At 34.3% G+C, this 144,179-nt stretch overlaps 6 protein-coding genes and 1 non-coding gene across 7 annotated transcripts; 4 read left to right on the forward strand and 3 right to left on the reverse strand.

The window, feature by feature from the left end:
* Nucleotides 1–20,909: 20,909 nt before the first annotated feature.
* LOC132550812 (mitochondrial import inner membrane translocase subunit Tim13-B-like) lies at nt 20,910–24,818 on the reverse strand. The gene is made up of 3 exons (XM_060214901.1): nt 24,682–24,818; nt 23,254–23,322; nt 20,910–21,897 (listed from the first exon to the last, which is right to left on the reverse strand). The coding sequence occupies exons 1-3, from the start codon at nt 24,760–24,762 to the stop codon at nt 21,805–21,807; spliced, it is 243 nt and encodes an 80-aa protein (XP_060070884.1). The 5' UTR covers nt 24,763–24,818; the 3' UTR covers nt 20,910–21,804.
* Nucleotides 24,819–27,796: 2,978 nt separating this feature from the next.
* LOC132550842 (protein dopey-1-like) lies at nt 27,797–55,535 on the forward strand. Its single transcript, XM_060214935.1, has 28 exons — nt 27,797–27,949; nt 28,665–29,017; nt 30,327–30,516; nt 31,454–32,302; nt 32,857–33,048; nt 33,809–34,649; nt 35,091–35,362; nt 36,109–36,261; nt 36,641–36,744; nt 37,210–37,362; nt 37,934–38,493; nt 38,575–39,796; nt 40,289–40,496; nt 41,010–41,192; nt 41,984–42,113; nt 42,584–42,717; nt 43,195–43,355; nt 43,766–43,832; nt 44,452–44,608; nt 44,929–45,029; nt 45,177–45,286; nt 45,999–46,210; nt 46,720–46,872; nt 47,411–47,466; nt 48,306–48,361; nt 53,071–53,235; nt 53,622–53,781; nt 54,863–55,535. Exons 1-28 carry the CDS (start codon nt 27,797–27,799, stop codon nt 55,226–55,228), a joined length of 7,461 nt encoding a protein of 2,486 aa, XP_060070918.1. The 3' UTR covers nt 55,229–55,535.
* A 6,989-nt stretch (nt 55,536–62,524) lies between these two features.
* Trnar-acg (transfer RNA arginine (anticodon ACG)) lies at nt 62,525–62,597 on the forward strand. Its single transcript has one exon. It is a non-coding gene; the product is annotated as a tRNA-Arg (tRNA).
* Nucleotides 62,598–65,191: 2,594 nt separating this feature from the next.
* Nucleotides 65,192–86,309, reverse strand: LOC132550816 (polycomb protein EED-like). The gene is made up of 12 exons (XM_060214906.1): nt 86,211–86,309; nt 84,625–84,768; nt 83,488–83,580; nt 82,961–83,026; nt 82,339–82,473; nt 81,639–81,720; nt 81,083–81,174; nt 79,426–79,553; nt 78,478–78,583; nt 78,129–78,287; nt 66,698–66,771; nt 65,192–66,017 (listed from the first exon to the last, which is right to left on the reverse strand). Exons 1-12 carry the CDS (start codon nt 86,307–86,309, stop codon nt 65,888–65,890), a joined length of 1,308 nt encoding a protein of 435 aa, XP_060070889.1. The 3' UTR covers nt 65,192–65,887.
* LOC132550850 (protein artichoke-like) lies at nt 69,411–72,509 on the forward strand. Its single transcript, XM_060214941.1, has one exon. The coding sequence runs from the start codon at nt 69,411–69,413 to the stop codon at nt 72,507–72,509; it is 3,099 nt and encodes a 1,032-aa protein (XP_060070924.1).
* Nucleotides 86,310–112,747: 26,438 nt separating the features above from the next.
* LOC132550843 (uncharacterized) lies at nt 112,748–120,756 on the reverse strand. Its single transcript, XM_060214936.1, has 5 exons — nt 120,156–120,756; nt 118,518–120,022; nt 118,039–118,222; nt 117,766–117,914; nt 112,748–116,374 (listed from the first exon to the last, which is right to left on the reverse strand). Exons 1-5 carry the CDS (start codon nt 120,754–120,756, stop codon nt 112,748–112,750), a joined length of 6,066 nt encoding a protein of 2,021 aa, XP_060070919.1.
* Nucleotides 120,757–126,486: 5,730 nt separating this feature from the next.
* LOC132550844 (multiple epidermal growth factor-like domains protein 10) lies at nt 126,487–130,850 on the forward strand. The gene is made up of 8 exons (XM_060214937.1): nt 126,487–126,553; nt 127,138–127,254; nt 129,169–129,273; nt 129,460–129,564; nt 129,787–129,891; nt 130,043–130,147; nt 130,352–130,456; nt 130,735–130,850. Exons 1-8 carry the CDS (start codon nt 126,487–126,489, stop codon nt 130,848–130,850), a joined length of 825 nt encoding a protein of 274 aa, XP_060070920.1.
* The last annotated feature ends 13,329 nt before the right edge of the window (nt 130,851–144,179 follow it).

Raw genomic sequence — 144,179 nt, forward strand, 5'->3', positions numbered from 1 at the left:
TTAGAGCGGTATAGTTAGAAATAAAGGTGACAATTACCTATATGTACGAGTGACGGTATTGACTACCCACACAAGTCTTGTCAACCTGCTGTTTTGAAACATTCTTTTGATCTAGCAATGTTACTTGTTTGGATTCTTTTCCAAACACACTTGCATAAGGTCAATGGATTCCATGTCTGGACAAAAGCGTTGATGAGGTCGCTCGCCAACTTTACCACTTGAAAGGACCTAGAAGTTGCAAATGATAAATGATGGTACTGTAACACGGTTTCAATGCAAGAAAGGACAATGACGTATGCCACGTGCATCGTAACTAAGACAGATAGCTTCTCATCCAACTGTCAATACCACCCTCTCTATCTTATGTGTATTGCACCGAGCACAAGAGCCAGGTCTTTTAATAAAACATTCACTTTGAAACAGAGATGAATCCAACCATTGTAATTTTATGACTTGAAAAGAAAGCTTATACATTTGCCTTGGAGAATGCGTTATTGGTCTGACGTGGTGTGAATAATTGATATTACCCAAGGGTAAATAAGCTTGTAGCTAGGGAGGTATCGACTTCAAATTCACGAGTCTTTGAAAATAATTTGGTCCTGGATGTATTTTTATCATTATTTTTTTCATTTCTGATCTTTTTATGCTTTGTGTGGGAGTGTATGCATTTATTTTATGACTTAGATTTTTTACCTAACATTAATTGAAAAACGTTTGCCTTTGTTTAACTCATCACTGTTACACTGTCTTGCCCTCGTTAGTCTTTAAACATTTTTATCAACTTCTCTGTGATTTCGTTTCTATCATGAAAGCTTCAAATAATACTCTAACCAAAGTAAAAGATCTACATATTTGATGATAATGATAATTTCTGTTCGGGCCAGTACCAAAAGCTTTAAAAAAAACGGATTAAGTGAAATATTGATAATATGGACCCTATCAATTTGTATGGGATTTATTAACGAATCAACGCTATTCTAAGTCAATACACACGTGTCAATTTATGCGAATAGTGGCACGATTAAGAATAAAATTACCCGATCTATAAAATTTATTATTTATATTGGGGTTAGTGCTCCAATCCATCTACATTTTGGCTTTTGTTTCGAACACATTGCCTCAAAAGCTTCAAAATTTATACCTCTGGCATCACTGACAAGTACTAGAAGGACGAATCAGCTGTGATATGCAGTTTAATTAACTGATTGTCACTGCTGCATCAGACTCTAAATTTGTATTAAAAGGTGTTATTCACTCGTGTGTATTTTGTACAATCTTTGTATTAAAAGACGACTTTCACTTATTTGTCTTTTGTACAATCTTTAGAGAATCTTGCATGAAGAAGTAACGTTAGTGGAATTTCAACGGATTTTTAACAATGTGTGATAAACAAGAATGGTTTATTCGATGTTGTGATACCAACGATTTTGAAAAAGAAAATAACGTCACGCTGAAACCAAAGCAACGAAAACGTCACACATGCATTAATCAGTACAGCGAAAGGATAAAAGATCATCACCAAGTTAACAGAACCTTAATTCAACCTCAAAATCAATAAAGCTGAGACAAAATATGAACAAAGCCACAAAGGAAATATTTACACCGAGAACCTTAAAAGAGCAAGGATAATAAAACCAGGTGTTTCCGAAGAGTACGCTTCTTTTGCTTCACTGACGACACCTCCTTGGTATTTTTGGTAGATTTAATAATTTAATGCCATGTTCTAAAAGGAGAGCAAGGAACAAGGGAACCAGCATGCATATCAACAATAACACTAAAGTTAGCAAGCGGCATACATATTTCTTTATACATTATCAGATTTATGATGAAGGATGTAATCAGTTCTTGGCCAATAGAACCGATTTGTTGCTAAGCACAGTATTACATTGGTCAACTAATTATATATTCTTTACAGTCCGTCAATACAGAAAAGGTCATTAGCTTCAACACAATGTGAATAGAAAGTTGCAAAGGAACAACATCAAAGAAACAAATGGGTGAAAGAACAAACCCAATGGGTTGAAAGATAAATGATTATGACATCAACACATTTACATATTATATATCCAAAAGAAAATGTGGCTCTACTTCCTTTTATTTATTTTATGGAACAAACAAATAGCTTTCGGGTTATCTACCCCTTGTTGTGTGTTCACGATTCCAAATAATTTTGTACTGATTGTGTTCTTATGAGAAAACGTCACGTGCAAGGTGAAGGCTAATGCAATCCATTGAAATACGGTTAATCGCATTTTAATGGCATGCCATGCACGTAAAGAGAAAAAAAACGTATTTGCATTTAACCAATGGACAGCCAAACACAGGACTTTACAAATTATGGATCAATTACAGATCAATATTCATCAGTAAAAAAGCTCTGAACTATTTATAGCCTTAGGTAATAATCAATACCCATTGGTCAATTTTATGTTATAATAATTTTCCATAAAGATTTGCGTCATGTAATGAAAGACTATAATATCGCATTTGGTAAGCTTACCTAAGCCCTGTACAAAGATTGGACATTATTTGGACTGCACGCATGAAACGTATCCGTATGTGGATACAGCTCCTTTCAACTTTTATTTAAATTCTAAAAGTAGACAGGTTTTAACTATAAATCATTTTGACACGAATATTTAAAGTTTTAAACGTGAATTCGAAACGCTCTCCTCATTATCAAGGATATGTTGCCGTTCACTATATTCAATTTTCTTATTTTTTTTTAGAAAGAAAGGAACTCACAAGCAATACTCTACAGAGTTGGACAAACGGAAATTAACAAGCAGTAAACCATGCTGAAGACCTATATTCTGCGGATTAGAATCCGCATCACGTGAACTGGTTTGTTATTTAGTGTACCTTCCCATGCTTCCTGTATTTTGATATGAATTACCTTCACGTACATTAGCTAGAGATTTAAGTATGAAACCAATATGGATAACAGCAGGCGTGACTGAAGAACGTGGGGATGAAAAGGCGTGGTGATCAGTCTGGCATAGCGCTAATAACGTGTTACACCAAAAATGGATCGACATTACGTTTATATAACCATATTTGAGCTCATAATCTCAATATAGTGCTTTCCAGAAAAAAAGCCGATATCATATATTTTCACCTAATGGTATATGACATCTTCAATTATATAATGATATTATTCCACACGTATTAGCAATTGCGGTCATCTCAAGGAATTCCTTGGAAAAGTGTGTTTTCTTCTGTAACTTTCAAACATTTGATCTTATAATGAAAAGAATGCCTTGAAAAGGGTGATTTTCTGTAGTAATTTCCAAACATTTTAATCCTATCGTGAAACGAATGCATTTGAAAAGTGCGGTTTTCAAAAGTAATTTTGAAACATTTTGATCCTGTCATAAAGAGAATGCTACGGAAAACATGTAAAAAATGTTGTTCTACAATAATTACCAAACATTTTGGACCTGTCATAACAGGGAATTTTATATCGTTTTTAATTGAAATAAGATCAGGGAACTCCTAAAATGCTCATTTTGACTTGTATATGCTTCTTAAAACATTCCTAGACTCCTTTCATTTCTTAAAAATGAAACTTCAAGATTTAAGAACATTTCATCTATAAATCAGTCTTATGTAATCATGTTTATCATACATGTTTCCATTCCGACCGTTCCGTTACATAGTCAAAGCTTCCGTTTCATGCCATCAACTCTAAGCGATACTGTAATTTTACTATACCCAATATCATACTGAAATACTAAATTATCGGTGACCTTACTGTGAACGGTTTCAATTAGAGGATAACAAAGTTCATCTATGTGTAATTAAGAATGCCCTGAAGGTTGCATCAGTTGACAAACGCGATGTTATGACTAGAATAGAGTTTACAACTATTTTTGCCATTATTTTTTTGTGAAAATGTGACAGGATATTGAAAAAGGACAAAAAAATTCATTAACAGAGCAGAAACGAGTACATACATAGCTCTATTTAGCAGTCATATTGATTACAGGCGCCAGCGTCTTTATTTGAACAGGAACCAGGCCTCGGGCATCTGTACTTTAATCTAATTAATATAATACTATTGATCATATTTTGTTTGAAGGTTGCCAATTTGATATTTCACATCCACTGATGATTTTATAGGAACCTTTCAGTATAATATATGTCACGAAAAACTATAGAAAAACCTTCTCGACAACCAAGGAAATTTGTGCTTCACAAAATTTGTGAATTATGCAAAGTATATTACATTACAAACTGTTGAATAAGACGGTGTTTTGTCATGAAAGAAATTTTACCAAAAGCTTAAAGTTCAATTTTTGTTGGGAAAATACTCACAAGGCAAATTATCACAAGGCTGAACATAGACAGATAGTTTCTTCACATTACATATCCGTATTAATATATTATCTTCATCAATATATTTTCTAGTATATTCATAGCATTTGCTATTTATATACTCTATCCCTATTGTTTTCTTTTCTAAATACATTTTGTTTGTATGAGAGTAATGATGAATTCTAATAAAAGATCAAAACTCAAATTCCATAAAATATGGGCAAAATATGAACAGAAGAAAGGCTTACACGGAGACTCATGACAAAGTACAAGGGAAATAAGACCAGATGGTCCGGAGGAGTAAGTCATGTAAAACCTTTGTTAATCCAAGAATGTAATGCCACGTTCTTAAACGAAAACAAGGTATGCAACAAAGGAACCGTACAGGCAAGCTGTCAAACAAATCGAATACTTCTCAAATAGATCAATTTGGTGACCATGAAACTTTCCCATTATTTTCATCAACCTGCATCTTTTGAAACCCGGTGTTACGAGCTTGTCAGTTGACGACTTCTTGCACGAAAATTATGTTAATGGTAACAGGCCCTTGAATATCGAACCAGCTATACCACAGGATGGGGATGCAGGAATATTGCTATCTAGAAATGGAAATTTCTAAATAAGTTAAATTGAAATCATAACGATTATCATAAAGCTTAGTGGAAAGCAGTCCATGTTGGTTTCGTTGTAAAAAAAAAGATAGTGATGAGCAGCTGATGTTGTTAGACAATCACAATGTCGAGAACATTGAAAAGATTATAGACAATCACAATGTCGAGAACATTGAAAAGATTATAGACAATCACAATGTCGAGAACATTGAAAAGATTATAGACAATCACAATGTCGAGAACATTGAGAAGATTTATAGACAATCACATTGTCGAGAACATTGAGAAGATTTATAGACAAACACATTATCGGGAGCATTGAGAAGATTCATAGACAATCACATTGTCGAGAACATTGAGAAGATTTATAGACAATCACAATGTCGAGAACATTGGGAATATTTATAGACAATCACAATGTCGAGAACATTGAGAAGAAGATTTATAGACAAACACATTATCGGGAGCATTGAGAAGATTTACAATCACAATGTCGAGAGCATTGAGAATATTTATAGACAATCACATTGTCGAGAACATTGAAAAAAGTTATAGGCAATCACAATGTCGAGAACATTGAGAAGATTTATAGACAATCACAATATCGAGAATATTGAGAAGATTTATAGACCATCACAATGTCGAGAACATTGAGAAGATTTATAGACAATCACATTGTCGAGAACATTGGGAATATTTATAGACAATCACATTGTCGAGAATATTGAGAAGATTTATAGACAATCACATTGTCGAGAAAGGATATGTATCCAAACTTACATTATAGAGATTGCAAAGAAGAAATACAGGTACCGTCGAATTTGAGAAGCATCGATTGGCCTCGTGTTCGCTGAGGCAAGATACAATAGAAAAGGTCTGGTTTCATGTTAGTGGTATATATTGTCCTTGTGCTGGCGATCATTGGTCCATTTAGTTGCTTGTAATTAGGATAAAAATCAACAACTAAACAGCTTCAAATATTTATGCATTTCGACACATTTAAGAAGTTAATTGTCAGTTGATAATGGTATAACCAAGAACGAGTAACAAGGGGTTTTGAATTATTGATTTCCTGTAAGAATGTCTCAATTAGTTGTGAAGAACACGTTCTCGACAAATACTGTTTTGTACAAAATGAATAATCATCCTCTTTGTATCGTACTAATGTCCGACTTTTTATAATGACATTTCAAAATTTACCATCAGTTCTATAAAGACAGCGTTTGTTGTATGATGCGAGTAATTTGTTCTTGAGTCTTTTTTAAGTCAATTTTATATGTAGTTCCTTTGAGAATTTGAGATAAATATTAATGAGAATTGTTGAGAAGGTGATACAATAGTATGTTTGTAATATTGAATATAGCATATAGAGTCCGCGAAATTAAGTACAAACGAATATTAGTAAATTTTCAGAATTTTTATTGACAGTGAATTGTTTAGATACCAACTTTCCGCTCTTGTGTTATTTTCTATCCGTATTGCTAACTCAATACCGTAAAACATCGTGTTATCATTGGAATAAAAATCAAGCATCTGATAATTAATACGTACGGTTACACACTAAAATCAACAGTACGCACAGGTAGTTATTTGGTTGAACGCCCCCATAATTGTCCGCAAAAATCTCATGACGTCTTTGAGATGATTAGTCTTCCATTTGTTCTAAAATCAGGATTGATTACTGTCCACTAAGTGAAATAAATTGATGTGATTTGGTCTCATGCTGGTAACACCGAATGCATTCACATTATAGACGTTCGTGTTGTTATAAGACTTAAAGAAAAACAAGATAAATGTTTCCTTGAATGTAAAAGATGAATACATAAAACATGGAAAAGGCAACAAGACGGAAACATTCCAAAACAACAACGACGATAACAATATCAACAATAACAACGACAACAACAACAACAATTTCGCTGGGGTTGGTTGATTAACACATCATTCAGTATAGTGGTTTTAAATTTCGATCCATTAAAATGTTCTATAAAACACACATCACTTTTCCTTAAAGCTGTTGGTAAGAATAATAAATAAAATGTATTACACAAAAGAAATAAATAAAAATTTAAAAAAAAAAAAAAAAAAAAAAGACAAACAAACAAACAAATAAAAAATAATGGCCCTGGAATATTCAGTATATCAATCTAATTTCGAATTACATGTAACCGTTGATGTAAACAGCTTATCAATCATGAAGAAATATCTGGTTTGCAATTTACACATGAGACACTGCTTGGTCGTTTTTTGTTCTTCATATTTGGATGATATTCGATCTTCAATAATAACATCTAGTCGTAGTCGCTGTTATCATTCGTTTGGTTTGAATTTTAAAGACGACCTCCCGGTACCTGTGAGATGAGCACTCGTGTTGTATGTTTGTCATTACATTATCATTGTCATTACATTCTAAAGGGCCCGTCAACACATGAAAGGTCATTAGGGCCATCATACGGTAAAACACACAGCGATCCAAAATGAAATAACATTAAACAGACCAAAAGGTAGAAGACAAATGTTAAAAGTCTTAAATAGTTATGTTAACACAAAAGATTAAAATGGTACGTCATAGTCTATTATATAGACCAACATCTTACAGGTAATGTAGAATTTTACAAATCTCAACAGTTTCAAAAAGGGATTTTAGACATGTAATGTTACGATAAAAAAACGTTCGCGGGTAGACAGAAGGTCAATACAGTCCAATAAAAAGTGTTTAACGGTGAATGGCTCATCACATCCTATGCACCGAGGATTATCTTCGCCTTTCAACATATATGAATATGTAAAGTATATATGACCCATCCGAAGACGGGCGGTATGTTTGTGGTGTTTGGGACGCTACGATATGTTCGTGTATACCGATATTGGTTTTTCTACATGACCCATGTGATCTGGCGTTTTTATGGTTTCGAGCTGGAAATTTAACGATAACATGATTAGTGTTTTTTAGTAATGAAGCCAAAGTGTTTTCATTCGCTGTTAATCTGTGTGAACTTTGTTTTGAAGACGTTAACGGCGCCAGAGGGTCTGCTATACCTAACGAGCTATAATTCAGTCAATAACTTCATTCAGGTGTGAAAATGAAATATTAATATTCTCTATAAATGATCCGATGCATGAAATTTACGATAATTATTTTTTTTTTCTAAACAGATCTTTCTTTCAATCAGTTGGGATTTTGCTCAGTTGTCTCTTAGGCTTCAAAATTTGTGCACTTAACATCACTGATGAGTCCTAGAGAGAGGAAACAGCTGGATGATGCAGTTTACTTTGGCTCTGTTGTATCTGACTCTAAATTTGTAATATTTCTATACAATATCTTACAAGGTCTATCTTTATCATTTATATATCTGAGTAAGCTTAAAGTAAAAATAGTTCGACTTTTTTAATTTTCTCTTACAGGATTCCAAGAGTGAGCAACTAATTATTAAGGACCCCTAGAGGGAGCCACTGATGATTTAGGATTCCTAGAGGGAGCTACTGATGATTTAAGATCAATAAAGGGAGTCACTGATTATTTAGGATCCCTAGAGGGAGCCACTAATGATTTAGGATTCCTAGAGGGAGCTACTGATGATTTAAGATCCCTAGAGGGAGTCACTGATTATTTAGGATCCCTAGAGGAAGTCACTGATTATTTAGGATTCCTAGAGGGAGCTACTGATGATTTAAGATCCCTAGAGGATGCCACTGATGATTTAGGATTCCTAGAGGGAGCCGCTAATGATTTAGGATCCCTAGAGGGAGTCACTGATTATTTAGGATCCCTAGAGGGAGCCACTGATGATTTAAGATCCCTAGAGGATGCCACTGATGATTTAGGATTCCTAGAGGGAGCCGCTAATGATTTAGGATCCCTAGAGGGAGTCACTGATTATTTAGGATCCCTAGAGGGAGCCACTGATGATTTAGGATTCCTATAGGGAGCTAGTGATGATTTAAGATCCCTAGAGGGACCCACTGATGGTTGAGGATTATCAGAGGGAGCCATTAATGATCTGGAATTCCTAGAGGGAGCCAGTGATGATTTAAGATCCCTAGAGGATGCCACTGATGATATAGGATTCCTAGAGGGAGCCACTGATGATTTAAGATCCCTAGAGGATGCCACTGATGGTATAGGATTCCTAGAGGGAGCCACTGATGATTTAAGATCCCTAGAGGATGCCACTGAAGGTTTAGGATTCCTAGAGGGAGCCATTAATGATTTAGAATTCCTAGAGGAAGCAACGGATGATTTGCTCCCGTCGAGATTATTCCAATTACCATACATGATAAGATCGCTGGTTGGTTTAATTAAAACCGGTCCTTTCAAGTCTTGTAAAATTTTACTATTGAACAAACAGACGAGAGCGATAGAGCATTGAACTCAGATGAAGATCTCTACTATATCGTGGTTTTGTCCTTGAGAAAGACATTTTACATTAAATGGTACACTATGTCTCCCGTTTGTTGTTCAGTGATGTAGTCATCTGCTACTACAAGGCCATCCTGGATTTTCCGAAATATTGAAGTATTCTATTTAAGTCAGTTCGAATGTTTTGTGTTAAGTTAAGCAGGGACTGACGAAATGCTTCGAATTAAACGGTATCTTCGAGTTATATTAGTTCGAGATAACGAGGTTTGATTGTATCCATCAAACAAACGTACATTCATTAAAGCTATATATTAATAGTCAATTTGACCTTAACTCGAATAGTTCAAACGGGTTGTCGAAGTCATCCACATCTTTCCTGTTCAATGTTCTTACGGCCCGTTGAGATTAATAGATTTCTAGTACAAACGTGATGTACTTCGATATGTTTCAGACTTGAAATATCACGTGACCGTATACATCTTTATGACCGGAATAACTACGTCAAATCTTAAGTAAGGGGTTACAAATTCTTACTTTACATATCCTGATTAGTATTTTTCTTTCTTTATTTTTTTTCGTTCAAATTGTTTTGACAATATATGTTTCAAATATTGTTTTACAATAACTGCGACCTGATTTGAAGCAGGTTATTAGGGTTATAAATAAACACAGATTAATTATTTCTAACATGTTATACGCGTGCTGTGCTGAATGTTATACGGCAACTTTACAAAAATTTCCAGCTTTCATTCATACACTGGTATGTCCATTCCGTCCGGGACAACATCTCCTCCATCTCCTCCAGTGTCAATAAGAAGATTTTTTCTCTCTCTTAAACATGTACCTATTTATTTACGATATTTTTCTTGTTTCATCCTCGGATTTAGACGCAGGGGCTCCCTTTTCATAACAATTGCATCATTAGAAATATCAAACATAGGCATACCACCAGGGTACGTGAAGCAGATTACAGCCCTCAAGGGCTGAATCATTCTATTAATCTTGCTCTTCAGTGTTAATTTAAGTCACATGCGTACGTAATTTCTTGTCCTTTAAATAACAGGTGTATTACATTGTTTTTAAAATGTGGAATTCAAATATATAAATATCCAATACACTGAAATTCATTTTTCGGAACTTAAGTCATGCGCTGCTAGGTTTGGTGATCGCTTTCGTAGCTGTTGTGCTGTTCTTATACATATATTACATTCCTCTGAAATGTAAAGTTTATTTTGTGCTTTGTTATCATTTATGAGTCTTTTGAATAAATCTAAAGATATGTAATATATATCTTATTTCTATTCATTTGGATTTTATACATTTTCAACCTTTTTCATCACAGGAAATGCACATGGTTAAAGATAGTAAAACGAACCCATATGGCAATAGATATTAAATCATATTCAGACAGGAAAACGGTCGATACAAACCTGGCAAAATCAGAGTATAGCAATCAAAAAAAAAATTATAATGTATGAAAATGACTTTTACTTAATCCATTAACGATTTTTCTGGAGTCGGCTTTTTGATCTGGTCGCTAGAGATATGAACTACAAAATGTGCGATTTTGTGTTTTTTCAGACCACTGTTTTTAATTACCGCGTTGATTCATGTGTGAACAAGATCGTTTCAAACTGTTAAAGGGCTTTTAGTTATGAAACATATTTGCTGAACAGCGACTACAAGAGAAAAAGAAGCGTGTGAACTGAAATCGATTTTCCTGCTATTTAGTGCCACTGGTGTAGGAATTCAGCCAAACCCTTGACATTTTAGTTTACTGAAGCTGTTAACATCGTGTCATTTCTATTCTAACGATTAAAAGAATTGTATACACGAGCTGGCTCTGTTAAAAGATCAACCATTAAGGTTGTTATTTTCAAAAAGGCGGAGCGAAATCGCGACAAAATGGAAACATAGTTTCCAACTTTTTGGTTAAATTGCCAAACTTTAACCATGAAAAAAAACACAACACTTAACATATAAAATATTTGTGAACCGAATTCCTTGAAACTACGTAGTAATATTTTGGTTCTGAGTTAGCGGTACTGATAAGAGATGATTATGAAATATTATGATGAGTTTCTCTCCAGAAAACACCATTTTTGCAACCTCGCCATCGCCGTTCAGATTTTCTTTCCATGAAAGCGTATGTGATACCAGCCTTACACGAATGTTAGAAAACTGGACAGCCCCACAATAACGTCAGCATTACAGATGCTTCTAGCGGCGTGCAATGGCATTTAAGTATCATGCACAATGATATGATATATGGAGAGAAGGGTATGGACAATTATTGCCGAACTGTAGACGCCTCAGTATTGAACTGATATGGGGATATAGCACCGGTCCATGCTAACATATCAGAAATTGCGATGAGATGTTTTGAAATTGTTTATAGTAAACTGAAAAGAAATGAAATTTTGTCAATATTTCAGTTGAAAGACAACATACACGGAGACTTTCGAATAGTACAATAATGAGACCAGGAGTTAAGAAAGAGTAAGCGTCTTCCGTGCCATCGACGACACCCGTCATGTAAATATTGGTCAATCCTATGAAGTAATAATGTCATGTTCTCAAATTAGAACACGGGAAACAACGACGGAACCTACAGGTATACTGACGAGCATCAAAACAGTCCAACAAAGATTTAATCAGATATCTTATACAAAGTTTGAAAAATATTTACTAATAAAAAATCTGTTTTATTTTAATCAAATCACCAGATAATATCTTTATCGTTCACAAAACAATAAAGCCAAATGTGATAACAGTCAGTTTTCCCAAACGGATTGTACGAAAATGACACCCAGGGGTATTGCACATTTCAATACAAAACCAAACGCGCAAGCAGCTACGTTTGGCGTCAGCGAGGCTCTGTAAGGTATAAAACTCGATGGTATTATCTTCATTATATGTGGTAAGTTAAATGCATTTTCCATATACATCTGTCACGTGCTGTCGGCAGTGACACGTGCAGCCCTGCTGGGTTCCGGCCCTAATTTGTCTTTGTCAGTATACCTAGACCAAGTAATGATGCTGTGCTCGCTGTTATGATGAAATAGCGGAGTTTCGTATTGATTAAGGTTTTATATTCAATCTGCGTAGACACATTACATAATTCACTGTGCTAATTTTCTCGAATTGAAATCCTATTTAGATTTTCAAAAAAATCCAAAAACTGCTTTCTTCTCTGAAAATTGTTTGTCATTGAATTGGTGAGTCCCAGAAATGAGAATTATCGCATGGAGTTAGCATATTGTAATTAAAATTCATGAGTATATGGTTAGTTTAATTCAATTTAGATGATATTACCAGAGAACAGACCGGTCTTATAAGGGTAACTTTAATTTTTATGTTTCCTATCAGCAATAGCTGGGAATATATTAAAATCATAACGTATTCTTTTATTATTTCAGTCAATGCAATATCAGTTAACCACAAACAATAAATACAAAATAACCCGGAAGTGTCTTTCATAAGGAAATATGACAACTTGACAATCCGCTCTCAGTGAACTCTAATTGCATTTTGAAGTACACTGTATCATTAACTATACTCGAAAATACTGATAATAAATAATAATAAAATCAACTTACCTGACAAAGGGTTAGGGCTCCGGTCGACGTGTTAGATGTGAAAAAGTTTTATAACAAAATGCCAGTGGTCTGTGGGAAACACCGAGACAGTATGACTCCTGCACCCTCCGATGAAAGAAAGTACATTGTATTTGACGAAAGCTTGTTGTATTTGTAGTAGGCCTTGTGTGTAATGTTATTCCATGGCCCCCCCCAGTCACGGTCAACATTGGCTAGGCTCCAGCACAGAAATCTTTATTTTCTTTACCTAAAGTCCCATGTTATCCATTCAGAGAAGCAAACACCATTGACGTTTTCGCCCGGCGTTTTCAGCCTCAGCAGCACACTCAGCAGCAGTAACAGCGACAGTGGACGACAGTGTTGGTAACAGAACTCGTTTACAGTCAGGTTACCTGCGAAGCACTGTCGATATGGGAATGAAAATGAACCGGCTTAGCTATAGGTATAACACATCGTATATTTAACACCTAAAACCTACACATACTTGTCTAACGGCATATAGACGTGCGATTATCGTCTGATTTAGATACAAATAACGTGAAATATAAGTAAACAGATGTAGATAAACGGTACTTGAACTATGTCACCGTAGATGTCAACTTACATAGGTGCACACCTGAAGACTGAAACCATACTGTTGTATTGGTATCTATAAATAGCCAAAGGACCAGTTGTAGCAGGACACTATATGCGGGCTTGTTGCTATAAAAATAAAAACAACGTGCTAAATAGGTCGACGAAACGGAGGAAGAGAAAAGGCGTCTTGTGGATACGATTAATATAAAGTTTTCATCATGCACATATACGTTATTTATATAGGAAGACACGTTTTATATAAAAGAACAGGAATGACACATACAAAACATGAAAAGATATGTCAAATATAAAATATAACACGTCTAAAATACAATATAGGAGAAGAAAAATCACACATAAAATACCAGATGTGTTAACTACTTATTATAGCAGGTGTCACACACAAAGTATACAAATTATTAAATACATGATATAGCACGTGTCAAATACATGATATAGCACGTGTCAAATACAAAATATAACACGTGTTCAATACATAATATAACACGTGTCAAATACATAATATAGCACCTGTTCATTACATAATATAATACGTGTCAAATACAAAAAATAGCACGTGTCAAATACAAAATATAACAAAAAATACATAATATAACACGTGTCAAATACATAATATAGCACCTGTTCATTACATGATATAGCACGTGTCAAATACATGATATAGCACGTGTCAAATACAAAATATAACACGTGTTCAATACATAATATAACACGTGTCAAATACATAATATAACACGTGTCAAGTACAAAATATAACACGTGTCAAATACAAAATATAACGCGTGTCAAATATAAATTATAACACGTGTCAAATACAAAATATAACACGTGTCAAATGCAAAATATAGCAAGTGTCAAATACGAAATATAACACGTGTCGCATACAAAGTATAACACGTGTCAAATACATAATATAACACGTGTCAAATACAAAATATAACACGTTTCAAATATAAAATATAACGTGTCAAATGCAAAATATAACGCGTGTCAAATACAAAATATAACGCGTTTCAAATACAAAACACAACACATGTCAAATACAAAATATAACACGTGTGAAATATAAAATATAACACGTGTCAAATGCAAAATATAACACGTGTCAAATACGAAATATAACACGTGTCGCATACAAAGTATAACACGTGTCAAATACATAATATAACACGTGTCAACTACAAAATATAACACGTTTCAAATATAAAATATAACGTGTCAAATGCAAAATATAACGCGTGTCGAATGCAAAATATAACGCGTTTCAAATACAAAACACAACACATGTCAAATACAAAATATAACACGTGTGAAATATAAAATATAACACGTGTCAAATACAAAATATTACACGTGTCAAATACAAAATATAGCACGTGTCAAATACAAAATATAACACGTATCAAATACAAAATATAACACGTGTCAAACAATAAATACGAGAAGACACGCCACATGCATAACATGAGAAAACATCTAGCATACAAAATGATTGAAGACACGTTACATTCAAACCATTAGAAGACATCTCACATACAAAGTAACTGAGGACACGTTACATTCAAACCCTGATGAAGACATGTCAGAAACAAAACATGAGAAGACACCTCACTAACAACACGTGTAAAGAAACCTTACATACACAATTTGGAAAGACGCAAAATACAAAACAAGATGAGCCGATGCGTTACATACAGTCCATAGGAAGACACGTCATGAACGAAACATGCGAGAATACATCATGTACAAATCTTGAGAAGACGTATCACATGTCAAATGTTTTTAACACTTGTACAAGAGACGCAAAAGTGGCCAGCATCTTTCTTTACAAATTTGGTACTAGATACAGTAGAGCCAAACATTGACGTTAGTGATGTTAATGGCCCAACGTTTCGTATCCTTAGTGGCGACTGAGGAGAATCCAACTTGAAAAAAATTAATGTTCAAAACCTTCCCCTTGACTTTTTCAATACTTCTTTCCTGACTTAGATAATCCATCGATATAGGTTGAGACTTGTAAAGTTCAAAACAACAGGAATAAGTCTCTCATTAGAAAATCCCTTTCGTTCAAATTGCTCCATAACAGTCTGCACTTGTTAAAGGCGCATGTCTGCAAACTACAATACTGAATGGGTGTGTACTCCCATTCCATAATATATCATGGGTTGATCAATGACATTTAGGTTGTATATGGAAGTGTTGGAAATGTTTAGACCTTAAAGCTAGGTAAGACAGTCTTATTTGCTTCCAGACATACGTGACATAAATGCGTATGCTATTTACTGCCGAAAATTAAATTACCATGCTTGATTTACACTTGACCTTCATTGTCTTGGTCAAGGATGTCGATCTGACCATTTTGGAGGGACACGACTATTTGGCATTCGCTGTAGACCAGAATGTTGTTTTATTTAACAGAAAAAGAGTGTATGTGTAAGAGCTGCACCAAAAGTCTGAACTTTCTTTAACCTCGTGTCAAAATCACATTCACTGCGTTGCATATACAATTAGTCTGTGACGACTGAGAAGGCATCTAGTTCGTTGATCTTCGTCTGCAACTAAAAATAAATTTTCTAATAAGACAAGCAATCACAAATAAATAAAAAAAAATAAAAATAAAAGCACTCCTTCCCCGAGAAGCAAAACAAAAAGCCAAAAAAAAAAAAAAAAAAAACGAAAAGAAGAAGAAGAAGAAGAAGAAGAAGAAGAAGCATTTTGAGAGTGATTTAGGTAAATTAGAAATAGATTTGTCTTATATTCTTTAACTTTAACATTAATAACAGAGATGGCTGACAACTCAGTAATATATTGACCGTGAATTTCCCGTTTCTTCATAGTAACATTGTTGCTTATAAAACTTAATGTTCAACTCTTGTTGCTGACTTTATATTAACAGAGCTCGTCGGAATATCATGGGTTTCAAAATAGTAATGATATACGTATATTTTCAAAATATATAGATATTAAAAAAAATATCTTGTTCATATCGTTCGCTGTATATAATTTTTAAAAGTTTTTTTCCTACTAAAAAATTGCATACGGCATTGATGTCTCCTCCACAGACTTAGACCAGAGGCCATGGTCCCAGACGCACACGTGTGTAATACTCTTCGCTCATTCAGTATATTAATTATCTCCTGTCTGGAATCGACCGCTATAAGTTTCCATCCGAGAATAGAAGGTAGACAATTAGGAAAAATCCAATATAGATAAACGGCGTCTTCTTCCAACAAAAAGATAGATGAACAACAACGAATTATTCTCAAAGTCCCTGTCTGCGCGAACTAAGGGTTCGCGTTGTCATAAACAGATTTACTGATGGTTACTAGAAAGTCCCGTCTAACCAAAGAAAGTGCAATACTGTAGTGTATGTGGCGGCATTTTAGTCTATATCTTCAAAATCTAATATCAATAAATCACAATAAATCAAATTATCGATATAAATAAATATTTATCAATATTACTTAATCGAATTATCAGTATCATTAATTCATTCAGTTTTATCACTCATTCGAATTATTGATAGCATTAAATAGTCCTAATTATTGAAATCATTAAATAGTCCTAATCATCGATATAATTAAATAGTCCTAATTATCGATATCATTAAATAGTCCTAATTATCGATATCATTAAATAGTCCTAATTATCGATATCATTAAATAATCCTAATTATTGATAGCATTAAATAGTCCTAATTATCGATATCATTAAATAGTCCTAATTATTGATAACATTAATTCGAATTAGTAATAACATTAAAGCGAAATATCGATATAAATAATTCCGGAAATAAATGATATCACTATTTTCGTTTTATTTTTAGAAAAATACTGAAATTGCGCCCAATAGTAGCGAGGTTTCTTTTCTCTTTCTTTTTACAATGCCGAGATAACTTCCATATCACTTTTAAATAAACGCTTGGAAAATAACTAATTGGAGTCTTTAATGATAAATGCCTTTGATTTTTTTCAGTATAATAGGAAATTGAACTCACTAATTTTCAAACATTGATAATATTTCTCTGAATTGTTCCTAGCTGAAACAAGGAGTGTCTCCATTCCTCATCTGTTTATTTAGATTTTATTCCATTAATTTGATATATGTTATCTCTCTGAAAATATCTTTGGGGAAAAATGTTGCATCTCTCGACCTTAAGAATTGGTTAAGGTGATTTGCTTTTAATAAACTTCAATTAATGATCCGTTAATTTGACAAGCAACACGACAAACACCAGCTGTGGTCATGGCTACTGGCGTCAACCGTTTCTGGAGAATTTTTCCCGGCGACCTCTAAATTGTCATATTTATTCCAGCAACTTGACAACCCACTTATCAAGAAGATGCAGAAAGAGAACGGTGCCCCTTCGTAGCTGAGAATTTGTGCCTTATGATTAACACATAGCACAGTTTGGCATTGGCGTGCGTATCTGAGTAATTTATCTAACAAGACAGATACTGCATTAAGCGCTTCAGAGCCATCAGTCTACAGAGCCAAGAATTATGTCTGCAGATCATGTTGTTCGGTAGACTACAGTATTTGAACTTTTTATTTCTTTTTACCTCTTTCAATTTGCTTGTCAGTCAATATGATTTTGTCAAGTACGGTAAATGTTATATGTTTCGATGGCTCAAATTTACGCAATTTGTCGAGAGCATATAGCGACAAGAATGTGTTTGTGACTGATTTAAAGAAATTGGTCGCGGTGTTTGTTTTCTTCGCCAATTTTGTAACTAGCGTGCCACGTTTAAATTCAGTCCTATAATGACAGGATACATACATGAACTTGACGTTCTTCTGAAATTATCACTGATATGAAAATCCTATATACTATAGAGATAGTGCACTTCCCTGTCAAGAGTTTGACATTTCTTTCAATCACTTTCCCGAGTCTCCTCCTAGAACAGAAGTATGTAAGCTGTATGACAGCAGTTTAATTCATTATTTTTGCTTGACTGTGTCTAATGATGAATTTGTGTTGAAGTGTTTTATTCAGTTGTATGTCCTTTTATACGCTCTTTTATTTAATGTTAACTTTATTTTCGCGATTTTTTTTATTACATGGTAAAAATATAATGGAAAATAAAAATCCGCGAAAATAGCAGCTATGACAGTATATAGTGGAACGAACCTATTTGACACTAGAATACGTTGATAGGGGCTTTAGATATATTCAGCTTAGACTGTACATTTATATGGCGTGTCAACAGATTGGTCTGGACGGTGAATCAACCAAGCGGCATCTTTACACAACAGGCTCATCGATTCACGTCAAATTTCTAGGTACGAAAGTGAGTCATTTGTTACGTAAAATCTTAAGATTTTACATCAGGTGATTGTGGTCTAACTTAAAACATGGAAATAAGATAGATTAGGGGCATTGATACCTATACTGATAATAGAATCGGGGATATCGCCGTTTTAAAGGTGCACATGCTTGAAATCACAGGTGTGTTTAAAAAAGATACCAGTTAACTCGGTGTGCAAAAGTAAGACCTTAAGAAAATGTCATAAATCTACAATTTTCAAGTACAGGAGCGATGTCCAGTGTTGGCGTGTTGTAACAATTTTTTTATTTTGTAAAATCTATAATTTATATATTCTAAATGCTGTGTTTTTAATACATAAAGTATAAACATTTTGTCATCGTAAAATATGTTATTTATATTGTAAAACATGTTTTCAGTTTTATATGATAAACCTTATGATCTATATTGTAAAACTTATGATTTACATTAAAGATTGTGTGATTCTCTCCAGAGAAATGAGTTTTCGTTTGTTGTCTTAACTCTCATCCTTTCTCATCAACATATAGACCAATACTTGAGACAATGCTGGGGAGTTTATCATTTATATGTCAAATTCTTCTGATTGAATACTACTATTTTTGTAAGGAAATTGCTGATAGTCCTACCAGAAAACACATATTACAGGTTTTTCAGCTTCAGCTTGGTATTTTGAAATGCTTAGAAATTCTGACGTGCCCGATACCTGAAACAAATCAATAATATTGATCTTACTAGGTAGCAAGACTGTTTATAGAAATATCTATCCTCACAGCAGCTGCGTCCTTGAGGACAATTGAGACAAGTTCTTCTATCGAGATCATAAATGTCCTTGAAGACAAAGCGGCATGATGATTTACGATCAAAATAGTGTTGGTTGTTATGAAGACAACAGAGATGTTCCTTCAGAAACCATTCATATATATACAAAGTCTTCCCCGGTGTCCTATCATAACTTATTGATTAATATCATATATATAATTACGACATAATCGTTTAAGCCTGTTCTGTAAACTTGCTAATTTTTGCGCTCTCAAAATTTATCACAATATCGATTTTGAATTACATAAGCGCAGCGAGGAATTCGCGCATACACAATAATCGGTATACGACATACATTTGAACTATAATTGGCATTTTCATATTTTAGCGAATTTTTGCACGAAAAGCGCTAAAATAAGATTATCGATAAAATAAGTACCGTGCAGTAACTTATATAATATATTTGTATGACAAATCAAGTTGTCATCTATATGAGGGAAAATGTTGATCATGTGCTTGGCGAATACGATATAATGGTACAAGCGATGCTTCATAATACATAAATAAAAGTTTATAGGTGTAATATAAAAAAAACCAAGAGGCCCCATGGGCCTTAACGGTCATCTGTCTACAAAAAAACTTTCAGCAGGGAGAAGGGTTATTTTTTTCTACTTTGAATAAAATCTTACTAAGAAGCTGTTTTCCATGATGCAGATGGTAGTTTTAGTGAGGAGTAGGTAACTGTAACAAGTGTTACCTATTTTTTGACAGTAAAGTTGGAGCTCAGTCCAGCTGGTGAAACTTGAGAAGTTTGAAATAGGTGTTGCACAGGAAAACCACCATTGTCCAATCACGTTTCAAAATGGTCTCCCTGACTGTCATAACGTTTTGATAAAGTCGAAAAATAACAACACATTGTTGGCTACCTTTCCTTAGCATTCCCACCAATGTTTAGCTCAATGGCACCATTGGAACTGGAGAAGAAGTTTACAATGTTTTTCAAGATGGTGGCCACCTTGGATTTCAGATGTACCGAAAACAACCTTGGTCTGGACCATCTCAGGGTCATTTCATGCAAGGTTGAGCTCAGTCCCACTGGTGGAACTTGAGAAGATGTTTGAAATAGGTGTTTCAAAGGAAAACCATGATTGTGCAATCATGTTACAAAATGGCCTCCCTGGCTGCTGTGTTGAAGTTTTGACAATTTCGAAAAATAGTAATGCTTTGTTGGCTACCTTTCCTTTACATTCCCATCAATTTTCAGCTCAATGGCACCAGTGGAACTGGAAAAGAAGTTTAATAAATATGTTTTTTCAAGATGACCGCCATGGCACCCATCTTGGATTTCAAACCTGAAAAAATAACAATAACAACAATAATAAATTGTTTTTTTTATTCATTAATATTTTACATATCAAAATCAAACATACATGTGTATATGAAAATAACTCACAGAATGGTAAGCACACTGAGTACTGTAACTGGTTGTAGTGTCTACTAACATGGATGACTGATGATTTGAAACATCAAAGATTTCTTCCACATATTATAATTAGGAATACTTAAAGCTGGTCGATGAATTCCCCAAATATTTAATTCAGGTACCATTTTTAACTCTGATTTGGTCTGTCTCCCATCCCTCTGATTCCTGTCATAATATCAAACTTCAATAAAACAAGAATACACAGAATGAATAAGTTGTGAATTCCCCTGATACCGTATTACATAGCAGATTGCATGCACCTAGGAAATCTTGATGAATCCAATATGCATTTTTAACTTATAAATTATTTTGTTTTAGTAAATAAAAAAAAAAAAAATTAAGTGATCGTAACACAATGGAAATGTAATATGTGGTATGGACATTATGTAATTTTCCACTGATAATTCTGACTAAGAACTTTTTATTTTAATTTGATTTGATATACAGACTGGTTTTACATTCAGAGTAGGACATATATTTTTTAAGTCTTATTTTCATTTCTGTCACAATGTGTAAATCTGATATACAGATTGGCAAGAAATATGACAGAAAAGATCATGTTGAATATCTGCATGGCTTTTTCTGTAGATTGCAGATGTCTGTTCACACATCAACAGTACTAAGACCACTAAAATGTACCCTGTATACAGATGTATATTGACGTTAGGGCGCTGGTCACTGGACACATAACAATCCTGACATCTACTATCCTATTTCTGCTGTCCTTGTTCCTTTTTTGTCCATCCATTCGTCTTGAAAATTTCAAAGTTCCCTGACAATGTATAAACTTCTATGACATTTCTCGTTGTAACCTACTGGCGTATGTTTTTGCCGTTAAATCCCAAGCATCCATATATCTGTCCATGCACATGGCTACACATTTCTGAAAAAAAGTAACAATAATTTTCAAAAAAATTGTAATCAAAATTAAATATTTTGAAAATGAGACTAGAAAATGTGAAAAGAGTCTGACTGAAGTATCATGTTATTGTTTTTATATAAGACCAGCAAAAAGCTGTCATAACATAAAGTCAAGCTCTATTATATGATTGTAACTCAATTTTTTTCCTTCTGTTTTTGAAAACATTTTTCTTTTCTATTTTTAATTCCTAACAAAAGAAATAAATTACATTTCATTATGTAATACCTGTACAACAAACAGATAGTCAGTCTATCATTGTAAAACCAGCAATTGTCTGATCTTTATGGATAAAAAATTAAGATCTGAGTTGCTGAAATGCAATCATTTTTAAAGATGTTATAACTAAGATAAAGAAGAACAAACATATTGAATATTAACTGTACATTAAGTGTATGATCAGTATATACAACATTTTGTATAAAGCAACAGGTGTAACACTTTTACTTTCATTAAACCAGCTGTGTCAATGCACATGTAGCTTTCATTACTGAATCAACATCAAGATTTTCTTTCAGCAAAACAACAAGAAAATACCAACATGTGAACAGAATCATGATCCAAACTCAAATTAAATACGACTAGGGTAACATATTCACAAAAAGATTTACACCGAGTCTTCTAAAAAAAGTATAAGGAGTTTAAGACCAGGTCTTTCTGAAGTGTAAGCATCTTCTGCTTCACTGACAACATCTGCCATTTAAATCTTGGTCAATCCAAATCCGCAATATCATATTCTACTTGTCTGTACTGTTGTTATTACTTCATTGATTGTATGATCGTAAATTGTCCTCCAAGACACTTATATCATATTCCAGGGTCTGTATGGTTCAGCTGTTTTAAAGTTAGAAATATGGATCCAGTATGTTACCTATCAAAACAAAATTGACCTCCTCTTGATGATTACTTATCTTTTCAGAACTAGGGAAATTCTTGACATGATTTGATATAAATTTAACAGTAATTATGGAGTCAGTTAAATTCAGACAAATAAAATCAAATTTAAGATAATTTTCATTTTAAAAAATTCTCATTCTTCATATAACACTCAATAGCAGGGTTTTCCATAATTTTGTTAGTAGTAGGCTGTGTAGCGAAGGTAGGAGGCTGTCGTGCTGTGTACATGTAGTCGTGTACGCAACATTATTACGGAACTGGATTGGTGTAGGCGGCCAAATGATCAAAGAAGCCGGTCAAATTGGCCGGCGACTGGCTCTTATGGAAAACCCTGCAATAGTCTACTTTAAATCAATTTTTCATGAAACAGACGTTTGATATTTTGGGTATTTTTCCTATTCTTTTTCAGTACAATGTGAATACCTGTTCTGAGTTGTCCAATGAGGCTCCTGGTTTGTAAACACATTTTCTGAAACATTTATCTGCAACAGTCTGAAAAACAGAAAAGATCCGTACAAAATTACAGATATCTTACAAATTTTAATTCTGAATACCAAATTGTCTGAAATAATGCCAAAATGCAGAAAAAAGGGTTAAAAAGTTCAAGTAATCAGTATATTACTTGAGATTTTCTAACTTTCAACCCGACTCTAACAGTGTCGCCAATTCTCTTGATTTCAGCAGATCAATCCGATCTAGAATCACCCGATATTTCCTTACTTTTGATCAGTATTGAAAGAATTCAAAACAAAATTTAGATCTAATTTGGTCAAAATAATGTTCAAATATAACATAACATCTTAACACATATTTTACAACAGAATTGATTACAATGTCTTTTTCCATGATGACTCTTGAAAAACCTGGTCACCCTTGATTTTGATGGTCTTTGACACCAGATGTTAGATATTGATATCAAGAGGTTTGTGACATTGCTCTAAATGTAACCACAAGCTGTGGAATTTCATTGGGCACCAATGTACAAAAACTTTGAAGATACACGTTCCAGTCAAGAGCACATGCCCTGACCAGGAATCAAACCAAGGTCTCCAGCTTGATAATCAACGGGTTTACTCCATATTGGGCGATATGCATGTCAAAATGGTGATTTTCTTTCTACAATTATCATTTTTGAATGCCGACTAATGTATGGATCGCTCATTTCCCTAGCTTTTTATATGGACAGAATTATTACTCCAAGCTTATACATAAAAGTCACGGATAGAATATGGGAAAAATTTGGACTATGACTGGCTCTGCCAACTGTGACAAAGAAAGCATGTTCCATCAGTTGAGAAACAGAGGCTGACACCGTTTTTAACACATGTCAACCTGCTATTTTTATCCATAAACCTCTGTTCCAATCCTACATAATTAACACAACCATTAGAAGATACGAGTGTGAGTGACGTTTCGTTGACTACATGGTCACCTTCATCGAACAAAAAACGTGTATTCATCTTCAATTTTAGTAATAAAATAAGTATTCAAAACAGTAACTGTCACCAAACAAGGCATGAAATTTTTGACGGGCGCTCTAGATATAAAATGTAAAATGCAATTAAGCGAACTAATACCTCTTCTACACGTCTTAGAACGAAATAAAACAGGTGTGCACAAACTGTAAAAAAAACACTCGCAAAAGTTAATCATTGTTTTTAGTAATATGCACATATGTAAATTTTGCATGTTGCCATTTTGATAGTAATGTAAAATCAACTTTAAAACACAAGTGAACGTGTCTGATGAATACAGTACGTATGTTACACAAGCTCACGTGTCTCCTATACAACTATCTGACGCAAGATCTTGCCCACATGAAATCTAAATATTCCTTTTTAATATCGTTACCTGTAGTAACATCTGTGCATTTGCTAGTGCAATTTCTTGTCTTGCTTGATTCAATATGTCGTCTCTTTTTGACGGGTCCATCGTAATTTTGGTAACACTGAACTACTTAAAAATATCAATGGTCACATATAACCTTCGAAACGCATGTGTTAGCTGGGGCGCTACTTGATTTGATCATCTGTGTCGTATACTCGAATCGACCGCCTGAAACCGGCATCGAGCCTATCGCTAAGGAGGTGATTCTACAAAGGTTTAGCTGCTGATGAATGTATACTTACACAAATACAACTTTATCATAACTTTTCATACAGACTTACATAGACGATAACGAATTGGTTCAATTTCGAAAATCTCGGCAGGCAACTAAACGTGCCTGTCATCTTTGAGCAAAGTTAAGGTCTTTTTTTGTCATGATCAGTAATGCTTGATTTTAGTTAATAGTGTTATAAAATATTTTGTGTTGTTCTATCTTTTGGTTTTGATTTCATTATTTAATCCGTGTTCAATATTTATCCATTCTCGAGACAGCAGCAGATGTGTGCCGTTCAGATCGACGCACACTATCGGTTAATAAATCAAATGGACCCAGGGAAGCACCTTTGAGTAAGGCTAAAACATAGATACATCACATTGATAACTACCGTAATGCAAGATCATATTAAAGGCAAAGCATATCTTAAGTTTTGACATACATCATGTTCGAATGTTTATAGACTAATTACAACGTAGAAATTATATCTTTCATTACTAAGATACCATTTCTGTTAGCCGATTTTAACTGTATAGGTCCCGTTAATGCATGCTAGTGACTTATCTGATACAAAACTAGCGAATATTTGAATGATTCAGCTTCAAATTTAACTAGTGCCATTCAAGACATGAATTTATCTAAGAATGCAAGTTGAAATAAAATTTATGATTATTAAATAACAGCCGAAAAGACGTCTTTTTGACGTTGAATACGCTATCCGTTATTTGTCCGTATGATTTATCCTGTTTTTACTCCAATGCACACATTGCGAAATCAATGTCTTCTTGACGTTTAGATCGATCGGTCTTACGTGATAAAAATGCAAATTTTATTTACATCGCATAGTCTTTCATAGTATGGAAAGGTAAGTTAATTTTAAATGTATAGACTTGAACGCTGATGAACTGTATGTTATAAACTCTGTTCTCCAAACCTACTGTCTAAGGCTGGCTTAATTAGAAGCTGAAACATTAGTCAACTGATAACAGTTCTCATGTCAGTGTGTTGTGTGTGTGACTCATTTTCTATTTCATATATCAGATGCCAGTGCTAAATCCTAAACAAGCACACGTCGCTTCACTTCTCAGAATTTCAAGGTATAATTGGTAAGGTATGCTGCTACAGCTGCACACCGCAGCATGTTGGATGAATGGAGGTAGAAGTTCCGGATCAATTCGTCCCACTTCACTGATCACGAAATAGTTTCAATGTATTGGTGTATTTATTTACTGTTAGTGATGGAGTTTGTTTATAATATTACATACATACATGACAGGTGATTTATTACACCTCATTGTAACCGTCTCAGACATAAACCAGCACGTACAATAAGCTTCGTATGTTAGGTCCATGTGTTGGCATGCCCGCCACACCATCTGTAATACTAATAAGTTACCTGCAACTGATGTCATATCATTCTGGCACGTTTTGCAGTGATAAATCACTGTTAACAGGTTACACAGTATAAAAGATAGGGTAAAATCTAAACAGTATGTTGTTCTACTGCCTGTTTAAACAACTTTTATTTAGAGCTGTAACTTTAGCTACTGAATAAGGAAGAAAGTTTGTATTAATGGCAGGAAGCAGGTTGATTTTGTTAAAATAGGTTGGCAGTTTCACCACTAAACCAGTATATGGAAATATAATATACTACAAGACTATTTTAATACATATATGTTTGTAGCCTGATATGATATTTAATTGTAATTAAAAGTTGGATGCGAATATTACTGAAGTAGAAAAGATATAATGTAGTTCCACCACATCTAGATTATAATTATGTAGTTTTGGTATTTGTATATTCAATTTTTGATTTACTGCAAGCAGGAAGTGATACATATCTTTAATTCAGACTTAAGACTATAGGGTACTTAGTTTTTACTGTGTTGTACATATATAGTACATAATAGTGTTTTCTACTTAAAGTTTTAAATACTGTCTTGAAATACTGAATTTTCTCAACACAAAAATGGAATTTCATAAGAAGAAAAGAAATTGTTACCTTCATAGTCACTTATCTCCCTTTTATTTTTTAACTCTCCGTCGAATTCATAATATAGCAAATAAGTTATCTCCCTTGTTTCACATACTTGTAACCCTGGTAAACTACTAGCCGCAATATGCCACTCAGCTAGAGAGAACTTCTCTTTAGCTCGATTTGTTGAGCATCAGACTAGTAAGCCAGGGGTTCCTGGTTCATTTCCTAGCAGAGGCATGGAGATGAAAAATGACCTCTGTTACGTTGGCGCCCATGTATGAACCCGGGAAAAGTATTTAGCCATGCCCCACCAGCATTGCTGTAACCCCTGGAAACTTGAGGATGAGTTATTTCCTGGAGGGGGAGTATGTAACCCTGGTAAAACACTAGCCGCAATATACGACTTGGCTAGAGAGAACTTCTCTTTAGCTTGATTTGTTGAGTGTCAGACTAGTAAGCCAGAGGTGCCGGGTTATATTCCCATTGAAGGCATTGAAATAAATAATGACCTCTGTTACATATTTTTTTACTAGGAGACAATTCTCATGAATTCATATCTTGGGTATAAGATAAACATGAAAACCAGAAAAATTAATAAGTATGATATTGCCTGCCTTCTTCAGAATAGTTTTAAACTAAATATCGAGGAATGAAAAAATGAAGTTTTGATTTCTTTGAAATTAGTTTTTTCATGTTTCTTTAATCTGATGTGAAGTGAATTAAAGGTTTTTCTGATATGATGGTGAAAAATTGACATGAACTGATACTTTTATTGCAGAAAGCCTACATTTTATGTCATTCTTGGAATCTATAATTAAAACATTGTTTATGTAGTGATGTATCCTTTTTACTGTACATGTACGTATAGGTGGTGAAGCTGAGTGAGGATGAGTGCTCTATCTATCCTAGCGGAGGAGTGTGAGCTTCTCAATGACTCCAAGTACAGGGCGTATATCACCCAGGTGGACAAGGCACTGCGTAGCTTTGAAAACACCAGTGAGTGGGCAGATCTCATTTCTGCACTTGGAAAACTGAATAAGGTACATATTTGATTTTTGTCATTTCAGTCTGAATGATGTAGTTTTGGTAAGAGAGACTTCTGTCTTTGTCCAACAATAATCCTTTGCCAGGTAATTAGTAAAATTACTATGATGTCTATTGCAATTCAGTTAAAATATCTAGCAAATACCTTTGATTGTCCTATAATAAGCCCAGCCCCTGAATATGAGCCACATTTTATGTCTTGGCTGCCTGGGCATAATACAGGATAAATATATATATGTGTGTTTCTTGGCATTTTATACTGAAACTTTATTTTAATTGATGTAAATGTTATTGGAGGACACAGGCTTGACACTTAACTGGAACAGCTTATGGAGATACATTGTATAATAAACGTTTGAACTACCCATGTTGTTGAATTGTTTTGGTGATTTCTGAAAAATTAATACATGTGGCTTACTGTGCTTGTTCTAATGTCAAACAAAATATATTTTTTGTTGTTCCAGTAACCTTATATTTTCCTTATATTTTCTGCCTACCCTCTACCCTAAACGTTTTATGACAGTTTCAAAGAAGTAATGTTAAAGCCAAGATCTCTCTCCTATGTAAAATTATTTTTTTAAATTTTGAATTCCTACCTGCTTTGAATTTTTCTGACATGTTACAGGAAACATATTTGTTTGGTTTGGCCTTATATGGTACATTTATTATAGAGTCATTGTGTGGTGATAATTCATACTGTTTCTTTGACAGGTATTACTGGGACATGTCAAGTTCCCCGTCATTCCTAAACGTGTCACTATAGGAAAGCGACTAGCCCAATGTCTTCATCCCGCCCTTCCGAGTGGAGTACATTTGAAAGCCCTGGAGACTTATGATATAATCTTTAAATGTATTGGCACCCAGAGACTGGCTCAGGATCTGTTTATATACAGCGCTGGTCTGTTTCCTTTATTGGGCCATGCATCGATGAGTGTAAAACCCACATTGCTTACAGTGTATGAACGACACTTCATAGGTCTCGGCCGACACATTAAACCAGGCCTTAATGGTCTGCTTCTCGGACTTCTTCCAGGATTGGAGGAGGGAGCAGAGTATTACGATAGGTAATTATGAGATAGTCTTTTTAAATTACGGTCAGGTAGGCCAAGGAGAGATATAACTGTTTCATGTTACTTGAATTTCCCAATTTTTGTATTAATTTTAGAACCTATGCCTAAGTACATGGTTTAAAAACTCATCAAAGATGTATATGTGTATAATCTCTTCATAAAAGATAGGAATTCAGTCATCTTTGTCTTTCCCTATCTCGTTGAATATACTAATTTACACTCCCCGTCGTTTTTCTGAGGAAGAGGATGGATACTCTTAATTACTGATCAACTAATACATTATTCAGTAATTCAATGGTTTGAGTCCCATATACAAGCACACCATATACATTTAAGTGTATTATATATGTATCAATACAGTTCTTATTATAACTGATCTGATGATGAAAGGTAGTGAACAGATATGCGATTATTTGCAGGTAATCACATAGCTGGTCACTGTCCTTAAAAATCAATAATGATGATCTTGAAGGAATGTTGATATATTGACGTGATATTGTCTGCTGCTTTGATATAGTTATTGCCGTCTTTTGTAGATATTCTACGATATCTACAGCTGTCACAATAACATACCAGTAAACATATCTTGTTCAATGCACAAAGTCTCAATGCATAGGGATTTATTTTCACACAGACGATTTTTAGATAGGACATATATTTATGATCAGAGCAATCAGTTTTATAGATATATATTTAAAAAATATTGAGTCTTTTTTTGATGGTACAATGTTTGTGGTTTTGGTCAAAAACCTGAGCAAAATAAATTTCTTTTTTTTTAATGGAAGACTTGCATGTTACATTTACATTACATGTATATTGATCATGAATTTACAGAACTTGATTTCGGTGATGCTTCTAATTATTTCTAAGTTTGCCAGCATCTTATGGTTACCTATGTAGCTTTCATTGTGAAACTCATAAAAACTATTACCCTATTGTGTATGTTTTATTTCTTGTAAAGATACATATTTTAGCAGTAATTTTATTGCAGCAATTTTTGCCCTGAATGTACTGTGCTGAAATATGATTGCTAATAGCGTTGTATATGTGTTAATTTCCAAGGAAGTTAAAATACTCTAAAACTTGATTGTGCAAAATTTTGGATGTTTTCAATATATAAATCAAAGAAATATTATATACCTGCAAAATTTCAAAATAAAAATTTTTAAACGAGTATAATTTAATTAAACAGATTTTAAATTTAAATGGTGTCCAGCTGTCTCTGTTACAAATATTAGAACATTTAAAATTAAAAAAACCTATAATCATATGTTCTTGTGTTAATGTTGTAATTTTACTACAGAACTAATGGGCTACTGGAGGATTTTTGTGAGTCTGCCGAGCCGGAATATTTTTACACCTGTCTGTGGGAGTGTGTCATGTCATGTCCGAGTGTCCGTCTACCTGCCATCACCTTCCTGTTAGCCCACTATAATAAGAAACAGACAATGGAGGACCAGCTTTATATGATGGGACTAAACATTGACCTCATGGTGGGTAGTATAGAGTCTCGATAATGTATGATAATGTATAGATATCAGTGTATATATGGTCTCTTGATTCTTAGTGCTGAGTTGAGTAAAAGAAAAAAGAAAAATTAGACTGTGTTATTTTCAGAATGAGAGAAGAACACAAATTGAGACAAGAACTCACTTTGAATGAAATGTCAGAGTTGTTGAAAAATTATTTTCCTCCAGTTGTTCTTTGCAATAAAAAGAAACGTAAATTGTATGTTATCTTCAGAATCAGAGCAATACATAAATTTAGCAATTAATCATTTTCCAACAGCTGACAGTTTAAGTATCAATCTTAGAGTCGGTGTTTATATTGATTCTAAATTTAGTTTAATAGGTAATAGTGTTGTTATTTTATCACATAATTGGTTTGTTATAATCTACTGCATTCACCCATGTTTTGTGTCACTAGTGTAATATACCTTGGGGTGTTTTTCATTTTCTTTAAGGTGTAAATTGAAAAGAGTACAACATTATGCCTGCCTCATTAAATTTTTGTCTTTTATATTTTGAATCTGTCAAAATATTACTTTTGTGAGTTATGTGCTGCAAAATATTGTAAATTTATATTCATTACATTTGAGATTTAATGAAACTCATCTTGAAGTTTCAAATATTTTGCTAGTCTGAACTTCGAAGACTTGTTTCATCAAATGAAAATGAAATCATTTTGTATCTTGTGGACAGGAGGAAGGTAACCTCATATTATTTCACCTATGTGCCTTGGACCCCTAAGCGAAAGGTAAACATGTGACTACTGCGGCACCTGACCACTCATTTCAGATCCTGTTATATGACAAATCCTGTGCTAAAGGGAATATTTTGTTATTGTTTTCTAGTTGAGATTGTCTTTGTAGAGCTAGTTACATTGTATGTCTTGTCAAGTTTATTCACACACTGGAGCCTTATTTTTCAGGTTGAGGCTATCTGTAGTGCTGCCCAGGACTCGCTCGTCCTAGTACAGAGAATTCTGTTGGATTTCCTGCTCCTTGCCTTTCCTATGCGGAATGGTCAGCTCACAAAGTCTGACATGGCCAAGATTGTAAAATCTGTGATCAATGTGGTTCTACGCAGGGACATGTCACTCAATCGACGCTTATATGCCTGGCTTCTCGGAACTGGAGCCAACAGTTCTGGTAATATCAATCGTCAGACTGCAGACAAGGCCAAGAGCTTGCGTAAGGATAGTGTCGCAAGCGGAAGTGAAATTGATCTGTTATATTTCCACACTTACTCGAAGGATCTCCTGATTCAAGCCCTCAAACAGAAACTCTCAGACTCGAGCGAGGAGGACAGTATAACTGGAAAACATTCTGGGAAATCAGCTGTGTTAAAACCTTTCAGGATATTGATGAGCCTGTTAGACAAACCTGAAATTGGACCAGTGATTTTAGAAAGTGTTCTTTTATCTGTTTTTCAATGTCTATACCGAGAGACAGGTTTACTACATTCCAAATATAAAACAAACAATGATTTAGGAACAGACATTGCCGGTGAAGACACTTTAAAACAGACTAAAAGCCATGTAACTTCTGAGTCAAAAACTTATGGAGAGCTGATCAAAACTGCGAACTTATTGTTTGGAACGTTTGAACCTTACTTTATATGGGACTACATTGCCCGCATGTTTGAGGAATCGTGTCAGAAATTGACTAGCAGCGACGGACAGTTCCTGTCTCGTCAGAGGTCTGTGATTGAAAGTGATATTCCATCTCTTTCAGAACTCTGTACACTTGTGGACTACCTGCTGGAAGTGATATCACTGGTAAGTTTTAACAGGAGTCTTTATGATACCTGTTTGGTGTATCTGGGGAAATCTTCCTTGGAGCATCTTGTATACGATAACTAGTGACAACTGCACGATTTGTCTAACAGTCACAAATAAGTGGTGGGCTGGTACTCATGAAACATACAGTACACGATAAGATTGTTCTCCGTTTCTCAGAGTGATTTGAAATTAATGTTTATTGTGTGTATGTTGTATGAAAAGAGAAATTTTTTTATCCTCTCGATTTTGGTTTCATCCACATATGTACCTCACTGGTCTAGTTATAAGCCACAACCCCGACCATGAGAAAATGTAGTAGATTATAATGCAGAAAATGCTAAAAGATATCTGAACTATATTGGTAAGACGAAGAAGAAAAAATATAGTGATATTGCTTTTTGGTTTGTTAGAAGCTGAAAGAAGTTTACAGAGACTACTGAATATATCTATCTCCTCAAATGTAATAGTGTGTTTATGTTTGACACCAGACTTTGCTAAGAAACCTGGTGTTTTTGATTTAAATGATCCTAATACAGCAACATGATTTTCAGGAGACGTTTTTGGAGACACAGACAGAACATCTACCAGATTTGTTGTACAGGGTCACAACAACCTTGACCAACCATTGTACCAAGATCAAGGACACAGATATCAAGTGTACTCTACAGCTGTGTATCAAGTTACTGGCCAAGGTCCAGCCTGCTATGGACGTCCTGGGCCTGGATACGGTCAGCACTGATGGAGTAAGTCTCTGACCTTACAAACACAGCCAGTGACTACAGTTATATATACAAGTTATAAACATCTCATTGCCAATAATTGTTTAAATGTTTTTTTCATTTATATTTGTAGTCAATGGGTAAAGCTGCAAAGTGAAGTGAAACATAAACATGTACATTGTCTCCTGAAAATATGTCCCCCACAGTAAATTCAGGGTTCCCAATGCAAAATAGTATCTTTTTTCCCAATTTAGACCCCAAGTTTTCCCAATTCTAAGGAAAACACCATTATTTTTCCCAATTCAAAGGGTCCAGGCCCCAGTCCCAAAATGGGGTGTGAGAGCCCTGAAATTGTTCAGTTATTGTAATTCATGAATTTAATTTACAATCAAATCTGCCTTATTTGAGTTTAGTTTATTATTGCTTTACATCTTATTAATAGTCAAGGTCATTTAAGATCAGGTTTGAGTGATGCACTGACCTAAGGCCAGTCAGTACCTGATGATTGCCCCACGTGGACCTTGAACCCATGACCCAGAGGTTAAGGGCAATTGATAAAGACAGTCAGACACCTTAACCTTTTGGCCACCGCAGCTCCTGTCTAATTTAAGGCCACCTGCATATAACAAATACCTGTCTATAGAGGTCACTGGTTTGGGTTTCATATCAATTTAGCCTGCCCATAGGCCATTTCTCTGTAGCCTTTGTTGACAGATTAGACTGCGTTGCTGGTAGGAATTACACTTTTAACACATGCCCAATTTGATTATCATCTGTTTTACAGGTATTTGAAGGACACAATATGAGTAATCTATCCCATCACGGTGAACATTTGGAAGATTACAAAAAGTTACGGACATCTGAAATGAAGAGCAATAAGGATATTTCAACTGTCCATGAAAATGGAACCATTACAAACGGTGAATGTGGTGTTAATGGGGAGAAAGCTGGCAATTTAACTGACGAGGACCCCTCATCAGTATCTGACACAAAGCATAATGACAACGATGAAATGGAAAGGAAAAGTGTTGTGGACACAGATATTGTAAAGGAAAATGGACTGTCAGTGGACAATGAAAAAGAATTGATTGAAAATGGAGATATCCATCCAATAGAAAATGGAAATATTGAAACAAGTGAAAAAACAAACGATGAGTCAAAAAAGAGTATTGAATGTAAGTCAGAAGAAAATGGATTAGATTTTGACCAGTCTACAAATGAAAATGAGATTGATCCTCCGTTTTTAGAACGGAAGTTGTCTCGCAGTTCAGGGAAGAATTCGGCCACTACTATGATGCAGTCGTGTATCGAGTGTTATAAAAACTTCTTCCATACGTACGTCACACAGAAGATCATTAAGGACCCCAGCATCATCACTACCTGTATCAGTCAGATGAACACATCAACAGACTACACCGGTGACTACAGAGACGAGGACGACTTTGGCCTGCCAATAAGTCAGCAGGCTAGCCAGTGTGAAAACATAGGACCAATAAGTGCAGGCCACCTACACGAGGAAACCTTACAGACTTTTGACTGTGCTTGTAGACTTCTGTTGGATTTTACAAGTTTTCCTATCTTTTGTACAGATTTCAACAAAATCTTCCAGCGATCTTTCAATGCAGGTAAATACACAGCTTATTGTATTAAAGTATGCTTTGCAATAAGCCCAGGTGTTGGAGTGGAAGGGGGGCAAATACTTAACCTGATATTAAAAGTAGAGGGCTGGGCATATTACAGGACAATTAAGTATCATGTTTAAGAATTTACATTAAGATTTCCTGAGATTTGGTGGGCTTATTTTCCAGGTTTGGGCATATTATCAGATAAGTACAATTTGATCCTATATGCTATATGATTGGAAAGAATAGAAATAAGGATATATCAAAAGTTTTAAGTATTTTTCACTCTATGAAAGGGAAGCCATTGGTCAGAATTAATATGGTATTAAAGAATGGACTCAGAGAAAACCTAAATGATTCAAATTAAAGATCATGTTCATTCCATTAAATGATAATCACAAGATGTTTGTTGATTTGATTTCTGTATTTGTTGTTTGTTTCCAGGTGAAAATGTGACCCTGCCAATGTGGGTACAAGATTTGATTGCCTGTGGCTGTTTTGTGGAGAGTTTTGAAGTGCAGTCTGCGGCCATAGCGACAATGATACATTTGATAATTGTTGCTAAGACAATCCAATCAGAAAGTGAAAACAAAGTTGATATTGGTCTAGAAAGGTCCAAATCTGTTGGTGAAGGAAGTCCAGTGTCAGTCGTGATCATGCCTGCACTACTGCCGATCCATCTGAAATATCTTGGAGAAAAAACAACATTTTACAAGGTAGATTGGGTAGATGTGGTTCAATGGAGGGGTAACATTTAGTGACTTACTGTTGATATTGAGGGGTTAACATAAATAGCTTTAGAATTTTGTGCAATTTTTGAAAATTTACAGTAATATACAGATCTAATGAACCTTTAGTTAGAATGTATTAATTATATGTGGAAAAAAAGCAAACTGAAAAAACTTGTTATGGTGAGTTTTACAGAAGATTAATATTTTAACAGATTTTTGTCACAAGAGTCAAGGTAACAGTAAAGGGATTAAAGGTCCGGTTGTAAATCTTAATTAGAGCTTAAATTGAGATTGGCTCTGAATTGTTTCAGTCAGGTTCTTTGGATCCATACAAATGGTAGAAATTAAAAAAAAATCAAATATGATATTGGTTTTAAACCTGTAAATTATGCTCACTGAAAGCATATAGTTACCGCTTTGTCTGTCCATCGTAATATTGCCTGGAGCATAACATAAAAACTATAAGAGGTATCAACATAAAACTTCATAGGTAGATAGATATTAAAGAGTAGGAGGGCAGTGCACACGAATCCGAACTCTCATATTGCCCTTTGTTATTTTTCATACTTAGATTTTGTCCCAATCAGGGAGCATAACCTGTCTGACAGTGACTGTCTGGTAGGTCTGTAACACCAAACACGAAACATGACATTAACATACCAATTTTTGTTTTGTTTTTTGTTTTCAAAAAGTTACAATTATCAGTAAACACCCATACCATTGTGTTACAGAAAGTGGCAAGTATACTGTGGAGCTACATGGATGAGTCAACACCATCACATCACCAGCAGACAGTACAGCTATTTCATCACTTACATCAGGTCACCCCAGACAGCTGGGTGTGTGAGGATGTGATCGGTCATGCCCTTGTGTCCGAGAATGAGGTCAGCAATCACCAATTTATGGCGCAATATTTTACCTACTGTAAAAGTTTCTCTGTTAAAGGGGTAGTATTTTTCACTTATAATAGAGGGTTGCATAAAATGGAGGAAATGATAGATATCTTTGGAAAATATATACATTAAGAAACTATCGGTCATTCCTTGACTTCCAATAATGACATATCCGTCTTGCCCAAGCATCTGGAAGACCCAGAAAAAACATTAATCATTGGAAAAAAACATTATCTTACAGTAAATATCACATACACTTTAATTATACATTTATTGAGACATGGTATAATGAAAAGATACAGTTTTCTTGTACATTTGTAGTTTGTTAGATGTACTTGGATATAATCTATATCTTAACTTACATTTCAAGGTTGAACGTATTGGAGCATTCAAAAAGTTAACAGTTCTTTGGCACCTGACGAGGGACAGCCGTTCTGACCCCAACCCAGGACAACCTCCGCGCACATTTGACAGGTATGAAAGCACAGATTGTTACTAAAAATATAACAAAAGAATGACATGTAAATACTATTTCCAGATCGTTACAATATACATTATGTATATACAACATATAGCTAGTTATTATCGCAGGGACAATATTTTCACTATTCATGATGCATTAACGTGACCATGAATATTTAATCTGTGAAATAATGAGATGTGTGTAGTAGATGTTCATTTTATATCCAGATTTTGAAATTTACAGTCATTAAGATATTATTCAACCATTTGACTAGAAAACCATGAAAATTTTAACCCATCAAAATTACCAGATGTTCAGTATCTGGCTTTAAAAATATTATTAAGTATTTTCTGCTACATAGGATGTCAACATAAGGCTATAACAAGTTTAAGTATTATGAAATTGATATTCAGAAACTTTAAGGTCACTTGACCAGAAGGCCTGATTTATGTAGAGGTATTTCATGTTCGATACAGGTCAATGCTAGTGCTTCTTGACAGTCTGAAGGAGGAAATTAGTGCGACCAAGACCATTGCCACAACGTGGCTCACCCACATCATACAGCGGGGGGACATCTGTCGTGTCCTGAACCCTCTACTTACCATGCTGCTCCACCCAGACACCGCCAGGTAAGAGTCAACAAGATCCCAGAATGCTTTCCCGGTATAAAGGTATATAAGTGGTATACAATAGGTTTTATATTTGTCACAGGTCATTTGTCACAGCATGTCAAGATGGCATCATTTATTCATAAAATGGTGTTAGGAAGACAAAGTACTGTTTCTTTATTCAGAATGTTTCGTTTTGGATATTATTTACAATGACAATAACTGTAAAAATTGAAAACCTTTACAGTAAAAATTAGTCGGGAAAATAAGACATCTTGAGATCTTCTTGGAAAATATATCCTTTCTGCTTAAGACTTTTGGTAAAACTGAAAATTAGAACCATGAAAAAAAACTAACCTTTAATCAAAGTATTAAAAATCAATTTTGAACTGATAAGTATTGTTTGAAATAAAAAAGTACATATTAAAATCATGTGTAACAAAACTCCATGGCCAGAATTCACAAGTCGTGTGGCTAGAATATCGTATGTAATATCAATATTATTTACAAGCCCCTATGACCGGTATAAACAAGTTGTTGTGACCAATTCATTTAGAACTGTTATGAAGTGTTTTTTAATTTTCTGTTCCAGGATTTCTGTTCAGCATATTAATGTTCACAAGCCCAAGAAGGTACAGCTGACTGAAGAAGAAGATCCTGGAAATGAGCCTCAGATTTATGCCATCAGTAGCGAGGGTGGTAACATCATATACCATGTTAATAATTCCAGCACAAAATCGTGGTCTGCCAAACGATCAGAAAACCTTAAATCTTTCGCTCTCACATCTGTAGACAAGCAGGGGTCGGCTACAACAGCTCAAACAAGGCACCAACAGGAGATGCACTTTGATCGTGTCCGTCCTAGTGACCTCAGCCTCTGTATCAACCCTTTTGGGTCAGAGAGTAGTCTTGATAGACTAGTGTTCGAAGGTTATGAGACCTCCACACAAGTAAATCTAGTCGGAGCAACACGGCTAGACCGGGAGACTTGTGCTAAGGAAGGTATATTCTTTGATGCAAATGAAAATGGATCCCAAAGTTGTAGTGAGACCAGTCCTCAAGAAGACAGCCCAATGATAAATGGATCTGAAAGTATGGTTAATGAGATTCTCATGGAAGTCCTGAACACAGTTGTCCCCCCTTCTCTGGAGAGTTCTGTTGCTCTAGAACAAGACGATCAAGATATTGATGAGGATTTTATTCTTGAAGATTCAGATGCTACTGTTCCAAAAGTGGTCGAGGCAAAAGGAGAAAATCGACCACGCTTACCCAGTGTGTCGTCGAAGACCAGTAGTGTTATAGAAGATCACGATATCTTAAACACAGTTGATAATAGGGGCATGGAAATTGACTCACCAACAGAAAGTGAAATAGATTTACCAAATCAACAACACACACACCATGGAAAAGACAGAAATTTCAACAATGTTCACCCTCTTCATATGCATATGTTGTTGTACACACAGAAATACGACCACAAACGAACATTGTATGCATTAACGACATTGAGATCAATGCTAGTTACTTGTCCAAGACTTGTAGTTACTGCTCTGGTTACTACAAGTATAAGTGCCACGAGGACGCCACAATTGGCCAAACTACAACTTTTATTGGCCCGTCACAGAAAATCGGTATTTGGGAAAAACTTTTTTGGTGATCTACCTCCAGAAGTTATGTCCAGTTATCGAAGTAACATGTACATTGAAGTTATTATAACTGTGTGTTTGTTTTTTGTTCGAAGTTACTTTCCCAACCTGATGATAAGCAAACTTTCCCATGGCGAGTTGCTAGGCAACAAAGAAGTTCACATCCTGGCTACGGAAGTACTAACACTTCTCATGTCAGAGTTGATCGTTATCATGAAAGAAAGCGGGAAAAGTTTTGTATCGTACATCAAAGATCTTCTAGTCAGATGTAAAGTGCAAAAAGCCCTTTTGCACTGCTGTCTTGCATCTGTGTATAACTTCAGAAAGAAAGACAAAATTGTTGCAGCTTCATCGAAAATCACCGAGGCTATCATACGATTTAATGACGAAAACTTGGACCTATCTGTTAACGAGACATTCCAGATCCGTCTGCTAAATTTAATGTTGGTTCTTATCATGTTGGAGGGAAACATTGAAAAAGTATTTTCCGATGTGCCTGAAAGTTCCGGGACAACGACTCCCTCAGCAGAATGGGAACGTCCTCGTGTAAACTTCCAGCAGTCATTACTTCATGCCCGGTTCCAGGGTTCCCTTCCCATAGTGCAACAGAGGATGTTCCTGTCCTGTGTTCTCAGTGCCATGAAACAATCTCACATGCGCCATATGCACCGTCACTGGGTTGCCATGGTAACATCTGGTCTGCCATTCATGAGTAAAGCCCTGTCCAGCATCGTGATGAATGTGGTGGCCCAGCTTTGTCGTAACATTGAAATGGTAGCCTCCAAATATGAGGACCATACGAAGAAAAGGTAATTCTAATGTATATTTTGTAGAATTGTACAAAAATCTATTAAGTCAATACTGTAGATTCATGGAAGGTTTACTTTCATCAATGTTGTGAGTACATTAGATCTATTAACAGTGTAAATTAGTATCATTTTAGTCAATTACTTACAAAAGTTGACAGTGTAAGTCAAAAACTGTCAAATTGAAATTAAAATGTTATATATCTGTACAAAGATATTTTCACCTCAGGTTGCCTCATGATCATTTCACCCTCAGAGGATTATGTAAAAGGGTGATATAAATGTAACAAATTGTCACCCCCATCTTCTATTCACCCTCCTTGTTCATGGCCAATAGGGTGAAAATTATAGGAAGCGAAAAATTCCCGCAATTCGGGTTATATGAAATTACAAGTTTTTGAGAATTCCTTTGAGATGGCTCGCTGGATGACAATATCTTCTGGTCATTGTATCTGAATTATTGAATGTCTTCAATTTTATTTTTTTTTGTTGTAGAGGTCAAGAGAAGATGCCCCCTGACCACTTACTGACCATCTTAGAGGGGATGACCACCATCTGCCATTACTGTCTGCTGGACAATGCCTCTCCAGTGTCCATTGGCCTACCTGCTCCCTCAAGCATCAACATCACCACAGAAACGGGCAGTGCTGGACAAATTTTCACCAACCTCATCAACGTCTTCAACCCAATAGGGAACAGCCGGGTAGGTATTCCTCAGGATAACAGTATCTTAATTTTGGTGTTCATCTGAAGATTGTCACAAATCAATCAGAAGCTGTATTTAGTCAAAAAGATTTAGTCTGTTACGTATGAAGAAAACAAAATCTGTTTTTGAGTGTTTAATTTTTACAGAATTTTCAATCTAATCATTGGTGTATCTAGAAACCTACCTATGAAATATTGTTTTGATAATTTAAAGCATAATTTGTCACTCCTTTTATTCCTTGTGAAATTTTGCCATTGATTAGTTGTTTTACTTAACTGTGTTTAAAATAACCAAAATAAATTATTTTCCATTTGACTTACTAAATTTAATATGGAGGTATATTCACAAGTTCACACATAGCTGTGATTAAATGCCAAATATAGGAAAAATTCCAGACCTTCTAAATATTTAACCTTGTATGCAATGACTTTATAGTTTTCAAAATGTAACTATGTTTCTCTCTTTAAAATCAAGTTGTATGTCTATTTAACATATATTTTCTTTGCTCAGGAGGCAAGTCCCCAGAGAGAGACTCCTCTAGTACCTATTATGGATGCACGTCGAAGCCTTCTCAGCATCATGCCACGCATCATAGCCTGTCTTACATCACTCTGGAAGGCTGCCAAGTATGCAGAGGAGCAAGTTGGTGATGAGAGCAAGTCTCACCCAACTTGGATTATGGGAACGCCAAAGGTTAGCTTTACTCTATATAAAAAACTTCAAGTGCAATCTCTTCAGGTTGAATAGATGTTCTTATATCACAAATGTTAGATGAAGATGACTCTTGTCATTGAAACATCACACCTTAATTTTGTGGCCGGTTTTGACTAAAAAACATCAGTTTATACAAGATTTAAAACATACCCAGAAATCAAAATTGAGTACCACATATTGATTGTTATCAAAACTTATCTATTGAGGTTACAACTGGAAATGTTTTTCCAGTCAATCAAAATTGACCTGTTCGAGTCAAAATGGACCACTTGACTGTTGTACTGTGTCAGTAACTAGGTATGGGCTACCATGATTGAAGATGTGGTGAGAGAAACAAGTTCACTTTATCTATCATAGTAATACCTCAACACTTGATCTTGCTAGTAGAAACATGTATTTCAGATTTGAGTATACATTGTAATGTAGAATGTATTACACAAATGAAATTGGTATTTTAATCGAAAGAAGGGGTTCCCTACAGAAATTTTGAAATAGCTCCATGGTTACACAATTACTTAAGGTGAGAAAATGAGAAAATATTTACAATTCTTGGAAAACTTAATACAGTAAAGTAAAGCACTGCTATGAGAAGATGTCAGGTTTTTTGATGAGTGCACTTTCCTTCTCCTATACTTGTACTGTGTTAGACGCAGTCCTCCTCAGCGCATACCTAAGAATATCTCCATTCAGAACACACAATTTTTAGCTGTTTACCTATAGAAGATGTTGTCTTTTCCATGCTTCTATATTGTTGATTTTTATATGTAAAGGTGATCCGCCAGAAGATCCTTGAGTTTTTGAGTCCTATATCGTTACCCCACGGAACCAACCTTCTGGCTGCTGTGGGCGTGGCCTGGAATGATCGCATGCGAAAAAATGGAGCCTCGTATAAGAAGGTTTGTGTTAAAACAACGACCTTAAGTTTATAAAAGTATATGATTTTATTTCAAGATTGATTTTTTGATTTTAGCATCATCAAATATTTATTGTTAGCCAGTTACTGTAAAGTCATATATTTTCATGAGGCTGAAATTTCATGGTTTTCAAAAATAATGTTTTCTTTGGCACATGATTTTGTGGATAAATCAAGTCCGCAAAATCCACTAGTACTATAATACACTTGTACTATAATCCATGCCAATTTTTATCTGTGTCATTTTGTGTACATAAAAATTGGTGGATTAATTTTTTTATTTCACAGATTCAATTTTGGTGATTATTTTAATTTACCGTGAAAAAGCGAAAATAACATCACAACCAAAATATCCAGTTATACAGTAGTCTATACAAGCTGTAATGAAGGAAATTCATTGTTCTTTTTCCACTGTAAGACATACCTGTACCATTGTTTACTGTTTTCTAGGGGTCAGTTCCAGCCACAGATGACCAGTTACTGTTAGTGGACCTGGTCAGTGCCATTAAAGTCCTCCCTACAGACACACTCGTGCAAACTGTCAAGCAGGTGTTGAAACAGCCTCCGCCAACCAACCTCAGCCGAACCAGGGTAGGTACATCTTAGAAACAATACACCAAAACCTTCTTCAAGGGGATAAAAGGTCAGATTGTATTACCATATTTTCCATATTTGTGTTCTTGAAAAGTACTGTAAAATAGTCTTTGTGGTCCCTATTTCCTGTTACATCTATTTTGATAACCATGAACTTGACTGTTGAGAAAATGCAAAACCTTGAGAAAAAATTAAAAAAATTAATAAGTAAAATCACTTAATTCTGTTATTGTTTTTACTTAAGAGGGTTTTTGTGTTTTGTTTCACTGTTTTCGATGATGGAATACTTTGGCAAAATGAAAGGAAATCCATTTTATATGATACATCCGTTTCCTTCAAGTTTATTTGTTCTACCAAAAAAAAGATTGTGTGTTGTATAAAGTGTTGTGTAGGGCATAGCATGATGTAGTTAATTTCTTTTTATTAATTACAGTTAAAAATAAAATCTTTTGTTTGATTTTTTTTCCATTTCAGAAAAGCATACCACTGGAGGTGAACATGCTTCAGTTTTTCTATGCCTATGTACAGCAGACATCAGCTAGTCAATTGGTGGATTCATGGAACGCTTTGTGTTCTCTACTACGAGACAGTCTTCAACTCAACCTTCTACCACCCGGGAAATTTATACTCTTACAGTAAGTATACAATGCATTGGTTCACTTGAGGTGTACCTTGATGAGTGTTGTAGTTTGGCAATGTAATGCATTTGTTTAATTGCTACCTGGATATTTTGATAATGAATTCACATATGCTATATAGTAGGCTTTGATACAAAATTTATACAGAGTTTGGTCAGCTTACCTTACCTACAAATTTTGTTTCTGTTGATAAAAAAAATATTGTTATGACTTATCAGAGCATAATTGTTCAGAAAAATGTTTTTTGAAATTTGTGCTGAGAGGAAAAGTGTTTGTAACCCCTAGAGTATTGAGGATAGTTTTGGAAGCACAAAGAGGAAGTCTCTTTCTCTGAAATCCTTTAAGTTGTAATATTTTGATAAGAAGTACATTCTGTATGGATAATACATTATTGCGCTTGGTTACAGAATTCTGAATGAATTTGTCCAGAAGATGCCGTCAATGGAAAACAAGAAAAATCAAAAAGAGTTACAGGTTTGTGGAGGTTTATTAGTATAAACAGTAACAAGCACAGGGGGCCAACGTACAAACTCTGACTCAACGTCAGAGGGTGGGCTTATTACAAGACATGGATTGTAACATTGGTTATAAATTTGTTGAGGGTCCAACATACAAACTCTGACTCAATGTCAGAGGGTGGGCTTATTGCAGGACAATGCAATGTTATTTGTTTTCTACCAACAAAATGAATACGAGTGGGCTTTTATCAGATGTGGGCTTATTGCTGAATATATATAGTAATGTGTTACACTTTAAATATTGTTTTATATAATTATATTACAGTAATATAAGCTCAGAACATCTCCTTGCCAGCAACAGTTATAACGGGTCTAGAACAACAGGCATTTCAAAATATCAGGAAATATTGACTGGTAGGCTTTATCAGACACACAAACTATACTTATAGAACATATAAACTAAGGTTAATGCATCTTTGTCCGGTGATAATAAATGGTAAACACAGAATAGAGGACAGCTGATGAGGCTATATCAAAATGATTCACTTGGCTTAAGAATGACCAGTACGTTTTTTTTAAGCTAATACAGAAGAATGACAAAAAAATGTACAAACGTTTTTTTGGTGCCGTTTTAGGACATCACACAGAAGTTACTGGAGGCTGTAGGATTAATTGCTGGTTCCTCTCTGGAGCAGACTACCTGGCTTCGACGTAATCTGGCAGTCAAACCCGGCCCACAGACTGACCGACCAGAGATGGATGACGAAGATGTTGGCGATGATGTAGAGATGGGTAATGATTAGTGTTTTGGTGTAGTTATGTAATTGAGTAAATATTTACACCAAGTACTGGAGCAAATTCTAGAAATGTATTACCTAACATCTTGATTACCACATTTCCATATAAGGAAAACTCATCTTACTATCGATATAGAATTACGATAGATGGATAACCCTATGTTTTAATCTTTGATAGACGAGGTATCACTAGTGTTGTTCTCATGCAGAAATAGAGATATCATAGTTGTACTACGTGCCCGGTATAGTATGATATACCATTAAAACTAGGGAAGTGTTATAGCATTCAAGGAATTTTTTCTCTTCTTATTACAGATTCCGAAGAAGCGGTCAGGGAAAGACGAGTGATGGACCCTAAACTGACCAGTGCTGTGGACTCAAAGTACAGTGTTCAAGCTTTGTCCATCCTGGCTGAGGTAGGTCTAAATGTTACAATTTCATTATCAGTCCAGGAGAATTTCAGAGGGTATATAGTATATTTCTGAAAACCCACAAAAATTAAGCCCCACAAAAAAATGATAAACTCATATTGTAATAGGATGTTAATTATTTTCTCGTTCTAGCTGACATCTCCCCTGTTAGATGTGGTGTACAGTAGTGAAGAAAAAGACAAAGTGGCTCCATTCCTGACGACCATCATGTACAACGTTTTCCCCTATCTACGTAACCACACGTATGTCTGCAACATGCCATGTCATATGGAAACACATTCAAATTCTCGTCATATGCACACATACAATACAAAATTTTCATGACCCATGAGAGAAATCTTCAATCACCCGAGACAGATTATGGTAATGGAAATGTTTGATAGTACATGGATATATGAATAAGCCATATGGATATTATATATGTTGGAATAAAAAAATAGTTGATATCATTGATATGTAATTACCAAAGTAAATATATCTGGTTGAGAGGGGTCACATGAAATTACCACCTTCTGTAATTTCTGGCTTTACTCTGAACATGCATCGTATGGAAATATTAGATTTCACATTTTATGATTGTATTAACCTAGCAATTGGTAAATCAAGGTGAAAAGTTCACTTTTGAAGGTCAAATCCTAAATTTTGATTGCACATATGTGATATAATTATCTTAACAATTCATAAGAAATATAACAACATAGCAACTATACTACTGAAAAAATGGACGTTTTATTTTCGATTGAATTTTTATAGTTTGAAAGGAAAAGGATTTATTTCTTTCTGTAGTCACAAAACAGACCATTTTTTTTTATCAATTTCATTTTCAGTATATCTATATTTTTTGTAGCATGCTCCCAAATAGTGAAAAGTTTTTGAATGCCTCGAGAAAGACAACATTTACTATATATCTTTTGATCAGTCTGTTATCTTGACTTTGACTTTGATTTTCTTTAGATCACACAATCTTCCGAGCTACAGGGCTTGTTCTCAGATCCTTGCAAGTGTGAGTGGGTACCAGTACACGAGAAAGGCATGGCGTCGAGAGGCCCTGGAAATGTTACTTGACCCTGGATTTTTCCAAATGGATGTTAAGTGTATCGGGTACTGGAGGAGCATCATTGACAACTTGATGACACACGACAAAACTACGTTCAAAGATTTAATGAGTGAGAATTTAGACAACCTTAGTCACAAAAATATCTAATTACCTTGAAAACGAAACAAGCTGTAGCAAAATTGAATATCAGTGTAATGATTATAACTGATGCAAAACATATGAAAGGAAAATTATTTTATAATAAATATTGAGTTTTTAGTGATTATGTTGACAACCTGTTATCCAGGATTAGTCCGTAGAGCATTTGCCAATGTGAACTCAGGTGAAGATCTGGGATACATGGTTTGATGCTTCCTACCCATGGCGTTTTTTGTTTCCAAGGAAATTGAAAAATTTCCTGAGAAAATGGCCCAGTCTGCACAGATAACATTGTGTCCTTGGTCAAAACACTTTAACCCAGTTGGTCTGGATGGCATGTGAGTGGCCTTCTGTATGTTGCTACTTAAATGAGATCCCAACTCAAAATGCCTCTGGCTGTTCACAGGTCAATAAATTGATTAAACAAGGGCATTTTTCTAGAACGAGAAATTAACATGACGACGATTTACTATTTTGTAGGCCGTGTGACAGTGACTCAGTCTGGGTCACTTAGTCTCTTCAGTAGCAAGGAATTGGAACTGGAGCAGAGGAGTCATATGTTGAAACGTCTAGCCTTCACCATTTTCTGTAGTGAGCCTGATCAGTACCAGAAATCCATGCCAGAGATACAAGGTACTGTGTCCTTCAACAAAACCGTTAAAGTTAAAATGAAGTGATTTTTACAGAAGACATTGGGTGGATTATAAAGTTTTACAGAAGACATTGGGTGGATTGTAAAGTTTTACAGAAATCATTGGGTGGATTGTAAAGTTTTACAGAAATCATTGGGTGGATTATGAATTTTTACAGAAATCATGGGGTGGATTATGAATTTTTACAGAAATCATTGGGTGGATTATGAATTTTTACAGAAATCATTGGGTGGATTATAAAGTTTTACAGAAATCATTGGGTGGATTATGAATTTTTACAGAAGTCATTGGGTGGATTACAAAGTTTTCTCAATAATTCATTTCAGTTGAAAAAAAATCACTTTTTGCATTTTCTTACTATTGTCAAATAGAGATAAAAAATAGTAGTACATGTAAAGTTTTTGCTTCAGTTTGATATTAATACATGTATGTTATTTGAACGTAGTGTTCATCGTAACTTGGTGTCAAATGAAAATTAAACTATTCTATGTGTTATAATTTTGTATTTGTTTACTCAGAACGTTTGGCAGAGAGCTTGCGACTGCCACACCAAGTGCCGTCAATCATGGCTCAAGTGTTTGTCTGTTTCCGTGTGCTGATCCTACGAATGTCATCCCATCATCTCACATCACTCTGGCCGACAGTCATCACAGAAATGGTAATGGCCTCGTCACTGGTCACAATGTGCTACTACTTAAACATCTATTACTATCTTACAAATTCTATCAAAATATTCATGGGTCTAAAGATGAAAAACTTCTGATTGAATTTAACCTACAGAGATCATGATCTATATTAGCATGTATTTATCACATAACTAACATGCTGTCTCATGTCGTACTGTCATGTCATAGGTATTGTAAGACATGTGTAAGATAGTTGTGACGTCATGATCAGTCTCATCTTGATGAAGTCACTTGATTGTCATGGTAGTGAAAAACATACCATCTGTATTAAAAGAAGTTGGTCTCAAAGGAAATTTTATTGGAAAACTTCACTTACTACAGGTTATTTGATAAATAGAATCTTATACTCATATCAAATGTTAGTTACATATCAAAGTAATGAAATTAATTAATGGTTCCATTTTGCAACAACATTCATGTTAGATTCTCAGTATATCATCAGCCCATTTTTGATATTTTTGATAAACATGAACGACTTTGATATAATATTGGTCACATAAGTAATAAAAAGGAAATTATCCAATATTTTATCACTGGATCCCATAAACGTCAATAGGTCTTAGGGTCAGTATATGACTTCTGACCCAAGTCAGTATTCAGACTTATCATAAGACAATGAAACATCATTTGTTAGTACAAATTTCCAATTAACGACATTATGGGTGGACGTATTATTATGCCTGGGCTTATTGACAGATATATGCTAATCATTACTGTGATATTTCAGGTCCATGTATTTATGCAGATTGAACAGGAAATGTCCAACGACACAGAAGAGTATAAGTAAGTGTTTGACCAGTCTCATTATCACAGGAAAGGCTTTCTCAATGCATCACTTTTGAAGGCCAAGGTCTACATGTCATTTAGAGTCTGATCTTGTCAACTCCTTCATTCAAATATTTTTCTTATTCATGCAAAGCTCATTGAGGATAATGCATCTTGAGCTCTACTTTTAATTTGTTTCAAATATGTGATGAAATTAAAGGGAAAATTATCTTTTGAAAAAATGCTTTGCTTATGGTCAGTGCTGTTTTGACCCTGTAATTTCATCTGTAAAATAAAATTCTGGTTTACTGTTGGTGGGTCACAGTATTGTTTGTCAGTGTGTAAATCTTGTCAACAAAGGATTGTCCTGTTTTTGTTACATGTTTGTTTTATATGTAATGTGCTGAAATGTATTGTTGGGTGAAAGTACTTCTAGCATCTTTAGAAGGCATGATTTTTTTTTTTTAATTCACCTATTTGATCAAAGGGAAAACAAGCATTTTCATTTTAGCATTGGGACTGTTCCTGTAAACTGTCTACTTGACCCCAAGACTCCAGACTAAATCACTCCTTTCAATGGTTCGGTTTCCTGCCAATTTCTTCAATGCAAATTATCAATTAAACTCTATGAGTGGCTCCACTTAACACCTTTCAATTCCTGGGGTCAAGTAGATGTTTCACTGTAATAGCCCTTAGATAGTGTTTGAAGAAACTTCTGGGCATTGCTTAAGTCCAAAGTCTTAAAGTGGTTGAGGGTTTAAGAAGAGGTTTGCTGAAAATGTGGCATGGTATTTTGTATGTAAAAGAAAACTTCAAAATGCTTTATAAAATTTTGTCATTTTAGGTAACTTTTCTATTGTGTACCGGATTGAACTTTATTTATTTATTATAACTAGAAGTGATTTTTTATGCATTGTATTTTCTCAATCTTTACTAAGTTTTCGCTGTGTCTGATTTGTCTCTGTAGCCACAACGTTAGCCAGCGACCGCGGAGTAACACACAGCCCTGGACAAGGTTATAATGACCGTCACTCTAGTTCTAGATATTACTTTGTTGTGTTTTTCAATGTCTAACTTTTAGTAGGATTCTAATTAGTAAAAATCACAGAATTAATTTTTTTTAGTGTTTACACTGTTTTAGTTTTGTTCAAATATATCATTGTTAAGTTAGAAGATAAACAAATATAAAAAAGTTTGAAAACTGCTGTTGAAATTTTAGTTTTGTTCAAATAAATAATCATTTCTAATTAAAGGATAAATGAAAAAATATAAAATATTTGAAATTTCTCTTTAAACAATACTTGATAAATAGATAAATCAGATTCTGTTTCCTTAGACTTAGAATGTTCCTTGCCTGCCCTACATGCATATCTCCATATAAAATATTATATATCCTGATAAGTATTATAATATATGATTTGGCATGTTAAAAGAGGAGGCTGAATGCATGCTAAATAAAATTAATATTTTGTCAAATGTGACATGCTGATCTAGATGGTCCTGTCTATGATTATAAGCTTGTTCATTTCATTACCTTGGACTTCTCTTCATCATTAAGGTTGCTCTCTTAATTTCTGATCTGACCTTACAACAGAAAATTTCTTAAACATGTACATTATCATTACTAATCATGATTTTATTTTGGAGATGTATGATAGGCTGAAGTGTGTCGTGACTACATATATATATTCTATAATTTTGCTACTTCTCTGCTACTCCTTTAACTCTTAATTCTGCAATTCAGGTGGTAGAAAGAAAAATTAACAGATTATTAAAAAAAATTAAGTGATTACCTTCACCTCAATTACAGGAAAGTTTAACAACAATTTATCAAATGATATTGATTACTCACTACTTTCACTCAAATCAAATTGACTCTAAATTAAAGATTGGTTCAGAGTGCATTTTTTGCTTTTGGAATATATTATCACATTCTGTTTGTTTCTATTAGAAGAAAACATTACCATTAGAATGTGTAAAGTCATCTTGTGTCAATTGTGAGCTGTCGTAGGATTGGACAATTTATTTAGGATAAACCCACTTTCAAAAAACAAGGTTTTGTAGCATGTACCTGATTCTTCAAAAGTATGATGTTTTAATTTTTTTTATTACACTTATTTTTCATGAAATAAAATGATAGATAAATAAATGAATAGATAAATAAATAAATTAGATAGATAGATAAATAGGAACTCGTCTTAAATTATTTTACACCACTTTCATAGACACTTAAACGTTTCAATAAAAACAGGTAAATAAGTTTGGGTTTCATCACAAATCGTTGAATAGGAGCCTTATCTTACTCTGATGATGTAACAGAAGAAATCCAGAAATTATACAACACCCTTCCCACGCATGTTGATGTTGTGTTACTGTCATGAAATTTAAACTTCATCAGATCATGGACATAACATGATCAATGTACCTTTGTATTCATTCAGTGATATTATTATATGTTTGAAAATAATGCGCACCAATATCGATATTGCTGATCGGTATGATTAACAGGAAATACTATTTCATTGTCCTGGAATAAGCCCACTCATGGACTTGAGTGTGAGGTGACATGTTTACCTCATGGGCTTATTGCAGAATAAATACGGTAACCGACTATCTCTGAAACAACCAAATACCCTATTACACCTAATCCATTCCCTGTCACCTATATTCACTCCGTGTTCTCCTGCCAGGCTTTCCACCCTAGCTGAAAAAATCAGAAAAGAAAGCACCCTTTTTTACAGAACAATTTCCTTGCTTTCCAGGTGAAGATTCCTTTATGGAAACAGTCTTTAAAAAAAAAAAAAAAATAAAAAAAAACAACAATAAAACATCTACCATGAACTGGTAGTTGCTTAAAAAAAAAAAAATAAAAAAATTGATGTTCTAAAATTTTTCACTTTCAATGTTTGGAAAAAAGCTATATAGGGACATTTCAACCTTCATATAAGAGTTTAACTGGCCAGCACTCAACAAGTCTCGTGGTGACTGGTCAAAGTCTTAAACTCAAGTTGATATATCTCAATGGGAACATACTCGTATAAGATTCTATTCATCATAAACACTTTCTCTGTCAAGTTAGTCTGAATAATGGCTGTTTCATCTTATTTTGTTATATGATACGTTAGAACAATATGCCTGATGTCCTTGTAATGAGCTTGAAGCATGACAATAATTTATGTAAACAACGTATCTATTGTAATTTTTTGATTTTTGTTTTTGTGTTTGATAATTTTTTTTGTAGAAAATTTTTAGCAGTGTTTCCAAAAATGGTAATTGTTATGTAGCTCAGCATATATTGCTCAATTTTTTCTCTTTTAGCAACTTTTCTTGAGAATGAATGACAAATTGATAATTCAAATATTGACCAAATTAATGAAAATGGGTTTCTTTTTGTGATCTTGGTCATATATCATAATTACTCTTGTTCTTTCAAATCTTTCTCTATCTTAATATTGGATTGATGATAACATTTAAGCACTGTTCCTATCTTAATTTAATATTGTTTTGTTTGTGTACGGGTTTGTTGTCATGTTAACAGCCAGTGTCATTTTGAGATGGGGTCTCCCTGTAGCAGCTGGTGGCTATTTCACTAAACAACATATTTCATTCTGATATTCAATATTTTACTATTCTTAAAGTTTCTTAAAAAACATCCACATCCAAAAACATCATGTAAGATATAGGAAAAGATCCCCTTCATAATGTTTTGGTATTTGTAGAATGAATATTTTTAATTTCATATAATTATTTTTTTTTCATTTTATTTTGTCAGATGAAAAATGTAAATCCCACCAGGGGTAAATTAGCTTATCTATCTTTAAGTATTAAGTATAAGTTGATACAAGACGGAATGATATCCCTTATATCCAGCTGATTAATGGAAAAGTAGCCCTCGATGAAGTTTAAATGTTTATAAGTAAAGAAATTAGACTTGATCACGTAAACCTGTCAATCATTTATACAACACCAGCAGAATACAGTTGGTTAATGTAGTATGAATATCACAGTTATGTTTTGGAGTTCATGAAATGAAGACATTTTTTTTTGTTTTTTTTTTTTTGTTTTGTAATTTGTTTTGCATGTGTTTATATAAAATAATTCCTGACTTATCTTTTCAGGATTGTTGATTATTTACTTACTTTGTACAGTATATAGACGTACTTAAACATTTCCAAATGATAATGATGTATCTGTATGTACCCTTCCCACAATTCACCACTGCAGTAGGTCCAGCCAATGTCCTGTCCTTTAGTCATCTCCAATCAATAGCCTACTTCAGTACAATTTACACATCAGAAGTCATTTTCAGATCTCTGCACCAATTTGTTTCTGTTTGTCAGTGCCCTCTTTTCTGTAGACTTTTTCCTGTTCTTACTGACAGGCCGAGGGTATTAATAAAAAGTCAATCAGTTCTTAACTTAATTCCTGGTTCATTGGTAAATACATATACTATTTTGCTTCTAACACTGTGCTTATAAATGATATTTAAAACTAAAATAAAAAGTGATACTCTCGCAGGATTATTTTACTGATTTTTATATGACACAGTTTAGTTTTCAAAAAGTTATGTTTGAAGTAACTCATCAAATGAAGTGATGCATCATCTTTATGTGTTACTTATGTGTCTTTTTTATGTGTTACATGTGCTTGTCTAAGTGAAATCTTCACCGTTATTTCATTCAGGCCTGTATATCTTTGTTAAGATTATCTCCCTTTATGTTGTATAGGACACAGATCCAGAGAATTGCAGCCCTGGACTCGACCTGGGCCCACTTTGGTAATGGATTAAATGCACACAACAACCCTGCCTGGCTCCAGTTGTATCTTAGTGTATGTAAGCTGCTGGACCTTGCCCTGGCTCTTCCTGCCGATGTTGTACCACAGTTCCAGCTGTGAGTGTACATCAATGCTAATCTGACTTTGCCAGAAATGGCAGAATTCATTCAAAGAGTCCAATGTTATATCATTTATGCTATAGATTCTCATTTAATGTTGTAACTAATTTTATAAAATTTATTAAGAACAAAATGTGAAAACCATGTCCCCCAGTAAATGTGTACATGTGTTGTACAGACCATGGAGTCAGGATTTTGGGATAGTTCCTGTGAACAGTGAGTGGTTAAGGAAAACACTTTACCATATCCAGTTATAATTATTTCATGAATTTATAACAGTAAACTTTTCCATTTTATCAGCTTTAGGGCTTTTTTCTCACAGCCTGCAAATTCAAATGGAAAAATCCGAAACCCAGAATTGAATTGTAATTGATCATACACAGGTACCGTTGGGCCTTCATTGGTGGGGCTGCAGCAGGAAACCAGGAGGAAGAGGAAAAAAAGGAAATTAACAATGACAAGAAGGAAGAGAAAAGGAAAATCCACAAAGCTCGAACATTTGTACCTCACATCATCCGTCTCACTAAACTGATCAATGAAAGGGTAAGGTTCATACTGATCTGTTTATTACCAGAAAGTAGTGTGATGAAAACTTATATAACAGTTATTATTCAGAAACTTTTTTGTGGAGGTCAGTTGATTTTTTGGTCATCTGACCCTATTGCGATTGCCGTTTGTCCTGGGTTGTCCGTCGTAAACATTTTCAACTTCTTATTAAGTTCTACATGTCTCATTGAGCTGAAACTTACCTGAAATGATCGTGACATGATCTTGACCAAAGTTTGTTAATTTCGGGTTGGTCCAAAATCCAACATGGCCACCATCTTGAAAACACATTTTTGACTTCTTCTGAAGTTCAAAATTTGAAATCTTGTATATTATGTCAGATGACTGTTAAGGCCCATGGGCCTCTTGTTCCATATTATTTTTTGATTTGGGAATGGAAGCATTGCGTAATAGGTTTTGAAATATTACAAATTTTACTTTTCTTGGTGTTTTGCATAAAAACTTTGTGTCTTTGAAATATAGTGTTATGCATCCTAATCTCAAAAAAGTGTTAACAAATATGTGTACATACAAAATAGTGACAAGGACTGAGTTGATTCTAAAAAGCTAACATATAGTCATCTTGGAGACATTCAGGAAATTTTGATATCATACTTCTGTTATAATAGGGTTATAATCAAAGCGCAAAGTCAAGGACAACTCTGACATTACATATCTATATTTAATACAATTTCTGCTCAAAGTTGGCTTCTGTTTGTAAGCTGATCAGAAGCTGAGTGCTGATAGAACCATCGCAGAATCATGGCAGTCTTTGTGATATCACAAGTTTCATTTCTCTATTGTATGTAAAGTTTTCTTCTTAAAGTGGAGGTTTGTTTTGTAAAGTTCCATTGTGATGACCAGACTTCAAGTTGATGAGTTTGGTAAAAACATATACCTGTACCAGGTATGTGAATGAGGTAGTGTTATACTTTCTGATCAGTTTGATATGTTGCTGATTTGAACATTTTTCGGGAACAAAGACTTTACGATATATGAGTGTATGCCAGGATATCAAAGTAACTATTTGTTCGATATACATTGTATTTGCTATTTTTACATTCCTGGTGTATTACAGACACGCGGTGCCATGCCAGTCCTAAAACAGACCCCAGGCCGTCCCCTTCTGACTCAAACCTACCTACGATCACTAAATGAGCTACAACCATTCTTCAATACCCTTTGCTGTAGCCAAACCGAAAGCAAGTTTGTTTCAACGAAACGCTCTGACAATGCCAGCAGAACCAACCAATCAGGAGCCAGTTCTAAACATCATCAGACAGCTAAGTTGTCAGCCATGCCAAAATCTAAATCTACCACAGAGATTGGGAAGAGCTCAGGGGCTATGTCAGACCCGCCGCTTGTCTCAAATACAAAACATTGTAGACAGTACATAGAAGAAATGCTAGAGAGAGATTTCTTAGAACCACTTCCAGACATGTAAAGGCAATCTGACTGTCGCATCTGTATTTTTCAGAAAACGTCTGAGTTGTTCAAATGTTTGAAATATTTTCTCCGAAAACAGAAATTCAATCTGCTTTTCTGTTGAAGTCCATGTATTTGTGTAGCAATTTGTGATAAAAGTAAGATATCTAGTTTTACTTGTATTGACAAAAGTGACTGAATTTGTTAAACTGAACAATGTATTTAGTAATATACTTAATTTAATACTATACTAGGTATTTGCTTAACCACCTGAGTTGTTCAGTTGTGTAAGGCTAAATATTTACTTGACCAATATATTGCCTTTTGTATATGATGTTTAAGTGATATATATTTATAGTATTTAAAATAATTCAAGAATATTAATTAATTACTGTTATACATGTATTTGATTTTAAATAATAGATTGTTAAGTACTAGATTATATCAATTTACCTCGTATTGCTGTTAACATATTTATTTTAGTGGTAATGTTATTTTAGCGCTTTTCTTTCGGAAACTTTTCTGCGTAAATATGATACCACAAATTGCATCCTTAATATACTGTTTATGTAGCAGTTATTGCTGATGCAAGAATTCATCGTTGCGCTAATTTGGCAAAAAATGATAATCTGCTAAAATTTCATTGCGCCAAAAATATTTATGTATACAGTATACAGTGTTGGTGAGGGTTCACAACTACAAATAGTTAATTATGTAGTATATACTTTTTTTTTTGTATTAGCCATGTTGTTCTGTCATCAATTTTAATCCAAAAGCTTAATTGTGATAATGATTTTGTGAAATAAGATGTTAAGATATCAAAGAAATCAAGCTTGCCCTAGTGCCTTAACCACAGTGTGCATGAGACCTGTTTAGTGTATTGTGTAGACTGTGGGACATCACCAGAACACTGACATTCCTCTGTGAGTTGATGCCTAGAGATAGAAAGAGTCACAGAGGCGGAACACTTGTCACCAAGCAGTATTGACTCCGACCGGGAGTATATGTTAATGAATATTAAATGAAGATAAATATTTTGGTTAAGATTAATAGTATCTAAGTTCTTTGATAGAGTTACCAGCTCAAAACATCTTTACATCCAAGTGCCATCGATAGATTGTAGTCAAATGAAAACTGCTGGGATTTTTTTTTCAGATATTATAAAAAGGCGTTGTAAAAAATCACATTTACAATCATGCTGTTTTTATCTACTGGTACTATATACAAAGAGGAAGTCATATGTCTGATAAAATCAAAACACTATAATCTTTATTGTTGTACAAACACATGTAACCAAATTAAGCTTTTCTTTTTCTTTTTAAGAAAAAAATTAACTATATTACATTGCCAACAATTTGTTTCTATAATTGACTTTGTTAATGACGGTGCAATCATGTATATACAATAATTATTGTGCAATCAGCTGTTGTATGTTTATGATAATTGAGCTGACAGCTAAAAAACCTGTAATCTGAGACATTTTCTGCAGTGATAGAGTCATATACTTGATTGTAAAATGTAATATGTATGTATATTGTGTAATCAAGTCATTCACTGTGATTAATTCTGCCAGGTTCTGGGGTACCTTGAACATCTGAAAATTGTCACTATGGGTTTTCTTGAGTGAAATAGTTTGTTTAACAGGGATTCTAGTCTCATGGAACAGACATGTCCTGTTATTTATAACAGAGCTGATCAGCAACATACATCATAGATGATTAATACTTTACATGGGAAAATATCATGTCAATTATAAAAGACTTTTGGCGACAAAATGAAAATATTGTAAAGTCAGATCTACTTGTGGTGCTTCAATTTAGAATTTTTGAAAAAATCATCATTTGGTTGGAACTTGATTTATAGATGAATAATTCTGACAAATTGATGTTAGTTTTTTGTCTCTTTATCATTTTGTGGTCCTGTATATCTATGGATTGACAATACTTTAGTTTGAAATTAATGTAAATTTAAACCTTCCATAAAAGTTTCTCGTGTAGAATCACATCTTCTGTGGTGCTGTGAGGTATCTGTAAACTGTATCATAGTATTTACACTTTTACCTGTATTAAAACTTTCATTAGGGGTAACCATTTTTGAATAGCTTTATCAGATTAACAGTAACATTAAACAATGTACTTGGCTTTATTGACAATTTTTATTTAAAAATATAATATTCATAAGATGTATTAAAATTAGCAGTATAGACATTTTAATCGATTATGTTTATATGTCATATTTAATGAAACAAAGTTATATTCAGTACTTGTAGATATGGCAATTTTGTACATTCTGGTCAAAAATTGCTTTCTAGATGGTAAGGAGACAGTTATACCCAGAGGTAAGTAAATGATTCTTACATACGAAGTATACGCTAGAAAAAGAACGTCACAACATCAAATATATAAAATGATGTATCATAAAAAAAAAACAGAAAAATTTACAAAAAAAAAGAGAACAGAACAAAAATACCATCTTTATCAGTAAAACCAAGTAAATGATCGTGACCGTGACAACTGTACGACATAGTGACAGTAGTTTTCAGATAAAATGGAACTTTCATGTTATAAAAGCCTGCTTCTCAATATTTTATCTGTCTAATGTAAAATTATGAAATATATGTTGATTTTAAAAAATTGTTACTGTGAGATCTCTTGAACCTATCGACTATTTATGGTGAGTGAAAATCACTTCAGCTTGTAGTTTTATCTGTCAATATCAAATGTCAGCTGGTTGTGTGGGTGTTGCTTGTCTGATATATCAGCAAATCGTAGGAACCAGGTTGTGATTACAACTCAAATTTTATGTGTTCTGTAGTAGCATGACATCAGTTTTTTCTACAGACACATAGATTATAAACTTTATTTATTTTTACAACAATTACGAAATAAGTTATTCAAACTTATATTTATAATTCTTGTTGGCCTGGATGAAAATGTGGATGTAGTTTTACTGTTGTAGGAAACCTGATTGTATGTGGAAAAGCAATGAGGTTGCACAGGTGACCTTTCACATTTTTCATGTCGATTCAGGGAGTTGAATCCTAGATGTCTAGACGAGAGGCACACCTGTAACCACAGTGCTATCTGACAATCTGCTGTAGATATACGATACATTCCATAACATGTTCTTGCCGATGTGAGTTAGTATCTTTATTAGCAACAACTGTGTAGAAATGTGACTGCCATGGTGATGGAAATGATCAATTATCCTCATTCTGTGGCATATTAACAAAGTTATTTTGATTCATGCTGACGAAAGTTAGGAAAATAAATCCCATCAAGTGCACAAAAATTTTTGAAATTAATAAATTTTGTATTTATCCAGCAATAAGCCCATATTTAGTAATAAGCCCACCCATATCTATCACTGTTCAATAGCATTTGTCAGATAATCTATTTCAGTGTCCGGTAATAAGCCCACCCTCTGACTGAGTCCGAGGTAATTTGGTGGGGCATGGGCTTAACGCAACATTGTTACTTGTTCCTTATATGTAATATGTACCACAATAAAAACAAAGAGAAAGACGAAATCTCCTCTGTTGTCTAGAGGTACTGAAATATGTTTGATGTATCTATTACAATAATTGCTTTATCGCTAGTAGTTTCTCTATATATCTATAAATAGATAGTTAGATATCGTATCAAATTTCTCTGATCTCTATACTTGTATGTTAATGACATTGTTTTGTTTTGAAAAAAAATTCTATAAATAGTTCAGCTGTTTTTGCTTTAATTTCCCTTTTTTTCTGGCTCAAGATTATTTGTTGACACTTTCTGTTATTTTTCTTTGTTCCATGAAAATGTGATCAGTTATGAAATTTATTTATTAGTCCTGTTAAATAGAAATCACTCCTGTTATTTTAGTTTTGTTTCAAATATCTTTGCAAGCAATAACTGATTTTTTTGTATGATTTCTCAATGTCTTCTTTGACAGTATTCTGTAGAGTGACCTTCATGTAAATAGACAAAGAAAGTTGTCAGTTAGGACACATTTTATTAGGTATTCTTACTACATATGAGACTGTGATAGATAGCTGACTCAGTAGAGCATTGGACATTGCAATCACATTTGAAAATCTGAGATGTTTGGTCAAGCCTTACTCAGAGGTTAGGCGGGGTCGGAGGTCACTTTGTCTAAATGGGCAAGACATGTTACCCAAAGTATATTGGCCCTCCTGCATGGAAGGTGTGAGGTGAAGTACCAGCTGGTACAAAAATAGGCCAAAGGGTTCTGACAATATGCACGGAGATTTTTTTTTGTCTTTGTTGTCGCCAGCAACTGTGACCAAGGTATAGCCGCAGATTGATTTTCAGAACCCCTCAGTCTAGTACAAGAAGACCAGCACTCAATATATCACCCTTGTTGTTCACAGAGTGATGCACCCAGTAAACAACACTACATACACCTATAAAAGGAAACATTTTCAGCTATTACTACTGGTTTGAGCAGCTTAGTAGGTAATGACGGGTGCTTCTGGTAGATAATAGGAATATCATCATAACTCATTTTCAACTTTTTCCAATTATCTTTTCAAATATAGTATTCACTTAAATGAATTAATGGGAAAAATATGTTTCATTTCCATGTTAAAAAGTATTGTATTATTTGCTTGGAAGAGGAAAAAAACTCATCTGTACAGTATTCCAGCTAAACCATCTATACATTATTTTTGCTAACAAATTGAACATCATTCTTCTAAACTGCACTGGGAGGGTTTTCTATTGTCTTAAGACTTATTTGTATCTTCAACATTTTCATGTAAAAAGTTATCTCCCCTTATATAGTATTACATGCAGGTCACCGTTTTCTCTCATCCTTAATTCTTTAGCCTCTTTAAGGTCTTTGCACAATTTAGAGTATGTATTTTACCTGTTTAAATAACAGTCTAGTATAGATTAAAGATATGAAGTTTGCTTCTGTAACAAATAAGTATTTGTGGTCTTTTTTTTTTTGCCTACTGTGATAAAACCAGTGTGCATGTTTTTTCCTTAGTATTTTATGAAGTACTGTAGTGTTTTTGTTTCTTTAAATTAGATCCAATTTGATTGTATTATAATTGGTTTTTAGTAATTGTTTAATCAGGATTTAAGCTTGATTTTAAATTGTTGATGACACGATGAGAGGAGAATTAAAATGTGTTCACTAGATATCGACACCTGTGTGGATTTTATTTTTGCATGTATTGAGAGGAGTGTTACCTAGGACAAAGGAGTTATTTATTTCAGGAACCTATGATATAGTATGTGTATCATATGTTCCTGGTTATACACAGACAACCTGACGTGATATACTAGTAAATATTGGTAATCTGTATATCATTAGAATGGGTGTTTTATTTTTTTCTGACATTAGTTAGTTACACAGTACATGATAAGAACATTCGACTGACAGTAATAATGATTCTAACAGAAGTACATTTGTATATGTGTTGTACAGGTCTCTGATTCTAATAATTTCAGTGTAAAGACTGTTCCTTACTATACAGCATAGGGACAGTACATTAGTGCTTGTTGCTGAGTTCATGAAAGAAAACCTAATAAAATAAATAAATAAACAATTTCAATAAACAAACACTTACACACACACTCCTGCCCAACTAAAAAAAAGTAAAAGAAAAAAATATAAAAACAAAACAAAACCACAGATTCAGAATAGAGTCCGTGAGAAAAAAAAATGAAAAAAAATGCAAACTTAAACACAGGGGTCTAACTCAATGAAAATGTCTATTATTCAAGCAACTTTGTTTTCAGAAGTTGGACTGGCCACAATACTTATTCACGATGAGATTTTTTCAGAAAAATATTAATTTGAAAAGTTAAACAAAATTGATGAATCAATATATTCCTCAATTTTTTTACAATACCAGTTTGGAAATTCTTTTCTTAGTCGTAAAGTGGTGGAATTCCTCTCTCCATCTATCTCACTACGGTACAGTAAAACATATTTTACGATCTTAATTGATGAAATAAGGCACAATGTTAGCCTTTTACTTGTGATTTCAAGGCTCAACTAGAGGGACCAGTGCCCACTGGGAAGTCTGATATAACTTGTTACATGTAAATCAGTTTGACTTATCCTGTAGTTACATACTAAGTATGTACTTTGCTGTATATTACTGTTGTGTGGCTGTACAATGAAATAATTTACTCGTGTCTGGTGTAATGTAGAATTGATTGAAAGTAGCCAGCGACAAGATTATCCAGATAATGACCGTTCTGTCGTACACAACTTGGTTGTTTGTTTGTGAATAGATGTCTGTTACATTCCAGATTATTTATTGACAGCCATGCATAATATATGAATTCAAGTCTTTTAAGTTGGGCTGCTCTAAATAACACATGCATTCATTTTAAGTGAAAAAAAATATACATTTATATTTTTCCGAGTGATATTGGACATAAATGCATTATAATAAGATACAGATGGGTTTTTATTGTGATATTATTTTTGATTAAAAACAAAAATAAGATGAAAAAAGAATGTAGCCTACTTAATTATTTACATGTAAATAATAGATACAGTCATCTATTATCTAGTCAAAGACCTTCAAAATGTAGGGTGACAGGATGTTTTAAAGTCATCAATGAAAATGACCTTGTAATGGTAAGTTCTGTATTATTTTTTATATTGTAGGGTATAGGTACCATATAGATGTCCTTTGTTTAAATATGTAATTAAACATCATTTTGCCTATTTTAGCTAAAAATAAAAATTTTAATTTTTTTTTCAACATAAAAAGTAAAAAAAATAACAGGTGATTCATGTTTACTTACAGGTCTTACATATGCAGCAAACTAAATTGATCTAACATTTTAAGTTAAATATCCTAAATATTCTTCAGACAAGTCGAATGTCGTGCAGCATAGATAAAAGATCCCATGTAAATAGGCCTCCGTAAATTTATTGCGTCCCTGTATGTTTAGTGGTTAAATCTTAGAGACATTGCAGATTCTACTACATTATATATTGCTTGTCTACACAGATATGTAGTCTACATTCTACACCTTTCGATCTAATTTCTTCTTCACACAGCATGTGTAACTATCTACACGAGGGCCTGTCTACAAGATATTCTATGTACAACAGTACATGCGTATGGCTGTCTACCAGAGACCGGCGCGTATTTCACACCTCCTTGTAGTCTCTAACTTACATGTTTATTCATGACGGATCCAGTTTGATAAAAACGCACAACATCAATCGTGTTTTGTCTTTGTTTGGATGGTATTCGCAGAAATAACCCGCCTATTTTCGGTTTCGATTATTGTAAACGTCCAGTTATAAGTAACGTTAGAGAATGCACTATTTGTATCGAGGGCTTGTGGCGCAATGGATAACGCGTCTGACTACGGATCAGAAGATTCCAGGTTCGAATCCTGGCAAGCTCGTACGTTTTGTTAATTTTTTTTTAGATTAAAGTTGAATCATTTTTCATTTCAGTAAACAAAAGTCGTGTCTTCGCACTTATGTTATACTGATAATTTTGAACTGGCAGTTGATATTTACTTGATGCTACAAACGCTACATTTTGTTCAAATAATTCATGAGCACTTCGTACATGTGTGAAGTTATGAACGCAAAACCCAATTGTGTGTTGTATATTTCATGAGTTCTGAAAAAAGGTAGTTAGAAATTTTGTTAAAGATATATGGTTGGACTTTTATGAACCGTAGAATGGTTGAATTATGCACAAGTTGATTCAATATAAATTTTTAACTTGACTGACTAAACCTGTTCCACTTACTTAGTTTTTAGTACTAAACACATATATATGACGTCTGTACAATCAAAATCAAACAACAGCGGCTTGTTAAGATGAGTTAATTACATATTTTTTTCTTTTTTTTTTTTTTAAAGTGGGATGGGGGTTGGGTTAGGAGGGGTGGGACGAGGGAATTAAAAACTGAAGACAACCCCTTCCCTATCTCCCACCACATCTCCAATCAGCAAGTGTATATGAACAACTTAAGTCCGTGTAATCAATCTAATGCCTTTGTCAAAATTTTGAATATTTTCAGTTTCATCAGGAATGATGGCATATGGAAATCGTATATTGTCTCAAAGTTTGCATGTTTTTACTTTTCTTTTTCACAAATAACATGAAAAAGAAGATCTGAAACAATTAATTGCTAAAATTAAACAGATTGTTATGAAACAAACTGAAAAACATGCTGGAGGACCGCCGCATGTTATCCGAAGTATCTTGCCCTAGGCCACAATTGCAACAGCCAGCTAAGTTTCCTGAGAAACAAACCAGCTCCGGATCCAACATTCATGGGAGGTTGGAACGTCCATTTTGTACCTTCTGTGCTGTCGCGGCTCTAAATTAATACTAATAAAAGAATATTTTTACCTGTTTTGGGGGTGACGTTTTGATATATCATTTTATTTCTTGGCCACATTTTTTATTCTCTCGTGCAGTTTTGTCCAAGAAGAATGTCAGAGACTGCTAGAACTCTTGTTGTTTTTCTGTTTCCAGTGTATCAAAATGTTTCTTAATATATCTTTTTCATTTTCTACAAAATTTGCATCTTTGCATCCTTAGTTTCTTGAAGCTAAATCAGTTGGTAGAGGGCACTGCTAGTGCACCTACCTTATATTGAATAGGTGTATTATCAACAGAACACACTATCTGATCAGTTTCTTGTTTAAACAAAATGTATGTTAAGCTGTAACTAGTCTGCATCTATTACTGTTACCATCCTGCATCTATTACTGTAACTGTCCTGTATCTATTACTGTAACCATCCTGTATCTATTACTGTAACCTGCCTGTATCTATTACTGCAACCACTCTGTATCTATTATTGTAACTGTCCTGTAACCACCATGTATCTATTACTGTAACCTGCCTGTATCTATTACTGTAACCACTCTGTATCTATTACTGTAACTGTCCTGTAACCACCATGTATCTATTACTGTAACCTGCCTGTATCTATTACTGTAACCACCCTGTATCTATTACTGTAACCACCCCGTATGTATTACTGTAACCACCCTGTATCTATTACTGTAACTGTCCTGTATCTATTACTGTCACCACCCTTTATCTATTACTGTTACCACCTTTTATCTATTAATGCAACCACCCTGTATATATTACTGTAACCACCCTTTATCTATTACTGTAACCACTCTGTATCTATTACTGTAACCACCCTGTATCTATTACTGTAACCACCCTGTATCTATTACTGTAACCACCCTGTATCTATTACTGTAACCACCCTGTATCTATTACTGTAACCACCCTGTATCTATTACTGTAACCTGCCTGTATCTATTACTGTAACCACCCTGTATCTATTACTGTAACCACCCTGTATCTATTACTGTAACCACCCTGTATCTATTACTGTAACTGTCCTGTATCTATTACTGTCACCACCCTTTATCTATTACTGTAACCACTCTGTATTTTATACTATAACTACCCTGTCATGTATCTATTACTGTAACCATCCTGTATCTATTACTGTAACCACCCTGTATCTATTACTGTAACCACCCTGTATCTATTACTGTAACCATCCTGTATCTATTACTGTAACCTGCCTGTATCTATTACTGTAACCACTCTGTATCTATTACTGTAACTGTCCTGTAACCACCATGTATCTATTACTGTAACCTGCCTGTATCTATTACTGTAACCATCCTGTATCTATTACTGTAACCACCCTGTATCTATTACTGTAACCACCCTGTATCTATTACTGTAACAACCCTGTATCTATTACTGTAACCACCCTGTATCTATTACTGTAACCACCCTGTATCTATTACTGTAACCACCCTGTATCTAGAGTTGTAACTATCATTTGTCTATCAATATCTGTAACATGTAAGAAAATGGTATATTCCCAATATGAATTGTCCCATTGAAGATCAAGTGACATAACAGCAAGACAAAGATTTATAATTCAATAAAAACTTTTATTGAAAATTCACATTTTGTACAATATGATTTATTGATTGACATATTGGTCCCTGTTCTATTATCCAAGTCTTTCCTATGATGCAACTGACAAAATGTATGTACCTGTCCTGGGCAAATATGTTGTTTGTACATTAACACTTTTTATTCAACATACATTTCAAAAGTAAACTAGTAATTGAACAACTTATAATCTTTTTTCATTAAAACCCAATATCATTGGGATAAAAACCACATTTTGCACCGTAACATTATTTTCATTAACAAAGACTATACCAATTAAATGTACATCTGTCCATGGTAACTACAAGACCACAACTTTCAATGTGCAGCACCTGATTTGTTTTTTTCTTGCTTCAAAGAAGTTTTTTTAATGACAAAAAAACATAAGAATGATATTTTCAGATCTATATCCGCTACAATACATGAAATAATTCCCTGGTCTTATTTCTAATTACAGTATTTTATACATGTTCAATCTATATCAGATCAGATCTATATCCACTACAAGTCTTGTAATAATTCTCATGTCTTATTTCTGACTACCCGGGGTATAGTATTCTTTACACAAACAACTTATTTGTGAATTGGTATATCTATGAACCTAACTGTTCATATCAGCCTTGGTTTAAATCAACATCTATTCCTCTTTCAAAAATGCTGTAGTTTCAATACCATTCAAATATGAATATCAAATTGCATGGATCTAGGTATATAACAAAGATTTTTTCCTTTCGTTCAGTATTTCACTCGGTCCCAGCGCCATATTGAGGCATCATCAGTAACTGCTAGGAGTGTACTGCCATCTAATGTGAAGGCTGTCTGACGAATGGCTGTAAAACACTTGTTATGACTCAGTACTGTACATCTGAAATTTCAAATCATTTTTAAATGTTATTAAATTTCTCAAGATGATACCATCACAAAGTAGGCACGGAAAGCCAAATAATGCGAGGATTTAATCTCAAGTCTCAGCAATATACCTTGGTACTGTTTGATTGGTTTGGTTTTAAATAAGCAAAATCAAAGAAAACAGTCCAACAAGCAACAGCCCTTAAAATATTAAAACATCAAAAACTGCCAAGTTGTGTTGAACTTAAAGACTTATATACATTTAAGTAATAGGTCTGAAAAGTGTGAATGCTGAAAAAAAACTAACACTGTAAAAGGTGCTAGATACAGTAATTAATGGTGAGGAGGGGTACTGTGTGTTATGATGAGGAGGGGTACTGTGTGTAATGATGAGGAGGATTACTGTGTGTAATGATGAGGAGGGGTACTGTGTGTAATGATGAGGAGGGGTACTGTGTGTAATGATGAGGAGGGGTGCTGTGTGTAATGATGAGGAGGGGTACTGTGTGTAATGATGAGGAGGGGTATTGTGTGTAATGATGAGGAGGGGTACTGTGTGTTATGATGAGGAGAATTACTGTGTATAATGATGAGGAGGATTACTGTGTGTTATGATGAGGAGGATTACTGTGTGTAATGATGAGGAGGATTACTGTTATAAGGAGGGGTACTGTGTGTAATGACTAGGAGAGTTACCTGGCTGCTGTAGGATCCTCAGTATCGATGTCCCACACATATATCCTCCCAACCTGGTTACCAAGGGCAATCACCTGTGCAAATAAACAAACATGCGATACCCATTACAACAACACCAAAAACATTTTGCTTGTGGTTTTGAAATAAACAGCTTTGATACACATGGGTTAGAAATTCTATATTGGGATCTCCCTCTCATACATAGAACACCATTGTACGAAACAATTTTGTACATTTGTACCAAGAACAAAAGAAACAACATGCATTTCAATGATCAATCTTAATTGCAAGGTATTAAGAGGTCATCAAACCTAGCTTGTATAGAATCAAATGTACTCTGTGATAACCTTATCCACTGAAAATCTCACATGAACCTATCAAACCATACATAGATAACATTCTTGTACTAATCAACTGACCTACAGCGATGCAGTCAGACCTGACCTCAGGCTGGTAAATTGTAACAATGTTTAGATAAATATAAAATCGTACTTGTATTTTAGTGTAACAGAAATTAATGTAACCTTGGTAAAATACTAGCCGCAATATACCACTCGGCTAGAGAGAACTTCTCTTTAGCTCGATTGGTTGAGCGTCAGACTAGTAAGCCAGGGGTCCCGGGTTCGATTCCTAGCGGAGGCATTGAAATGAAAAATGACCTCTGTTACATTAACACCAGACTTTCATTGTCATGTCAAATCATTTGTTAGTCATGGATTCACTAGTGTGGACACCTATTAAACAACACCATTAAATATACCAAATAGATCCAGAAGAACACATTATTCAGTCGGCTCGGAGCTGACTAATTAAGTATGGGTATGAATAAACTGACATCATATTTTGTTTACATTTGGTTTATCACTGTAGACATTATATAACACTTTTGATTACAGGATGCTACATATATTACCATATTAAGTAAAAAACATATTTACAAATAGTCTGCAGTAGCAGATAGCCTATAAGTGATCTAAAACCAGCAAAAATCACAGATAGCTCGAGGGCTCTACCCCATAAGTTACGATATTGTAATATACTCTTTGGTGTGTTACATTGGCAGCATCAGAGATCTACTCTGATGTTGTGATATGGACTATGACGTCATATCTGTCTCCATTTGAATTTATACTCCATATTTTTACTAAATGGAAAACCTGCCATAATGAAATTTTTCTGGTTTATGTGATAAACAGTATCTTAGACAAGTTAACTTTTTATATGAAATCTTACTTAACTTGCCTCAAAGATTTTATTTTTTGCTCACCAATACAAATGAAAGAGATTTGTTTCATAAAATTGGTCCTGCATATTACAAAGAAATGTAAGGATGCCTTTTCATCATGAAAAACAGATTCATTAAACATTCCATAAACATGGTCAGTGGGAGGAGCATTATGGGATCTCACCAAAATCTTGTTTCAAGTATTACTGTTATTTGATCTCTTGTTCTATCAAATAAGCTTAAATTGACATGTATATGTGACCGAAGTGCTATGAAGTCTCATTAAAATAGGTGTGTTCCTGATGACAAGTAAAATAGAATATGACCTTTGACCATGGTGTTTATTGTGGTACAGTAAAGTTTGGAAGGATCATGATTACTTAACATACCCCTAAGGAGTTTGCTACAGGTGTATTTGTATAAAGTTTCTACAATTTTTCTGGAATTCTATCAAATATGAAATTAGAATTTATAGATATGATAAAAATCATTCTGAATTAATTGAGACATAAAATTCTCTGAGGCTTGATTAAGTATCAGTATGTTAAAAGAAATATTCAGAACCACACTGTAAAAAAAGTGCAGTTTTCATCAATATGTGAACCTGTCTTTTTGTCCATAAATACATTACATATATGCAGTTTTCAGATATTATAGAGATATATATGGTTATTTGACAAAATTTGTATGGTGTAATTACATCTTCATCATCAGAACTCCATGTGCTGGGTTTAATTACTCTGAATTAATTCCGCGTTTTGACGATAAATATTGTGAAGTTATTTAAGCTAATAAGACTTTGTTGACCGTGGCTAGCTGAAACGTGATCCATCTGACTTACCCAGTCTGGTCATTAATGCTACAACAGGGAGACATGCATTGTAGAGGTGTAGCCAACACTGTCAAACTTATCAAACCAACCTCTGGTCAATCTTAATTGGCTAATCACTTTATCAGTATGCAAATTTATGCTGTGTGTTCACTTAGTACTGTAGAAGGCTGTTAAGGGTAGTGAATTAAATCTGACATTGTGTTGGTAACAGCTGGGGCAGTTGTTAATAGGTGTATTATACAGCATATTACCCCTGTTATTCCCCTAACACTGCTCAAACACTCCCTTCGCCAGACTCTCTACTTCCATACACACAATTATACATTATAATGATATGAGCTTCAATTTGGAATTAATTACTGGATGAAGATAATCTGAGGAAATGAAGTTTAGTACATATTTGTCTAAGGTTACGCCCCTTCTTACAAACTACAATACCTATTTTCAGAAAATTGTAGGGCTTTGCTGTGTGTGCATTCTGACAGTAACATGTCTTTGATAGTTTAGAAATTTGACAGTATAACCTTGACAACACAGATGCATTCAAATTCAAATTGCATTAATTCTAAATATTTTGCAAGGAACAGTGTTGCTACAATGATTAAGGGTCAACAGTTTTCGGTGGATTTCTGCTTGTGAAGGATACATATGTAACAATGGCAGGTAAGGACACTTGCATATGGATAGCATCATTGTTCATACTGATGATGACTCATATGACTTTCGGATACACATGTCATCCTGGCTGTGTCTGTACCCACAATTTCACCATGGTGACCTGTGCAAGACTACAGCTGCTAAATGTAAATAGTTTACCTCCACACACTAAAGATTTCAGCATCACTAAAAGTAATGTGGGACCTGTGTTCAACTATTCTCTCTCTTCCTTAGTTGAGTTAGAAGTTATAGATCTATCACTGAATAGCCTCACAGAAATATCAGGAGACGTCTTTCACCATCTTGGGCGCGTCAGAAGTCTCAGTTTCCGTGGAAACCGTCTTCATCGCCTGATGAATGATGTATTTCTTCACACAGCTAACTTACAAATCTTGGATCTCAGCCATAATAGTTTTTCTGTACTTCCTGATGTACCGTTCAGATTTCTACAAAACTTGAAAGTTCTAAATTTAAGCTTCAATCACTTTACAACTCCTGTTTTAGGACTGCGATTCCAAGTTATGACTAATATGGAGTTGCTAGATTTTACTGGAAACAATTTCCACACCATTCCCCAGAAAACTTTTGAAATGGCGCAAAACTGGAATGATGCAATACAAAAGACTCTGAACTTTTCTTTCTGTGGCATTCATAGTATTGAAGAAGGTGCATTTGACGACTTGAGAAAAATCAGGACACTTTTATTGACTGGAAATTATCATTTGACTTCTGAAAATCTCACTGCTTCATTCAATTCATCAGATTTTTCGAGCTTAGTTTCCCTGGATTTGTCTCGGATGAACCTTACAGACATTGGGAATATTCTTGTAGCACTTCAGGCATCTCCTCTAGCAGAACTTCACCTGTCTCACAACAAACTTATCACCATTCCTCAAACGTTATCCGACTACCATGCCAATCTGCAAGTTCTTCAAGCCCATCAGAATAAGATAACAGAAATCGGAACTTCACTAACTCAGATACTGACCCTGACTCATCTTGACCTTTCCTACAATGACATCGCTAATGTAGACTCAACGTTTGGTGAAAACCTCGTAAATCTACACACTTTAATTTTGTCAAACAATCAAATCAGTGACGGAATGGTTGTGGTTACAAATATGGCTTCTCTCAAGCATTTAGATCTCAGCAGTAATCAAATTACTAACTTTGGTATTCCGGATTCTCTTACAAATTTAGAAATCCTGTTTCTTGCAGGAAACCGCATAACTGACTTAAATCAGCTCATTGGCCTCAACAGTTTGTTGAAATTTGATATAAGTCGCAATCAACTTTCTGAACTGAAAGCATTTCTTTTTCCAGATTCTTCCAATATATATTTAGCAAACTTCAGTGGAAATGCCATTTCCAAAGCTGATCATCAAACATTTCGACGAAACACCCCCTGCATCGTAGATATATCACGTAATAGAATACAACAAATCTTCAATTTAGGATGGGAGGAAGTGGAGGAGGTTCATCTCCAGGGAAATCTCATATCAGAAATGGACAGGAACACATTTTATGGACTATATGCTGTTAAGTATTTGGATTTCAGTCATAACACACTGACAGGATTTGATGCGGATGGGTTTGTTTATTTGAGAAATTTGACTGAACTTAGAATGAGCAACAACGATCTCATGGATTCTGCCTCTTTACAAATCGCTTTGTCAGCGATGTCAAAGCTTGAAAAGCTAGACGTAAGTCACAATAATTATACAGTTTTCCCACCAGACATGCTAAAGAAAAACAAACATCTTCAAAGTTTGAAAGTAAATGATAATAAGGTGTTGACATTTCAGCCTGAACTTTTCAATCATTTGGTCCAACTGAAGGAAATTGACCTGTCCAACAATATTTTCCGCTGTGATTGCGCGTTACTAGATTTTCGAGACTGGTTGAGAAAAACCAAGGTTTTAGTGATACATCGAGTCAATACAAGCTACTCGTGTCAAGGGCCTACAGACAGAAAAGGTAGGTGGGTTGTGAATTACGAAGTTGGAAAGTTTGAATGCCACCAAACTCTCTTGTACATCATAATTTTCTCCTCCGTTGGAACTGTATTGATGTTGGTGATTGTCATAGGGATACTGGTATTCAAGGGTTATTACCAGTGGCGTAAAAAACTTAAATACGGTCAACGTCTTAACACCGTTGGATACAAATCGGTCAACGGTAATCATCTGGTTACGGATGAAAATAGCAAAACGAAGTATAACAAACCAAAAACTTACATGAATGGTGGACATCTATCGAAACAAATTTCAAGAGACAGTTTGGATTTTGAAGTTGAAAATTTGATGAGAAAAAGACAGAAAAATCAGAGATTGCTCAACGGCTACATGGGAATACCACTTGTAGGCCTAGCTAAGGAAAAAGAAGAGTCAAGAACCAAAAAGGCGAAAAATTCAAAATTGAAAAGGAACGCTAACAAAAAGAATAACCAAACTAAAGGAAAAAAGGGACAAGAAATGAACAAGACTAAAGGATTGTCAGAAAGGGAATTGTTAAAGGAAATTAGGTTCAAAAACATGAAGCGAGATGCAGCCCAGCGATACGCCCACAGAATGAGCCGTTACCATGAGGGACGGAATGACCTCATGGTAAGTCGTATGGTGCCGTACTTTTATGATAGACATGGCGTCCGACGCTCTACAGCAAACATGTTCATGAGGAGTCGCCAACCAGATATTCACGGTCATGGTGACGTCATCAGGTTACCCAGACCAGTTCCTAGGCCACGACATTCCCAAAGTGTACCAGACATGCATGGTTATGTCAATTCAATACCTCGTAGAAGATACCCTCTTACACCTGAAGTCCATGTTCTTAGTCGTCACCATCACAGGAATTTAGATCCAAATTCTCCAGACTTTCCTTTGTCTAGGCGTAGATATAGATCCCTTGGAAACCTTCAGCCTCTAGCAGAAACTCAAGGTCAAGAAAGATCTCACCATCAGAGTGAAACAGACTTGTATCGTAAGCGGGACAATATGTTTTTGCCAGCTCGCTATGACAATGTTAAATATCACACAATAAGTGCAAGGCCAAGGTCATCTAAAGGTCAATTTGGCAGTAGATCAGAATGGATATAAGAATTATTAGATGAAGTTTTGAAAGTACTAATGTAAAAGTATATTTAACACATTTCTTAAAATTTGGTACATGTGTACTGTAGTACAAATATTTACTTTATTTTTGGGAATTCACTTTTTGTGGTTAGGCGAGTAAACACTCGGGGAGTGCTAATTCTAACATCATCCTGTTTGTGTTCAGTGCTCTTAGTGACAACCTTAACACTGGCGATATTGACACTATACCATCTTAGAATATTGACACATGTGGATATTCTACAGGACCAGAGAAGGACGTCTATTTATTTTCTGAGAACAAAACAACTTGGTACAAATGTCTAAGTATTGCTCAGAAACATTGAAATAACATGCATATCAACCATTTTATACATGTGTAGAAGTGTAAACCACCTTCTGACTAAAAATCAGTGACTTTTCAAGATCATACGTACAGCTTTGGGTATATGGTGCATGAAAATATCTTAAAAGTCATAAAAATGCCAAAAATACGAAATTTCATATCTTCAGTGTAAACATCATAAAATAAGTGTATTTTATAACTATAAATGTATGATGCCATATGAATTTAATCTCATTATTTTTGTGTTCTCCCTTGTATTTTGAAACTAGGGGTAGAGTTAACCCCTAACAATATATTCATATAGGAGTCATTGAACGGGGTATATCAAACCAGAAGGTTCATCAATTTTGAGGGTTTTGTACCCTCATTCAGGGGTAAGAGGGATCATTGATATTCATTTAATGTTAGCTAGCATATATGTATACAGGCAATTAATGATCGAGACACTTGATAACAAATATCATTTCTTGTCAGTCTTGTATTTCTTTGTTATATAACATTGGTTTAACTTTGTATTTAACATACATAATTGAAGGATAAACAAATTGCTGACATTTACACACATATATATATATATATATATATATACACTGAATAGCACTACCAGTTAATATAAATTAACTAATCTTGTTCTATCAACTGTAAATTGATTTTTACCATATAAGGAAAAAACATTATTAATTCATAAGATAATTTCATTATTCTTAAGACTAAAAAATTCCACTGGTTTTCAACAATAGTCTTTAATCTATACAAAAATTAAATAACATTTTGCAGAACATTTATAAGTTTTAGTCTAGTAGAAAAAAAAATGTACAACTTTCGGAAGTATTTAAAATTTTTAAATAAATTTACTTCACAAGATTCTGAGTGTCTCCAGTATAAATAATTAGAAATCTGATTTAACAATGCATGCTTTATATTGACCACATTTATTCCACTATGAACAAATTTGAGAAGTTTTAAAAAATTATCATTTACTCCATTGTTATAATAATGATATAAAATGTATTTATGTATATAAAGTAATGAAACATATACAAAATGTATATAAATTTTCCATACAACACCCAAACCTCATTTTCTGTGTTGATTTAAATCAATATCTTCATCAGGTTCAAACTAATTACAAATTGTTTCCACTATCTTCGGTTATCTCCCCTAGTATGTGTGTTTTATCGGTCAACAAATCACGAAGGATTTTATAGTCACTGTGGAAATCCACAAAACTTTCTTGTAAATCTGTTATAAAAACATAAAGATTATGATATATCCAAACTTTTTGTGGGTCTGATAATGGAAACAATTGTTTTATTTGGCCTTGTCCTTCTGTATGTAATCATCTTTCTGTCAGTTTGTATCAATACTTCAACTGTCTTAAATTTTTGTCAATGTGTCCTTATATTTTTATTATTCACTGTAAATATTTTTTAGTATCGTGTATCAATTGTAAATGTGTAAGTGATTTCTTTTTTCTAAGCAACAAATAATATTATATAAAGCAAAAAGAACAGAGAAAAGATACAACAAATTTTGAGTTTGTAACAAAGACATTCATTTGCATTATGAGATTATTAAAAAAAAGATTAAAAAGTATTTAAAGTTTTTTTCTTATTTCAATACTTTAGCTTATTATGCCTTTTTTATTCTTTGCAACAGCAAAGAAAAAGGGAATTCATTCATGTGTGGTCCTTAGTTTGCTAATTAGATGAAATGGTGTATTTATTTGTAAAATCTGACGATCACTTAATCATTAAAAGGAGGGTAAAATCAAAATGATGGAAATAAAACCAAATATGAAGTAAAGATGAAGACAGGTGCGGGCAGGGCAAACACAATGTCCCTGTCCTTCACTGTAGCGGGGATATCTTTAAACAGAAAATTTAGTAAATCTATAATGGCGGTGTATTAAACACCTATCAAATTAATTATGGTGTTATCTTCTGTCAGCGTGCCTTTAGGTCTAAATAAAGGACTCTGGTATCTCTAAGGTAGTATCCATATTTATACATTAATGTATACAACACCACACCCCTTCATTAGTGAATGGGTTAATATAATCCTTGTCATTCACCAAGAGATATCTCTGCAGAAAATGTCAGCTATTTTAACAATATTATCTTAATTTGATAAGGAGTTTTACTAAAAAATATCCCAGAATTTTCAGAATATCTATCCCCGAACAAGCTGTGGCCTACATGATCAGTAATGTTTACCTGATATAGACAAAGTGTCAAGGACACTGGTAAACGCTGTGTATGATAGGTATTCAAAGAAATAAAAGAAGTGGTGTGTCAGTAAACAATGGACAGCTATAGGCCGAATTCAGCCAGCAGCTAGGAGCTGTGTTTTTCATTACTCCTGCCAATTACATCTGTATATATTAATTATATGCATCAAAATCCAAGAAGATCTAAATATTTTCATTTTTAAGTAAAAATATAAACCAATTACACCTTTAATTTCCAAATATGTTCAACAACAACTACACAATTGGTTTCATTTCAACAGAAAAGAGTTGATAAATCCTTGTTTGCGATTGTACATGTGCGACGTTAACACAATGATGTATAGCGTATATTCCATGTACAAGACTGATACATTTTGTATAACATGAAACAAGGGAAAAAAAACATAAAGGCCTATAAACTGTTCATGCTATTTTAACATGCTCTTCAAGACATACTGCAAATTCATAATTAGACCTATAAGCTTATAACAAAACAACACGTAATACGCCAACCACATTTTATCTCTTTAAGTAATGTATCTTTCATTTCTTGTCCATGCTTATAAACAGAGTTTAAGCTTTTTGGCAGAATTCATTGTTAAAAAGTCTAATTCTACACTAGTCAGTGTTGTTTTGTACTTATTTTCATAAAGTGTTCTGATGAAGCATCACCAAAGATGCAAAATCGGTCAACCACCACTATGTAGTGAACAGATACACGAATCGGCTGTGGTGTGTTAAGATTGTATCCTACCCTATCTTATTCTCTGCATACAACTGCTTTGCATAACTACGGTATCCATACCGACAGCAGGGACGTATAATACGTATTATACATCCCTGCCGACAGCTAGGATCTTACGAAGAACCTCTTGGCATAACGGCATTGGTTCCAAAATTCTTATTTTATTTTAGTTTTCATAAACATGTCAATTAATTTATTGTTATCTTATAATTTTTAAAAAGTGGAAAATATTTCAAACCTCTACAAGATGAATCATGTATGAAATGAGACATCGTGGTATCAGACTTAAATATTGATAGGAAGTCTGTGGTGGTTGGCCTACTGAAAATGAAACTTCCTGTTTCAGAATGATGTCAGAAATCAGTTACCCTTTTAAATATGTATGATCAACACTGATATCTTAAAGAATAATAAAAATATTTAAACATCTCTTTAGTTATGTGGTGGTATTAAGACCATATCGCACAATATCTTGAGTATAAGAAACTTGGAGTCTAAGGACAAATGGAAATAAATTGAAAAGTGTCAACGATACAATTTGTCTTCCAAACAGAGAAGAAGAGTAGTAATGCCTGTATACATAGTAAAAAGCTGTCATTTAACATATGACATCTTATAACGTTCTGCATTTCCATTTTTGTCTATTTATATTATATACATGTTTTTATAAAATAAAAGTATAAACTACCTCCCGAACTAATTTCAAACCACATTTTATATCCGTTCCACAGGAACGTATGTGTTATTTGGTCTCATTGCAGTGTAAAATTTGGTCAAGCTAGCTAACAGCTGATCCAGGTAATGGCTATAGATGCCAAGCATCTGTAAAGCTACTTTAGATCCATGCTTTTTTTTCTTTCTTTTTTTTTTTAATCTTCTAGACACAATAATTTGGGTGTGTTACAGTATCAACACTTTTATGCGAGGAATTTAATTTTTTTCGTTACATATGCTGTCACTTAAGATGGCACAAAACTAATACCAAGGAATGTTTACACAATGAACCAGTTACCTGGTAAATGCCTGTTAACATCGATACTACCTTATCAACATGCTGTGAAATTTAATCCCTGCAAACCAGCCTAAATCAATAACACAGCCAAATTAAACAACCGTAATGTACTGTGGTTTGTGGGAGATTGGGACCCTGTCAAGAAAATGATATGATGACAAAGCAAGAATTTATTGATATCACATCAACAGTGCCACACACTGAGATAAAGATAAACCAGATATTAAGCTACTAAGCTAATATTGATAATATGTTTAAACATAGCATTGCATAATATCTACACACATCTTTAAAGCACCTGTTCATTCTTGATTTTGAAAGACTGTGACCAGATATATGATCATGGCATGCTTACAAAACACAAATAAAGGGAGACCACTCCTCCATCCCAAAATAATTTGGGTAAAACCGATAGTTAAACACTAGTTAAAAGAAAACAAAAAGCATATTTTGAAAGACTGTGACCAGATATATGATCATGGCAGGCTTAAAAAACTCAAATAAAGGGAGACCACTCCTCCATCCCAAAATAATTTGGGTAAAACCGATAGTTAAACACTAGTTAAAAGAAAACAAAGAGCATATTTTGAAAGACTGTGACCAGATATATGATCATGGCAGGCTTCCAAAACTCAAATAAAGGGAGACCACTCCTCCATCCCAAAATAATTTGGGTAAAACTGATAGTTAAACACTAGTTAAAAGAAAACAAAGAGAATAATCTCTCCAAGAGGGCAAAAGGAAGACTTTTGACAATACTGGGCCCAGGTGTGATTAAGTTGTTCCTGTACATGCCGAACCTCTGATGATCATGGCACCCCTATCATTGATGAAATCTCATAATGTTCTGTTTGCCATTAAAAACTAGGACACAAGACTTCTGTTTATTTTTTTCAATCCATAATAATGATTGACCAATCTTTACCTCACTGTCCAGGAGGGTGACCCTAGCATGACAGTGTGTAGTATAATCGTGTATTGTGCAGGATTGTGGACTATTTACAGACATGTAGGGTGTGTAGACAATGCTGGACAATGTGTGAATGGTATCTTTGATGCATTGTACTAAAGACTCAAAACTGAATCACTTCTATTCATGATACAGTTTCCTAAGCAAATTACCAATTATATTCTGTGGATTGTATCCCTATACAAAAGTTGGGAGTCCCTGGGCCCTAATTTAAACAGTGGATTGAGTACGGGAGTTCTTTTGAGTAGGTCATGTTTATGTAAACTAGATTTTATTTTAGACATTTAGCAAATGTATCACACTGATTTTAAACAATATTTACCTTCTGCCAGTAGTCGATACCAAATCTCATGTACCATATGTCACAGTCCCGATAATCAAACCGATGTACCACCGTCACTTTATTTTCTTTGGATTTGAGAGTAGTATCGGTGTCGCACAGTTGTCCTGGCTTCCAGCAGATAATACAATTCTCACATGACTGAAAATATATAAAACAGTTACAGAAAACAGTTTCAATTAGAAAACAAAACAGCCAATGTTTATTAGTCCAAGGGAGATAATCGACTTAAAATTTCAAGCTGTCAACCCCTATGAATTTCTCTTAAGGTTTGTGATTTGAAAGGAGCATTCACACAACCTATATGATGCCCAGTCTGTTGCTACCTTACCTTAGACAAAACAAATCTTCCGAGCCATCGTACACAATCCACGTAATTTCTATGGACATCTCGTGTAGAAAAATCAGGAAAATGCTGGAAAACTGTATTAAATTTTCTAAAATATAAATATGAATAAAACTGTGATCAATCAGGTCTCTGCCATAGAATGGTGGTTCTAGCTTTGTTGAAATGGTTGCAAAGTATTATATTTGGCACATGATTATGGTGATTACATACAAAAAAAACCTTTCATGAAGGGGATATTTCAACTAAGTGTGGAATGTATATGGTGCCAAACCAAACCTATATCTTAAACAATCTTGCTGGATACTCTGAAACCATTCCATTGAAACACATAGGTATTTGACGGTACCATATCAGAGGACTGCAGGTTTGTCTCATGTGAACCAAAAGGAGAGGTTCTTATGCAAGTTTCATTTCACATAAGATAATAAAACAAGTCTTAGAACTTTTCAGTTTAAAGAGCCTTTGGCAAGTTAAATTGAAATATTTGACAAGTTTCATAAATCTTACATGAAATGGTAAGAAATGCAAGATTCCATTTATCACATAGCAGCCAATAGTAGCTCTGCCAGGTAATACTACATTTGTGCAAATAACAAAAAATATGTTATTACACTGATAACAAGGTAGCTATGTGATTAAAGAAATTTAATTCAAAGTTCAAACAATTCTTTTCCTCAAGCAATCACCATTTATTGAAGTTTTCGGTCTGTAGAGACCTCCGGAAGGACAGATGTAATGTTAGACAGAATCTTGTCAGAAACAGAAGAATTCTGTAGGTGATCCAGACAGAATCTTGTCAGAAACATTTAATTGGTAATTAAAAGATCCAAGTCTAAGACATATACAGACATATCAAAATAAACGTTTTACAAATATTTTCAAATCTTAGAAGAATTCTGTAGGTGATCCATAAAGAACTATTAGACTTACGTTTTTCCTTGGACAAAGTTGTAAGATTCCTTGAGAGCAGTTTGGATGGATTCATGGTCAGTCTTCCACATCTTTAATGAATGGTCCATTCCACAAGACACAATAATGGAACCGTCCATGTTGAAGTCCTGTGAAGTACATTTAATTGGTAATTAAAAGATCCAAGTCTAAGACATATACACACACATCAAAATAAACAATATCAAAGATCACAGACGTATCTTGTTTAAAAATATTTTCTAATTCTAACACAAATCATTAGGCCATAAACTCAGCTGTCATTATGATCCACTGTCACAATCTAATTTGAAATTTAATATTAAATCATTTTCAATGCAAACCCTGAGAAAATTAACACAATTAATTTCCAATTTCTCACAATCATTACAAGGGTATATGTCATATGGAATGATCTTAAGCATGAAAAAATAATATTATTGATAAAAATGATAATTAAATCAGAATCATATGTCAGGGATGTCCATCTACTTACAGCACTAAGTACTTCATCTCTATGTCCATCTACTTACAGCACTAAGTACTTCATCTCTATGTCCATCTACTTACAGCACTAAGTACTTCATCTCTATGTCCATCTACTTACAGCACTAAGTACTTCATCTCTATGTCCATCTACTTACAGCACTAAGTACTTCATCTCTATGTCCATCTACTTACAGCACTAAGTACTTCCTATGTCCATCTACTTACAGCACTAAGTACTTCATCTCTATGTCCATCTACTTACAGCACTAAGTACTTCGTATGTCCATCTACTTACAGCACTAAGTACTTCATCTCTATGTCCATCTACTTACAGCACTAAGTACTTCATCTCTATGTCCATCTACTTACAGCACTAAGTACTTCCTATGTCCATCTACTTACAGCACTAAGTACTTCATCTCTATGTCCAGCTACTTACAGCACTAAGTACTTCATCTCTATGTCCATCTACTTACAGCACTAAGTACTTCATCTCTATGTCCATCTACTTACAGCATTAAGTACTTCATCTCTATGTCCATCTACTTACAGCACTAAGTACTTCATCTCTATGTCCATCTACTTACAGCACTAAGTACTTCATCTCTATGTCCATGTACTTACAGCACTAAGTACTTCATCTCTATGTCCATCTACTCACAGCACTAAGTAGTTCATCTCTATGTCCATCTACTTACAGCACTGAGTACTTCATCTCTATGTCCATCTACTCACAGCACTAAGTACTTCATCTCTATGTCCATCTACTCACAGCACTAAGTAGTTCATCTCTATGTCCATCTACTTACAGCACTAAGTACTTCATCTCTATGTCCATCTACTTACAGCACTAAGTACTTCCTATGTCCATCTACTTACAGCACTAAGTACTTCCTATGTCCATCTACTTACAGCACTAAGTACTTCATCTCTATGTCCATCTACTTACAGCACTAAGTACTTCATCTCTATGTCCATCTACTTACAGCACTAAGTACTTCATCTCTATGTCCATCTACTTACAGCACTAAGTACTTCATCTCTATGTCCATGTACTTACAGCACTAAGTACTTCATCTCTATGTCCATCTACTTACAGCACTAAGTACTTCATCTCTATGTCCATCTACTTACAGCACTAAGTACTTCATCTCTATGTCCATCTACTTACAGCACTAAGTACTTCATCTCTATGTCCATCTACTCCCCCAAATATCACCACATTGACATCCGTCTTCAGGTTCCAAATCCGTAATGTATGATCTGAAGTAAAGTTAAAGCATTAATGGTAAACTCCTGATGGGTAGCTCTCAAAATTACCACCTGATGTAGATTCACACCTGTCTGTACTGTCAGAAAGGTAGACACTATAGGCAGTTGTCCTTTATATCATACCACCACGAAAAACTGTTTTTCTTTTTTTAAATTCACTTTTATATCTTAAAGAAAAAATCTGTGCATAATTAAAATTGTACAAAATAAAAATGCATTTTCTTTATTTTAAGGTGGATGTAACACACCTTGATGAGGTCTGAGATTTGAAGTTAAATTCAAATGCTAGGGAAAGGCTTTTTAGGGATTCAAAGAGACAATTAACAGTTACTGTCCTTTTGTCTTTTATATAGTAAGCACAAAGCATGATGAACAAAGTGAGACAAAAAGACTATTGAAAAAACTAGCACGGGGAGTTAAGTCACAAACACAATGAACTGTTGTTATAGACTAACCTTTTGATACAGACATCAGCATATTGGGGTCCCTGGGGTGAACTTTGAGCTCATTGATGGCATTTCCATGACCTTTGTAATACTATAATAAAAACAATCACAATTTATTTTCATTTCGTATCCATTTCAAAAAAATATTTTTCATATTCAATCACATCAACTAACACTTTTGATAAAAACAATATGTTTCTCTTGTACTAGTAATATTTCAAACCAAAAAAATGGCTGACAGCTCTGAAGCATTTAACAGTGACAAAAGAATAAAAAAATTGAAGAAACAATGCTTCAGAAATTTAAATTTTACAGTTGTGCCAGTTCCTCTGGCATAAAGATGACAATAGTGCAGACCATCTTTTAAGAGAAAAATATTTTCAATGATCTGTCTTTTTCATTAACTTGGCATATCCTCTTGAGCCTCCTTGGCAAAAGATTCTGTATAGTGATACTGAAAGAATAATCTTTTCAATGATTTTTCAATAATTGTGCTCTTCCCCCATCAGGGCACTGGTGGGTCAGTGTATCTTCCATTCATTTAAACTTCTTGCTTTTTTGTGGCCAGGTGATCTAGCTGAATATCATATATAAATCTCAGCTCCTTCCACAAAATATTCAATGCTGTCATGTTACCAAACTATCACACCAGTAAATTCAGTTTTCCCTACCTAAACCCATGTATGATTTTGTTAGAATGTCTACATACCTTGATACATGACATTGTAACAGGACTGATGATACGGATGATTCCTTTGAGACCCGCTGCTGCTAGAAGTGGCTGTCCTGTAGTCGACTCAAATGTCCAGGTACAGCAGTAGAAATTTTCCTCACTGTCCACACACTTACTATGTTAAAGAAGACAACTTGCTATCCTATGTGCATGTACAAATGAAACATCTAGAAATGTTCCTCTTTCATCACAGGGTTTTAGCTTTTTAAATATAAGAGGCTGTTCTCTCAAGTTGAGTCTTAATTTGGCTTTATCTCCCCTTGATTTGAAACTTTGGAATCAGATATATTCAGTTCAAGAAATCAAAATTTTCAGTTGCTTCTATTTTTTCTATATGAATTCCAGATTCTAGTTACAGGGTTGCCTCTACAATACATAGGTGCTTGTTTAAGATTCTGATGCATAGCTAAAATATATAATTATCACAACGACCAAATATTACAAAGCTTCAAGGTATTAGGATATATAAGAAATCAGCTGTGTATGGTAAATTCAAGTCATTAAAGTAAATCTCAAAACACACAGACAATTACTCTGATAGTCAAAAAAAGATTTGCTGAAGTGACAAACTAGCTGGGGAAGGGGAGAAAAAGGATACAGGAGGGTCCATGTAGGCTTGTAGTAAGTTGATCTTTCCTCCCTCTAAACACTCGTACAATGTTACCTGTTTACACACAGCAAATATTTGGGCAACATTACTCAAACATTAATCAATTGTAAACATGTACCTAGCAAACAACTATAGACATTTACAGGTGTTTTATTTCAAAAGGTGTAGTGATTTAATAACTTAACGAGATCTGAAATAAGTACGAAACAATTAATACAATGTATTTGGTATAACATTTATACAAGGCAACCACTTAGAGATATGTGAAGCTGAAGTTTTCTGCATACAGGGAGTTTGGCTAATTCTGTATCCCATCGTCAACTTCTGGGGTATTATTAGTAAACTTTAGAAACATAATTTTTATACTGCAGTGTAGAAATAGTTTAATAATATTCCTACTTCACTAGTTTTTGTTCGGTTTTGAAAGATGGGTAAAAGTTTGTTTACAACATTAAATACACTGAAACTACAGAATTTCTTGGTGACAATAGCAATTATTGATATAAGTCACTTACCCTGTTTGATCCAACTGTTGCAAAAAGTATTGGGTCTCCTTCCTTCGTAAACTGGTTAATATGAAGTCCAAACAGAGGTTGTCCATGGTCTTCCTGAAATTTTTTGCAAACCATTGTAAATATCAAATCATTTAAGTATCTTGGTTATCATTTCATACTTGTAACATGAAAACTAACTTAAAGCATTTTGGTCTAAATTTGAAATGAGAAATTGTATATGACAAAAAATTAATATTGTCTTTGATATCAACATAAAACACACTGGTTATAAGGAATAATTTTGAGTGTAACCTTTTTGGATAAAGCATTTTGGTCTAAATTTGAAATGAGAAATTGTATATGACAAAAAATTAATATTGTCTTTGATATCAACATATTATGTAACACACTGGTTATAAGGAATGATGCAGAATATAATTTTGAGTGTAACCTTTTTGAATAAAGCATTTTGGTCTAAATTTGAAATGAGAAATTGTATATGACAAAAAATTAATATTGTCTTTAATATCAACATATTATGTAACACACTGGTTATAAGGAATGATGCAGAATCTAATTTTGAGTGTAACCTTTTTGGATTAGAACTGTGAAGATTCAACCACAAAAATATAGAAAAATAGAAGATAATTACATGTTAATGTGCAAAAGTAATTGATACATAAGAATGTACGATACAGCAAGTCCATGGATGGTAACTAATGCATCTATCAAAAACATTTACAAAACTTCAAGCCTCAGAAAAGCAGGGTTTTCCATAATTTTGTTAGTAGTAGGCTGTGTAGTGAAAGTAGGAGGCTGGCCTGCTGTGTATGTGTAGTTGTGTACAGAACATTATTACGGAACTGGATTGGTGTAGGCGGCCAAATGATCAAAGTAGTCGGTCAAATTGGCCGGCGACCGGCTTTTATGGAAAACCCTGGAAAAGGACATTAAATGTTGAGACAAAGCTACCTCTACCCCTCAGAACAGTTATTTTCTTAATTACTTTTAAGCTGCACTAAAAAAGATTTTTTAAATTTGGAAAAGTTAAGGAGATTCTTGCATTGATAAACTTTTTGTTTAAAAATTGGGAATCTCAATCATAAAGAAAGAGATTTGGCAGCATTTATGTTTAATACAAACTAATTTTGCTTTTACCTTGATAAAATTTGTACATTTATATTGAAGTTTACATCGCTTATTTTTATTTTTCCCACGTCCAAATCGTCGCTGTGTTGGAGGAGTTTCACTACGGATGGAGGAGTCTTCCATAATGGTACTGGCTGTACTGGAGATATCATCCTGTAGGAAATAAAACAGGTTCCTGAATGAAAACAACATGTATAGGTACCAACAATATTAACTGACATCAGTTAATGATTTGTAGACCCCACCTTGCAGTACACCAAAGATGAGTTCATATGTACTAGGTATGGGGCTATATGTTAATTTTACATGTGAAATATTGATATATTACATTAATACCCATGTAGATAATAATCAATGCACATCACATTTTATTCAAGCGACTATTCATAGAATATTAATCAACAGTCGACACTTAATACAATGTACAAGTACTTCATACTCATAAAGATCTGTTCTCAAAATACCCATATTGCACAACCTACCCAGTGAACTTCAATAATAACCATCAAGAAACCTCCATATTTTATTAACACAATCTTATAAGGAAAAACAACACAAGTAACAGAGGGGGACCATTTCCTTAGTTTTGCGGGCAACTTTGTTGCATCAAATTCTAGAGCACAAGAAAGGATTTTATTCTCAGGGCTGAGAGAGTATGTTAGATTTGTATTATATCTTTTAAAATGAGATAATAACTTAGATGCATTTTGTATTTGAACTGTTGAATGATGTGTAACAACAATCATTTTGCTAAAATGAGACAAAAGATACCTTAGGTTTTCATACTGTACAATTTAGATGCCAAAGATCCCTGTATTTATTTCACACAGCAGTCAATTCCACAGAGCGAGGTCCACCAAAAATATTTTATGCCAGCATTACCTTAAAACTGGCCTTATCATTAAATTCTATTTGTAAAAATAATTAGCAAATCCAATTGATATATTTTTCTCTCTTTTTTTCCATTGAATTTTAAGATATGACAGGATTTTGATATTGTGGTATGGCACCATTTCAATATTTCTTTATCATATTGTTCTTTTGCCTTTTAAATGTACTCAATAATCAGCATGGTGCAGTCCGGGCCTAGACCGAGAAATATCTGACTCTAACATTATAATTTAATGTCAATATTCACATTTATTATGCTGTTATTGATATTTACATTTTAATGACTATGCTCATTTTAGAAACACTTGCTACATTTTATATATTCACGCAGGTCTTTGAAATATTGAGAAATTTGTATATCATAAAAGATATGGGTACTTTAAATGTACTATAGAAAGGCAGTTCTTTTTCTACAGTGATTCGTAATTTGAAGCCAGAATTTCAAACACTAATCATTTGTATTACGAAGTCTAATCGGTACATCGCGAATAAGAAACGCGGGTCATTTTGGGTACTGTTCCGATTTTGGTCCTGTGACGTTACATCAGTAATCCGATTAGCGGAATATTATTTTTTAAAATCACAACAAAAGAATATATATAACAGATCAATACGAATCAACTGCCGGCAATCACTGCCATTCAGAGAACACGTGTGATATAATTATGATACATATATGCAGTATACTGTTTCTTCTTATATACCTGTTCGTCACCGGAGACATCTGTATACGTAGGAACTACCAATCGCGAACGTTTCTCTCTCTGTAAAACAGGCATGTCTACATTAGTGTCCGCAGACATCTTGTCTTCTCTTTGTTTTGATCACGTGCTAGTCATGTGACATTACTTTTATGGCGGGAACATGATAGCTTCAGACCTTATGTTCGACACTCAGCTTTGACGAAAATTAATAACTAAATAAAAAATTAATAAAGATGGGATGTACTATTGTTTTTAAACAATTCACTTCTTCACTTATTATTGTCGAATCAAAAGGGAAAATAATAACGACGATATAGTGATAATAAATATATTTTGTCTTGAAACACATATTTAATGATAATAATTCATACAGAAGATATGTATAATGTAACCTGGTTAATTCACATCGGAGTGTATCTTAGAGAAAATCACTTACACTCAGACATGTATGAGAGGTGTCGGGGAATTGTTTTTCACCCCTATTTACGAGTAGTGGATCTGGGCAGTGTCCTGGTAGAGGCATTTGAAAGCGAAGTCCTTCCCCATCCTGGAACTAATGGTTTTTAGGGAATTAACATGCACAATACGACTGGTCTTTGAATGGGAAACAAGTTTAATGATGTTATTGTACATGACCGTTTCTAGCTATTTGGCTGTTGTCACTATTGTACAATGTACATGCAGGTAAAGTTATTTATTTTGGATTTGTGGATATCAAATGTTATAGGAGAATAAACACATTTTTTACAACATTCATATGCTTCATTTCAAAAGTACAAATTGAAATATTTACTGACGACCCAAGTTTTTAAAAAAGAAAACATAGAAACAATGCATTTAAGGCTCTGTAAATTAAATTCACGAATTCGTTCTCAAATAATCTGTTTTGAAATGTCTAAATATAACTAGATATGATAAAACGTTACCAGTGGGTTGGCGCATAGCTAGAATAGTGGCTTGCGCATCATAATCAAATACCCATAACTCCATCTGTTGTCAATCAAAGACGTCACAATTAGCTGACGTCATTTTCATTGTATCACAGCGATTTCTCCACACAAGGCAGTGGACTGACAAACTGATAAGTTGGCAAGTTGTATTTCCCTATCTTACTAAATGTAATTTATGCAAATTACTTATAAAACACACATATATCTCGGTATTAGATATGGGTGAATGAAAATAGCAGAGAGAGAGAGAGAGAGAGAGAGAGAGAGAGAGAGAGGGGGGGGGGAGAGAGATTCAATTATGTGCTGAAAGCTGCATATTGTCTCATCAATGCTATGCGGTGAACATTTTTTGGAACTGGTACGATTTGCCATTCATTAATGCTTTATTAGTAAACAATACGGAAATTAAGGGCTAAGACCTATGGCTCAAGTCAGATCTTCTTAGACAGACACACCAACAATAAATCTACAAATTGAGAAATCGATATATTCTCTTTTGATAGAACATTTATGAACGTTCCACGGAGACATCTCAATTCGATGGTATTTTAAAGTCTAATGGAAGTTTTTCTGGTGATTGATAATTTGTTCTCCCATGCTTTCCAATAAATGTTATGCGCCATAATACTGTGAGTCAAAATTGATGACGTAATCCATTGTGATATGGTTACGCTACAAAAGGTAATGACGTAGGGCTTTTGTGAGTAGCGAAGTTTTATGATCAAAACGCATGTGCTCACTAGCTACTTTAATAACTCGCCTAATTATTACATGCATTTTTTTAGACTGGTTCATGTCAAAATAAGATCCATATAGTTATAAAAAGATAATAGGAATTTCTCTGATTGCTATTACCTGGCATTTATCGGAAACAATTTGTAAATCCTGAGTCCCTCTATTTCAGATTTTTGGTTATACGATCTGGTTATATTGAATTTACGTCATGACTCAGCGACGTCACATTGTAGTAGATCCACAGGTTTGTTGTCTTTGCGATCAATATGAAATTATTACATCATATACTAAAATTTTCTTGTGTTGTAAATAGAATTTCGTCATTTGACTACTTGTAATTTGCTCGTAACAAGAAACGGCATTGTGGAATTTGGTGACAACTCTTAACACGGAATGGCATTATGAAAGTTGATGATGGTTTTTACCATGGAAATTGCATTGCGATTTATGAAACCACAATTATAAATATATTTTTCCAGATTTTGACAATAAGAAAAGCCTCAAGGAAAAGTAACATTAAAAAGTGAAAAAAAGGTTGTGTTGAATGATTTATAAGCATTAAGATGAAAGTTTTGCATTAATTGTGGAGTCATATTTTGGTAACAGGGATAACATTGATTAAACTACTTTGTAGTATGAGAAAATAGTGTAAATATAATTCTGGCGAATCCATCAATTGATAATTAGTATGTTTCTTGCTTGTAGGACCTTGCAGATGTTGCCAGTCTGAATGGTACAGAAGGGTGCCCAGCACCACTGTTGGGAAGGTGTCTTTTAGGGTGTTACTACTTTTTCCGTCCGAGTAAGAGACCATTTGTCTACGAGATTGACCCAACATTATTTGTGGAACCCGTTTGGACTAGCACCCGATCGACTGACGTTCAAACAGACGACGAAGTGGTAATCGACACATTAGTGGAATCTAGGCCACTGCGACTCATGTCTTCAGTATTCTCCAGCACCCTGGCGCCCTCTATCAGTCAATCAAGGACTGTCCAACTACCAGGACAGCTACCGGACAAGATGGAATCTCCAGTTCCAGTAACAGCAAGTTTAGAGAAAGGTGTGGATGGAGCAGAGGAACTAACCGACGTGAGGACAGCCGATGGAGACGGCGACAAACAACAATCGGTTAAAAATACCTCGGATGTGTCCGTATATCGATATGAATGGTTCCGATTCATTCTTGGATGGACCACTGTGTAATTACAACGTTTACGATAATGATGGTAGCTTTTTCAGTACCACAAATTTACTTGCAATTAAAATGGAATGTTTGAATTTTATCCATGCTTTACCAGCAGGCTACTTTACTGGTAGTCAATAAAGGATTGAAATTGAGAAAAAAGAAAGTTTTTTTTGTCATTGAGGTAGTTGTTTACATTTAAAATATCGAATAAATCACAAAAGTCACATTCCTTCTCAGAGTAGAGAGTTGGGCATACGACCCATTTTTTATGTTACCTTTATTGAAAAATATCTGAAATAATTAATTTTATTTTAAATATCTTATTTATACATTGTATGATATGACGTCAATAAAATTGCGTAATACTTTTACTGATAACACTTTCAAATGCTGAAAGTGAACGATGGATAAGCAGTGTTTCAGATTGGGCCCGACCATCGGCCAATGGCCGAAAAAAATGAAAATGGCCGAAAAAAATGAATTTGGGACATATAGGCCCGGAGTATTTCAGGTTTGCAGACTAAATGGCCGATAAATTTTCCATTGAATAAGACATCTGACGATAAATTTCAGCAATTAATCGGTTCGTCATAATACTCTCATTCAAGGCCTAACGAATACAGTTCGACTGGATTCTGACTATCTATTCTCTGAATGCATGTCGTGGAAGCGCTTCTTAATCTTTCACTCGTAACACCTCGCCTAGCCCTTCCAACGTAGTTTCTAAAGAAAACAATGAACAGTATTCCGAACGTTTCTATCGCTCAGACACTTTAAATAAAAACAACATGGCGCCGAAGAAACGAAAGTACATTGAAGAGGGCCAAAAAACGTTATTTTCTTGCGGTGTTTCTAGACCAACAACGGAACAGGACGAAACAATTATAATTGCCAAACAAGAAGAAAACAAGAAAAAACGACAGCCAGAAAATTTCAGCCAAAATGGTTACAACAATTTAAATGGCTGATGTACTCTACTACTGTGACTGTCTTGTGCATAAAAATAAATGTTTATCGTTTGACTGTGGCCTCAATGTTTTTTGTTCTTTCGGACAAAATGGCCTTAAAAAATTTCAGTCTTTAGGACATCTGTCCTAAAGAAAGCTGGGTAAATCTGAATCACTGATAAGTCATGTGTTTGAGAGGATAAATTGAATGGTAAAATTACATTGTCATCACATAATCCAGCTCAGCCGAGGCTAAGTGTTCTACCGGTATGCTTCCGAATTTGTCACAGATTTACCTCTGTTTTTTCTCTCTAAAACCATGAAACATTGTCCGAGTTATTCTGATGTCAGCGATCGATTTTTTTTATATCGTTCTGAAGTCGATGAACATTTTATATTTGATCGAATATGATTAGAATAAGCAGTGTCAATAATAAATGTAAATATCAATAACAGCATAATAAATGTGAATATTGACATTAAATTATCATGAAAGAGACAGAAATGTTTTGATCTCATTCGACCGAACTACGTGTCCTGTCTGTAATACTTGCTTGTTTAATTAAAATATATTGATGCACATTAATAAATCCTGTTATTTCATACTTGTATAATCCATGAAGTAATATTAGGAACAACATTGGTGTATGACCCATGGAAAAAAAATGAAAAGTACATGTAGTTAGAAGAACGATATGTACAACAGCCCGAGCACCGACGTCTGGTCGAACTTCTGTTGAAGTCGTGTTGTACAATTCCCAGAGAAAACAGATCAATAGAATTCGATGAAATGAGCCATCCAAATGTTTCACTTTCAGTTTCGGAAACTTTCTGAAACCTTCTGAAACCCCTCGCTGTTTTTCTAAAAACCCTATATAGGTCACATACAAGAGGACACTGCGGTTTTCTGTAAACAGTTGTTACACTTGTACTTGACCTTTCGAGATTATTCAAATATTTACATATACCGACCGCTCTAGTTTTAAGGTTTATAAATAGTTTGCCGCTACCAGAGACAACAGTTCAGATTAAAATGGAATGTGAATAACCATGTTGTTTTTGTTCAATAAGTATTTCTGAATTTATTTACTAACTTATAAATGCTTTACGTATGTGAAATGTGACATGTATATCTGGCTTGTTTTTCGCATTCTTTTTGTTCTAAAGGGTCCATGGTGTTTTCCCTTTCATTTTGGTTTCTTTTCAGTCCATTCAAGTTCTTCATGCTGTCTTTCCCGTACTTTCCTGTTGTCTTTTCATTTTGTCGATGTTATTTATCCTCGTTTAATATCCCTTTATCTGCGATTGTCTTTCGTTTGGCTTCAAAGTCTCACTGGAACTTGTAATCTTTTTTTGTTTGTGTTTTCCGATTTCATGAAGCCATTGTATTATATGACCTCTGTTCTTGTTTCAGTGACCCCTCGATCGGTTACCTTTCTCCTCTCTGTTCGGAAGTATACATAATTTTGTGATATCATTGATAATGTCAGGTACGAGAATATTGTAAATACGGTTCAACTAAACAGGTTGATGTACATGAACGTAATAAAGAACTTGAACTTTCAGGTGTTTGGTCTGGTTTTTGGGGCTTTGATAATGCAATTGTAACTATCATTTAATTTCTCAACTACTGTCTACCCTTCGCTTGTTTTACTCTTTTTTTCACTTATTAAGTTTTTTGTTGTTCACACTCAATTTTTTTCTTTTGTCTTCTATCTTTTTTTCATGACACGAGTTGCCTTAACAGGGAGAAAAACGTTATGTACCGATTTAACTACAACGAACATTAAATACGGGAGGACTGTGTCTCCATGCAACTGTTCAATGGTTCGTTAGATTTACCAGCGGCGCGTGAAAAAATTAAAGTAATGCTACTGAAAACAAAAAAAGTTTCAAAGCCAAAGTGACACACAAAAATATCAACCTACCTTTCTCACCAACTCCACAATGTGTAATGATAATGAATGTTCTCATTTTCGTTTAAGTCATATTTGAAAACAATTCATTGACCTCTGCTTAATCCTGACCAAGCTTTGAACAACTGGGCTGACATATAAGAAGTCAATTTAAACTTCTATACACAGACCAAAACGGTTCCAATGTTTTATTAACCGACACATCACATATTTTGTAATATTTGAAATAATTCTGTTTGATGTATATATATATATAATTATGTAAGTATCTTATTTGTTCATTAAATATCTCACATTAGGTTACTTGTATTTGGTATATTTGATCATACTTAAATTATGAAATTTTTATTTATTTTCAGATATCCAAGGCATTATTTCATGTGAAAATGTCTACATGGTTTGTTACTAGGAGTGTGATAACCTTACCAGCTATATTCATTACACCGCAATTTAAGGTAAATATATTCAAAGCTGTTGCTGATATTGATCTTGACAATGACGAGTTTTTTTTCTAGTTCGTTTATGTTGATACAATCAATTAATATTTAATTCTAGGACTGAGTTAAACTAATTCTTTTGCATAAATGAAACAAATGGACCAGGAACAATGTACGTCAATACAAAAATCACCCTCCCTTAGTATTTAAGACATAATATTAACTGATGTGATATAAGATACAGTTGGTAAAAATCAATTCTATTTCATTTATAAAAATATATGCAATATCAGAAATATTAAAAAGGAAAAAGTAAAACGAAGGAAAAAAACAATGAAATGTTGCTGTTATTTATCCCACACGTTTTGATACTATTTACCGGGAAAAGATGGCATTCCCTGTAGTACTTTCGGTTTCGGTTCTGGATGTTTTCCAGAATCACCTAGCACAGCAGTAGGTCACATTCAGAAAACAGTGGAGATTTTCTGTAAACACAGGACACGAGTGAAATGGAACACACGTTATCAACACAACACAGGCGTTTCTGATAACGTAAAATATCTCATGGCTTTCGTAAATTTTGTTTTACATTGTATAACGTACCGCCATAACATGAATTAATCTGTGAGTGTCACTGGATATTATTGTCCCCTTTTTACTGCATAAAATATCCAACAAGTTAAAAACAAAAGCAAACATATTTTTTTAAATTGCAACGTACGGGTGATATTTTCTGTATGGTCCTTCATATTTATGTACCTCGGGTGATATTTTCTGTATGGTCCTTCATATTTATGTACCTCGGGTCACTCTTATTTATGTAGAGCAGACAATGCTTTTTGTATGGTCACTTTATAAATGTAGAGCAGGAAATGTTTTCTGTATGGTCACTTTTATATATGTAGAGCAGGCAATGTTTTATGTTTGGTCACTTTTATATGTGTAGAGCAGGCAATGTTTTCTGTATGGTCACTTTTATAGATGTAGAAAAGGCAATGCTTTCTGTATGGTCACTTTTATATGTGTAGAGCAGGCAATGTTTTCTGTTTGGTCACTTTTGATATATGTAGAGCAGGCAATGTTTTATGTTTGGTCACTTTTATAGATGTAGAAAAGGCAATGCTTTCTGGATGGTCACTTTTATATATGTAGAGCAGGCAATGCTTTCTGTATGGTCACTTTTGATATATGTAGAGCAGGCAATGTTTTCTGTATGGTCACGTTTATAGATGTAGAAAAGGCAATGCTTTCTGTATGGTCACTTTATAGATGTAGAGCAGGATTTGTTTTCTGTTTGGTCACTTACATATATGGAGAGCAGGCAATGTTTTCTGTTTGGTCACTTACATATATGTAGAGCAGGCAATGTTTTCTGTATGGTCACTTTTATATGTGTAGAGCAGGCAATGTTTTCTGTTTGGTCACTTTTATAGATGTAGAAAAGGCAATGTTTTCTGTATGGTCACTTCTATATATGTAGAGCACGAAATGTTTTCTGTTTGGTCACTTATATAAATGTAGAGCAGGCAATGCTTTCTGTATGGTCACTTTTATATATGTAGAGCAGGCAATGCTTTCTGTATGGTCACTGTTATATATGTAGAACAGGCAATGCTTTCTGTATGGTCACTTTTATATATAAAGAGCAGGCAATGTTTTCTGTATGGTCACTTTTACAAATGTAGAGAAAGCAATGCTTTCTGTATGGTCACTTATATAAATGTAGAGAAGGCAATGCTTTCTGTATGGTCACTTATATATATGTTGAGCAGGCAATACTTTCTGTATGGTCACTTCATAGATGTAGAGCTGGATTTGTTTTCTGTATGGTCACTTTATATATGTAGAGCAGGCAATATTTTCTGTATGGTCACTTTATATATGTAGAGCAGGCAATATTTTCTGTATGGTCACTTTATATATGTAGAGCAGGCAATGTTTTCTGTATGGTCACATTGATATATGGAGAGCAGGCAATGTTTTCTGTATGATCACTTATATATATATGTAGTGCAGGGAATGTTTTCTGTATGGCTCTTTTATATATGTAGAGCAGGCAATGCTTTCTGTATGGTCACTTTTATATATGTAGAACAGGCAATGTTTTCTGTATGGTCACTTTGATATATGGAGAGCAGGCAATGTTTTCTGTATGGTCACTTTGATATATGGAGAGCAGGCAATGTTTTCTGTATGGTCACTTTTATATATGTAGAGCAGGCAATGTTTTCTGTATGGTCACTTTTATATATGTAGAGCAGGCAATGTTTTCTGTATGGTCACTTTGATATATGGAGAGCAGGCAATGTTTTCTGTATGGTCACTTTGATATATGGAGAGCAGGCAATGCTTTCTGTATGGTCACTTATATATATATGTAGAGCAGGCAATGCTTTCTGTATGGTCACTTTTATACATGTACCTCGGATTATATTTCAGTATCTTTACATTGATACACCAGGGTTGAAAAATCAAAGATTACATTTTAAGGCTATCAGAAGCCCTGCTTAGTTTTCAGAAAACTACCATCAGACGGTAGGCGGCTCAAATTATCTAGAACAAATCTTTTAAATTCCGAGAATGGATAACTGAGTTTCATTTTTGATCATTTTCTGAAATCTCAAATCGGGCACCAAATCAATATCTAATTTTAGCACAGACTTGGTTACAGAAAACCGACCTCTGTGCTGCATTTTTTTTGTGAAATACGTGGAATAAGATAACACTAGGTATAGAGTTCTACAGGCACCAGATACAAACTCTAATTCATTGAAAAAGACCTCCCGTTGTTTAAAGGGATTTTATCATAACGATAGCCTGATTTAAATGAATGAAGACATTATACAATCTTTTCATAGTTGATTTCTTTGAAGCGTAAAATTTTCAGACTTATGAATAAGTCGTTTTTTGAGTATACACTCTGTTTATGTTGAAAATGGACATATTGATCATGACCAGTTATTCACAGTGTGACAACAGAGTCCTTGCCAACCAATTTTATTAAAATAGAGATATTAATTTCCCACTCCAATACTTTCCATTCATTAACAGAAAGCATTCGCGTGGTAAAAGATCTGTATTTCAATCAGATTTGGCCCTATCTTGAACATGACGCAAATTGTAAAAACCAAATAAAGCAGCGGCGTTTTTTCTATTTGTTTAAGGAAACCAAAGACGTGGTGAGACAATTTTTAATTGTTTTTATCATCAATGGGAAATTTTCAAAAATTGTTCTGATATTATTGACGTATTGTTTCTTTGTGTACCTTCAGCTTATGTTTAATTTTACCACGATATTCCGGAAAAAATATATAGTATACGTTTTTTGTTTAGTTAGTTAAATAGTCTAAAAGAAAGGACCGGTGATTGAGTTTACCCGACAAAACCTGACAAAATTTCACCACGCGCTACCTATAAGTTTTCCTTAACATTTAAGAATAGTAATGACGATGTTAACTCGTGAGTAAGTATATCGGGGGAGAGGGTATGATAGAATTCACCGTTCTATAAAAGCATTTTTCAGAGGAAAAGCGACTTCCTAAAACTGAACATATTTCACAGAAGCAAGAAAGTTCCTAAAATATGACCAGGATTATTTTTCATGGAAGCAAACGTGTTTCTAAAACTGAATAGTAATAGTGCGTGGCACTGTAGTAAATTAATGTGTCTGTTTATCTTTAACGCATGAGGTTCGGAGAAAATATTCCTGTAAGCTAAAGTCAAATATTTATTACGTAATCTTTAATCATGACTAATATCTTATTTATCAAATGAATGAATTTTTCTTAGATTACTGTAATGGGATTACAGGACGTTTTACTAAGGTAGAAAGATAGGACAGAGTTTTTGTTCTTTCTTCGTAGATATAATATTATTATTAAGTTTATGTTTAATGGTTGTAGGCCTAACACGCAGAACAAGACAGATTTTTTTGTTTTTTGTACCTTGTAATAGGTTCCTGCAGTATTGTTATAAGTGTTTCTCTGCAGAGACCACTTCATTCATCTTTCAAATACACGTTATACATGATTGCATGTGTTTTATATCTTTTTAAAATATAGCTGCGATGTCATTCATTGCGTCACTGTTATATATGTAGAGCAGATAATGTTTTCTGTATGGTCACTTTTATATATGAAGAGCAGGCAATGCTTTCTGTATGGTCACTTATAAATATGTGGAGCAGACGATGTTTTCTTTACGGTCAATTATTAGAACTGTATGTTTTCCGTATGGTCACTTTTATATATGAAGAGCAGTCAATGCTTTCTGTATGGTCACTTTTAGTCACTTATATAAATGTAGAGCAGGCAATGTTTTCTGTATGGTCACTTTTATATATGTAGAGCAGGCTTTTATATATGTAGAGCAGGCGATGCTTTCTGTATGGTCACTTTTATATATGAAGAGCAGGCTTTGATATATGCTTTCTGTATGGTCACTTTTATATATGAATGTTTTCCTTTTATATATGTAGAGCAGGCAATGTTTTCTGTATGGTCACTTTGATATATATTTCTTAAAAAATCAATGATTACATTTTAAGGCTATCAGAAGCCCTGCTTAGTTTTCAGAAAACTACCATCAGACGGTAGGCGGCTCAAATTATCTAGAACAAATCTTTTAAATTCCGAGAATGGATAACTGAATTTCATTTTTGATCCTTTTCTGAAATCTCAAATCGGGCACCAAATCAATATTTAATTTTAGCACAGACTTGATTACAGAAAACCGACCTCTGTGCTGCATGTTTTTTGTGAAATACGTGGAATAAGATAACACTAGGTATAGAATTCTACAGGCACCAGATACAAACTCTAATTCATTGAAAAAGCCCTCCCGTTGTTTAAAGGGATTTTATCATAACGATAGCCTGATTTAAATGAATGAAGACATTATACAATCGTTTCATAGTTGATTTCTTTGAAGCGTAAAATTTTCAGACTTATGAATAATTCGTTTTTTGAGTATACACTCTGTTTATGTTGAAAATGGACATATTGATCATGACCAGTTATTCACAGTGTGACAACAGAGTCCTTGCCAACCAATTTTATTAAAATAGAGATATTAATTTCCCACTCCAATACTTTCCATTCATTAACAGAAAGCATTCGCGTGGTAAAAGATCTGTATTTCAATCAGATTTGGCCCTATCTTGAACATGACGCAAATTGTAAAAACCAAATAAAGCAGCGGCGTTTTTTCTATTTGTTTAAGGAAACCAAAGACGTGGTGAGACAATTTTTAATTGTTTTTATCATCAATGGGAAATTTTCAAAAATTGTTCTGATATTATTGACGTATTTTTGTTTAGTTAGTTAAATAGTCTAAAAGAAAGGACCGGTGATTGAGTTTACCCGACAAAACCTGACAAAATTTCATATACCTATAAGTTTTTTAACATTTAAGAATAGTAATGACGATGTTAACTCGTGAGTAAGTATATCGGGGGAGAGGGTATGATGAATTCAGTTCTATAAAAGCATTTTTCAGAGGAAAAGCGACTTCCTAAAACTGAACATATTTCACAGAAGCAAGAAAGTTCCTAAAATATGACCAGGATTATTTTTCATGGAAGCAAACGTGTTTCTAAAACTGAATAGTAATAGTGCGTGGCACTGTAGTAAATTAATGTGTCTGTTTATCTCTAACGCATGAGGTTCGGAGAAAATGTTCAAGTAAGCTAAAGTCAAATATTTATTACGTAATCTTTAATCATGACTAAATATCTTATTTATCAAATGAATGAATTTTTCTTAGATTACTGTAATGGGATTACAGGACGTTTTACTAAGGTAGAAAGATAGGACAGAGTTTTTGTTCTTTCTTCGTAGATATAATATTACTGAGTTTATGTTTTAATGGTTGTAGGCCTAACACGTAGAACAAGACAGATATTTTGTAACTTTTAATAGGTACCTGTAGTTATTGTTACAAGTGTTTCTCTGTACAGACCACTTCATTCATCTTTCAAATACACGTTATACATGATTGCATGTGTTTTATATCTTTTTAAAATATAGCTGCGATGTCATTCATTGTTATATATGTAGAGCAGATAATGTTTTCTCTGTTTTCTGTACGGTCACTTTTTTTATATATGTAGAACAGGCAATGTTTTCCGTATGGTCCCTTTTATATATGAAGAGCAGGCAATGCTTTCTGTAGCACTTTTATATATGTCAAATATTCACTTTTATATAATCTTTTTCATGTCACCTTTTTATATATGTAGAGCAGGCAATGTTTTCTTATTCACTATTATAATGAAAGGCAATTTTCACTTTTATATATGTAATGGGATTATATAAATGTAGACAGGCAATGCTTTCTGTATGGTCACTTTTATATATGAAGAGCAGGCAATGCTTTCTGTATGGTCACTTATATATATATGTAGATATGCTTTCTTATGGTCACTTTTATTAGAGCAGGCAATTTATTCACTTTTATATATGTATGCAATGTTTTCTGTAGGTCACTTTTTTATATATGTAGAACAGGCAATTTTTCTGTATGGTCACTTTTTTATATATGAAGAGCAGGCAATGCTTTCTGTATGGTCACTTTTATATATGTGGAGCAGACGATGTTTTCTGTACGGTCACTTTTTTATATATATGAAGAGCAGGCAATGCTTTCTGTATGGGCACTTTTATATATGTAGAGCAGGCAATGCTTTCTGTATGGTCACTTTTATATATGTTACGGTCACCTTTTTATATATGTAGAGCAGGCAATGTTTTCTGTATGGTCACTTTTATAGATGTAGAAAAGGCAATGTTTTCTGTTTGGTCACTTATATAAATGTAGAGAAGGCAATGCTTTCTGTATGGTCACTTTTATATATGAAGAGTAGGCAATGCTTTCTGTATGGTCACTTTTATATATGTAGAACAGGCAATGTTTTCTGTACGGTCACTTTTTCATATATGTAGAACAGGCAATGCTTTCTGTATGGTCACTTTTTTATATATGAAGAGCAGGCAATGTTTTCCGTATGGTCCCTTTTATATATGAAGAGCAGGCAATGCTTTCTGTATGGTCACTTTTATATATGAAGAGCAGGCAATGCTTTCTGTATGGTCACTTTTATATATGAAGAGCAGGCAATGCTTTCTGTATGGTCACTTTTATATATGAACCTCGGATTATATTTCTTAAAAAATCAATGATTACATTTTAAGGCTATCAGAAGCCCTGCTTACTTTTCAGAAAACTACCATCAGACGGTAGGCGGCTCAAATTATCTAGAACAAATCTTTTAAATTCCGAGAATGGATAACTGAATTTCATTTTTGATCCTTTTCTGAAATCTCAAATCGGGCACCAAATCAATATTTAATTTTAGCACAGACTTGATTACAGAAAACCGACCTCTGTGCTGCATGTTTTTTGTGAAATACGTGGAATAAGATAACACTAGGTATAGAATTCTACAGGCACCAGATACAAACTCTAATTCATTGAAAAAGCCCTCCCGTTGTTTAAAGGGATTTTATCATAACGATAGCCTGATTTAAATGAATGAAGACATTATACAATCGTTTCATAGTTGATTTCTTTGAAGCGTAAAATTTTCAGACTTATGAATAATTCGTTTTTTGAGTATACACTCTGTTTATGTTGAAAATGGACATATTGATCATGACCAGTTATTCACAGTGTGCCAACAGAGGGGTTTGCCAATTTGATTAAAATACAGATCTTACCACTCCAATACTTTCCGATCATTAACAGAAAGCGTTCTCTTAGATAGTCTAAAAGAAAGGAACAGTGATTGAGTTTACCCGACAAAACATGATGCGTGGCACTGTAGTAAATTAATGTGTCTGTTTATCTCTAACGCATGAGGTTCGGAGAAAATATTCCTGTAAGCTAAAGTCAAATATTTATTACGTAATCTTTAATCATGACTAAATATCTTATTTATCAAATGAATGAATTTTCCTTATATAACTGTAATGGGATTACAGGACGTTTTACTAAGGTAGAAAGATAGGACAGAGTTTTTGTTCTTTCTTCGTAGATATAATATTATTATTAAGTTGATGTTTTAATGGTTGTAGGCCTAACACGCAGAACAAGACAGATTTTTTTGTACCTTGTAATAGGTTCCTGCAGTATTGTTATAAGTGTTTCTCTGCACAGACCACTTCATTCATCATTCAAATACACGTTATACATGATTGCATGTGTTTTATATCTTTTTAAAATATAGCTGCGATGTCATTCATTGCGTCACTGTTATATATGTAGAGCAGATAATGTTTTCTGTATGGGCACTTTTATATATGTAGAGCAGGCAATGCTTTCTGTATGGTCACTTTTATATATGTGGAGCAGACGATGTTTTCTGTACGGTCACTTTTTATATATGTAGAACAGGCAATGTTTTCTGTATGGTCCCTTTTATATATGTAGAGCAGGCAATGCTTTCTGTATGGTCACTTTTATATATGTGGAGCAGACGATGTTTTCTGTACGGTCACCTTTTTATATATGTAGAGCAGGCAATGTTTTCTGTATGGTCACTTTTATAGATGTAGAAAAGGCAATGTTTTCTGTTTGGTCACTTATATAAATGTAGAGCAGGCAATGTTTTCTGTATGGTCACTTTTATAGATGTAGAAAAGGCAATGTTTTCTGTATGGTCACTTTTATATATGTAGAGCACGAAATGTTTTCTGTTTGGTCACTTATATAAATGTAGAGCAGGCAATGCTTTCTGTATGGTCACTTTTATATATGAAGAGCAGGCAATGCTTTCTGTATGGTCACTTATATATATATGTAGTGCAGGCAATGCTTTCTGTATGGTCACTTTTATATATGAAGAGCAGGCAATGCTTTCTGTATGGTCACTTTTATATATGTAGAACAGGCAATGCTTTCTGTATGGTCACTTTTTTATATATGAAGAGCAGGCAATGCTTTCTGTATGGTCACTTTTATATATGAAGAGCAGGCAATGCTTTCTGTATGGTCACATTTTATATATGAAGAGCAGGCAATGTTTTCCGTATGGTCCCTTTTATATATGAAGAGCAGGCAATGCTTTCTGTATGGTCACTTTTATATATGTAGAGCAGGCAATGCTTTCTGTATGGTCACTTTTATATATGTGGAGCAGACGATGTTTTCTGTACGGTCACCTTTTTATATATGTAGAGCAGGCAATGTTTTCTGTATGGTCCCTTTTATATATGAAGAGCAGGCAATGCTTTCTGTATGGTCACTTTTATATATGAAGAGCAGGTAATGCTTTCCGTATGGTCACATTTTATATATGAAGAGCAGGCAATGTTTTCCGTATGGTCCCTTTTATATATGTAGAACAGGCAATGTTTTCTGTATGATCCGTTTTATATATGAAGAGCAGGCAATGCTTTCTGTATGGTCACTTTTATATATGAAGAGCAGGCAATGTTTTCCGTATGGTCCCTTTTATATATGTAGAACAGGCAATGTTTTCTGTATGGTTCCTTTTATATATGAAGAACAGGCAATGTTTTCTGTATGGTCCGTTTTATATATGAAGAGCAGGCAATGCTTTCTGTACGGTCACTTTTATATATGAACCTTGTATTATATTTCTTAAAAAATCAAAGATTACATTTAAGGCTATCAGAAGCCCTGCTTATTTTTCAGAAAACTATCATCAGACGGTAGGCGGCTCAAATTATTTAGAACAAATCTCATAAATTCCGAGATTGGATAACTGAGTTTCATTTTTGATCCTTTTCTGAAATCTCAAATCGGGCACCAAATCAATATTTAATTTTAGCGCAGACTTGATTACAGAAAACCGACCTCTGTGCTGCATGTTTTTTGTGAAATACGTGGAATAAGATAACACTAGGTATAGAATTCTACAGGCACCAGATACAAACTCTAATTCATTGAAAATGCCCTCCCGTTGTTTAAAGGGATTTTATCATAACGATAGCCTGATTTAAATGAATGAAGACATTATACAATCGTTTCATAGTTGATTTCTTTGAAGCGTAAAATTTTCAGACTTATGAATAATTCGTTTTTTGAGTATACACTCTGTTTATGTTGAAAATGGACATATTGATCATGACCAGTTATTCACAGTGTGCCAACAGAGGGGTTTGCCAATTTGATTAAAATACAGATCTTACCACTCCAATACTTTCCGATCATTAACAGAAAGCGTTCTCTTAGATAGTCTAAAAGAAAGGAACGGTGATTGAGTTTACCCGACAAAACATGATGCGTGGCACTGTAGTAAATTAATGTGTCTGTTTATCTCTAACGCATGAGGTTCGGAGAAAATGTTCAAGTAAGCTAAAGTCAAATATTTATTACGTAATCTTTAATCATGACTAAATATCTTATTTATCAAATGAATGAATTTTCCTTAGATAATTGTAATGGGATTACAGGACGTTTTACTAAGGTAGAAAGATAGGACAGAGTTTTTGTTCTTTCTTCGTAGATATAATATTATTATTAAGTTGATGTTTTAATGGTTGTAGGCCTAACACGCAGAACAAGACAGATTTTTTTGTACCTTGTAATAAGTTCCTGCAGTATTAAGTGTTTCCTGCCCAAAATCTTTAGAATGGTAGTTATTTCTCATGGCGTAACACTAAGCATTGACGGGTTCGCCATAGTCAGTATAAAGCTACCGGCTGTGGTGTTCGTCTGGTGGCCTTTGAAGTATACTTCAGTAAATCGGCTTCAGTTCCACATTATCTTTAGGAGACTTCCATGAACATATCGCAGCCTCCCAAATGTACGAACAATCAACATATGGACTCATCTCCCATACACCGGTAGACCATTCTTAACATTCAAAGTTCATAGCTAGAAACGCGTTAGAGAAATTAAAAATGTAACGATTAAAAGATACAAGGTACAAAATATGTACAAACCTTTTCAGCAAGAGACACCGAGATCCTGCCAATTCCATCTGTAAAACAGTACATTTAATTTTTAATGTCATGCACATATTTTACAATTCCATCGCGGATCGGAATTGCGGCCTGCGCAGAAGAGAAACATAATCCCATGCGTGATACATATGTCGCTACACACCTTTCAATGCTGAGGTCGCCAATATCATTTCGTATTGTCTCTGGCGTTATACCGTTGTAAGAACAAAAGAACCATACTCCATGGTCACGTAATTGACTATTGGAACAGGACAAGAACTCGTACCTTCTCTCCCCAATGGTGAATCCTTTGTCCATGAACGTACATATTCGTTCAGTGATTTCTTGAAGTCCATCTCCACTAAGTTTTGTAAAATCTTCATCTCTGAAGATCACACGTATGAAGAAATCATCATTGTACTGGCGGAGGATTCTGTTTAAGACGATAGGTTCTTTCGCGAGAGAAATCACGCGACTGGGTGTGACAACTAGCCGTCTGGACATAGTGAAATGGGGAGGCATTTCGTCATCACTGTCCTCTATTGAATTTTTGACATGTTGAAAACTTTCCTTGAATGCATTGTCGAAATCAAACAATTGATTACTTTCAGCTTTCCTGGCCATGTCATGGAATAGGTCTGGAGTTATATAAGACTCGTGTTCCTTCAACAAGAGTGCTGATTTTGAGGTGATCGCGTCTGTTACTGAAGCCGCACGAGAGAAGACAGTGCCATCCATATTCAAGATCAAACGTGTTGAACTGAAGTTGGCAAGTTCGTTTTGTTTTATCCGTGACATTAGAATAGACGATTGAAAATCCTTGTCGCTTAAACCTCCCTAAGATATTCCAAATATTTGGCTGCTTCTCATCTAATTGTCCTTTAAGTTTGTTGTCTGGAATAACCAAACAAATGACAGAGGTATTTCCGAAATCATCCGCGTCAGTAGAACGTATCGACAAAGCGCGTACCTCATGAGCATCTAATGTCTGTTTGAAATAAACTTTGGGAACATATTTCAATCCAAAGTAGAGCTGTCAAGAGCATTCACGGTAGTTAGCAACCACCCTGTCTTCAATATGGTTATATGGTATTTGTACAATCTCTGTAGGGCGCTTTATTTCAATTAAATCTCTATCATGGTGAAACGATGCGTTCCAATATTCTTTTGTACTAAAAAATGAAAAAGGTGTCAACGATTTCCTAATGCTCCAGTGGCAAATGAAGCTATTTGATGACACCACAGCACCACCGCGCATAGTGACGGTTTTAAAAGTGGTAGATGATTCTGCGTTGTCTTCTGGTTTGTACATCCAGCGTTCCACTGGAATGACCTCCATCCAAGCAGCATGTCCAATTTTGTCCTGGAAAACAAACCACCTCTCAAATAGCAAAGACTCAAGTTCTTGTACACTAACATTATCCTGAAGTTCAACGGTGGCTTTGTAACTAGAATCGCCGTCACCAAAACTCTTTTCAACTGCAAGAAATCGTAAAATATGTCCACATTACGTTATTTCAATATATATTTTGTATATTTATATGTCTTTATAAAATTTAATTTGTCTTTAAATTGTCTTAGTTTTTCGATAGTCGATAACAATGGATCATTTGATCTGTAGTGTTGCACATGTTTAATGGTGATACCATAGCAGTATCGCTTGCTTTATTGGTCATTTTGCTAGTGTTGTTTCGAAAATATAATACACCTTCGTCATCCCAATTGTCATGTAGTAACATACTGCGACTAAGTTTATATACTACGTAACTTCAAGCCTTCTGTATTACCAGATTACCATTAAGCCCCATTTACCTAGTGTTTGTTCATTTGCTTAATAAATCTTATAGCCATCTTTAAAATTCGTAAATGAATTAATATGTATATATATATATATATACCAGGTGAGCGGTGCAGGCCCATTGGTGATCATGTATAGTAACATACGTTTCTGTTATACAATTAAGGTCGTTCTCAGGATGTGAGAAAGTGTAATTGTTACAATAGGGTATTTTCCAAACCCGTAATTCTCGCGTAGTACTCTTAATAATCACCATTACCCTCTGTAGCTCTGAGTTTTTGTAATCCCTCATGTAATCAATTTATATTCAATAGTGTACCTTATAATTGTCTGTCTGATCATTAGTACCAGCTGTCACATATGACATTGTCAGTCATTCCATGGTTATGTGTATATGTACAGTTCGTCTTAGCCTCTAAATTCTGTTAGTTAACATATTTCCTTGTGTGTCTTATTACAATTACCTCCGGGAATCTCTGTTATAAAGAAACGCTGAGCCACGTGTGTTGTCAAAGCACTGGTTAAGAACTTCCTGGTAAAATCTTTGCTTGGCACATAGTGAAACCAGACGTCACATTTATTCTGGTTTCGGTAAGATTTCGGTCACCCTGCGCTACGCAATGATAATGCTTTGTAAAACAGGTGTACTTTAACTTGACAAAAACTCATAAGATAAGCCTATTGAAAAATACGCCACATAAGCATTTTTCAACAATAGTACAGGTAACTTATATATGTTAAAGTGCAACGCCAATGTCAATGCCATTTTATAATGGAAATCAATACTACCTTAGCCATAATAAATTATTTAGGCATACAAGCGCGTGATTTCTATGACATCATTATTGTTGTCATTGAAAGGACGACAATACGCATTCAAAATGACATATTGCATTGTGGATAATGAATACTTTATTTAATTGAAATTAAATACGGTTATAGGAGCAATTACAAGACTGTTCCTTGCAGAAGAGTATCACATACACACGTCATATATAATGAATCACTAATGCTTATATCAGTCTTATTCTTAAGTGTCCGCTTCCGTCAGTCGTAATTGAGGAGGGGAGGGGGGGGGAAGGGCGCAATTAAGCTGCATTTACAAATTTTAACTCTGTGTGTTATGTTATTAATATTAATACTTTATGATTGATTTTTGCCATGTATGTGCTATATCACTTGAATATTTATAATCCTACTGTGAGTTTGTGAGAAGAGATACAGATCATTATTTTGTATCACGTAAAACTTCATTTTGCAGTAAACTCCATCCTCAATTGGTTTTACCAAACATTAAATTGATTCCTCAATTGGTTGTACCAAACATTAAATTAATTCCTCAATTGGTTGTACCAAACATTAAATTGATCAACATGCGACGAATTATTATCTACGCATCAACTGGAGCTTCTATTCTTAAATCGCTCCGTGTCTATTATCGGTTCGTTCGTAAACAAAACAAAATATCTCCGTTTCTTAAGAAGTGTATGGTGGATCAAATTTAAACTGTATGTTCCTCGTGGTCTCTATTTGTTCCAGGTCTATTATGCTATCTCGCTTTCGGGAGAAATAATAGAACATTCTCAGATTTCATATATTGACTTGTCTAATTGTGTAGATGTGCATTCCCCATCTTGGGATATATCGCGTGAAAGTGGCCATCTTGGATTTAAGCAATAAGATATTTTTATCGTTATTTCTCAGGAAATACTTTATGGGACTTTCTTATATTTAGTATTTGGGTTTCACTTGGTCCCCAAGTGTGTCATTTTGATAATAGAACTGATTAAAAACTTGTCTGATAGGTGGTTTGAAAGTTTGTTATAGCTAGTTCTTCAGATCGACTGGGAGGTTCTTTCTAAAATTTGACTCTTGAGAATCTCCTTGGTCTCTTATTGTGCTCCTTATTTTGGGACAGATCAGAAAATCAAAATAAAAAGGAAAAAATCCAAAGAACAAAGAGCAATCAATATCGGGCCCGAATATCCCTTTCTTGAAAATTACTGTTTCAGTAGGGATATTAAACCTAATATGACGTTCCGCATTTCCGTGGTTATTTTTAAAGTTCGTTTTGGAAATATTTTTTAAAAAACACGTCAGGGATATTTCTCAGTCATGGAGTGTAGGAACCGTTTGTTTCTTTTGGCCCCAAATTACTTCATCCATTTTAGTGTCTGGTTCAGAAAAGCAAAATGACTAAGCGACGATCATCTGAATTTGAACAGTTACAATTTGTATGCTATTTCACAGAAAGTTCTTGTTAAAACTCTCTATAGATTTCATCTTATCAAATCATTAAAGGGAAAAGGAAATCGAAGGGAAAAGTATGTAAAATATATCGAGCATCCGATTGTGAACGCCAAGATCACTCTAGGATCTTTTGTATATAACGAAATAATTGATTCTACGTTTATTTTGGAAAGAAGGGAAATAAAGGATAAAGATAAGTTTATTTCATGGTGAACGCCAGATCTCTCTTGGAGCTGTTGTCTAGAGGTACCAGTGAGACTGTCGTGTTTATATTCAGCTACTTCACTTAAAATAGCATATAAAAGACAACGCCATATGAATTTCAAACATGGTTTATTGAAAACTATCAAACGCAGACGAAATCTTGAGGCTCTAATAAAATATTTAGATCTTCTAGTATTTAGTGAAATATTGTAGTAATACAATGATACAATGCCATTGTATTACAGAATGTGTACTAATTTACATGTTTTCATGTTCCCTTCATTTAAAGGTGAGAGCAATGAAAGATTATCTGTAATGTAGATATTCTTTCACAAGTTTGCATCAGTACTGGATCTGCTTAACTAACAGTAGTACACACGTGCGCACCACCTGTCGAGTAGGCTATTCACAGCTGGAACAGAGCCATGACCTGCATACAAAGTGAAACTACTCCCCTTCGTAATTCGTGGAATACGCTCTGTTCTGCGAAAACAGGGCGTCGGTGTTTTCTGTAAACGTAAATCTAGGTCAATAAATAGCTTTCCCAGTATTAGCGTAAAACGAAAGCAAAACAAAAGATATTCAGAATGCCAGTGTTTTACGATAGGAATTATATCATCTGTCTTTACCATTCAAACATGACATATATATTTTAACAGCAATCGCTTGCAATCGGCGGAAGTAAGTACTGTTTTGACACTAATAAGACACGCAATGAAGATTAATTAATCATTGTCACAGAAAACGTTCCTATTTAACGGTGATTATATGTTAGTGTTTTTCGCGGTAAAAGTATTGGCTAAAATGTGATGAAATTAATTGCAGCTTCTATATAAAAATTGTTGCTCATGCGCATGTTTATCATTGAGCTAATTTACGTAAAAATACTACTGCGCTAAAATTTGATTGTGCCAAATTAAGTACGTTTGCATTATCACACTCGCTACAAAGATTACTTATATAAAGATTTTTTATAAACAGGCGCAAACGGAAATCGATAAAATCTATATCGTATATAAAAAATAACGATATAGCATACAGAAAATAACCGATTTGCATTTAAATCAACTTGGAAATGAAAAAAATCACTGTAATTATCAGACGAATAAGTATAAAATTAAAATGGAAAATAAGCTACTGTGATTGTGACGTTGGCTATGTAATCATACATAGGTATAGAAAGACACAAAAACACACACAAAAAATGATAAGACGGCAGACTCTAAGTATGTAAACCTTCTGCTATGAATATGTAATTTAAAATAAACATCATAGATAAAGATAAAAGAACATAAGTTAGTACGGGTTAGTCAATAGATATGTTGAAACGTCATTGATTTAAAAAAACTAATGATAAAAGGGAGATAATAACCTTTGAGTGGTAATATCTAAAAATAGAGTATAAACATTAACTGCACACGGGAGAAAATTCGCCATATCTAAATTCCGATCATTTCGCCCTTTTGTGCATAAGGCGAAATGAAATCAACCAAAGTTTCATGATAAAGCTGAAATATATCATATTATGTTTCGGGTGAATTTAACATTGGGTGAAGACAGATATTTTGATGGGAGAGTGAAAATAAGCCTGGGCGAAATATTCGAGTGTAAGAACGAAATCTAGTCTTATAACCATCTCATAATATCCTGGCAAAATATATGTTACCTACTCTTCTCTCCTCTTGTCTTCCACTAGGTCTGCTAGATTCAGACAAGTTGTCATAATAACTAAAAAAATAAAAATCCGAAATAAATCTAAGTTATGTACTTCTGGAATCAATACGATTATAAGTGGACACAAAGAAATCAAAAATAAAAAAAAAAAATGTAAAATGCTTTTTGTATAAAATGTAAAATGTAAAAAAAAACATGAAAGGTCTCGAATTAATTACGAACTTAACTATTTCTCACGGTCATTTGAAATCGGCTGGTCATGTATCAGTTAATTTACCAGCTAACTTCCATGTGTTAATACAGTAACGACTGCTTTAATTCGCTATAGTCAAAATATCGCAGTTTTATCATATGCTTAATCTAAAAGGGATGCACTTTTTGCGAAAGCAATAGAATGGACATTGTTTTTCTTCATCAATTATATTTTCAAGGTATCAATTTTTCGTGACTTTATTCAACCGTTGAAAATAGCGAAAATTAGAAACCCTCAAATATTAAACTTTATAATATGTTGTTAGCATATGCTATATTCAATCTCTTAAATCATCTTTTTGTTAATTATATAAAAAAAACAATGCATGATGTCATTAATATGTCGTTAATAATTACCAGGTGTTTTCGTTCAAGGTTGACCTTTTAAGAATTTAGCACCGTCTTATCCATATATTAACATGACTACCTAGGTATCAGTTGGTAACTTATAAACATTTGTAATACCACACAGATAGTCAAACATATTTCTTTATGGATAGGTATGTGTATAATTGTACAGGTAATCAGGTGTAATGTTATAGACATTGCACAGATAAATATATGCATTATTAAACACGTAGGTGTGTATATTGTTTTACAGGTAGGTGTGTGTGTTGTTGTATATGTAGGTGTGTGTATTGTTGTACAGGTAAGTGTATGTATTGTTGTATATGTAGGTTTGTGTATTGTTGTACAGGTAGGTGTGTGTATTGTTGTATATGTAGGTGTGTATATTGTTGTATATGTAGGTGTGTGTATTGTTGTATATGTAGGTGTGCGTGTTGTTGTACAGGTAGATGTGTGTATTGTTGTATATGTAGGTTTGTGTATTGTTGTACAGGTTGTTGTATTGTTGTATGTGTAGGTGTGTATATTGTTGTACAGGGAGATGTGTGTATTGTTATATATGTAGGTGTGCGTGTTGTTGTACAGGTAGATGTGTGTATTGTTGCATATGTAGGTGTGTATATTGTTGTACAGGTAGATGTGTGTATTGTTATATATGTAGGTGTGCGTGTTGTTGTTTATGTAGGTTTGTGTATTGTTGCATATCTAGGTGTGCGTGTTGTTGTTTATGTAGGTTTGTGTATTGTTGTATATCTAGGTATGTGTATTGGTGTAAAGGTATATGTGTGTATTGTTGTATATGCAGGTCTGTGTATTGTTGTATATGTAGGTGTGTGTGTTGTTGTACAGGTAGATGTGTGTATTGTTGTATATGTAGGTTTGTGTATTGTTGTAAAGGTAGATGTGTGTATTGTTGTATATGTAGGTGTGTGTGTTGTATATGTAGATTTGTATATTGTTGTAAAGGTAGATGTGTGTATTGTTGTATGTGTAGGTGTGTATATTGTTGTACAGGTAGATGTATGTATTGTTGTATATGTAGGTGTGCGTGTTGTTGTACAGGTAGATGTGTGTATTGTTGTATATGAAGATTTGTATATTGTTGTACAGGTAGATGTGTGTATTGTTGTATGTGTAGGTGTGTATATTGTTGTACAGGTAGATGTGTGTATTGTTGTATGTGTAGGTGTGCGTGTTGTTGTACAGGTAGATGTTTGTATTGTTGTCTATGTAGGTGTGTATATTGTTGTACAGGTAGATATGTGTATTGTTATATATGTAGGTGTGCGTGTTGTTGTACAGGTAGATGTGTGTATTGTTGTATATGTAGGTGTGTGTGTTGTTGTATATGTAGGTGTGTATATGTATGTGGTTTGTGTAGGTTTGTGTATTGTTGTAAAGGTATATGTTGTTGTATATGTATGTGGTGTGTATGTGTAGGTGTATTGTTGTTTATTGTTGTAGGTTTGTGTATTGTCGTATATCTAGGTGTGCGTGTTGTTGTTTATGTAGGTTTGTGTATTGTTGTATATCTAGGTATGTGTATTGGTGTAAAGGTATATGTGTGTATTGTTGTATATGTAGGTTTGTGTATTGTTGTATATGTAGATGTGTGTATTGTTGTATATGTAGGTGTGCGTGTTGTTGTTTATGTAGGTTTGTGTATTGTTGTATATCTAGGTATGTGTATTGGTGTAAAGGTATATGTGTATATTGTTGTATATGTAGGTGTGCGTGTTGTTGTACAGGTAGATATGTGTATTGTTATATATGTAGGTGTGCGTGTTGTTGTACAGGTAGATGTGTGTATTGTTGCATATGTAGGTGTGTGTATTGTTGTACAGGTAGGTGTGTTTATTGTTGTATATGTAGGTGTGGGTGTTGTTGTATATGTAGATGTGTGTATTGTTATATATATAGGTGTGCGTGTTGTTGTACAGGTAGATGTGTGTATTCTTGTATATGTAGGTTTGTGTATTGTTGTAAAGGTATATGTGTGTATTGTTGTATATGTAGGTCCGTGTATTGTTGTATATGTAGATTTGTATATTGTTGTATAGGTAGGTTTGTGTGTTGTATATCTAGGTGTGTATATTGTTATACAGGTAGATGTGTGTATTGTATATGTAGGTGTGCGTGTTGATGTACAGGTGTATATTTTTATAGCGGTACAAATAGATATATGTATTTCTTTACAGGTATACCAAGGGACATGGGAAGTGTTACTTAGTAAATTCAGATGTGAAAAACCCCATGAAATATGGGTGTGGCGTTTATTTAACCGCACTATCACCACAACAAGACATAATGGTGTAATGTGACATACGATGATGATAACAGAACGATAAAAATTGATATAAAAGTATTTACAAAGAACATGAAAGTGCATAAATACATCATTTTCAATTAATTTCGTGAGATAAAAAATCTTCTTGATATGAAGTTGATTAAATGAATAAGATTTTTGAAAAAAAAGAAACTAGTGGTTAAAATATATCAATGATAAGGTGAGCTTAGGCTCATTTCGAAATTTTGACTTCGACCCTTTTACCTGATGTTGTGATAACCTGAATTGATAAATCGTTGACATTTTAACCTTTGTTAATGATTTTCAAAAATAGAAAATGTCTATTGATTATATGGTCTGGTTAAGGTTTTCTTTTATCTACGACCTGGTCAACTACATTCTACTAGATGAATTCTCAATCCACTGTGATGTATGTTTTGGCTGGTGAAATACTGCGTAGGTGTTAAACTGTATGAAAACTGACGCGCAGTACTTTTACTTTTACATGTAAAATTCAGACAAACATACATGCAGGACCCAAAACCTACGTACTTATTGTATGTAGCAGGAATGTGTAGTCAACGGTGTATGCTGATTAAGTCTATCGGAATTGCAACATAATGCAGTTCTATTGGATAAACGTCTACGAAATGTCCGAATCGAACTGTTCGCCTAGATGTTCAATTAGTTCCCAGACATCTTCTGCATACTGTTCCCACTCGGTGTCTTCTGTCTCTAATGAGGGAAGTTTGGGAATTACTGTGACTTCCTGTTTCTCAACCATGTCTTGGAACCGGCCACTAGCATCTGGTATTGAGTATTCTAGCACTCTTGCTATTTCAATACTCATATCTTTCCATATGTTGTAATCGGTCACTGGTCCGTCATAATGATACGTTCTAACGTGCTTCTCTCTTACGAATGGTACCCTGTCCTTAAACTCCTGACAGACATACAGAATATTCGGTTTGGGCTGAAGCAGAACGGTGTTGTCAGGGTCTAAAAGCATTTTCGTGTCAGTCATCTCTCGCACACCCTCCAAATCCATGAGGCGTCTTGATTGCAGCTTACACCGTACATCAAGACGTTTCCTAGTATTGGACATGTCGGCATAGCCACGACAGACATCTACTGCCATCCACTTCAAGTCTGAAAGACGTAGTTCAATGAATCTGAGATCTTTGTCAAGAACAACTTGACCTTCGTGTCGTTTTCCATAATCTTGATTACCCATTTTGAATGTTGCGTGAAATTTCACTTCTTCATGCTGCTCTCGGAAAAACTTGTTGAGCAGAAAAGCACTGACATTGTTTTTGTCACATTCCAATGGCATAAAGGAGGTCCGTATGTGTCTTGGTCTTGGCTTCGTAAACCTGCTATGCCTTTTGCGATTTCGCCATCTGCCACGTCCCGATGGGTTGAGTTCTAATTTCTCTTCCTTTCGGTAGGTATTGCCATTCATTTCCATTTCCAATTCTGAAATGGTGAATTGGGGATTGTCGACATAGAATATGTAGTATATTCCAAATGTGATTGCAATCCGTAGTTCCCCATGATATGTACTCTCAAAATCTTGTCGGATAAGCTCTATCTGTGTCCTGAATACTTCTTTGAACATTTCCAAGGATTTTCCGTTATCCTGGTTGGACGAGTCTACAGACGCAATGTATAATGGGATCTCCTTGTGCGCTGGTTGACACCTCCCTTGATAACGTTCGAATGTGAGTTGCTGATCAGGGCCGGTGGACCCGTAGAATAAACGCTTGAAGGCGCCACCAATAAAAGCTTTGTCACGAGCCGCGGTAGTGATAAACTTTGATGATTTGTCATTGAGGTTTTGTAAGGAATGCTGGACATCCCATAACTGCTCTCGAGTTCCCCACGCCTCTAGTATAAGCCCGGGAGTGTCTCTATATGTCTTTCTGCGAATGCTGATTTCGGCACCTGTGTCCGCCGATAATCGTCTAGCAGTATATGTTTCTGCGAACATTACAGATCCCCAGATATCTAACGGCAGGTTTATCATCAGATGATCTTCTTCAATGATGTTTTGGTCGAAGAAGGCACTGACAGATCTGTTTTTTGCGATTTCCTGGTAAACGAAGAGAATTTCTTCCGTGAGGTGTTTGTATTTCCTCCAGTCTATCTTGCCAGGGAATAGAAGCCGTCGACTGTTAGTATCTGTCGGGTCTGGCAAAGATATCTTAAACATTCCATTCTTGTCCTCATTCAGTAGAGAATTAAACGTTCTCAAGACGGTTAGTAGAAGACTAGCTGTGTTGGCCTGATCATTTGATGATATCTTTCCTGGAAACCAACTTTTGTTCAGGTCTACAGGCGCTGCTGTTGGGTTGCTGTCTGCATCTGACAGGAGTTTTAGGACAAGCATCACAAACACTATTTCATTGAACAATGCATGTCTGTTTCTGCCAACGAGTCCAAACTTCCTCCCCCAGTCAAGGAGAAAAGTTAAAATAAGCGTATAGTATGGACGTTTCTGGAGTTCTTGACGGATAAAGTCCGTTCTGTTCTTATCGATGGTGTTTTGTGAAAACGTTACTGTAACTGGATCATCATTTGTTGGGATTACATATGACACTGGAGATACATTCTGGTAGGATCTCATACCATACTTTACGCGACGAGTGAAGTCTTCTTTTGACAACCGCTGAGGGAAATCGAGACAAACATCAATTTCGCTCGTGTATATGTCCATCAGACACAATGATTGCATTCCTGTAATTGACAGCTTTATCTCTTTGTTAACATTGTGATATAGGTGGCCATGAAGCATGCCGAAACATTCATGAAGAAAACGAAACGTCTCATCCCGGTCTTCATGTCTCATATCGAAATGTCGAAGTATCGATGAACCGATTTGAGCAAGGACTGGCCGTTCTTGATCAAGCTTTATGTCCTTGATTTCGTCTCTTGTTGAAGACTCTGCATCCGATTTCATCTCAGACAGGATCTCGCTTATAATCCAGGGAAAACTGACAAGGCGCTTACCTGTGCTGACTTTCTGAAACTTAACATCATAGGCAACAATGTACCATGCTGACGCCTTAGCCAGGATTTTCCTCTTATTATCTTCGGAATTTGATGGGTATAGCATTTCTTCGCCGAACTCCTCAAAGAAGTCTGCTCGCACGTTTTGCCTAATCACGCTCATTTTACCCTGAATAACTTTCCCCAATTCATATTTTTCATTCTGAAGATAACCACGCTTCTTCTTTAGCTTCTGTATAATACCTGTGACAATTTCTGCTTCAGTTTCCACACCATACAGAGACATCAGCTGTAAGATTTTCTCATTATACATGTCATACGAAAGTTGTGCGGATTCTAAATATGTCTCATATCCCGGATATATCATGTCTGGATCAATAACAGTTGCGTGTTGAAGAAGATCTATTTCATATGTACGACTGTGTGCATGCTCCAAAGATCTACACTGGCGAAATAATTTACCTAATACCTTGTTGGATGTATAACGAGGTTTGTCCGATTTCATCATGAAATCCGGGTACTTTTCACATCTCAAGTCTTGAGTCATCTCTGGTACAACCCCAGTTTTTGGAAAGTCAACGGCATCTGAGTGTTTCCTCGACAGATTGATGCATTCCTCACAGAAGATATCTTTAATATCTGCATGGACAACGTGTGCATTAGCAATAACGCCAAGCTGATCATTTCTAATGTACTCTGATATAAAATGTGTGACATCTGATACTTGGACTGGTCGGGGTAATTTTGATTTGTTCGGAATTTGGAAGTCCATAGCTGTTTTGTTTTCCCCTAAGGGATGCATCTGCTTATCCCAGCACACAAAGTACATATCTCCATCTAAGTCTGAACCAGACATCTCGTCTGGATGTGGTCGATGTCCTTTTTGAGGAAACACGATGCAATCAACGTGGTGATGCAATCCAGGCACATCCACTGCCTTAAACTTCCGCAGATCTCCTGGATGGAAACAGGGGTTTTTAGCAACGACAACTTCGGTGTCAAGAATTGTTATACCTCTGAAATTCATCCCGTCGTGCTGTGTGTAAGAGACAAAGATTTGTCCGTACTCCAATGTCCCCGTTTCGTCAGTAGTGCCCATCATGCTCCTTCCTTGATCATAATCTATCTCGATTCTCGTCTTTCGAATCAACTCGGCGAGTTTGCGTTTGTATATTGTCATTAATATTGACCTAAAGAACGCCTCGTCAATAAAAGAAATCCCAGCCCTCATTAGGTCCATGTACTTCATTCCAATGTTGACCTGTAAGGAACAACAACCCAACTAACAAGATTTGTCGGATAAAGTGAAACTGCAAAGGACCGAAGAAACATCAGAAATAAAGACCAAGATGTATATGATGAAGTTAATTATTTTCAAAATTAACAACGAGGCTGACAAATTAACATGTCTTCTTTTAATACTTTAAACGATGATGCATGTTTGTAATAGCTTGATGAAGGAAGAGTGTTATTTTTAAGGAAGGCATAAAGGAAACAATGAGTTTGCTTATAAAGTGGATGTTCAATGTATATATTTTCAGTGATTTTATATCATCTCAGAAAAAAGAGAAAACATAATCCACCGAGAATACCAACATTTACAATATTTCAAAGCTGATATTCATTATTCCTGTAATCAAAACGTTTGTGAGACGTTCTGAAAATACAAAGATGAATGTTAAATATCCAACACTACAGGTAATTCATTTACTTTAAACATCTTTAAATCAGTCTCCAAAAGTCATTATATACTAGAAAATGTTTTGCCCCATTTAATTTTGACAAAATATTGATTTACATAGTCTTAATCGAGTCTAAATAATTTTACAACTTAGAAACAAAAACACTCTTTAAAAGCAACATGAAATGTGGCGAATCCGATAACGAGCGAATTTTATGCAAAATGAAGTTTAGACTGCCGTTAACAAATCCCAGCAGCTTATAAACCTGAACTCACATTTTCAAATCTGTATCTATGATAAAATTAGCACCTGTTCAGATCTCTTACTAAAACTTACATTTGACCATTCTCTTTCACTAATACGTATCTTGTAGTTTTATAATTGGATCATAATTAGTACGATTACAAGATGACGACCTGTAATTTTATCAAAGGGAGGTGCCTTAGTTTTCGATATTTTTTCCGTCACATATTGGTTTGGTTTGGAGCGTTCTTGATTATAATTATAACTACTACCTATATATCTCTTAAAAGTAAGTCATTGTGATAACAAAATGATTCCGGTGACGTTAACAATACTTTAAATTATTTAGTTTTCGCGAATACTCTATTTGCAAATTTACCTTTTCAGACATATTGGCAAATACATGATTTCGCGAACGCTGATCTCAAAATGGCTTAAAATTCGCGAATGGTGGTGCTATCAGAGACCTAGACTCCGATATTGGTAACCAAAGAATGAATATTTTATTTACTTACAAATAATCGCGAACGGATTTGAAGTTGCGATTGACGCGAAATTAAATCCCAAGCGAAATACAAGTTATTTGCAGTAGATGGCATGAGCAAATTGATGTGTTTTCTCCCATTTTCAGAAATTGAATAATTCGGCTGTATCGGAGAATGAGTGTACATGTCAGCTTACACCAATGCTGAGAGCTATTATCTTATAAACTGTTTAGGGAACTCACCTCGGATAGCGCACGTAAGGCCCTCTTATTTTCGAGCAGCATGTCAGCAATGTTAAAAAGCATCTTCTCTTGAAGCGACATGAAAACGTTGTCTGGGACTCCCAGTCCTGACATCAAAGTGATCACTTGTCTGTTTAAGTGCAACTGACCTGGTGATTTGAAATGAAATTGATACATTGGAAATATGTTTACAGATTACAAAGATGACAATTAGATTAATTTCAGTTAATTATATATACCCGGTATATTTCATTTTGATGAACAAAATATTACCAGGATGAGTTGTCTGCAATATTTCTAGGTTTTTAGAGGGAGATTCGAATTTGCGCATGCTGCCACGGATATGGATTTGCTCTGTCTTTCCAAGAGTGGGATCCATGGCGATTACACCTTTGCAACCACCGTAGCGGATCTGAAATGCCGAAGGCACCGGATCCATCTTCAAGGAACCAGCAACCTAAAAACGCGTGAAAATTGAAAAAAAGAATTTAAAGAAAGAAGATTATACCTAAGAAAGTATGCTTTTGAATCACATATTTTCTACTAATCTTGATGTTACATAGATTTTTCGGTATCCTATTTATTCTCTGTGAATTTTTTGATTGGTGTTGGAGTTATATAGAAAAATGAATTAAACATATTGATAGACACGATCGTAAGCGAACATTTTTTCACTTATTTTACTTAAAAATCATATAAAAGCTATACAAAAAGGGAAAGATTACAGATGAAGATGAATTCGCCTACGATACCTTTTTCGCTAAGGGTACTGAAATCTTCCCTATGCCATCTGTGAAGCAGTAGGATCCCAATTTCACGTCATCAATGAACTTAACTGAACCGCGATCTACATCAACCTCCACAGTAGCTCGGGATGCTGAGAAACATAATCCCATGCGAGACACATACGTGGCAACACATGTCTCTTTAGTCAGATCACCAGCCGCGAACCTGATGCTTTCTGCCGTCTCACCGTTGTTAGGACAAACGAACCACACTCCATGTTCACGTAACTGACTGTTTGAGCAGGCTAAAAACTCGTACTTTCTATCGCCAATTTGGAATCCATGGTCCATAAATTCTTGAAGACGATTTGTAATGTTTTTGAATCCTTCTGAACGAGTTGCGCTCAGTCTAGTGAAATCTTCATCACGGAATATCACGCGGACGAAAAAGTCGTCATCGTACTTTCGAATAATCCTGTTTTGAACAATCGGTTCTTTCCGGAGTGGAATCATACGAGTTGGAGTGACAACTATTCGTCTTGTCATAGAAAAGTGAGATGGAAGTTCTTTTCTCTCATCTGGAACGCTCAAATGGTCAAATCTCTCTTGGCTTTTAGTAAGAATTCTATCGAATTCAAAAAATTGGCTGTTGTCAGCACTGCTTGTCATTTCCTGGAATACCTCCGGAATCAGTACAGATTTCTTTTGCTCCAATAACGCCAATGACTGTTCTGTTATAGCGTCTGTCACTTTAAAGCCACAAGCGAGGAGACTTTCCCACGCATAGTTAAGATCGAAAGTGTCGAATTTTATTTTATTAACTTGACGATTCTCGGGGTCTTTGACGGACACATTGGCATAGGAAATTGAAAATCCATGCCTTTTCAATCTTGCCATAAGTGTCCACATGCTATTTTGGTCTGTGGATGTCGATGGCGACGGTTGTTCTTTCTTGTTATCAGGCACATCTAAACATAGAACAGAGGTAAAGCCTATGTTTTCTCGCGTGACAGAAGTGAGATGGACCATCCTTTTCTCTTCCATCTGGTCAGATTTAGGTCTTTTAGATTTTTCGATAATTTTCGGTGGATATTTTAGTCCAACATAAATGTGCCAGGCATTTCTGTTGTGATGTGCTATCATAGTGTCGCTTAAAATACTGTAAGCTATTTCCATGACTTCTTCGGTGCCAAAACCGCGTTTCCGGGTAACAGATAAAAGTTCATTATCATGTTCAAAAGTGACTTGCACTGTGCCAGCTACCGACCAGTGCTTAATGAATACAGTTGGCGATATCATGGCACCTCCTGACACCACACTATCGACACTACTAACAGACGAAAGCTTGTTGGATATCTGGTAAGCCCGACGTTCTGCAGGGATAACTTCCATCCATGCTAACTTCTCGGAATCTTCCTGGTAATTAAACCAAGCACGAAATAGCAATGTTTCAAGATCCTGTACAATGGTTCCTTTGGGCAGGTCAAGCGTCGACTTTAAACTTTGATTACAATCAGCAAAACATTTCTCGCCTGTAATATTAAATTTAAATGACATTACAACGGGTTTGAGTTCGAAAACTCTATCAATATCAAAGGAAATACGGATAAAAGCATATTGTGGTACATAGTTACGAATGAGATATAAACAATGTATGACTCTCACCTTCTTCGTCTGGTTTTTGTTTAACGACTGTGACGTTTGACGGAAGATAACTGTGGAGAAACCGCCTTGCAGACTCATTATTAGACAAATAGTGGAATATAACATCGCACAGACCATGGTAGGTGTGCCTTTGTTCAGGTGTTTTACTCGGTGCTTTTTGTTTCTTCCTATTCTTCCTACTTGGTAGTTTCGGCTTCTCCTGCTTTGATGTTTGTTGATCTTGGTTTTGAGAAGATGATGAATTGTTGGTAGTTTCGGCTTCATTTTGGGATGCTAATGGATTGTTCGTAGTTTCGGCTCCATTCTGGGATGCTAATGCATTGTTCGTAGTTTCTGCTCCATTTTGGGATGCTAATGGATTGTTCGTAGTTTCGGCTCCATTCTGGGATGCTGATGAATTGTGGGTAGTTTCGGCTTCAAGTTGGGATACTGATGAACCGTGGGTAGTTTGATGCTCTGTAGAATCTGGTTGAGGCGTTGGATCCTCCGTTTTATTCACAGTTTCTCCATGCTGTAAAAGTATCTTTCGCGTTTGGTGATTGGGAGGATCCTCAGAAGGGTCTTTGAAACGTGCTTCCTTTTGCTCCTGTTGTGATTCCATGACAGAAAGTTGACTACTAATGCCTCGTCAGATGATGGAACCTTCATTAATATCACCAAATGTCTCCATTATCCCAGGCATTTTTTATCTCTGGTGATCAGGTGTGATCTTGGCCATGGTCTGTTGTACATCTCATTTCGGCAAATCTTCAACAAAGAAAATGGATCGTTGGGATGTTATTGTAATACGTATATCAAATTGTAGCAATAGCAATATGTAATATATTCATAACAGCGAGATTAATTCTAGTTGTCTTAAGATCAGTTTATCACACCAGGTATAGGAAAAAAAATCTGATAAGTATTTATATAGAAAAGCCAATTTCTATGTTAATGACTGTAACGACTGTACAACTGATTTGAGGAAATTAGACTGAATTAGATTATCTAACTTCACGGGGACATTGTACAAATTTTACACACGCTATTTAAATTCAAATCCAAGCTGAATGGAGATTTAACAATAGCTAAGTAAGCGCTTCATTTATTTTAAATACTATAAAATCAATTTGATTACCGATGATGAGTAAAGTTAATTTAAGATCAATATAACCAGATTATACTATTAATAAATAAAAATAGTATTGACACAATTTCTTCTTTGTATGTTTGGAAAGATACTTCTTGAATAAATTGTGTAAATAAGCAAATGTACGCAGTTTAGAAAAAGCCTGTGTTTGGGACTGATTTACAGTAACCTTTCAATCGGCATGGGAGGATAGATTTCATGATGTTTGTAAACACATTTTCACACAAAAGAACTGATATTTTGCAAATACAAACATAGGATAAAACTCAGCAAACAGGTAATACAGTTGAACCTTGTTATTTCGAACTCGGCGGGACCATGAACAAACTTCGAGACAACGGAGTATTTGATTTAAGAAAGTTCGGATGTTTTTTGTAAAGTTAGGCAAGATCGACAAAATGTTTTGAATCAAACAGAGCCTTCGAGTTATACATGATCGCGATAACAAGGTTCCACTGAAAGTATGTTTTTGTTTCTTAAGCTTCAATAAACACCCTGGAGCTAGATAGTTAAGATACAGTAATATATGAATATTTCTTATCAGTTATAATAATAATATTGATAAATTAAAAAAAGCAATCTAATCGTCGCGTTATGTCGATGTTATGAAGGAAGGATATGTTTGTTCGTTTTGATGATTGATAGTATAACCGTAGTAAGCATGTCTTAATTATTGTTGTCAGCACGTTTTATCTAAGTGTACTGTGAACAAGTGACTAATCATCTTTTAATGTAACTTAATGTTGAAACAGATATTTTCCTTCAGTAAATTGACTTGTTGCGTTGATTTCCATATTTCTACCAGGGCTTTGTTATCATATGTGCCATCTAAATGTTTACATTTTTTTTCTTATCCGTCGAGAGTTGTCGTTGGTCGCTCGGTTTATTCCGTAACTATTGATCGGTATCAAACGGCACCGAGATCATCCGCCAGGGTTAACCGAACGAATGTATTGTATAGCAGTACCTTTGTAATACTTGATTTACATATCAACTTACACACTACTCGTGTACTTGGGCCTGGATGCACTCCGTGTTGTATATCTTATATATGAATAGCTTTGCCTATCGAAGCGTTGACAACATATTTGTACTCATACTAAAATATGCATAAACATGTTTCGTTCAGAAATTGGAAATATTAAAAATTAATATAGCATTACGACAATTCCGTGCGCTTTATCTTAATTACTCAATATTAACAGAACATATTTGATATAAATACGTGTATTGTTAAAAAGGTTGTCGAATGTGTGCTGATTTTAAACAGCCGTCCACGAATTCACTCGAGTGTCGTCTTCGTGATGGCTGCCCGATCTCAATACAAAGATTTTTAGAACAGATATACACGTGTATTAATTATCTTCTGATGTGTAATATTAATAAGAAAATAAACTAAACAAATGATATAAAGAACCTACCTCTGTGAAGAGTCTTGATTTACCACTATTTTGATATATGAAACGTACATGTCACAGAATCGAAAACGAAACTAAATTAACTTCCGTACTCGGAATTCCAATGACGTAAGTTGTAACAGAATATAAAGAGAGACACTTTAATGTTAGTAATGGGAAGGCGAATAACACTATCGTGGTATTTAATCGTACAGCAATTGATTTTTGTCGTTGAAAAGACCAAGGTTCGGCTGCCTAGGTATAATTAACCGAGTCGATGGTTAGCCCATAAAATCTAATTATTATGGAAGGGAGGTAACCACTACTTAAATATCTGTCTTGTACATTTAATGGTTTCGTTGAATATCATATATATTTTACGAGTATAATAGGATGTCTTTGCACTCGTGAAACATTCAAATAAATATGTTATACAAGATATATATAAATATGATATTCAACGGGAAAGCATTACTTTCTAAAACTTCATTTTATAAAGGGGAAACATAAAAAAGGAAGTCGATCCAAACATAAGAGAAAGAGTTGTTTGAGAAATATAAGCACGTGCTTTGACGTCAAATAGTTATGGGCTACACTTGAAAAACAAGACGACGCCATTTTGAATAAAGGCTGATTGTATTATGCTGCTATCTGGTAAGACCCGCTTACAAAACTGTTTTGTTATACAAAATCGGAGAGAGCCAGAAATGTACGCTGGAATTATTTGATAGAAAACCTTATTCAATCCTCGCTTCGAGACCAAAGAGCAAAATAGGTGCGTTTCCATGCAGTTACTAAGACGTATTCCTCTGGTTAGTCAAATTAGCGAAAGTTACATGTATATCATCAATGGAAAAGTTATATCATCTCTAGTAATGATATAAGAATTATTGTATCATCACTGTAGTAATGCCCTTATTTTTTTTTAACAAATTAAGAAATTCCTATATTTCACTGGCAAAATTGCAATAAATGATTATGATGTATATGGGTCTCTTCGGGAAAAATCAGACATGTTAAACCAATTCTTGCCATAGTTGTCGTTCCTTAACAGTCACAATATAACTCTGTTAACGACTCACTGGCTACCAATTGTTGACCTCGCTGTCAGGGTTGAAGTTTAAAGTTTGAAAAGTATTCTATTTCTTTGTGTGATATAGAGCTGGGTGTGTTTGATGCTCGTTAGTATAACATATCAAGATGTACAACCAATTCGCCTATTCCGTATTACTCACACAAACATGAAAATGAAAGTTCCAGCAAATTAACAAGGGTAAATACAACTATATTGATATAAATTTGTCTTGTAAATTTGGCGTCATACATTGTATGGGAATACTTTCTTAAACATGTTGTACCAAAAAAAATCATTCAATAAAAACTTAGAATAAGACACATTATAATTAATGAATTAATCTACATCATGCAGTCATTTTCCCCGAGACTTATCAGTGGTGTCAAGGGTCTAAATATAGTTTAAGAAACTAATCTCATTTTGGCATAGTTTGTCTTCAGTGATGGGAAGGGACTAAATGTTATAAAGACATAGAAGGGCATAATGAAAGGAAAGAAATCATTCTAGTTATGACATAGTTTGGCAATGGGATTGCGCTTAGTTCCAAATGTAAACCTTAATGATAAAAAATGTACTTATGTATGTGTGAACGAATAATTTTGCTTTGATACGCCAGATGGAATGTTTTCATTATTCATTGAAGTCGATCCTACCTTTACCTTTCTTCCATGTACAGCCTTTGATATTGCTTTTGAGTAAAATATGTATTTATGTATGGTTACCTACTAAAGAACACAAGTTCTACATCATGTATTATAACTTATCTAACAGGCATTAAAACCGACAGATGTTTCTTTCTACCCACACCAATATAGTAAATCATACATACTGTAAAACCAAAAATTTTAGAGGGGCTTTTGTTTTCTTTTGGTCTAAGGATAATATTTAACAACGAATTCATATGTCGGCAAACTTTTAAAATTTGTAAATGTGTATTTATTAAACCATACTCATCCACGTTGTGAAATTCCGCGAAAAAGTACCAAAATCTATGATTTTTTTATATTCATGTCATCTTGTTTCTTGCGTTTTCACAAATCACCTTAGCGGTATATTGTCCTTTTTTCGTCTCTAACACGATTCATAATTATTAATTGGTGATTGTGCTTTGTGCTTGTTAATACCATCGGTTGATTTGACGTGCAAATGTACTTCTAAACCATAAAGAGACCGAATCCAGCTAAACAAAAAGATAAGATTAGAATGTCATTTGATTTACCAATAAAATTAAGTCCCCATATAAGTTATAGGCAGCATATGGTGCATTACACTCATGTTAAAGGGATAAGCAATTTAATGCGATTTATTTACGTTGTAAGTAGTTGAACATTGCATTGACATCAGATCGTAACTGAACAGGTGGTTGTCAGTGGGTTGTAATATATTTGAATATTCTTGCGAGCAATATCTATTACCATTTTAGACCAAAAAGTTACATACCAAATTGGGAATGGTTCTTTTCCTTTTATAAAAAACAAGAATTATGTCGGTAACAATAATATTTGATTACAAAACTCAATTATTTCACTTGTTTTACCGGAGAAAATATAACATTTAAAAGTGGGCAATGATTGATATAACCAATAACAGTGTTTTATTTTCTTATCTGAAATCAATAGTAGTTAAGTAATGGATGTGTTATCATCGTTCAGAATACAGGTTATTTATAGGAATATCAATTTTCCTGGTTAACTGCTTTTAACTGCTTAAAAAGGAACTTTCACCGATAAGATTCTTATTGGTATATAAGTTTGTTTTATGAATTCTCGCAAGTGGTCAAAGAAACTTCAGAAAAACACATACATAGTTACAGTCAAATAAAGTAATTTATTATTTATGTACATTTTATTAAAACAAATAATGTCCTGTATTAGGTAAAATTTCACGCTTCACGGCTTTCCGAAAGTGACGAAGCTTCTCGAGCAATAAACGGGAAATGGTGTGGCTTTAAAATTACCTTGATTAGTTTTTCGTACGTTACAGTTAACATAATTACTTGATATGTTTGTGAAGTTTATCTTAATGACATAAGATTTACATAGATGAGTTATTTTTTTCCACAGGTAAAAAAATTTTTTCAACCATTCAACCGGTCAGTTCTCAATCCGTTCAGCAAAAGAGCTATTCAACACTGATCAAATATTCAGTTTGTTGGGTTTGTTTTTAACTATGTCATAAACAACATTTTTTACAACTAATTGTAGGTGTTGTAAACAACACGCTTTCCAAACTTATTTTTGGCAATTCGTAATGAAATAAGTTATCATATATAAACAAAATGTAAATTCATAAGCGAATTTATTGAATTTATATACTTGCTTTGAAAAAACAACAGCATATCAAATTTGATAATCAAGGATACATGCTTTTTTTATCTAAAGAAAAAAACATTATAGAATATGTGCAATGTATATTTTTAAAAAATCCTGAGAGTTGACCACTTAAATAATACGTTTTCTGAAGTGCGAAATATAGACTAAATATCAAGATTAAAAACAATTATGACATGTGACAAATTCGCATGATTTGGCTGAAAAAATGCATTCACTATTCTGCACAAGGTCGTATCTGGTAACGAATATAAGCACACGTCCAGTTTAAGACAGGAGAATTGTAGTAAAATGTATATCGCAGTCAAGCACATGATTGGATGGATTTCAGGTTGTTGATTTCCTCTTCAAGCTCCACTATGTTGTAGCATTTATAGTATTGACTATTGGTCATAAAAATATGGTATCATCCTTCATCAGGTCGGACCCTACCTTTCTTTGCGTTATTGCTAAACGAACAACGTTTGGTATTTCTTCTCAGTAAAAGACGTACTTAGCATTGTTATTTATACCGAAAAGTATGTTTTACAACAGGTATTATTGCCTGAAAATCTGGTATTAACCGACAGGTGTTCCTTTCGTCCCACAACATTTTTTATACGTAAATTAAAGAAAGTGTTGTGTACTTTATTGTCCCTTTATGAAAGATTTAATATCTTCGTTTTTCAACCAGATTTTCATTTTCAATACTGGCTATTTCTTTCTGTCAAGTTGGGCATTCCTTGACTATACAAAAATTCAAGCAAGAGTCAGAGACAGATGTTAAATATATGTTTGTGCATGCGTAGTCGTTGTCGATGTATAAAAGCCTTGCATTCCGTCAAACCTAAACTAAACCTGTGAAGGATGTTTCCACTTCCATTCGTGGCGTTTTCTTTCTTTTTTGGAATACAAAATACTCTGGCATGTACGTATATCAAAGTGTGTTTAGATATATAAATATATATATAAAAAAAAAGAGAAAATTTTGGAAGTATTACATTATCTTAGTTTTGAGACAGTGACAATATTTACTTTGCTAAACGATTACTTTTTTTACCACATTTTTAAGGGGATAATTGTCATGGCGCCTGTTCCAAAAACTCCTGGTGTGACCCTGACGACAATAGATGTAAATGCAGTCCTGGCTATTCCGGGGATCCGTACTGCTCTACTGGATGTGTCCAAGGTAAGACAAATGATACTTGTGTTTATATATCTTTCTATGAGCATGAATCGTTAATTATATTCTGTACAATTACACGTGATCGCTTCTTGTGGACTTACATTTACAAAATAATGTTTTATGTAGCATTCATTTTCTGAAACAAGTTAGCATTTCAAAAAGCGTAAAGAAATAAATGCGAAAAAGCTGTATACTATTTTTTTTAAATAGCATTAAGGTAATGACCATTTTCTATTTAAAGTTTCTTTGCAACACATGACTTTGGTTTTTACAAATGTCATTGTAAACTGAATTATATTAATATAATGCAAATAAAGACTTTTGAATTAACATGCAGGTTTCAGCATATTCAGAAACGTTTTGTAATATATGTATAACAAGGTTTAAAAATAAAACACTTTCTAAATCGAATATATAAATAAAAAAATGGACGAACAGATTAACTAATGGTTAAAGTTAAATCTGTTTTAATAAACTGGAACATAATAGGAATCAAAAGTTGATTCTAATAGAAATTACCAACGTATCTTTTAAAGCTGAAACAATTAAAACACCCAAAGACACATAAAATGATTTGAAGACTATATTGATCTCAAGTTTGATTTATAAATACTTACAAAATCACATAACTGATCTACTGGAGCTAAACAATGCATTGAACTGCATCAAACAGCTCTTTCGTCCTTCTAGGACACGTCAGTGATACTAAGGGCCTAAATTATAAACCAAGGAGGCGACTGAGGACTATCCAACGTGATCGAATGAAATATCGAAACTATCTTGATAAACAAGCGGTAACCAGAGTTGTACACGATGTCTAAAAAATATTGTTTTGTATGTGATTGTGTCTTGGCCGTTATATATTTATTACATTTTTTCTGAATTTAGACAGCATATTAGGTATACTTGTTGATATCAGTGAATATATAATGAAAAAGACAGCAATGCGATACATACATGATAAGAGAGCAAGTGTTTTTTTCTTGATTTCAGATCCTAAACTACCCCGGTGTTGTGAAAATGCTATTCGAATAGATTCAGTGTGTGTGTGTAAGACTGGGTATATAGGCGATGGGTTTAGTTCTTGCGACCCAGGTATGTGTTCCATATAAACATGACAGGAAAAACTACAAGACTACATAACAATAGGACATGTTTTATTAAATGAAATGATGCGATGAATGGCATTCCAAAGAAATGGACAATATAAAAATTGCATTTCTTTGTATCAAAGTCTATATAGAAAATAATCTTCATAAATGGGATAATTAATTAATGTTTCATTTGATTAAAAAGTTTTTGAAAATCATTTCTGTAGGAGTTCGTACAACAAGTTCTAAATTAAGTTGGACTTTAAAGACTGAAAACCTTCCCAATAATATTGTCTGAAATGTATATCAATCATAAAGTTTGTTTTAATAATTTTTATTTCCTTTGTTTGTGCTAACAGAACGAAGTAAGACACGATTCCGATACTCTGTCTTTGTTGTCGTGACGGTAACGAACTATCGCGAACGCAAATATGTGGTGTTACTTATTCGGCGTCACCAACATTTTACTTTGAATTTTTTAATATAAATCTTGCTTTTAAAAGGTCCAGACTCAAAAGGAAGATCTGATGGCATAAAATATAGCGGACATTTAAACATATCCATCCTGTAAAGAGTATCTTCCAACGTTTACTGTGAACGGACTCTGAAAATTAGGGATGCTGAAAAACTAGACCTATGATTTTCGTGTTAGGTCAGGTGACCTTAACAAATAAGTGATAGTCCAAAATAAGTTAACATGATAACTGATGACGATGATTGGTGATACATTGTTGTAGTAATGATGATAATAATGATGATGATGGCAGTGTTGATGTATTGATAATGGTGATGATCGTATATTCATAACAAAAATGTTCAATTCCAGTCCCGTGTTATGGTAAATGTAAGACAAATGCCTACTGTAGGACCTCGGACAACAAATGTTACTGTAAATCTGGCTTTACAGGGAACCCGTATGTTGGATGTCGAGGTATGTTAATATTCGATGATATGACACCATGCACTTTGCATGTTTTGCTCCTGAATTGAATATACAATTACAATATAAAAAGGCTGCCTGCTGTATATAAAATTTAGTATTTCCTACATACCAAATATGCTGAATTGCCAAGGTTTAATTCTTCGTGTTTGCTATTTAGAAATATTTCTGTTTCAGTCCCGTGTTATGGTAAATGTAAAGAGAATGCCTACTGCAGGACCTCGGACAACAAGTGTTACTGTAAATCTGGTTTTACTGGGAACCCGTATGTAGGATGTAGAGGTGAATAAAGTAGCAACAGAAAAATACGCCCTGATATCATTGGTCACAATTGCTTTCTAAATAAACGAATTTTGTTAATTTGTGTCTTTCGTTTCCAATTCAATATAATCTGTATTCACATTCTCCAGAACTTTCATTATTCCTTTTATTGAATCAAATCAATTGTATTTTTAGTGAAAATCATCGTATTTTTTTTTCAAGAGCTTCTTTTTTTGTTATCAGTCCCGTGTGATGGTAAATGTAAGACAAATGCCTACTGTAGGACATCGGACAACAAATGTTACTGTAAATCTGGATTCATAGGGAACCCGTATGTAGGATGTAAAGGTATGTTATAGTATTATATACATTTATTAATACAATACATCATTCATTTTAACCATATTAATTCTTTGAATGATGTTTTAACGTAGGAAACGAAATCTACAATAAACTTTTCGTAATTATTCTTTATTGACATTTTCATGGAATGTTACAGTTCCATGTGATGGTAAATGTAAGACGAATGCCTACTGTAGGGCATCAGACAACAAGTGTTACTGTAAATATGGCTTTACTGGGAACCCGTATGTAGGATGTAAAGGTATGTAAATAATCAAGCATGTTTCTGAGGTCGGTTAATTGATACCAACACTTGGCGTGTTTTTCTGCTTACTTGGATATGAACTTACAATCTCAAAAATATTGCCTGCTGTTAATAAGATTTTATATTTTGAACATACCAAATACGCAGAATAGCCAAGACATAATTCTAAGTGTCTGCGTTAAAGAAATATTAATGTTTCAGTCCCGTGTTATGGTAAATGCAAAGCGAATGCCTACTGTAAGACTTCGGACAACAAGTGTTACTGTAAATCTGGCTTCATAGGAAACCCGTATGTAGGATGCAAAGGTAATCTTATAATGTCCAATCAAACAAGTGTCCGGATTCCTGTATTCTAATAATCGTTGTAGAATTTTACTTCGTAATAGTTTTCTGACCTCTGGCAGCACTTTTAATGATATGATTACAGAACAGAATTCGAAGTTATTCCAAAACATAGTTTTGTTGAAGTGATGAATGAAAATGCTTGAAATAAATTGGTCAAGGGTACAAATTATTCTTTAATAGAATCGAAACTGAGTTGAAATCTTCACAAATCTACGAAATGATTTATTACTTCATTGCAGTACCGTGTGATGGAAAATGCAAGACAAATGCCTATTGTAGGACCTCGGACAACAAGTGTTACTGTAAATCTGGCTTTACTGGGAACCCGTATGTAGGATGTAGAGGTGAGCTTTAAACTTTCAACAAAGATATTTTCATTTAACAAAGTTTGAAATGAACACCAAGCATACTTTTTCTTTCCAATCCTTTTCCTACAGCTAATAGTTGACGAGGCCAAACTACTTATATTGTTGTTACTCTTTCTGCAGTGATGGCGCCGACATCATCATCGTCAATATTTTTACTAGGAGGTTTTCGTTTAGATTGTTCTGAAAAAGTTCGCAGTCCAGCGTAAAACAAACGTCATATTTCGACCACATTTGAAATATCAACACTTAATCGTTTACATAGCTCTTTCAGATTGTACAAATAAGCTGCAATAAAAATTACAAATATTAACAAACTGGGTCGCAGTATTTTAGGGTTAGATTTCTATCTGACGAAACAGCAAGTGTTATATATTAAGTGACATTGTTGTAAGGACCTCGAAAGACATGAACTATGAAAGACTATGTGAACTTTACATTTTCATTTATTATATTTGGATAAAGCACTAGATTCAGCTAACAGTCATAGGTAAAAAAAGTACAATGAAATCTAAGACTTATCATCGTCTCACTTCCGAATACCAACAAAATCAAAATTTAAAGTCCATGAACAAAATATGAATAATATATATCATACACAGTGAGAAACCTTGCGAAATACAAAGATAATGCGACCAGGTTTCTCCCGTAAGGGTTTGTCTTTTGCCATGTATATCTTGACTAGTCCAAGTGATGTCTTGTTCCCAAAGTAAGACAAGGTAAACACCTTGCGTACTTTCGAGCATCCAATACGTCCAACTTCATGTCCTCGTCAGGAACTGAATTATTTTCCCCATTAGATCATTATCGTGACCATAAAACTTCCTCATAGTCTTCAAAAGATATACTGGATGAAAGTTATTTTGAATATGCAGAACAAATAACGTAGAACTGGGAACATTAAAAAACCCTAACATATACACTAATAATCATTTGCTACATTGCAGTACCGTGTGATGGTAAATGCAAGGCCAATGCCTACTGCAGGACCTCGGACAACAAGTGTTATTGTAAATCTGGCTTTACTGGGAACCCCTATGTAGGATGTAGAGGTGAGTAAAATAGTAACAGGAAAAACTTCCTGGTGTCGTTCGTTAAAATTGTTTGCTATATAAAACGGTGTTTTTGTAATTTGTGTTTTGTTTCCAATTCAATATAATCTGTAGTTACATTATCTATCCAGGACATCCATTATTCCTTTTGGTGAAACAAATTAAGTGAATGTTTAGTGAAAATCATGGTATTTTTTTTTAAAAAAACTTCTTTTTCGTTATCAGTCCCGTGTGATGGTAAATGCAAGAAAAACGCCTACTGTAAGACCTCAGACAACAAGTGTTACTGTAAATCTGGCTTCATAGGAAACCCGTATGTAGGATGCAAAGGTAAGCTCTTAATGTCCTACTGAGCCAAATTCCGGATTCCAATACTCGAATATTCATTGTAGAATTCTTCTTCGTCATAGTTTTCTGTCTTGATGCATAATTTATAACGATACGATTACAGCATGGAATTTGATGTCATTCCAAAACTTTGTTTTGTTCAAATGATGAATGAAAATGTTTGATAATAAAATGTTCAAAGGTACAAATTATTATATAATAGAACCGAAACTGAGGTTTAACCTGCGCACATCTATAAAATGATTAAATTCTCCATTACAGTACCGTGTGATGGAAGATGCAAGGTGAATGCCTACTGTAGGACCTCAGATAACAAGTGTTACTGTAAATCTGGCTTTACTGGAAACCCGTATGTTGGATGTAAAGGTATGTAAATAAAGAAACATGAAAACGTTCCCGAGGTTAGGTAATTGCCACCAAGCACTTGGTGTGTTTTGCGCCTAAATTGGATATGAAATTACGTTTAAAACAACAGTTATCGTATATCGTTTTTCGTATTAAAACAGAAACGAATATGTTTATGTGCCCAGGCATAATTCTAAGTATTTGCTGTTAAGAAATATTTATGTTTCAGTCCCGTGTTATGGTAAATGCAAAGCGAATGCCTACTGTAGGACGTCGGACAACAAGTGTTACTGTAAATCTGGCTTCATAGGGAACCCGTATGTTGGATGCAAAGGTAAGCTTATAACTCCAATCTAACAAGTATCCGGATTCCTTTATTCTAATAAACGTTGTAGAATTTTATTTCGTAATAGTTTTCTGACCTCTGGCAGCACTTTTAATGATACGATTACAGAACAGAATTTGATGTTATTCCAAAACTTAGTTCTGTTGAAGTGATCAATGAAAATGTTTGAAATAAAATGGTCAAAGGTACAAATCATTCTTTAATAGAATCGAAACTGAGTTGAAATCTTCACAAATATACGAAATGATTTATTACTTCATTGCAGTACCGTGTGATGGAAAATGCAAGACAAATGCCTATTGTAGGACCTCGGACAACAAGTGTTACTGTAAATCTGGCTTTACTGGGAACCCGTATGTAGGATGTAGAGGTGAGCTTTAAACTTTCAACAAAGATATTTTCATTTAACAAAGTTTGAAATGAACACCAAGCATACTTTTTCTTTCCAATCCTTTTCCTACAGCTAATAGTTGACGAGGCCAAACTACTTATATTGTTGTTACTCTTTCTGCAGTGATGGCGCCGACATCATCATCGTCAATATTTTTACTAGGAGGTTTTCGTTTAGATTGTTCTGAAAAAGTTCGCAGTCCAGCGTAAAACAAACGTCATATTTCGACCACATTTGAAATATCAACACTTAATCGTTTACATAGCTCTTTCAGATTGTACAAATAAGCTGCAATAAAAATTACAAATATTAACAAACTGGGTCGCAGTATTTTAGGGTTAGATTTCTATCTGACGAAACAGCAAGTGTTATATATTAAGTGACATTGTTGTAAGGACCTCGAAAGACATGAACTATGAAAGACTATGTGAACTTTACATTTTCATTTATTATATTTGGATAAAGCACTAGATTCAGCTAACAGTCATAGGTAAAAAAAGTACAATGAAATCTAAGACTTATCATCGTCTCACTTCCGAATACCAACAAAATCAAAATTTAAAGTCCATGAACAAAATATGAATAATATATATCATACACAGTGAGAAACCTTGCGAAATACAAAGATAATGCGACCAGGTTTCTCCCGTAAGGGTTTGTCTTTTGCCATGTATATCTTGACTAGTCCAAGTGATGTCTTGTTCCCAAAGTAAGACAAGGTAAACACCTTGCGTACTTTCGAGCATCCAATACGTCCAACTTCATGTCCTCGTCAGGAACTGAATTATTTTCCCCATTAGATCATTATCGTGACCATAAAACTTCCTCATAGTCTTCAAAAGATATACTGGATGAAAGTTATTTTGAATATGCAGAACAAATAACGTAGAACTGGGAACATTAAAAAACCCTAACATATACACTAATAATCATTTGCTACATTGCAGTACCGTGTGATGGTAAATGCAAGGCCAATGCCTACTGCAGGGCCTCGGACAACAAGTGTTATTGTAAATCTGGCTTTACTGGGAACCCCTATGTAGGATGTAGAGGTGAGTAAAATAGTAACAGGAAAAACTTCCTGGTGTCGTTCGTTAAAATTGTTTGCTATATAAAACGGTGTTTTTGTAATTTGTGTTTTGTTTCCAATTCAATATAATCTGTAGTTACATTATCTATCCAGGACATCCATTATTCCTTTTGGTGAAACAAATTAAGTGAATGTTTAGTGAAAATCATGGTATTTTTTTTTTAAAAAACTTCTTTTTCGTTATCAGTCCCGTGTGATGGTAAATGCAAGAAAAACGCCTACTGTAAGACCTCAGACAACAAGTGTTACTGTAAATCTGGCTTCATAGGAAACCCGTATGTAGGATGCAAAGGTAAGCTCTTAATGTCCTACTGAGCCAAATTCCGGATTCCAATACTCGAATATTCATTGTAGAATTCTTCTTCGTCATAGTTTTCTGTCTTGATGCATAATTTATAACGATACGATTACAGCATGGAATTTGATGTCATTCCAAAACTTTGTTTTGTTCAAATGATGAATGAAAATGTTTGATAATAAAATGTTCAAAGGTACAAATTATTATATAATAGAACCGAAACTGAGGTTTAACCTGCGCACATCTATAAAATGATTAAATTCTCCATTACAGTACCGTGTGATGGAAGATGCAAGGTGAATGCCTACTGTAGGACCTCAGATAACAAGTGTTACTGTAAATCTGGCTTTACTGGAAACCCGTATGTTGGATGTAAAGGTATGTAAATAAAGAAACATGAAAACGTTCCCGAGGTTAGGTAATTGCCACCAAGCACTTGGTGTGTTTTGCGCCTAAATTGGATATGAAATTACGTTTAAAACAACAGTTATCGTATATCGTTTTTCGTATTAAAACAGAAACGTATATGTTTATGTGCCCAGGCATAATTCTAAGTATTTGCTGTTAAGAAATATTTATGTTTCAGTCCCGTGTTATGGTAAATGCAAAGCGAATGCCTACTGTAGGACGTCGGACAACAAGTGTTACTGTAAATCTGGCTTCATAGGGAACCCGTATGTTGGATGCAAAGGTAAGCTTATAACTCCAATCTAACAAGTATCCGGATTCCTTTATTCTAATAAACGTTGTAGAATTTTATTTCGTAATTGTTTTCTGACCTCTGGCAGCACTTTTAATGATACGATTACAGAACAGAATTTGATGTTATTCCAAAACTTAGTTCTGTTGAAGTGATCAATGAAAATGTTTGAAATAAAATGGTCAAAGGTACAAATCATTCTTTAATAGAATCGAAACTGAGTTGAAATCTTCACAAATATACGAAATGATTTATTACTTCATTGCAGTACCGTGTGATGGAAAATGCAAGACAAATGCCTATTGTAGGACCTCGGACAACAAGTGTTACTGTAAATCTGGCTTTACTGGGAACCCGTATGTAGGATGTAGAGGTGAGCTTTAAACTTTCAACAAAGATATTTTCATTTAACAAAGTTTGAAATAAACACCAAGCATACTTTTTCCTTCCAATCCTTTTCCTACAGCTAACAATTGACGAAGCCAAACTACTTATATCGTTGTTACTCTTTCTGCAGTGATGGCGTCGTCGTCAGAGTCGTCAATATTTTTACTCTGAGGTTTTTATTCAGCGTTGCTTCTAAAAAGTCTCAGTCCCGTTTAAAACAAACGCCATAGTTCGATCACATACGAAATATCAACACTTAATCATTTGCATGACTCTTTCAGATTGTAAGAATGATATTAACAAACTGGGTTGCAGTATTTTAGGTTTAGATTTTCATCTGACAAAAAAGCAAGTGTTAAATATTAAGAAACATTGTTGTAAGGACCTCGAAAGACATGAAATATGATTTTGATTAATTTCATTTGGATAAAGCACTAGATTTAGCTCATAGTCATATGTCAGAAAATATGAAAAAAAAAACCCACAGAGAATCCTTCAAAATGTAAAGATAATGCGATCAGGTTGTTTCCGTAAGGATGAATGTCGTTTTGCATTATCGGAAACCCGCCATTTATATCTTGACTAGTCCGTGTGATGTCTTGTTCCCAAAGGAAGACAAGGTAAACACCTTGCGTACTTTCGAGCATCAAATACGTCCAACTTCATGTCCCGTCAGGAACTAGAAAATTTCCCTATCAAATCATTATGATGACCATAAGACGTCTTCATAGTCTTCAAAAGATATATTGGATGAAAGTGAATCTAAATATGCAAAACAAATAATGTAGAACTGGGAGCATTAAAAACCCGAACATACACACTGATATTTAATGCTTCATTCCAGTACCGTGTGATGGTAAGTGTAAGACGAATGCCTACTGTAGGACGTCGGAAAACAAGTGTTACTGTAAATCTGGCTTCATAGGAAACCCGTATGTAGGATGCAAAGGTAAGCTCTTAATGTCCTACTGAGCCAAATTCCGGATTCCAATACTCGAATATTCATTGTAGAATTTTTCTTCATCATAGTTGTCTGTCTTGTTGCATAATTTATAGCGATACGATAACAGCATGGGATTCGATGTCATTCCAAAACTTTGTCAAATGATGAATGAAAATGTTTGATAAGAAAATGTTCAAAGGTACAAATTATTATATAATAGAACCGAAACTGAGTTTTAACATGCGCACATCTATGAAATGATTAATTTCTCCATTACAGTACCGTGTGATGGTAGATGCAAGGTGAATGCCTACTGTAGGACCTCAGATAACAAGTGTTACTGTAAATCTGGCTTTACTGGGAACCCGTATGTTGGATGTAAAGGTATGTAAATAAAGAAACATGAAAACGTTCACGAGGTTAGGTAATTGCCACCAAGCACTTGGTGTGCTTTGCGCCTAAATTGGATATGAAATTACGTTTAAAACAACAGTTATCGTATATCGTTTTCCGTATTAAAACAGAAACGAATATGTTTATGTGCCCAGGCATAATTCTAAGTATTTGCTGTATATAAGAAATATTTATGTTTCAGTCCCGTGTTATGGTAAATGCAAAGCGAATGCCTACTGTAGGACGTCGGACAACAAGTGTTACTGTAAATCTGGCTTCATAGGGAACCCGTATGTAGGATGCAAAGGTAAGCTTAAACCGTCCCACCAAACAAGTATCCGGATTCTTATATTCGAATAACCGCTGTAGAATTGTTCTGGCAGCACTATTAATGATACGATTACAGAAGAGAATTCGAAGTTATTCCAAAAAGTGATGAATGAAAATGTTTGAAAAAAAAAATTATTCTTTAAAAGAATCGAAACTGAGTTGAAATCTTCGCAAATCTATAAACTAATTAATTATTCTATTGCAGTACCGTGTGACGGAAAATGCAGGACAAACGCCTACTGTAGGACCTCGGACAACAAGTGTTACTGTAAATCTGGTTTTACAGGGAACCCGTATGTAGGATGTAGAGGTATGATGCACCATTATAAATAGTTCTCAATACCATACATAATTCATTTGAATCATATTAACTCTTTGAATGATGCTTAAACGTAGGAAACTAAATCTACAATAAACTTTTCGTAATTATTCTTTATTGACATTTTCATGGAATGTTGCAATTCCATGTGATGGTAAATGTAAGATGAATGCCTTCTGTAGGACTTCGGACAACAAGTGTTACTGTAAATCTGGCTTTACTGGGAACCCGTATGTAGGGTGTAAGAGTAAGTGAAACAGAGATAACTCTTTCCATCTACAGTATTAGTTTGTAAAGCTTGTATCAAAATAAATAATTCTGGTCAATTTCCTGGAAATAAACTTCGCTTTCCTCATTACCTAATTTTGAATCTTCTATATCAGTTCCATGCTGGGGAAAATGTCGGGCGAACGCCTTCTGTAAAACCTCGGACAACAAGTGTTATTGTAAATCTGGCTTTACTGGGAACCCGTATGTAGGATGCAAAGGTTGGTATGATAGACAAAAAAAAAAAAAAAAACGTTCATGAAATCGATTATTGACAAAAACCTTGGAGTATTTTGCGGCTGGAATTGAATTTGAAATTACGTTTGAAACGGCAACTGCCGTATATAGTTCTTCGTATTAAAAAAAAAAAAAAAACCAAAAAAAAAAAAAAAAAAACGGTCCAAAAATCATTCTATGTGTTTGATTTTAAGAAATATTTAACTAGTCCCGTGTTATGGTAAATGTAAAGCGAATGTATATAGTGTTACTGTAAATCTGGCTTTATGGGAACCCGTATGTAGGATGCAAAGGTTGGTATGAAGACAAAAAAAAAAAAAAAACGTTCATGAAATCGATTATTGACAAAAAAAAAATTTTGCGGGAATTGAATTTGAAAAAACGTTTGAAACGGCAACTGCCGTATAATTAAAAAAAAAAAAAAACCAAAAAAAAAAAAAAAAAAAAAAAACCATAAATATTTTTAAGTGTCCAAAAATCATTCTAAGTGTTTGATTTTAAGAAATATTTATATTCCAGTCCCGTGTTATGGTAAATGTAAAGCGAATGCCTACTGTAGGACTTCGGACAACAAGTGTTACTGTAAATCTGGCTTTACTGGGAACCCGTATGTAGGATGCAAAGGTTGGTATGATAGACAAAAAAAAAAAAAAAAACGTTCATGAAATCGATTCATTGACAAAATGCTTGGAGTATTTTGCGGCTGGAATTGAATATGAAATTACGTTTGAAACGGCAACTGCCGTATATAGTTCTTCGCATAAAAAAAAAAAAAAAAAAAAAAAAAACACACACAAATGTTTTTAAGTATCCAAAAATCATTCTAAGTGTTTGATTTTAAGAAATATTTATATTCCAGTCCCGTGTTATGGTAAATGTAAAGCGAATGCCTACTGTAGGACTTCGGACAACAAGTGTTACTGTAAATCTGGCTTTACTGGGAACCCGTATGTAGGGTGTAAGAGTAAGTGAAACAGAGATAACTCTTTCATCTACAGTATTAGTTTGTAAAGCTTGTATCAAAATAAATAATTCTGGTCAATTTCCTGGAAATAAACTTCGCTTTCCACATTACCTAATTTTGAATCTTCTATATCAGTTCCATGCTGGGGAAAATGTCGGGCGAACGCCTTCTGTAAAACCTCGGACAACAAGTGTTATTGTAGACCTGGCTACACAGGGAACCCGTATGTAGGATGTAAACTCTCAAGTACGTTTAATAATTTAAACATTCAAACTGCTCCTTCGACAAATACCAAAATATTGTAATTCATTACTTATGTTTTTAACTTAAGTTATTTGTTTCTCTTTTGATAAACAATATTTCAATTTCATAATTATGACTAAGATGTATCCGTTATATTATAACATTACATACTTAAAAAACACCGATAAACCAACATATGTAAAATGTAATCTTGTGTTCTGATTCCTTACTGAGATAAATGTAACATATTTGTCACCGAATAGTTCAGAGAACATGCACATTTCCCCATTTCCTATTCCATACATTTGAAATAATCTATGTCTCTATTTTCAGTACCATGCGGTGGTAGATGTAAGGCGAATGCCTATTGCAAGACTTCTGACAACAAATGCTATTGTAAATCCGGCTACACAGGGAACCCGTATGTAGGATGTAAATGTTCAAGTAAGTTAATTACATTAACACTTAATAGTCCTCTTCAACTAATACCAACGGTAATATACTCGTAAATTATTACTTCTGAATTTTATCTGAATTTTCTTTAGACGAGCAATATTTCAATTTCATTTTCGTGACCAAAATATGTCGGATATATTTTCATGAATGCAAGATTGTATTATAGACATAAACGTGAAGAGCACCGTTTAATACATTTTTACAACTAGATACTGAAGAGTCAAATAATGAATTTATCTGCATCACACAGCTGTTTCGTCCTTATATGACACATCGGTAATGTTAAGGGCCTTAATTTTGAAACCTGGAAGCCGAATGAGGAAAATAAAATCGATCGAATGAAATGTCGTCAAAACTGGTGAGCAGCATCAGGCAAATAATTAACTGAATAGCGTGATCTCCATATACATTTTTTATACATGATATATTGACGTCAAGTATATTACAATGTTATATACGCGCCAATTCTAAAATAGATTAAGAAGTGACATGTCAAAGTTTAAAACCCAGACATACCAAAATATGAAAAGGGAAATATATTATAGGTTCTCACATTTTTCAATTACGACATTCGTTCAGAGACGCATACAAAGGTTTTTTTCTTTTCTCGTCTAATTATTTTCAGCTCCATGCTGGGGAAAATGTCGGGCAAACGCCTATTGTAGGACCTCTGACAACAAGTGTTACTGTAAATCTGGCTTTACTGGGAACCCGTATGTAGGATGTAGGGGTAAGTTTTTTTTACCTTAAACGTCTAATATACATTATAACTATTATATTAATATATGTATATACATTTTACTTTAACACTTCAGGTTTCGTTCCCGATACCGTTTAGACGCTAATTTTCTCTTATCAATGTTTGCTTTGCAATTTTTATCTTAAACGACTGAATTAGCTTTATTGAATCATTATCATGGTTATAAAAGTATATGTAATATACGTTTCAAAGAATCAGAATGATCGAAATACGTTTCAATATTTTGATACGGTTCAGTCGACTTGTAATAGTATCGATAAGACAAGTCTGTATCTGTTACAGTTTTGTTATACCGCGGATAATATCTACATCTGTCTTATCATTCCCCGTTAAATAACAAAAACAACACCTTGCAAATGAACGGCTACACGATATTTTTATAAACGTTGGTCCTTCATATTAATTACTCATTCGTCATTAACTGTATTCTGATCACTTCAATATATAGTTAACAAACTCGTACTTTGAATAAGATGATTTTATAATTATGTCTTACTTATGAACAGGGCGGGAGACATATCATTTTAGTACTGGTTAATGTTGTGGTTTTTCTGGTTCGTCTAATATTTCCTTGTCCGTTCAATAGCTTTAAAACCGTTTAAATTCATTTAATTTAAAGCATGACCCAGCTTGCAACCCTGTCGAACTCCAGCCTTGATAGTATATTCTTTTGTTTTAGGAATTTCAGTAACAGTACAATGTTCTGTAGATACACGGTTATTGAGAGAGAATCGGTCAAAACACAAAATGTGATGAATATTAGATATTCTGATGGTTTTAAGTATTGTAGTTTTATAATTTTTATTAACCAATTCCGATGGAGAACCATATTTTAATTAAAAGTGTAATACAAGTTGTATTTAGTGAATATACTTGTTTATACAATAGCAACCAAAACTTACCAACATAATTAACAGTAACACAATGCCAAACAAAATTAATGATAGAGGTACTTATTTTTTTCCTTGCAAAACCATCCTCCTGCAAAAGCAGCACATGTACATATTTGCTTGAAACGGGAGAAATGTTTAAATCCTATTTATTCTTTTTGTTCTAGTACGTTGCTGAAGACGGTCCATAATGGAAAAGCCTGGAAAACCAAAATGGCTCAGGCTTCGGTTCTTCTGAAACTATCTGTATATTCGATTCGCGTGTTATGAAAATTGACATACGTAAGATTATGTTTGTGAAAAAATGTTGTTAAATATTTGATGTGTTTTTCATTTATGATTCCTTTATTTTAAATATTTTCATAAGTGTTTAATTATCGTTTCATCAATGCAGGATACTATGAGCGACCATTGTAACATATCAAAGAGTTGATTTGGATTCTATGTTTACTTCATTTTCATGGTATTCTGCTTTATTACGAATAGTAATGTGCAAAGGAAAATGATATGGTAGATATGGCTTATTTCTTACACTGCTTTGGAAATATATGCATAACCAATAAAGGCAATACATACATGTCAACACAGTCAATTAAAGTCAATGACTTTAGGGCAAAAAAAAAAAAAAAATAAAAAACAATTCCGAAAGAGTCCTAAAAAGGCACAAGGAAATAAGACCAGGTGTTCAGGAAGAGTAAATGGTTTTTACTTCATCGTCGATACCCACATGGTGAACATTAATCAATCCAGTAGGTAATGTCAAGTTCCCAAAGGAGGACAAGGTAAACAACAGCGGAATCACTAGGCAAACTATCACATATTTCTAAATAAGCTCATAAGTATGTATCTCTCGAAACTCTGCGTCGTGATTTTGTCACATGTCGACATTTTGATCGAAATCTGGGATATCGGGAATAAGCTCTTGGATACTGCGATAAACGTACATTATTATGGTTATTCTGGTGCTTCCTTGTAGGAAAAGATCGAGAAAATTGCATAATATGTTATTGATATTTTGTAGCAATGGATCACAAGCATATTATTAGGATTTTGTTGTTTTTATATTGAGTATTCGATTTCATTTGGTAAAGAAAGGAGACGATCAGTCAATATAAAAAATTATCTAATGCGGAAACAGGGGTTTTACATTCATTTCAAAATCAAGACAATAAGTCGAAATGAAATAGGAAAGATAACAACGTGAGGCATACAAGAGAAGAGAACTGCAGATTAGAACTAGAAGAAAGGAGAACCGTTGAGGACTTGAAAGAAGAACTGGAAAACTGGAAAGGAGAACTGAAGAGAAAACTAGAAGAAAGGAGAACTGGGGAGAAAATTTAGGAGAGAGGAGAATTGGAGAAAAGAACTAGAAGAGAGGAAAACTGGAAGAGGTAAAATCTGAAAGAGTGGACTAAGCCAATAAAGAACTGAACAGGCATATAAGAGGATATAAGAGAGAGCGAGAGAGAGAGAGCGAGAGAGAGAGAGAGAGAGAGAGAGAGAGAGAGAGAGAGAGAGAGAGAGAGAGAGAGAGAGAGAGAGAGAGAGAGAGAGAGCGCAAGAGAGAGAGAGAGAGAGAAAGAGAGAGAGAGAGAGAGAGAGGGGGGGGGGAGAGACAACAATCCTAGGGCAACAATCTACGGTTGAGCGGATATTTGGCGACCATCATACGATACATTAGTATTCCTACATTACGGAGGTTTCTTTCGGTCGTTGATATTTCGATCAATTCTAACCAGTTTTATTCTTCTTCAGGCACAGTAATAACTTGAAATTGTTGCTAACAATTTTGCGGGCTTTTCACTTCTTTGGCGACAATCTTGGATATCAGGCTTACTCCCCGAAAAACAGCACTAGTTTAAGTTAATCTCAGCTTCATTCACGGCAAACCTAAACAGGATTCCACAAGCTGACTTGAGCAGTTCCAAAACATCCATTTTCAGAATGGCGGTCATGGCAGCCATCATGGATTTCGGACCAACTTAGAAAATAACAACTCTTAGTCAGGACAAAAATGGTTGTCCTTCATCCCAGCATGCTACAAGCCTAATATCAGTTTCCCCCTAGCTTTTTGTTTGATTTCATATACATTTGACACCTGTGACCTTGAATGTTACTCAAGGTTATTCATAATTGCAAGCCTTATAAAACAACACCTGTAGATCAGTATATACTAAATACTAGTGTTCTACACCTTGTGGAAACTGAGAAGTAGATTGTTTGACACTGGTACCCAATATTGTACATTTCAACAATGATTTCAACTTTTACCCCATACGGAAACCGAAAGTTGACATTTATTCTGATAACAATATATGAGAAAGTTTCTTTGTTTGTTAATCTCTACAACATATCCAAAGATGAACTTTGTATCTTGAAACGTTATGGAGATATAACTATATAATAAAGAAGAAATACACTGTTTAAAGGTTCAAACATATTTGATCCCTGTGACCTTGAATGTCGGTCAAGATTATTCATATTTGCAAGCCTTTTAATGTAACATCTGCTGATCAATATACTTCCAATATTAGTTCTCTAGACCTTGAGGAACTTGACA

The sequence above is a fragment of the Ylistrum balloti genome, unplaced genomic scaffold, assembly GCF_031769215.1.
Source record: "Ylistrum balloti isolate Yb309-2 unplaced genomic scaffold, AGI_CSIRO_Ybal_v1 Utg370152, whole genome shotgun sequence".
Taxonomy (NCBI): Eukaryota; Metazoa; Mollusca; class Bivalvia; order Pectinida; family Pectinidae; genus Ylistrum; species Ylistrum balloti.

Excerpts from the sequence above, each read along its gene's own strand:
- LOC132550850 (XM_060214941.1), top strand. The coding sequence starts at position 69,411 with ATGGCAGGTAAGGACACTTGCATATGGATAGCATCATTGTTCATACTG.
- LOC132550842 (XM_060214935.1), top strand. The coding sequence starts at position 27,797 with ATGAGTGCTCTATCTATCCTAGCGGAGGAGTGTGAGCTTCTCAATGAC. Across the intron at positions 33,049-33,808 it reads ATACGGTCAGCACTGATGGA|GTATTTGAAGGACACAATAT; the intron begins GTAAGTCTCTGA and ends TCTGTTTTACAG. Across the intron at positions 40,497-41,009 it reads ACCCAATAGGGAACAGCCGG|GAGGCAAGTCCCCAGAGAGA; the intron begins GTAGGTATTCCT and ends TTCTTTGCTCAG.
- LOC132550812 (XM_060214901.1), bottom strand. The coding sequence starts at position 24,762 with ATGGACCCGTCAAAAAGAGACGACATATTGAATCAAGCAAGACAAGAA. Across the intron at positions 23,323-24,681 it reads ATGCACAGATGTTACTACAG|ACTGTTGCAGATAAATGTTT; the intron begins GTAACGATATTA and ends TCTGTTTTTCAG. Across the intron at positions 21,898-23,253 it reads CATTGGACAACTCAGAACAG|AAATGTGTAGCCATGTGCAT; the intron begins GTATTCACATTG and ends ACTTTTTTTCAG.
- LOC132550844 (XM_060214937.1), top strand. The coding sequence starts at position 126,487 with ATGGTATCATCCTTCATCAGGTCGGACCCTACCTTTCTTTGCGTTATT. Across the intron at positions 127,255-129,168 it reads CTCTACTGGATGTGTCCAAG|TCCCGTGTTATGGTAAATGT; the intron begins GTAAGACAAATG and ends GTTCAATTCCAG. Across the intron at positions 130,148-130,351 it reads CCCGTATGTAGGATGTAAAG|TCCCGTGTTATGGTAAATGC; the intron begins GTATGTAAATAA and ends TTAATGTTTCAG.
- LOC132550843 (XM_060214936.1), bottom strand. The coding sequence starts at position 120,756 with ATGGAATCACAACAGGAGCAAAAGGAAGCACGTTTCAAAGACCCTTCT. Across the intron at positions 120,023-120,155 it reads ACAAAAACCAGACGAAGAAG|GCGAGAAATGTTTTGCTGAT; the intron begins GTGAGAGTCATA and ends TTAATATTACAG. Across the intron at positions 118,223-118,517 it reads CAGTACCCTTAGCGAAAAAG|GTTGCTGGTTCCTTGAAGAT; the intron begins GTATCGTAGGCG and ends ACGCGTTTTTAG.
- LOC132550816 (XM_060214906.1), bottom strand. The coding sequence starts at position 86,309 with ATGTCTGCGGACACTAATGTAGACATGCCTGTTTTACAGAGAGAGAAA. Across the intron at positions 84,769-86,210 it reads ATGTCTCCGGTGACGAACAG|GATGATATCTCCAGTACAGC; the intron begins GTATATAAGAAG and ends TATTTCCTACAG. Across the intron at positions 81,175-81,638 it reads GCTGATGTCTGTATCAAAAG|ATCATACATTACGGATTTGG; the intron begins GTTAGTCTATAA and ends ACTTTACTTCAG.